General features: G+C 37.2%; 8 protein-coding genes and 2 long non-coding RNA genes across 10 annotated transcripts; 6 read left to right on the forward strand and 4 right to left on the reverse strand.

The window, feature by feature from the left end:
• The first annotated feature begins 43,226 nt into the window (after positions 1 to 43,226).
• Positions 43,227 to 43,667, forward strand: LOC117577262 (zinc finger protein 736-like). Its single transcript, XM_034262249.1, has one exon. It carries the CDS (start codon positions 43,227 to 43,229, stop codon positions 43,665 to 43,667), a length of 441 nt encoding a protein of 146 aa, XP_034118140.1.
• A 400-nt stretch (positions 43,668 to 44,067) lies between these two features.
• On the reverse strand, positions 44,068 to 44,499 carry LOC117577261 (zinc finger protein Gfi-1b-like). The gene has a single exon (XM_034262247.1). It carries the CDS (start codon positions 44,497 to 44,499, stop codon positions 44,068 to 44,070), a length of 432 nt encoding a protein of 143 aa, XP_034118138.1.
• A 4,454-nt stretch (positions 44,500 to 48,953) lies between these two features.
• On the reverse strand, positions 48,954 to 49,388 carry LOC117577260 (zinc finger protein Gfi-1b-like). The gene has a single exon (XM_034262246.1). It carries the CDS (start codon positions 49,386 to 49,388, stop codon positions 48,954 to 48,956), a length of 435 nt encoding a protein of 144 aa, XP_034118137.1.
• Positions 49,389 to 53,076: 3,688 nt separating this feature from the next.
• Positions 53,077 to 53,759, forward strand: LOC117577259 (zinc finger protein 569-like). The gene is made up of 2 exons (XM_034262245.1): positions 53,077 to 53,097; positions 53,337 to 53,759. The coding sequence occupies exons 1-2, from the start codon at positions 53,077 to 53,079 to the stop codon at positions 53,757 to 53,759; spliced, it is 444 nt and encodes a 147-aa protein (XP_034118136.1).
• A 2,090-nt stretch (positions 53,760 to 55,849) lies between these two features.
• On the reverse strand, positions 55,850 to 56,811 carry LOC117577256 (ankyrin repeat and KH domain-containing protein 1-like). Its single transcript, XM_034262243.2, has 2 exons — positions 56,651 to 56,811; positions 55,850 to 56,559 (listed from the first exon to the last, which is right to left on the reverse strand). The coding sequence occupies exons 1-2, from the start codon at positions 56,786 to 56,788 to the stop codon at positions 55,951 to 55,953; spliced, it is 747 nt and encodes a 248-aa protein (XP_034118134.2). The 5' UTR covers positions 56,789 to 56,811; the 3' UTR covers positions 55,850 to 55,950.
• A 4,675-nt stretch (positions 56,812 to 61,486) lies between these two features.
• On the forward strand, positions 61,487 to 69,736 carry LOC117577313 (uncharacterized). The gene is made up of 3 exons (XR_004573119.2): positions 61,487 to 61,699; positions 69,117 to 69,291; positions 69,380 to 69,736. It is a non-coding gene; the product is annotated as an uncharacterized LOC117577313 (long non-coding RNA).
• Positions 69,737 to 76,883: 7,147 nt separating this feature from the next.
• Positions 76,884 to 77,623, forward strand: LOC117577255 (uncharacterized). Its single transcript, XR_007955341.1, has 3 exons — positions 76,884 to 76,982; positions 77,083 to 77,425; positions 77,490 to 77,623. It is a non-coding gene; the product is annotated as an uncharacterized LOC117577255 (long non-coding RNA).
• A 5,250-nt stretch (positions 77,624 to 82,873) lies between these two features.
• On the forward strand, positions 82,874 to 94,147 carry LOC127565812 (zinc finger protein 227-like). The gene is made up of 2 exons (XM_052006406.1): positions 82,874 to 82,955; positions 93,780 to 94,147. Exons 1-2 carry the CDS (start codon positions 82,874 to 82,876, stop codon positions 94,145 to 94,147), a joined length of 450 nt encoding a protein of 149 aa, XP_051862366.1.
• Positions 94,148 to 94,547: 400 nt separating this feature from the next.
• Positions 94,548 to 94,988, reverse strand: LOC117577254 (zinc finger protein 782-like). Its single transcript, XM_034262241.2, has one exon. It carries the CDS (start codon positions 94,986 to 94,988, stop codon positions 94,548 to 94,550), a length of 441 nt encoding a protein of 146 aa, XP_034118132.2.
• Positions 94,989 to 100,790: 5,802 nt separating this feature from the next.
• LOC117577253 (zinc finger protein 724-like) lies at positions 100,791 to 103,119 on the forward strand. Its single transcript, XM_034262239.1, has 2 exons — positions 100,791 to 100,913; positions 102,793 to 103,119. The coding sequence occupies exons 1-2, from the start codon at positions 100,791 to 100,793 to the stop codon at positions 103,117 to 103,119; spliced, it is 450 nt and encodes a 149-aa protein (XP_034118130.1).
• Positions 103,120 to 136,478: the final 33,359 nt, after the last annotated feature.

Here is a 136,478-nt window from a genome sequence, read left to right on the forward strand (position 1 = left end):
TTAATGAAATACTTTTGTATTGGGCAAAAACGCCTACCTTACTAGAACTTCTTAGTTGCTTTGCGACAATCTGGTCTTTGTAGCCGTCTATGGTATTTTGAATAGTGTACTATATCGATAGTAGTAGTATATTTTGTATATTTTAATGAGATATATTTTTTATATTTTTGTGTATGTTTTTATATTTTGAGATAATACGCAAAATATACTGCCTTTTATTTCAAAATGGGTGCGGTATATGCAGCAGTCGAGGCACACTGCGATTGAGCTTTCTTACTTGTTATGTTATTTGGCATGATTAGCTTAAAAAGTATGGCATAGTTCGTTCTCCAATTCAAATTGTATGGGCAATAATCAGGTTTGTTTACCATAAATTAAAACGTAAAACAGTAATTTTACTTAATTGCCTGTTGCAATTTGCAAGTTGGTTCTGGATTTTTTGTTACGGCCGTTACCGCATAGGGTAGAAGGGTTATTATAACTTTGTTGTCGGTGCAGGAATGTATGTAACAGGAGAACGAGGCCTTGTCCCTCTGTGTCTGTGTGTCTGACCGTCCGTCTGTATGAAACACTGGATCTCAGAGATATAAGAGATAGAGCTATTATTTTTCGACAGCATTTGTTGTGTTTGCACGCAGATCAAGCTTGTTTCAAATCTTTGCGACGCCCATTCTGCCCCTCAAATCGAAAAATCGAATAACAAGCGTAATTTTAAAGCTAGAGTTGCGAAATTTTGGTATATACAATAATTACTATAGTAGTTATGATTACTGATTAGGTGCGATCAGATAAAAATGCGAAGTATTAAAGAAATACTTTTGTATGGGCAAAAACGCCTACTAACTAGGGCTCTTAGTTGCTTTGGCCGACAATCTGGTACATTGTGCCGCTCTATTTTTGAATGTTGTACTATATCGAATATACCAAACATACCATTGCGGTATATTTTTAGATTTTTCGGTATATTTTGAAAATAATACCGCAATATTTTGCCTTTATTGAAAATGGTATCGGGTATCTCACAGTCGAGCACACTCGACTGTAACTTTCTTATTTGTTTTTTATTTGAATCAAGGAAATTTCTTAGAATAATTTTGGAAAAGTGGCGGGTACACGCCTACGGGAAATATTTTCTTTTTCTTAAATTTTTTCATACGTAGTGTGAATAAGTGAAGGTGGATGTTTTGTTTGTATTAAACCACGAGCGAAGGTCGCTTCATTTCCGATTGATTTCTTACATTGCTTTCTTAATGTTAAGCAAACTTGTTGATACGCTGCTAAGTCGCTGTTTCGTTGAAGAAGGCGCAGCGCTGCTTATTATACATAAAGCAGGCCATCCACGGGCGAGCATGTTCGCGAATATGTTCGCAAACTTGTATTTAATTTGCCCACCAACTAGGGCCAACATGTTCGCGAACATCATTTGTCGGCGATTTTCAGCAAGTCAACATGTCAACGAATAACGACAGCGGCAGTGTAATTGCACTGATGGCAATTCACATTTACTTACAACAAAAGAAAAAAGAGGAAGTGCAAAAGAGGAAGCACAGTATGGGATGAAGGAATGGTACGCTAAGCGCCAAAAAAATTCACACATACGAATCTTTTAAAGGAGTTGAATGAAACGTCTCCTATGGATTTTTAAAAACTTCTCCGAATGGACAGTGCTATTTATGAAGAACTTTTAAATTTCACTAATGCGTGAGGGCATAAGCGCAAATGAACGCCTTTCAGCGACTTTGCGGTTTTTGCTAGTGGCCAAAGCTAACGAAGACTGAAATTTTTAACAGGAATTTCTCCACAGAGCCTTGGACGCATAATTATTGAAACATGTACAGCGATAATTAAAATACTAAAACCTATATATCAAGGAAGAAATTTTTATTAAATTTTTGTAAACATATCAATTGGTTTAAACGTATTCATCGCTGTTTAAATAAATCTGCAAAAGGATGCAGCAGGAACGTTTATATTTTCTGAAATTATTATTTGATTGTTTATGTCTTGCGACTGTGATGATTGAAAGATGATGAGTCGCTCATAAGTGGAGTGCTTGCACGATAAATTTGTTGTCGAGGATACACCGGGATTGCATCTGCATTGCATTTGACTATTATTTTATATTTATTTTATTCGGAATATATGCAATGCTTGACACCCCTTGATATGTCAGCATATTCATCCGTCCTTGCATAAGGAGCTCGTCTATGCCTTTTTTTGCAAAAAGCTGCTGCTCCTTCGACAACTGCTTGACATGGCAGCATATATGTCAGCTTCACATTTTGGTTGCTTTGCGCTGATGTTGTCCAATGCGCTACTGCCTTCTGTAGGAACTCCGATGATTCATCATGTCTTCGTTTCGACGCCTTCGGCTAAAAAATAAAATTGACTATTAATTACGTATTTCATATTTTATTATATCAGATACCAGGAATGAAGAAGAGTGCGAAAGAAACTGCTGATGACTTTGAGAAAAATGGAATTTCATAAATTGCATAGAGCTATCGACGGAAAGCATGTGCATATCAAGAGACCAAAGTCATCAGGATCTTTCTATTTTAATTACAAAAAGACGTTCAGCATTGTCCTGATGGCGTTGTTACGCAGAATATGAATTATTTGCGTGAAGTTGGAGCAAATGGAAGGGCATCAGATGCTGGTGTATTTGCACAATCTGAATACAAAAAGGCGCTATGATGACAAATCGCTATTCATTCCGATAGCCTCGCCAAATACCAAGTACTTCATATGAACTGCCATATGTGGTAGTAGGGGACGACGCCTTTCCATTGTCGCAAAATTTAATGAAGCCGTACAGTCGTCAAAAATTGGAAAGGAGGAGCTCATTTTTAATTACCGCCTCTCAAGAGCTAGGCGTATAGTTGAATGCATTTGCATTATGTCCAACAGATCAGAATTCTTCTAAATACTATCCCTTTAGAGCGGAGAAGGCTTCTGTTATTGTTTTATTTGTTGCTATTTGCACAACTATTTATCGAAGAAGAATGGCGCAGTATATTTGCGAAGACGCAGCAGATGCAGACTACGCATTCATTCCAACATCAAATGGACGATTTGGAACCATTGAGAGGTGCAATTGCCCACAAAACGCAAAACAAATTCGTGATAAATTTCGCGAATATTTCAACACTATTAGAGCAGTCCTTGGCAGAATGACCGAATATAATATAAAAATATGTTCTTATATGCACAATAAACTTTTGCTTGTAATTTTATTAAAAATACTTACTGTTTCATTTTCCTGGTCAAAACTGGTGATTCCATCGACCGAGGATTCTGTGTCATGCAGAAAAGAAAGATCGTGAAGTACACAGGCTCGCTGGTACACATCGTCAGTTCCAGCGCCAGTTTTTTGCTTCTTCTTATTTTGCAATTCTCATCTATATGACGCACGCAACGAGTTAATTTTTTTTCACTGTTTCTATTGTGGGTCTCATCGATTCTTTATATTTTCCAATAGCACTTCCCAGACTTATTTCGTAAATTTTATTTATAAGCATCGCATTTTGCATGCCATACAGCAGGCTGATTTTCCAGAGAAAAAATGAATTCTTGTAAAAATTGTTTGCTCATTTGCGCTGCGCAAATATGTACGTCCTCTCTCTACAAAAACGATTGCGCAAATGATGTTCGTGCAAACGTTGCCATCCATTGGCGAACATGCTTCGTGCAAACGAAGACAAAATAGAATAATTTTAATCTCATGCGAACATTTTGACGAACACGAAATTTGACGACGAACGCTACCATCCATGAGAAAATTTCGTCGAGCACAACATATTTGCGAACATGCTCGCCCGTGGATGGCCTGCTTAAGTGGTTTTTAATATATAATTATATATACATATGTATGTAATATATAGAGGAGCATGTGTTATGTACACCCGCTGACAGACAGCGGTCAGTGTCGGCGTTTATGCTCACGCGGGTTTTGATGTGCCGGCTGCAGTTCAAGTGACAACATTTTTGTTTTGTTTACATTAAAATGACAATGCATTTTTTTTGTGTTCGGGTAACAATAGAGAGTTGCTGTTTAAGTATTTAGTGTTACTCTTTACAGTGGAACTTCATATATGTGCATCACCACAGTAGATGATTTAGAAACATACAATTTTATGAATTTTGATTTTAAATTGGAGTTGTATATCTTAACTTATTCTTAATTTCACATTTAATCATAGCTTTGTGGAAAAATAAATATTAACTGGGCATCAGGTATGGAGTCACAAAACATAATTTTTTATTTCATTTTCCAGAGAACCAAAATCAAATTTAAAATGCTAATCTGCCAAAAATATATTAATTAAATAAATTTAACGCAATTTTATTTAATAGAATATTATTGTTATTATTTATTAGATTATTTAAACGAAAATTTTTTGCTTTCGTCAAATTGGTTTTTTAACAAAGTTAATTCTTTTTCCTCCATTATTTTTGGGGAACGCATGTTAATATAATTTATAGCTTTTATGTGCATCTTTTTTCCATGTTTTTCAATTGGTTCCTCAAAATTTCACATTTTTTTTTTAATGCGTTCCGTTATGCGTCTGCCGCTATTGCAATTCTTCTTTAGTTTTCTGCACTGCGTATCGCGATCGTTGTTCTCTATCTTGCTGCAGTTCATATGACTGTATGTCCTTCAGAAGCGTATGTACTTGCGATTGACAAGCTTCTTTCTCTCTACACATGGCTTTTCTTTCATTGTCGCATTCTTTTCATTGTCGCCTTCAAGGTCTCCAGTTCCTTCTGCAAGCCAACATTTTCCGTTTCGAGTACGTCTTTACTTTTTCAGATCACAAACTTCTTTGTGTGTGTTCCTGCATCAAGTTTTCTAATTCTTGCTTGGCAAGTTTTTCATTTTTCTGCGCCAATTTCAGATCACTTTCGGCTTGATTATACAAACTTTCGGCCTTGACTTTTTCCCATGTCAGCTTCAGTTCGGAACCATATTTTTGTTTCCGTAAGTTTAGCTCCTTTTTCTGCGACTCTTTTATCATATTTGTGCCGTCTATGGTATATATTTGAATGCAACTATATCACTATACCAAATATACCATTTGGTGTATTTTTAGTATTTTAGTTATATTTGTATATTTTGATAACAATACCCGCAAAAATATTTATTTTATTCAAAATTGGGTAGCTGGTATCTCACAGTCGAGTACGCTCGACTGTAGCTTTCTTACTTGTTCTTCATTTTCTTCATCACGGGAAATTCCCGCCCCCTTCCTTTTGCTTCTTCTTCTGTGTCCGCTACTCCGTTCCCATTGGGTGTAAAATACCACAGCGCTGCCTTGGTATTTGTCTAGTATTTTTTTGGTATTCTTATTTATTGTTTGCTACGCTGTTTCCGTATCGTTTTACTATCTGGGTCGATTTATAGGCAAAAAAAAAACCAATTTCCTTTTGTATTTTTGGTATATTTTCTTTGATTTCCCGGTTTTGAGTCCGAATCCTTGTCGACTGTAAGAGCGCCCAGTTTACTTTCTCATCCTCTTTGCGTAGCATGTCATCGGGCAAATCCGATAAAAAGTAAAGCCTCGACTATCCGAGCCCTCTACTAGCGCGGTAGGAACTTCTATCAGCCCCCTTTACCTAAACTCAGCACTTCGCCGATTCATCCCAATCGAAAAGGATGGTCCCGCACGGACAGCTAGCGTTTCGCCCGCTTCTGGCACCAGGCTTCAGTCAAAATCTGCTTTTCGATCACCCGCAATCGCTCACGCGTAAGAAAGCACTCAAGACCAGTGCTCTCAAACTTCTCTCTCTCCCAGAACTCTCCACAGCAGACTCTGCGGCGCAGAGCCGAGCTTTGCAAGGGCAAACCGACAACATTTTGCCTCTCCAGTGTCGACTTACACTTATTCTAAAGCGGTCACCCCAACAACCCAACTCTGTGTGTTTTATTGTAATACCCCAAAAAATGTAAATAGATGTATAGAAAAGAAAACGCGTTATAGTATATTTAATATATCGTCAATATTATCTGCATCATCCACTCCTTAAATTCCGTGCTCTGCAGCCGATATCTCTGACTTTTTGCTTGTAGGTGATAGGTTTGGCATCGTCAATTTGTGTTTTAGCGCGCAAGAGAAGTTCACATGTTAGTGATGGAAGACGCTCCAATTTGGGTGCGAACTTTTAAGGGAAGTTTTTATTTTTTTGTATTGCATTATTAATTGTTTAATAAAAGTAAGGCGTTTAGTAAATTCTCATTGGAAATAACTACAAAATAAACTTTGCGTGACCTTAGGGTCTGCTTTAATTTGAATATTTTAAATTGACGTGAACATAAGCTTATATATTATTATATTATTACAATTTATTAATATAGCATTAATATGGAATTATTTCGATGCAAAAAAATTTCAAGTGATATCTCTTTGGAAGTATTTTTGGCCACTTTCTCCATACAAGACCGTCCACTGTGCATTGCCGTCGAGTATCTGTGCAAAAAGAAGAAGCAGCCGTAACAGGAATTATTGATAAACTTGCGACGCTTAATCCCTCGCTTCGGCAGCTCGCGCTTCATACGCACCACGGACAAGTTTGCCATTGTTGCTTGCCTTGTTAACTCTTAACTAAGCTAGATGGATCTAAGGCTTTATCTTTGGAAATTTTTATTTTTTATAGCATTTTCATCATTATCTTCACCACCAATTTCGTCAATTACTTCAATTGACTCAATCTTGTATATTTTGCACTCAATGGGTATATTTGACTATAATGCTATGTTAATGTACCTAGAATACCCTTTGGTAAATTTCCAGTATTTTTGCGGTTATTTTGGTATATTTAAAAATGAATACCGCTATATTTTTTGCCTTTATTTAAAATGTGTAGCGGGGGTCTCAGAGTTGATCACACTTGACTGTAGCCTTCTTGTTTTATTATGTTCTTTGCATGATTAGCTTAAAAGTATGCAATATTTCGATCTCCAATTACAAATTTGTATGGCATAATTGCAGGTTTGTTTATATAAATTAAAAACGTAAAACAGTCAATTTTACTTATTTCCCTGTTGCAATTCTTAATGGTTCTGATTTTTGGATAAGGAACTGATCCTTCAGCCGACAGTTCATGTGGACATTGTCAAATTGCTGTTCATCCACAACGCCGTATATATAGGTACCTTATTGTTTACAAATTGTGTGCAATAGTATTGTGTAAATTACTGCTCTTTAGTGACATGTTCACTTGTTCTTTTTTTTTCAAAAGAGTCAACTCACTCATATTGCTCACTTGCTCACTGTTCATTGCTCAGTTGCTCATTGCTCAGTTGCTCACTGGTTGTTCAGTGCATTACCAAGCCAATGAGCACTGCATCTAACGACTTTTTCAAAAAATAGATTATGTTTCATATTTAAATTTCAGACTTACCGATATCTCTGCATTTTAATTTGTGGCAAAATTTTGCTCCCTTCATTGGGCATTTAAAAATAGTTAATGAAATCCTTCTTGGATAATTGAATTTTCAAAAAAAATTTAAATGTGCTACAAGCAATGAATCATTATTATTATAAAATTTGACATGTTTAATAAACTTGACCGATATCTCTGCATTTTTTTTTGTGGCAAAATTTTGCCCCTTCACTGGGCATTAAAAATAGTCATCTTTAAATCTCATGGATAATTGATTTTCAAAAAAAAATTAATATGCTACAAGCAATGAAATCATATTATTATTAAATTTTACATGTTAATTTTTAAACTTACCGATGGATATCTCCTGTATTTTATGTTGTTGGCAATTTTTGCCCCTTCACGGGCATTTAAAAATAGTTAAATGAAATCCTTCATGGATAATTGAATTTTCAAAAAAAAATTTATATGCTACAAGCAATGATATCATTAATATTTCGTACAATTTTACATGTTGAATTTTAAACTTACCGATATCTCTACATTTAATTTGTGGCAAAATTTTTGACCCTTCAATGGGCATTTAAAAATAGTTAAATAAGTTCCTTATGGATGAATGAGTTGCGCATATAATGAGAAGAACGTTTATCAATATGCACTTTCGGAAATTTAATTATACATACCTTATTGCTTACAAATTGGTATGCAAAAACATAAGATTTTCCACATTAGATGATTTAAGCAGTGAACGTCTGTTTCGAACTGTTTCGCCTGCACCTGAAAATATTCGCTCACATGGCACAGATGTGGCCATTATACAAAGCCGCTTCAGCATATATGTGTATAACAGCGAATATTGAGATTTCCGCTGATCCCACCAGACCAATGGATCATCTGTTCTCAGGATGTACTCCTCGGCTAGATATTTATCTAGGTCCCTTATAGCTGCGGCCGTACTGTTGGTGGGCTTACTGACTTTTTGGAAAGCGTTATCATAATCTTTCCAGATGTCGTTGTCGTTTTCATTAGCCTTTACTTGGCAGGCATTATCCATCCGAACAGATTCAGTATGAGGAGTGGCCGAATGAAATGATATCAGTTTTGTTTTTAAATCATGAACTGCTTTTTTGTATGCTTCTTCAGATTTAAAAACTCTTCCTTTGAATCTGGGATCTAAAATGGTGCTTTCAGCATACAAAACATCGATTCATAATCTTGAAATCGTGTATGTATATCAGTTTGTATGCATTTTACGAATTCGATAATAGTTGTATTTGTATCCTATTTCAAGTTATCTAAAATACTTGTAATTTTTTTTTGCAAAATTCCAGATAGCACAATTATCTTTGACAGTGTCACGTTCTTCTCTGTGAGATTTCCGTAGTTATTTGGCTAAATGGCTGCAGTACTGGAATCACTCCTTTAATTACCTCCCAATCCTCCGCTGATAACATTAAGTCGATCCGCAGGTTCGATAAAGTGGCCATAACTGCCTCTTTTAAAAGTAAGTAAAGACGCTCGAACATTTTGAGAGTTGAATTCCATCGTGTTGGAACGTCTTGCTTAATTTTAAGCTCAGGCAATTTCAACAATATTTGCATGTCCTCCAATTTCTTCAATCCAGTTGAGCTACTGTTAAAATATTGAGCTATTGATTTTGCTTTTGCCCTCACATTGCCAATTCCGTCTAGAGCCTTCTGGACAATTAGATTTAATATATGAGCAAAGCACCCAATATGTCGCCACTTGCTAGTTGAATGGCTCTAACAATATTCGCTGCATTGTCTGAAGCTATTGCCGCCACTTTGTTTTTTATATTCCATTCTGAAATAATGGTCTGCAAAAATTGGCAAAGATTTTCAGATGTGTGCCTGATTGGAAATGATCGGCAAGCTAACATATAAGAATTGAGGCTTGTTGACTCCTTGTCAATAAAGTGAACGGTGACGGCCATATAGCTCTCATTTGTTAAAGATGCCCATCCATCTGTGGTCAAACAAACCGCTTGTGCTTCTCGAAGCTTCTCCGTTATTGTTCCTTTAAGTTCTTTAAGTCTTTCTCGTGGGCAGCTTGTAAACTCCGGTTCATCTACCAATCGCAAAGCGTGTTGACCTTTGGCAATCATACGAACCACTTGCTTGTCGAGGCACTGCAATTTATTTTGCGAAACAGGCCGGTGCACAAATGTGGAGATCTTTGGCTGGCATTTTGCACAGCAACCACATTGTCGTCATCGATTTGGCGTGCAACGGGCTCAAGTGCTGCTGGATGCTTGCTCTTCAGATGTCTGGACAAATTGCTCTGAGACTTGGAGCTTAAATGGACTTGCAAAATTTGCACTTGGCCTGCTGGTTTCCCAAATCATCGAAATGATTCCAAATGTCACTAAACTTTCTTATACACGACATATTATTATTTTTTAAATTAGAAACAGTTTTGGCGGTAATAGAAATGTTTTGAAGAAAAGAAAGCACAATAAAAGTACAAAGCAGAATTCAAAAACGCGCAAAAATGAGCAACTTCTTGCTCATTTGTGCGCAACGTCTTGCTCATTTTTGCGCAACGACTTGCTCATTTTTTGTTAAATTCTGTACTTATTGAATGGGAATAAAATGCGCAAAAAGAGTAATTAAGCACAAATGAACAAGGAGCAAGTGAACAAGTGAACAAAAATGAGCAAGCGAACAAAAATGAGCAAGTGAACACAAATGAGCAAGTGAGCAAAAATGAGCAAGTGAACAAAAAAAGAACAAAAAGGAAGGAACATGTTCGCTCGCTCAGTAGAGTGAACAACTCTTTTTTGATCACTCACTCATGAGCAACCCAACACTAGTGTGCAAATATTCGCTCACATGCACAGATGTGGCCACTATACGAGTGGTTCCAGTAATCTCCGTCTCGGCCTACGATTAGAAGTGCAAAAACATCGATGTGTGCGTCAATCGATGTTTAAACAAAAAAACATCGAGTGAAACATCGATGTTTCAAAATAAAACAACTGGAATTTAACAATATGACAAAGATTTTATTCGAGATCTGTGATAAACAAATAAATAAATAAAGTATGTTAGTACATTATATTTTATTCCGAATATTTTATCAATAACCTAATAACACAAGGTCTTGGCGCCAATTGGTTGCAACGTGACTTAATTTTGCGCCAAATTTAAAAATGCATGTGTGTAAGTAAATTTGCAGCTTGGACTGCAATGATTAAAACCTTACTTTTCAGGTAGTTGTCCATCCTGCATCTATCTACATTAACCAGCACCACGACTAGAAACCCTACATTGAATTAAAATATTTAGTTAATTATAAAAAAAACAGTTGAAAACTTCTCTTACAATTAATTTGTTTGCTGCCACCAAGCCCAAAGTTGTGTGAAAAAAACATCGATGGTGGCCCACAAACCATCGATGGTTCCGATGCAAACATCGATAACATCGATGTCTCACTCGCTGTTTCTGCATCTCTATGATGAGCACATGAATTTATCTTTCTCGGACATTGAAGGCATTGAGAAAGCTCATCGCAGAACTCCAATGTTCCAGCACGCGGAAGTCTGGAAGTGTAATAGCTATTTGAGATCAAAGACTTGTTGAATGATTTACTAATATATTTTGACCTTTGTAAAACAGATGCCAATCCGTACAAGAAAAGAAGTACGAACAGCTAGAAAACGATGAGAATCTACGGCGCTGTCCTGTGGCTCTACTCGAATTCTATAAATCGAAATGGTATTTTCTAATTGATATACATAAATATTTCTATATGATTAGCTTATATTTTCCATTTTTAAGTGTAAAGACGCGCAACAAAGCTTTATACTTCCAACCAGATACAGTGGCTCGCAGCTTATTTCGTGCAGTCGCAAACCGAAAGTTTGAACCTCCACTGCTTCTAAACCATCAAAGATATTTCAAAAATTTAAATGAAGGTTGGTACAACAGAGTTGAAGATTTGAAATTAATAAGAAAAATGTTTTTAATTACAAAAGTAAAACAATGAGATAAAAAAAATATACAAAATTTGGGCAGCTTATTTCGTGCACTTCAAGAATGTTTATTTCTAAATTCTAAAAATTAACCTAATATTTTGTGTTGCCTGGTTGTCTCTGGTTTAGGACAGCCTTCAGAAGGGTTTTCCATTGAGGATACCAATTTTTTGGTCGTTTCGACTGAAATTTTTTGCCATTCTTCAAGCAAAGCAGATTTTAAATCGTTTTTATTCGAAATCTGTCGTTTCCGAATAGCCAAGTCCAAAATTTGTTATCACATTTAAATTTGGTACTTGTGCTGGTGTTTGCACAAAGTGTGGACAATTCCAGACGAGCCAGGTCTTCACAATTCCAGCCTTATGCTTCGGTGTCGTTGTCCTGGTAGAACCGAAAACAATCGCGTATGCCCACTTTCTTGGCACCTTGGAGAAGGTTTTCCTTCAATATTGAAAGATATTGATTGGCGTCCCCTATACTATCAATAAAAACAGGCTACCGACTCCAGAGGCCGACATACAGGCCCAAACCATAACGTGACCCCCGCCATGCTTAACTGTTGGTTTTAGGTGTTTGGGTCTAGCTCGGTATTTGATCTCCGCCAAACATATTGACGCCCATCCGAACCGGATTCATTTTGATTCATCTCAAAGATGACGTCTTCCCAAAAGGAAATCGGATGGCGGATATGTTCCCGAGCGAGATGTAAGCGGTAGTCCCGATTTTTCTTGTCGAACTACTCGACCATTAAAGTTGGGTTCGTGCAGGACCCGCGCACTGTATCCGGGCTACACTTCTTGCCCATTTCATCCTCTATCTCCACAGCCAATTTTGGAGGCGATTCAGATTTTCTTTAACTTTTCTTACTATGCGACGCTCCTCTTGTTCGGTAAAAATTTTATTTGGTGCATTCGACCTTTATTTTAAACCCGATTTCACGAATAAAGCGCAAAATTATATATTATACAGTGCTAGAGCTTAGTGAAACCTTCTCCGCAATAGCACGCTGCCTGTTCCCATCTTTAAAATATTTGAGGACTAATTCTCGTTGTTTAATAGTTATTCGAGGTGTCATCTTTGTAATTCCCCAAAATTTTCGTATTTTAATGTCTCAAAGTCAAAATACTCATTAAATCTTTAGTTTAACTACCAAAAATACCAAATCTGGCGTTAAAATCTAATATTCTAGTCAAAAAAGTTTAGAATTTCGTCTATATAAAACGTCTGCACGAAATAGCTGCGCATAAAAAAGCCCAAAATTTTTTTTTTTATCTCATTGTTTTACTTTGTAATTAAAACATTTTTCTTATTAATTTCAAATCTGCAAACTTTGTTCCCTTCATTTAAATTTTTGAAATATCTTTGATGGTTTAGAAGCAGTGGAGGTTCAAACTTTTCAGTTTGCGACTGCACGAAATAAGCTGCGAGCCACTGTATATTTTGTGTGCCCGATTCGCCCGTTGGTACTCCTCACAGGCGCTTAGCCAGGATGCATTGCAGCGAATGCTGCATCGAGTGAAGATGATTCATGGAATCAACCAACCCTATTGACAACTTAATGTATAGTTAGACAGACCGACGATACACGCATACACATTGTATGTGAAAGGATTACTAAAACAAACTATAAATATAGATACAGTGTACATACTATAGAGCATAACAACAAGCATGCAACAATTTAGCCATTGACGCGCTGTTCTTCTATAGGTGTTTTATTTGTAAAATGCTGTACTCCTTAATTAACAAATAATTTTAATATACAATATACATGTATTTTACAGCCTATATATGCATTTTTTTTAATATTTCCCACGGTCCTTGGAAATGATTGGATAACAGCAATTATTGAAATAAGATTAAGGATTAACCCAAATAAAAATTTGCAAAAAAATATTTGTTTTCGAATTTGCTTTGTTCGCCACACTGAAAAGTTATGCTTCATTTTTCTCAGTGCAAGTGAAAAGGAACAAAGTGTACGCATTCTTGTACATGTTTACATACACATATACATATAATGGATGTTGTGCATATTTGCTTTTATTTTTGTTGGTATGTACATACATACATACATATATATTGTGAGCGGGTTAGTGAGTGAGCTTTGAGCGAGTTTTCTTCCATGAAATTGACGGATTCAAAACGGTCAGAAACGTTTTTTAAGGGATTAATTATATTATCGTTAAATTATTTAGATTTTCCACTTAACTTTTAATATGAAATTAATTTAAAAAGTCATTAAATTTATTTAATTAGAAGATGAGTTGCTAATAAATCGGTAGAGATATAGCGTTTTTGAAAACGACTGTAGCTCCGCCAAAAAAATAAATATGTACATGTATATATACATATATATATGTACAGATGTCGCTATGTCCTCAGAAACATTTGTTTGGGATTAAACCCAGGTTAATAGTTAATATGTACATAGATCTAGATCTAGATAGATCTATCCACTATCATTTCATACACATATGTATGTACATACATACATACATATACAATACATATATACATAATTTCCAATTTGTAAACGTTCTGGTTCGATTTAATTATGATAATTGAAGTCATCTAATGATACTTCATTTTATGTACAAACATACATACCTACACATTTTTAATGAATTAAAACACGCCAGATCGAGTTAGAAAAAGATTTAAATATAAATTACGGTTTACGTTTGCAACTTAAAACTATGGCTGGACTTCAGCTTGCACAATGGAATATGCCTAAGCCTACGATTCTCTTAGTCTGTGTATGTGAGTATATATACGAGTATATATGTACATATAAGGCTAGTTGCCTTAGTTTTATTATAATATTGTAAGTTATAACGTAAGTTTAGGATAATTGATTATTGATAATTGAATACTGCTGAATACGATGACACGCACGGCTGTTCTGCTTCACTGCTGATCACGGTTCTGCTTGTACTTCTGCTGCTCTCGTACTCCTGCTGTTCTCGTACTACCGCTCTACTCGTACTGCCGCCTATTCTCGTACTGCTTGTTCCTTTCTGTCGACTTCGATTTCTACTCTCGCCGGCTACTCGATACTTCTCTACGTCGACCAATCGATATCTGCTCATACCGATATATCGATGTCCATTCACACCGACTCATCGCCCTTGCCATCTTACATACATATGTATGTAATATATATATGTATAATACCCTTCTACCCGATGTAACAGGTAGAAGGAGGCATCTCCGACCCTATAAAGCATATATGTATGTATATTCAGATCAGTGTCAACAGGCGAGACGATATAGAGAGACTATAAGAGATAGAGCTATCATTTTTTTCGACAGCATTCAAGATTGTTTCAAATTCCCCGCAAATCAAAAAGTTAGAGCTGCGAATTTTGGTGTATGCATAAATATCTATAGTATTTATGAGTCCTGAAAATTAGATAGCTGAAAATTTTTTAGCTGATGTAAAGACTACAAATCGCTGAAATGTGAGATCGAGATTGGGCGAGAGAGCAGCACAACGCTGGCAAAAATGTTCACCTGTTGCTTTGGCTTGTCGTGTGAGCCGCAAGATGGTGCCGCAGCACGTTTGCCACAGCAAATTTGCATCGATTGTTTGCCATTGTTGAAGGAAGCGTACATTTTAAAGCGCACGGCCATCGGTACCGACGAACTTATGCGTTTGGGCCTCGAGGATATTGGCAACAACAATGCCAATAGCAGCCACAACAATAATAACAGCAACTGTCTTGCTATCTTCTGAATATGTTATATTTTACCTGACACAATAAATAGAAATTTCTCGACTTTTCTAATTCTAATTCGGGCGGGGGTAATGAGACAGTTGAAGTGGGCCAACTCCGTCGCCATCGCCGTCATCAACTTCAACATTTTCATCTCTTTCGCTTTCATAATACCCGTTAGCCACAATTAGGGTGGCGGGTATGCTAGATGAATGTTAAACACAAAAGGCTGAAGATAATAAGAAAGCAAAGCATATTAAGCTAACGAGAAATCAGAAGGTACTAAACTAAATCATCGATTTTGTAATGCTAACATAACATATTATTTATTATGTTATATTATATTATGGCATATGTCATATAATAGGCTTAACATTTGCATTTATTTATTTGACATAATATTCGACTTAAGAAATATATTCTGATTGTTCAAAATATTTCATTTTTATCGATATATCAGCAACATCGATATGCATTGTGCAACTAACTTCTGGCAGGCTATCGTTACAGTTTAGTGTAAAACGTCAAAACGTCTTTTCAAGATGAGCGGCAACAAAGCGGTCGTGGTGCTAAATTGCCGCATATGCACCCGGGCATGAAAAGACTACAAATCGCTGAAATGTGAGATCGAGATTGGGCGAGAGAGTAGCACAACGCTGGCAGAGATGTTCACCTGTTGCTTTGGCTTGTCGTGTGAGCCGCAAGATGGAGCCGCAGCAAATTTGCATCGATTGTTTGCCATTGTTGAAGGAAGCGTACATTTTAAAGCGCACGGCCATCGGTGCCGACGAACTTATGCATTTGGGCCTCGAGGATATTGGCAACAACAATGCCAATAGAAGCCACAACAATAATAACAGCAACTATATTGCTGTCTTCTGAATATGTTATATTTTACCTGACACAATAAATAGAAATTTCTCGACTTTTCTAATTCGGGCGGGGTTATGAGCCAGTTGAAGTGGGCCAACTCCGTCGCCATCGCCATCGTCATCAACTTCAACATTTTCATCTCTTTCGCTTTCATAATACCCGTTAGCCACAATTAGGGTGGCCGGGTATGCTAGATGAATGTTAAACGCAAAAGGCTGAAGATAATAAGAAAGCAAAGCATATTAAGCTAACGATAAATCAGAAGGTACTAAACTAAATCATCAATTTTGTAATGCTAACATAACATATTATTTTATTATGTTATATTATATTATGGCATATGTCATATTATAGGCTTAACATTTGTATTTATTTATTTGACATAATATTCGACTTAAGAAATATTTTCTGATTGTTCAAAATATTTCATTTTTATCGATATATCAGCAATTGCGAAGTGACGTTTGGTTTCGACTCTGCAGTCGAGTGAGAACACTGCAACTTAGCAGACATCGAAATAAAAAAAAGAAAGAGTAAAAAAACACAACTGTGCGTTTTAATTTATATCAACAAAAAGACATCTAAACCAATAGTGTTACTAAACTTATTGGTAACTCACGCAAATAGACGACCAGCTCCTTGGTAAAATTGGCTTCGCTTGCTGTCCATTTTTGTTCTTCACTCGCACTTTCATTCTTACTTGTATACTTCAGTGTCACTTGTGATCTCGAGGTGTACAGTCGACTTACTTCGCAAGCTACGCTTAACTAAGTAAACCGCCGCTCTTCCATTACTCTAAAGCTCTGTTATCTGCACTCTCGCGCAATACAAACCAATAATCAGAACAAACCAAACAAGAGTCGAAAATATTGGTTAATCGGACAATAAATTGCAACAAAAGTGTGATATTTTAAGTCCGCTTCAAAAAGCAATATATGGCTCTACTAATATTACAGATCTCAAATGAGAACACTATATACTAAAACAAATGTTATTACATATGACAAGTCAATTTAAAAGTTAATAAGAAGATTTTAGACGATTTGAGGCGACGCGCTGAGAACATGTTTAGTTTTATGAAGCATGATGATGCAGAAAAACTATAATATTTTTTGTTTTAAAGATATGTATAGTCTTAAAATTGATGAATATGCTTTAATTATACGTAAACGTATACAAAAAAATTATTTTCCATTGAGTCTTAATCCCTTAATATTATGAAGCCGACTTGAGGAAACAATTTCGTTCAGCTCGATTTCTTATGATCAGAAGTGAAATTAATCAAAAATTTAATGATATAATACTCCAAATTTAAGTCAAAATTTATAAAATTGGTTAATTTTTAAAATCATCCACATATATAAAAAAAAAATTTTATTAAAAAAAAAAATATATCCAGTAGGAGTAGACACGCCCACTTTTCACAAATTATTCTAGGGACCTTCCTTAGTTCAACAAAAAAACCGAATCAAAAAATCTCCTGTAGCATATGTGTTATTAATTTCCATCAAGAAAAGTGGTCTCCTAGACCATAGTGTGCTGTGCTGAGTAGAAACCACCTTCCGAATCTCAGTGAATTTTTTGTGATCGACCTACATATGTATGTATGTATATGCAATAATTGCAAACGAGTCTATTATGGTGATACACAGAATTATATAATTTGCAAATTATGTCAAATCTCCGACGGGTAAATGGCTTTTAATCTTTGTTTTGCGTTCTGATTCTTGATTTTTCATTATTATTTTTCATTATTATTGTTGTCCTAAGAACTCGAATTTATAAATAACTACTTTAATTTCATTTCAGGTACTTATGAAACAAGCTTCGACTTGGTGTCCATTTGGACCATTTGAATATACTGTGTACATCAACGTCCAAGACCTACATCAAATTTCGACCAGGACTTCACTTGAACTTATTATGAATATATATATATATATATATATATATATATATATATTTTTCAATTATAGACAAATATTTCGAAAACAAATTTTCATTTGTGTTTTTTCTTTCTTAATGGTATTAAGTTAAAGTTGTTATATATGTATGTATGTAAATGCAGAAGAGTTGCAGTCATAATATAGCTCTTCAATTATGCTCTAATATACATATGTTCATAGTTTTATAATTATTCAAAATGATTGCCAATATATAGATAGTTACGTTCCAGAGTTGCCACCAAGCTCACAAATCGTAGCTCAACTTTCGGCCGTTACAAGCCATTCCTTGTTTGAAATTCTAGAACCACTTGAGAATTACATCAGGCGAAAATGAAAAAATTTATTGTTTACATATTTCATTTATGTAAACAAACCTGCATCACTAACCATACAATACATAGATGCTTCAGTCAGAACAATTTTTTGTATCATCAAAAACAGTATTATTGCGACCCCAGTCGGGCCGTGCGCTGCGATTCGAACACCGAGCCTCTTCGGCTCATTCGAAGTTCAGTCGCAGATCAAATGCGGAGCGATGAGCACGGGCGCATTTTCGTTGCGCTCTGCTTTCGTTTCTATGTATGCGTGTATGTATCTACATGCTCGCTTATATTAGTATGTGTATGCAATATGAAGTTTTGCAACGTGCAGTTGCCTCACTGACAAGCAGCTAGCGCACGTCAATTTTGTTTTGCCGCGACGAAAGTCTCGAAGATGAAGTCGAGTGACTGTTCGTGCCTTCGACTCTTTGTGCCTATATACTGGCATTTACCGCCGGCGAAATTCAAAGTGCGTTGGCTTTATCGTAATGTGTTGGCGGGTGTGGAAAAGTACTTGGGTTGAAATCCCGTCTTTTTTTAAAAATTTAAATATTCATTTATAATTTCTTTATTTTTTTTTATCAAAACTTTGATTTAATTTTTTACTAACTAAAATATTACAAATATTAAAATAAAAACAATATTTTTCAGAAAATATATACAAAATTATACTTTTTTTTAATTATTAGCCGATGAAAAACAATTATAATTTATTTCAGAAATATTATCTAATTCTAAATGCCAAACTGTCTAGAATTGGGGTGGGTTGTATGCTTGTGTAGCTTGCCGTGTGTATGTGTATACACATTGTAAGTTTGTTGTTGCAACTACAAGTGATTGGCACGCGCCAGTTGTTATTTTGTTGTCGCCGCTCGAATTAGTTTACAATTAAGTAAAATTTACTTGATCGGTATCCAGGGAACACCACGAGGAGGCCATTGCAAGTGCAATGGGGTCATCAAATGACCTTCGAGTCGACTTGAGATTATTTGTAAATCTCCATGTTCCCCACCTAATCTAATTATTTGTGTTTGTTTACGTTACCCCACATAGACGGACTGACAAACTTGGCTTTGACGATTCTGCGATTAATAAGGCTTCTTAGATTTTTATTTTTTAAGATTTTATAATTTCTAGTTTTCGGGTGCTTTTTAGCTTCTCGCCACATAGCTTCTCCGTTAGCCAAATACTGTTTTTCGAAGCAGGACGAGTATGAAATAATTTAATATAAATAGTCGGTGCTCATAACAGGTATGCCATTTTGAATACCGTTTTGAGTATTTTTTCCCTGCTTTCCACTTGCGCAATACATTCATTTACGATAGTTTTCTTTATTTTTCGGGCATATGGAACATTTTTAAAAAATTGTGAAATACCATGTAGTGTAGTTTTTAATACTTCGTAGATGTCGTCTTGTGGGGCTTTTAATTTTAAATTATTATTAATAGTTTTAAAATTTTTATTAAACAGGAAATGTTCGCTCTGTTCAAAATCCGCAAGTTCGTCCTTTAATAAAATTATTTGGCAAATATCACATTTAAATTTCAATTGTGATTTTATATATCAAAAATCCAACAAAATATCTTAGTGCATTCTTACTAGCGTAACTGAGAGCTGGTTGTGCATATTCCATTTCGATTCATTATCTATATCAAATATATAAGTTTCAATGCTTAGCTCTAAATCTTTGCTATCCATCTGATCTTGGTCATTTGCTTTGTCTAAAATATTGCGAAGGGATTTGAACAAATGGGGAACATCATAAATTGTGTGAATTTTCTGCTCATTAACAAAAAAGTATGGTGTTTCGTCATTCACCCCATATTTGGTTAGGGCTCCTCTGTTATTCGGGCCTTGATCACATACCACTGCTCTGATAGTTAGGCCTATGTTTTGTGCGACAATTATATTTTTGTTAAGAAATTCTTTTAATTTGATGGCTGACAGTCAGTGGACGTAGCAAAATAGCTTAAAACAAATTTCCAATTGGCATAAAGGCCTCGCACCATAAAAACGCAAATCTGCTTGCATAGTTCTCCTAATTTTCAAAGCCATCGTCCACAAAACCCTTCCACTTCGTCATGGTGGGAATTATATTGTAGCCTTTTCCGTATTGACATCTCATAAAACAATAATACGGCATTCTTATTGTTGTCATCCATTTTTGAAAATATTTCTTTCAATGCATTTATTAAGTGGTTATTCAGACCCAGAGTCATTATTTTGATTGGCGCCCATCTCAATAACGATGATTTCGATGGAAGATTCAATTCAAGATCATCCCTCATAAATGAATACGCCTTAGCTGAATAAAATTAATCCTTTGACCTATTAGTCTTTCTTTATCTTGCCACTTTTTTGTATTGCTCTTTATCAACATCTTGCAGAATGTGTTTGAATTCTCTGATAATCCTTTCTTGTCGAGAATTCCAAATAGATTGCTGTCATTTTTTTTATATTTTAAATATTTCAGTTTTCTTACTTTTTCATTTCTTAATTTCATTGTAGCAGCCTTATTTTTTTCGTATACATATTATTCTTTCTTTTCTCTTTATTCAGTTTTTCAATAGTTGACCAGTATTTTGTTTCTATAATGCATTTCGTTTTGCTATTTTCTTAGGCAATTGTCGCAAAAGTTATTATCATTATTTTTGTTTTTGTTTTCATATATTGGGCTCTCTGCCATTTCCACACAATCAATGCTTGTGGGCTCCGGTGGCTTATGTGCACTTTGAACAATTGAAATTGGTTCAATCTCTTCGCAAAATGAAAAACACATCAGTGCTCTCTGTGAACAAACAAGTATTTAAATTTAGCTTCGGCTCATCTACTAAACGCAGAGTCGACAAAGCCCTGCTTTTTAATTTTATAGCCCCTAAATACTTCGACTCAAAATGTATGTTACATATTACCGCCCTGTCAATATTGACTCCCTTCTCCAATTTACATTTCGAAACCCATTCGCGCGACGGAGAGTTTCATTTTTCGGGGAGCGGAACAAACGGACAGGAAAGTGCTCTGAGCTATCCCTATAGCTTCGCTGGCATGAATCAATGCTGCAAGTCAACCCACTTTTCCTGACATCTTTTTTTATTACATTAGCATTTTAATATTTTATAAATTAAAAATGCAAGCAATTTATCTCTCTAAAAATCGACGCAAGTCTTACCACACGCAGACAAATTAGAAAGAACAAGAAAAGCGCGATTTGAATAATGCAAAAGAAATAGACAAACAAAAAAACAACAAATTGGCCAATCACTTTGTTTTCCATATACATATTTGCATATACATATGCATGTCACACAAGCTTATGGTAATTTATTAAGAAGAAAAGCGCGGTCAAAATAGCGGAAAAGACAATTTGTCAAATCAAAACAAAACAGATCAAACTGTCGACAAACAAAAATAACAATTGGCGCGTGCCAATCACTTGTAGTTGCAACAACAACTCTTGCAATGTGTATAGTATACTTTGTATACACTGTATACACATGCACACGGGCAAGCTACACACGCATACAACCCACCCCACCTAAATTCTAGACAGTTTGGCATTTATAACTATGTATATAACATTTCTGAAATTAAATAATAAATTACTTTATTATCTGCTAATAATTAAAAAAAGTATAATTTTGTATATTGTTTTTATTTTTATATTTTGTAATATTTTAGTTATTAAAATATTGAATCAAAAGTTATATTAAAAATAAAAGTTTGTTTTAATAAATACATGTTTGTAAATCATGTAATAATACAATTTATACAATATAATACAATTACAAAAATATTGTTTTATTTTTATATTTTGTAATATTTTAGTTAGTAAAATATTGAATCGAAAGTTTTAATAAAAAAAAAAAAAAGATTTATAAAATATTTTCATTTTTAAAAGTTGTTTTAATAAATACATGTTTGTAATCATATAATAATACAATTTATACAATATAATACAATTACAGAAAAATATTAAAAACATAATTACAATAAAATAATAATTATATATGTTTTTAAGATTTATATTAAATTTTTTACCAAAAATTTTCTAAATAAATTAAAACTAAACCATATTCCAAAAAATGTATTTATCTTTCAAAAAAGATTGAACTTTTAATAATAATAATTGTATTATTTATATTTTCTAAAATGTTATTGTTATCTTAAAATGTAAAAACAAAAATTTAAAGTTCAAACTTTTTAAAAATAGAGTTTTAAACAAGTAAGAAAGTTACAGTCGAGTGTGCTCGACTGTGAGATACCCGCTACCCATTTGAATAAAAGCAATAATATTTTGCGGTATTATTCTCAAAACATACCAATTATACTACAAAAATACTAAAAAAAATATATATTTTGGGGTATTATTATTAAAATATACCAAATATACTAAAACACTTAAAAATATACCAAATGGTATATTTGGTATATCGATATAGTACCGCATTCAAATATACCCCTAGTAAGTAGGCGTTTTTGCCCATACAAAAGTATTTCTTTAATAACTTCGACAATTTTTATCTGATCGCAACCAAATTTTCAGGAATCATAAATACTATACTTATTATTGTATATACCAATTCTAGCTTTACAATTACGCTTGCTATTCGATTTTTTGATTTACGGGGGCGGAAGTGGGCGTGGCAAAAATTTGAAACAAACTTGATCTGCGTGCAAACATAACAAATGCTGTCGAAAAAAATTATGGCTCTATCTTTTATAGTCTCTGAGATCTACATAGGTGTTCATACGGACGACGGACAGACACACAGACGGACATGGCCAGATCGTCTCGGCTGTTGACGCTGATCAAGAATATATATTCTTTATAGGTCGGAGATGCCTCCTTCTACCTGTTACATACATTTCCTGCCGGCACAAAGTTATAATACCCTTCTACCCTATGGGTAGCGGGTATAAAAATGAGCATGTTTGACGAAAGCATCATTCGGATCAATTCGAGTTGATCGTGTATGAGTAAACCGATTAGCGACAAGACGACACAAAATGAGCATTACGAATGCATGTACAATAACAATTTCTATGGGAGCTTCTTGAAGCTTGTTGTTGTTGCTTCTTTTTTTTTTGTCTTCGCACATTTTATCTATGCAGAAAAAGTACCGTTTGCTGCGCGCATGAGTAAAATCATACGAGTTGATTTTTTGTGAGTTGAGTGCTATTCTTGTTCAAAAAAAATGATTGTTGAATCGAATGAGTAGCGCCCGAAATCATTATGCTGAACACAAGCCGAACAATTTGGAGTGAAACAAAAAATCGCTCGCACCCGAGTGGATTTAAAAATCTACAAAGAAAAATGTGAGCGAATGCAAGTTTGATCGGCTGATCCGAACAGTGTGAATTTTTTTTACATATGTATGTACGTATACATTGCCTTGCATGCTGTACCCGCGTGCATAGGCACTTCTGCAAGCAGAACCCGGCCATTCCGACGAGTGATTGGTCCGTGCTGAAGGTTGATGAACCTTTACCCAGTGGTGGGCAGCACGTGATCATTCAGATCAATAAGGAGGCCGAGGATCTGCTATACAAGCGCAATGGGAAGATGGCGTGGGGCTTAGGGAGCGTGTACCTACGCCTCAAAAAACGTCATCCCAACGACCAGGACACACACACGCTGAGGTCAGGGGAGGTTGAGGCAGATCTCGGTCTCGAGAGCGTAAACCGACGCCACCCAGCACCTCAGCTTGACGAGACGGAGGAGGTGGGGGAGGAACTGTCCATGCAGACGGGCCCCCCGCGAGTTTGCTAACCTCTAATGAGTGTGCTGCAACTCAACCTTCATAAATCCAAAACGGCTGGAGGAAGTGTCCGCCTACGCGACTTTGGTCCAAGAACCGTGGATAGCGTCGGGCAACACGGTTGCTGGGCTGAAGTCGCCTAACTATGATTTGTACGTCCCGACATTGGTAAGTAGATCGAGAACTGCCATCCTTGTAAAAAAGGGACTAAAAGCTCATCTACTACCAAATTACAGCAATGCTGATCTAACCGTGCTGGTGCTGGAGAGGTGTGAAGGATGTATGCTGCTGACATGGCCACCACGTACCGGCTCCACCTGACGAGCTGCGGAGACTGCTGGACATGGCCTCCAACAAACAATGTAATATTTACATAAATACATTTACTTTTTAGCAAAGGCTTGGGTGTTTTTTGGGAGCGCGATATTCCTGAAAACAGCGAATCTTTTTATACCCGCTACCCATAGGGTAGAAGGAAATGTATGTAACAGGTAGAACGAGGCATCTCCGACCCTATAAAAAAATATATTCTTGATCAGCATCAATAGCCGAGACGATCTAGCCATGTCCGTCTGTCTGTCTGTGTGTCTATCCGTATGAAACACTGGATCTCAGAGACTATAAGAGATACAGGTATATTTTTTTTCGACAGCATTTGTTGTTTGCACGCAGATCAAGCTTGTTTCAAATCATTGCCACGCCCACTTCCGCCCCCTCAAATCGAGAAAATCGAATAATAACAAGCGTAATTTTATAGCTAGAGTTGCGAATTTTGGTATATACAATAATTACTATAGTAGTTATGATTCCTGATTAGGTTGCGATCAGATAAAAAATTGTCGAAGTTATTAAGAAATACTTTTGTATGGGCAAAAACGCCTACTTACTAGGGCTTAGTTGCTTTGGCCGACAATCTGGTACATTGTGCCGTCTATATTTTGAATGGTGTACTATATCGATATACCAAAACATAACATTTGGTATATTTTTAGTATTTTCGGTACATTTTGAAAATAATACCGCAATATTTTGCCTTTATTGAAAATGGGTATCGGGTATCTCACAGTCGAGCACACTCGTCTGTAACTTTCTTGTTTTTTATTTGTATCAAGGAAATTTCTTAGAATAATTTTTGGAAAAGTGGCGGGTACACGCCTACGGGAAATATTTTATTTCTTACATTTTTTTCTACGTAGTGTAGAATAACTGAACGTGGGATGTTTTGTTTGTTTTAAACCACTAGCGAAGGTTCGCTTCATTTCCGATTGATTTCTTACATTGCTTCTTAATGTTAAGTAACTTGTTGACGCTGCTAAGTCGCTGTTTCGTTGAAGAAGTGGGCGGCAGCGCTGCTTATTATACATAAGTGGTTTTAAATATATAGTTATATATATGTATATGTAATATATAGAGGAGCATGTGTTATGTACACCCGCTGACAGACAGCGGTCAGTGGGGCCGGCGTTTAATGCTGACGCTGTTTTTGATGTGCCGGCTGCAGTTCAAGTGGCATCATATTGCAGTGCACTTGAACTGCGCTGGACATTTGTTGTTTTGTTTACATTAAAGTGTCAATGCATTATTTTTATGTGTTCCGGGTAACAACAGAGAGTTGCTGTTTAAGTATTTAGTGTTACTCTGGTTACAGTGTAACTTCGATATATGTGCATACCAAAGTAGATAATTTGGAACATACAAATTTTATGAATTTTGATTTAATTTGGAGTTGTATATCTTTAACTTAATTTCACATTTAATCATAACTTTGTGAAGAATAAATTATTAACTGGGCATCAAGGGTATGGAGTCACAAACATAATTTTTGATTTCATTTTTCCAGAGAACCAAATCAAATTTAAAAATGCGAATCTGCCAAAAATATATTAATTAAATAAATTTACGCAATTTTATTAAATAGAATATTATTATTATTTATTTATTAGATTATTTTAAACGAAAACTTTTTTTGCTTCGTCAAATTTGGTTTTTAACAAAGTTAATTCTTTTTCCTCCATTATTTTTTGGGAACGCATGTTAATATTATTTATAGCTTTATATGTGCATCTTTTTGTTCCATGTTTTTCAATTGGTTCCTCAAAATTTCAAATTTTTTTTTTTTTTAATCTCCGTTTATGCGTTTGCAGCTTTTGCAATTCCTTCTTTAGTTTTTCTGCACTGCGTATCGCCGATCGTTGTTCTCTATCTTGCTGCAGTTCATATGACTGTATGTCCTTCAGAAGCGTATGTACTTGCGATTCACAAGCTTCTTTCTCTCTGGGCATTGCTTCCAGCTTTCTTTGCATTGTCGCCTTCAAGGTCGCCAGTTCCTTCTGCAAGCCAACATTTTCCGTTTCGAGTACGGTCTTTTGCTCTTTCAGATCACAAACTTCTTTATGGTGTTCCTGCATAAAGTTTTCCAATTGTTGCTTGGCAAGTTTTTCATTTTTCCGCGCCAATTTCAGATCACTTTCGGCTTGATTTATACAAACTTTCGGCCTTGACTTTTTCGATGTCAGCTTCAGTTCGGAACCATATTTTTGTTTCCGTAAAGTTAGCTCCTTTTCTGCGACTCTTTTTGCGGGGGCGGAAGTGGGCGTGGCAAAAAATATGAAACAAACTTGATCTGCGTGCAAACATAACAAATGCTGTCGAAAAAAAATTATAGCTCTATCTCTTATAGTCTCCGAGATCTAGGTGTTCATACGGACAGACGGACGGACGGACATGGCTAGATCGTCTTGGCTGTTGACGCTGATCAAGAATATATATACTTTATAGGGTCGAGATGCCTCCTTCTACCTGTTACATACATTCCTGCCGGCACAAAGTTATAAAACCCTTCTACCCTATGGGTAGCGGTATAAAAAGTATGGTGTTTCGTCATTCACCCTATATTTGTTTTAGGCGCCCCTTTGTTATTCGGCCTTGATCACATACCACTGCTCTGATAGTTAGGCCTATGTTTTGTGCGACAATTATATTTTTGTTAAGGAATTCTTTTAATTTGATGGCTGACAGTCCAGTGGATGTAGCAAAATAGCTTAAAACAAATTTCCAATTGGCATAAAGGCCTCGCACCATAAAAACGCAAAAATCTGCTTGCATAGATCTCCTAATTTTTCAAAGCCATCGTCCACAAAACCTTCCACTTCGTCATGGTGGGAATTATATTGTAGCCCTTTCCGTATTGACATCTCATCAAAACAATAATACGGCATTCTTATTGTTGTCATCCATTTTTGAAAATATTTCTTTCAATGCATTTATTAAGTGGTTATTCAGACACGGAGTCATATTTTTTGATTGGCGCCCATCTCAATAACGATGATTTCGATGGAAGATTCAATTCAGATCATCCCTCATAAATGAATACGCCTTAGCTGAATAAAAAATTAATCCTTTGAGCTATTAGTCTTTCTTTATCTTGCCACTTTTTTGTATTGCTCTTTATCAACATCTTGCAGAAATATGTTTGAATTCTCTGATAATCTTTCTTGTCGAGAATTCCAAATAGATTGCTGTCATTTTTTTTATATTTAAATATTTCAGTTTCTTACTTTTTCATTCTTAATTTCATTTGTAGCAGCCTTATTTTTTTTCGTATACATATTATTCTTTCTTTCTCTTTATTCAGTTTTTCAATAGTTGACCAGTATTTGTTTCTATAATTGCATTTCGTTTTGCTCTTTTCTTAGGCCAATTGTCGCAAAAGTTATTATCATTATTTTGTTTTTGTTTTCATATATTGGGCTCTCTGCCATTTCCACACAATCAATGCTTGTGGGCTCCGGTGCTTATGTGCACTTTGAACATATTGAAATTGGTTCAATCTCTTCGCAAAATGAAAACACATCAGTGCTCTCTGTGAACAAACAAGTATTTAAATTAGCCTTCGGCTCATCTACTAAACGCAAGAGTCGACAAAGCCCCTGCTTTTAATTTTATAGCGCCCCTAAATACTTCGACTCAAAAATGTATGTTACATATTACCGCCCTGTCAATATTGACTCCCTTCTCCAATTTACATTTCGAAAACCCATTCGCGACGGAGAGTTTCATTTTTCGGGAAGCGGAACAAACGGCAGGAAAGTGCTCTGAGCTATCCCTATAGCTTCGCTGGCATGAATCAATGCTGCAAGTCAACCCACTTTTTCCTGACATCTTTTTTTATATACATTAGCCATTTTAATATTTTATATACATTAAAATAAATGCAAGCAATTTATCTCTCTAAAAATCGACGCAAGTCTTACCATCACAGCAGAACAAATTAGAAAGAACAAGAAAAGCGCGATTGAAATAATGCAAAAGAAAATAGACAAAAAAAACACAAACAAATTGGCCAATCACTTTGTTTTCCCATAATACATAATTTGCATATACATATGCATGTCAGCACACAGCTTATGTAATTATTAAGAAGAAGAAAAGCGCGGTCAAAATAGCGGAAAAGACAATTTGTCAAATCAAAACAAAACAGATCAAACTGTCGACAAACAAAAAATAACAATTGGCGCGTGCCCAATCACTTGTAGTTGCAACAACAACTTCTTGCATGTATATAGTAGTATATACTTTATTATCTGCTAATAAATTAAAAAAAGTATAATTTTGTATATTGTTTTTATTTTTTAATTTGTAATATCTTAGTTATTAAATAATTGAATTAAAAGTTATATGAAAAATAAAAGTTTGTTTTTAATAAATACGATGGTTTGTAAATCATGTAATAATACAATTTTATACAATAAATACAATTACAAATATGTGTTTGTTATTTTATATTTTGTAATATTTTAGTTAGTCAAATATTGAATCGAGAAGTTTTAATAAAAACAAAAAAAGCATTTATAAATATTTTCATTTTTAAAAGTTTGTTTTAATAATTAATTTTAATTTATACATATAATACAATTTACAGAAAAATATTAAAAACATATTACAATAAATAATAATTATATATGTCTTTTAATATTATATATTAATTTTACCAAAAATTTCTAATAAAGTTAAAATTTGAAAACCATATTCCAAAAATGTATTTATCTTTCAAAAAAGATTGAAACTTTTAATAATAATAATTGTATTATTTATATTTTCTCTAAAATGTTTATTGTTATCTTTAAAATGCAAAAAAAAAATTTTAAAGTTCAAACTTTTTTTAAATAGAGTTTTTAACAAGTAAGAAAGTTACAGTCGAGTGTGCTCGACTGTGAGATACCCGCTACCCATTTTGAATAAAAGCAATATATTTTGCGGTATTATTCTCAAAACACCAATTATACTACAAAAATACTAAAAAAAAATATATATATTGGGGTATTATTATTAAAATATACCAAACACTAAAAAATATACAAATGGTATATTTGGTATATCGATATAGTACCGCATTCAAAATATACCCCTAGAAAAGTAGGCGTTTTTGCCCATACAAAAGTATTTCTTTAATAACTTCGACAATTTTTATCTGATCGCAACCCAAATTTTCAGGAATCATAAAATACTATACTTATTATTGTATATACCAATTCTAGCTTTACAATTACGCTTGTTATTCGATTTTTTTGATTACGGGGGCGGAGTGGGCGTGGCAAAAATTTGAAACAAACTTGATCTGCGTGCAAACATAACAAATGCTGTCGAAAAAATTATGGCTCTATCTTTTATAGTCTCTGAGATCTAGGTGTTCATACGGACAGACACACAGACGGACAGACGGACATGGCTATATCGTCTCGCTGTTGACGCTGATCAAGAATATATATACTTTATAGGGTCGGAGATGCCTCCTTCTAACCTGTTACATACATTTCCTGCCGGCACAAAGTTATAATACCCTTCTACCCTATGGGTAGCGGGTATAAAAATCGAATAACAAGCGTAATTTTAAAGCTAAAGTTTTGGTATGTACAATAATTACTATAGTAGCTGGTTGCGATCACATAAAAATTGTGGAAGTTATTAAAAGAATATTTTGTACGGACAAAAACGCCTACTTAGCTGCTTTGGCGGACAATCTGGTACATTGTGCCGTCCTATGGTATATTTTTTTAATGGTGTACTATATTGATATACCAAACATACCATTTGGTATATTTTCAGTATTTTTAGTAATTTCGGTATACTTTTGAAAATAATACCGCAATTTTGCCTTTTATTAAAAATGGGTAGCGGTATCTCACAGTCGAGCACACTCGACTGTAACTAACAGCCGATGTGAATGAACATGTGCCACTGGCAACACGCCACCACGTGGATGTGGTGAAAGTAACTGCTGAAGCATGGCCGCCAACGTTAAGGATCACAATAAGAACGGACATACACCGCTGATGGCAAAATTTGAAACAAACTTGATCTACATACGTACAACATAACAAAGCCTGTCGAAAAAAAATATTCATACACACAGACGGACATGGCCAGATCGTCTTGGCTGTTGACGCTGGTCAAGAATATTTATACACTTTATAGGGTCGGAGATGCCTCCTTCTACCTGTTACATACATTTTGCTGCCGGCACAAAGTTAATAATATAGCCCTTCTACTCTATGGGTAGCGGATATAAAAATAAGTGAAGGTTATTCTTAAAGCTTTTGGTTAGCACTATATTAAAACTAAGATTGGTTTTAGCAACTTTTTCTGTTTTATGATAAAATATATAAATTCGTTCATTTTTTGGTTTGCATACGAAATTTGTTAATTTTTGCAATTATCAGAAAAGAAATAAAACAGGAAAAAAAATTCAAATCACTCGTAGCTTGTAGACTTCTTTTGGCATCGTCAATTTGTTTTAGTGCAGCGCGAATTTCACAACTGTTAGTGATGCAAGACGCTCCAATTTAGGTGCAAACTTTTGAGGGAAGTTATTCGATCCAAGTAAATATCGATATTTTGTCGATAGAAATACATTTTTAACATTTTTAGCTGTTAAATTCATTTTAAAACATCACTAAGAATTTGAAGTAAAGTAAACTAAAAAAAAAAGCTGCTTAAAATTGGTCAAAAATCCAGAATTCCCGGCTGCCCGCTGTTTTTCATATTTTTTCACGCAAAAAGCGGAAATGACACCACTGTTGCTATGTGCCTCATCGCCAGTCGAAGCTATCGCGACCAGCGTTGCCACTTTAGCTTTTGCCCGCTAGATTTGACGTTTTTTAAAAGCAAATGCGGGATAAATTGAAAACTACTTTAAGTTTTTTAAAAACATGTGGTAACTTTGTGTATTTTTTATGTTTTACGATGCCACACTTTAAAACCTTGCAGTATTTTTTGCATTGCAATGGTAAAAAAAACATCGATATGCCAAAAAGATCTTTACATTATTACCGATTTTTACTAGTGTTATACCATCACCATTCTGGGTATTTCACAATTTTCAAAACGATCCTGTGACAGTTGAAATGCCAAAAGTTTATAAGCAAAAACCGCGACATGCTTGGTTGGAAGACCCACCACTTAAGGATTGGCTAACTTTGGATACAGCTGATGATCAAAAATGCTTTTGCAAATATTCCAAATCCCGCATTATGCAAGCTTTTTGGATTTGCACGCGCAATGCCACACAAATAAGCACAAGTCTTCGTCATCTAGCGTTTTCTCAGACGACATTAATATACGTTCGTTCCATCTGTCTCTCAAAAAACCTGCGGCACAGAGGGGCGGCATTGTCTTTGTTATGTGCGGACGCATCATCGGTGAGCCCAATGACCATTTGTAGGATTGTGTGAGGGACACAAATTTTCAGGCTGGCGTGCTATAAAGCTTCATCAGAACAAAGTGGCACCAGTATATATAACAAATATTGGGCTCCAGAGCTTTAATCGTATTAAGAGAGGACATCGGTGATGCCCAGTACAGCTTGTTGCTTGTGAACAGTACTGAGTATAAGTGTCTGCAAGACCCTTGGTAAGTTAAAAGATGACTAATCATCCTAAAACACAATTAAATATAGGTCTTGTATAAACAATTTTTAGTTCAACACGGAGCATCATGGTTTTCCACATTTTTATCCTGGTTCCGCTCGAGGAGGGCGACGCGCGAATAACGATTGCGACACCGCTGCTTGGCCAGGACTTAACAACTTTAATTAAAACCTTGGGATTATTGGAATCGGCACGGACAACGAAGTGTTATGGTTGGTTCAAAGCAAAGTGTGTACACGGAGTTGAAAAAAAAGAGTTCCTTCCCTAATTTTAATTAAGTGTGTATGCCATTCACTACAACTGGCTGTCAACAGTACATGTAAACATTTTTTACGCGAGCCTTTAGAATATATTGTTTACGAAACCTATAATTGGTTTTCAAAAAAGTGCGAAAAGGCATCAGATTACAAAAAAATATATCAGCTTATTAATGCAGAAGAGGTACAAACGACCTACATGTTTGTATTGTTTGACTTTAACCTTTTTGTCTATTAACATGTGGCTTGTCTCTAGTCTGTGTAATGTGGTATTGGTTCTCTATGTTTGTATATTTATTTTCTGGTATACCAAGTGTTGCCCAACTTGGCTATTTCTAGCCAGATTTGGCTATTTTGCATGACCTAAAACTAGAAACCACTCAATTTTGCAGGAGCCTGTTATGTTGGCTATTTCACAAAAAAAGTTTGCCTATTTTTTGCTATATTTATTAATTTGTAAGGCACTAAACCTGGCGGGACACATGCGCACCCATGCGAGGACAGCCGTATAAATGCGAATCAATGCGGACGCAGCTATGCATTCGATCATCTGGCGTCGCCACAAACTGACGCACACCGGGGAGCAGCCGTATGCGGCCGGCAGTAAATCAGTCATTCGGGAAAAAGCCCTTCAAGTGCGCATGAAGGCATTCCAACCAAGAAAGCCTCAGTATCCATAGCGTATCCCATAATAAGGGGCGCCCGTACTGCACCATCATCAGCAGCGTCGGCGGCGGCGGCACAACCAATAGCTCAGCACAGTCCCAATCGCAAGATCAGTGTAACATCTGTGAACGCTTCTATCTGACCACCTCTAGCCTGGCGGCACACATGCGCACCCATGCTCAGCACAGTCCCAATCGCAATTGTCGCCGTCGCAAGCAACAGCAATCGGAACGGTTAACGACGGTCGCTAGACGTCGCACGGTGATGAGCGGAAGCACAATGCCCGATGTCAGTGATCAGCAGGTGTCCACACCCACACAAAGATAAAATAATTTCAAACAATAATAAGTGAAATTACAAGGAAAACTTTCGCTGTCAATCTTTCGAATTTCCACATTTAAAAAATATTAAAATGTACTTTACTTATTCTATGTGAATATTAAGTTTGCCGCAGGGGGCATGAATATCCAATCTGGAAAATGCGGTGCCAGCCGCTTAGAACTAAACTTAACAGCAATTTGCCGATTGATGTTTGTTGATTCTTGTACATAAGGTTTTCATTAAGATGGAAGTGTTTTGGCTTCGTGGTGACTTCTATATATATATATAGTCGTACATATAGCATTATTCGAGCTGCTCCTTTTGTTGATCAACGGCACAAACTTTGCGGGAATGCGAACGTTTGTGGGCAATCAAATTGCTGGAGTAGCGGAAGCTGCGTCCACAGCTGTCGCAGGTATGCGGCTTTTCGCCCGTCTGCGTCAGCATGTGCTTCTTGTAGCCGGACTGCTGTGCTAAACTCTTTCCGCATATGTCGCAGGTGAAGGGCTTGACACCGGTGTGGTTCAAGAGATGGGAGCGCAGCGAAGAGGCCTGACGATACGTTTTGCCGCACGTGCGACATTTTGTTGGGATTGTGAAGCGTTGCATGGCCATCGTTTGCGTTGCGTGTCTTGAATGAATCGCCGCAAATGTTGCACACATAGGGACGATCCTCGCCATGCAATTGCATGTGATATTCAAAGGAGTTACTCGTGCTCAGCTGCTTGCTGCACATCTACAAAAAAAACAAGTAAGAAAGTTACAGTCGAGTGTGCTCGACTGTGAGATACCGCTACCCATTTTTAATAAAGGCAAAAAATTGCGGTATCATTTTCAAAATATACCGAAAATACTAAAAATATATTTTGGGGTATTATTATTAATATATACCAAATATACTAAAACACTTAAAAATATACCAAATGGTATATTTGGTATATCGATATAGTACCGCATTCAAAATATACCATAGACGACACACAATATACCAGATTGTCGGCCAAAGCAAATTAGACCCCTAGTAAGTAGGCGTTTTTGCCCATACAAAAGTATTTCTTTAATAACTTCGGCATTTTTTATCTGATCGCAACCAATTTTCAGGAATCATAAATACTATACTTATTATTGTATATACCAATTCTAGCTTTACAATTACGCTTGTTATTCGATTTTTTGATTTTACGGGGGCGGGAAGTGGGCGTGGCAAAAATTTGAAACAAACTTGATCTGCGTGCAAACATAACAAATGCTGTCGAAAAAAATTATGGCTCTATCTTTTATAGTCTCTGAGATCTACATAGGTGTTCATACGGACGGACGGACAGACACACAGACGGACATGGCCAGATCGTCTCGGCTGTTGACGCTGATCAAGAATATATATATACTTTATAGGGTCGGAGATGCCTCCTTCTACCTGTTACATACATTTCCTGCCGGCACAAGTTATAATACCCTTCTACCTATGGGTAACGGGTATAAAAATGTTATATGTATTAGTGGCAGAAAATAATTCGTAATTAAGTTTGGCACAGTGCATACATATATACATAGATGTCCAAGATATACATATACTTACATAGAGGACAATGCAACATTGAATAAAATCGTCAAAAAGAATAGTCTCACGACCAAATCGATCGAATTACGTAAAAGAACTTCAACAAGGTGGTCGGAAAGACGATAACCAAATGATGTAAGCGCAGTCTTTAGTTCATGTTTATCAATATTTCCGGAATTGTCTCTGTCAAATGATCGAAAACAATTTTGCCAATCGGTTACATATTTCCAAAGTGCTCCAAAATCTTGAAATGAAACTGTTCCTCGGTTTTCGCGATCAAACATTCCAATCATCAAGCGGACTGCTTCGGGCAAATTTTTGCCACGCCCACTTCCGCCCCCGCAAATCAAAAAAATCGAATAACAAGCGTAATTTTAAAGCTAAAGTTTTGGTATGTACTATAATTACTATAGTAGCTGGTTGCGATCAGATAAAAATTGTGGAAGTTATTAAAGAAATACTTTTGTACGAACAAAAAAGCCTACTTAGCTGCTTTGGCCGGACAATCTGGTACATTGTGCCGTCTATGGTATATTTTTTTAATGGTGTACTATATTGATATACCAAACATACCAATTTGGTATATTTTCAGTTATTTTTAGTAATTTCGGTATATTTTGAAAATAATACCGCAAATATTTTGCCTTTATTAAAAATGGGTAGCGGGTATCTCACAGTCGAGCACACTCGACTGTAACTAACAGCCGATGTGAATGAACATTGTGCCACTGGCAACACGTTGGTCATAGTTGGCTCATAGTTGCCAGCGCGGACGGTGTGGATGTGGTGAAAGTACTGCTGAAGCATGGCCGCCAACGCTAAGGATCACAAATAAGAACGGACATACACCGCTGATGGCAAAAATTTGAAACAAACTTGATCTACATACGTACAAACATAACAAAGCCTGTCGAAAAAAAATATTCATGCACACAGACGGACATGGCTAGATCGTCTTGGCTGTTGACGCTGGTCAAGATATTTATACACTTTATAGGGTCGGAGATGCCTCCTTCTACCTGTTACATACATTTTGCTGCCGGCACAAAGTTATAATACCCTTCTACTCTATGGGTAGCGGATATAAAAATAAGTGAAGGTTATTCTTAAAGCTTTTGGTTAGCACTATATTAAAAGCTAAGATTGATTTTAGCAACTTTTTGTTTTATGATAAAATATATAAATTCGTTCATTTTTTGGTTTGCAATACGAATTTGTTAATTTTTTGCAATTATCAGAAAAGAAAAATAAAACAGGAAGAAAAATTCAAAATCACTCGTAGCTTGTAGACTTCTTTGGCATCGTCAATTTGTTTTAGTGCAAGCGAATTTCACAATTTTAGTGATGCAAGACGCTCCAATTTAGGTGCAAACTTTTGAGGGAAGTTATTCGATCCAAGTAAATATCGATATTTTGTCGATAGAAATACATTTTTAACACATTTTAGCTGTTAAATTCAATTAGGTTAGGTAAAATAGGAGTAAAAGTAAACTAGTACGGGGCAAAGCATAGACCAGTGGAGGTCAGTAGCTGAACCGCTAGCTTGTCTACGTCTCAGAAATCGCGCAGTATGGATGCATTGTTGGCTATGTGCCAGCAGCGCCAGTCGAGAGATAGCGTGAGACGTTGCCACGAAGATCGTTGTGCACGGCGAGATAAGGTTTTCAAAAGTCGGGATATGCTGGGATAAACAGAGAAGATGCTCAGTGTTTCCTTAACCCATGGTTAACTGCTTGTGTATTTTTCATGCACTGATGCCACACTTCGTGCCTGCAGTATTTTTACACATTGCAATGGTAAAAAACATACATATGCCAAAAAGATCTTTACATTATTACCGATTTTTACTAGTGTTATACCATGACGAATCTGGGTAAGTTTCACAAGTAGAGGCAAAACGATCCTGTGCAGTTTGAAAATGCCACGAGTTGGCATAACGCAAGCTCGCGTCATGCTGAAGTGGAAGCGCACCTCTTAATTTCACTGCCTTTGGATACAGGGATGATCAAAAATGCTTGTTGCAAATCGAGCCCCACTCCAGCATTTGGCGAAGCTTGTCTGCGATCTGTTGCCAACACAAATGCACAAGTCTTCGTCATCTGCATAGATTCTCAGACCGAAGATGCGTTCAACGTTCGTTTGCATCTGTCTGCTGTCAGGACAACCTTGGACTTGCAAGAGGCAGCATGTCATTGTATGTTATTGCGCATTCTCGGTGAGCCCAATGACCATTTAATAGAGGTGTGATCACGCTGTTCAGGACCCGGTGCCAATATATAAGCCTTCATAGAACAAAGTGCGCCTTGCCAATAACTTCCGCTGGAAGATGCGGCTCCAAGCTTATAGGATCGTTTGGAGGACCGGGTCATCAGTATACGGCCAAGTACACCATCATCCATCTTGAAAGTACTGATATGAAGAGTTGAGGGCTCGGGAATGCATTAACCCTGCTAGCACTCATTCCAAGAACATAGTGTTAATATGGTCTTGTACTGGTAAGGGGGGATAGTATAGTCCGGAGCTCTATAGTCTCCACATACCAATGGCGCTGTGACCATAGCCTAGCAGACCCGAAATGCGTTTGCGAATCCGTAGGCCAGATTTTGCGGCTATGGATTGCGCGTATAGGTGTAATGGTTCCACACGGCTATAACCTCAAGGGCTTTAGTTGGCGTCGACCTGAGAGCGCCTGTGATACACAGTAGCGCTTGACGCTGTGTCCTTCCTATGATGGATAGGTACGTCCATTTTTCAACTGGCTGTCAACAAGTACACTAGAACACATTTAGGTGAGGATTAGAACAACTGAGATTAAATCGAAACCTATAGATTGGAGGAGAGGCCCAAGTGCGAAAAAGCAATTTTTCGCCATTACAACCAAGGCTCAGGTGGCCTTCTTGCAGAAGAGGTAAAACACATACGTGTTTGTATGTCAGTTTGACTGTCCAACCACACTGGTATTTTAACTGTGCTAGTCTCGGCTAGCATGTGTAATGTGGTATTTTTCTCCACGCAGGTACCTTATATTTTCGTGGTAGAGGATAAGTCCGTTTTATCTTGGCGTTAATTCTAGCCAGATTTCGGCTATTTTTAACTTCCCGCAAAGTAGTTCCACTCGGAATTAAGGGTGGTTGGGCATTTCCCAGTTATCAAAATGCTTATGTCGTCAGCATAGGCAATTAAATTTGCTATTTTTAGTAATTTTTAAAGTAGGCTATGTACGACGCTATTCCTGGAGGCGACACATGCGCACCCATGGGGAGTCACACCCGCACTACCTTTGTCAATGGCCGCATCGCCCCTACGCGGCCACCCGCCTGCGTCGCCAAGAAGGCGGTTGACCATCTGTGGATCGCTGGTGCCGTTAATTGAGGTAAGGCCCTTCATAATAGCATCAGTGGTGACGTTATTTGAAGGCGCCTGAAATGTCAAGAAATGCACCCAGGCATATTCTTTATAGTGGTCCGCTTTTTCTATGGAGGCTACTAGAGCATGGAGAGCAGTCTCAATGGACTTGCCCTTTGTATACGCATGCTGATTTGGGACAACAGATGCATTGAGTTGCTTCTGATGTGCAAATCAAGTAGCTTTTTCCAATGTTTTTAGCAGGAAAGAGGTTAGGCTGATAGGCCGAAAGTCATTTGGACCACATGACTGCATTTGCCCGCCTTGGGCAGGAAAATGACTTTCGAGTCCTCCAAAGAGTGGGATATGACCCCATGCGAGGCACGCCGAATAGATACCCGATAACCACGGAACAATCGTGGCTTGCTGGCTTGCAGCATTGCTGCGAAAGTCCATCGAGACCGGGCGACCTGACCCTTCGCAAAGGAGTCGATAGCCCAAATTATTTTGTTATCTGTAATAGACTGGCAGGGAGTCTCATAACTGGAGGACTAGGAAAGAGCTGCCAGTCACTATTCTCTATTCCAATACATCCCGGGAAATGAGTTGAGAGCAGTGCTTCAAGAGTCAGCACTGCTCTCCGTCCACGCTCCATCGCCCGACTTGAGCAGACTAGGACTGGAAGCCTGCTTTGGACAGCAGCTTCCTCAGTCTGGAGTGTGTTTGATGTTATCCAGGTCCGAGCAGAAGGTTCTCCATGAAGACCTTTTGGATGATCGGATCATCTTCTTGTACGACTTCAGAAGAGACCTATACTCGTCCCAGACATATTCGAGTCCGCCTTCTTAGCAAGTTGAACATGCTAGTAAGCTCTCCACGTAGCGATGAGAGATCTGGGTTCCACCAGGGTGGCTTCAATCTTCTCGTCGGTCTGAGAGTCTTACAAGATTGGCGAAACGCTGAAAGTAGTCCTGCAGAAAGGACATTGACATTAGTTTCTAGGTCCTGCACCGAGTTGATGTTACCCGGCGAACCAAGAGACTTGGAAACAAGGCTAGGGAGCGCAGTGTAGTTCGTGTTTACGGGGATTTCTGAACGGCTGAGCCGCAGGTACCCTGTTAAAAGGAATGGTAAGCGTTGAATGTACTTATGGTTGCGAGAAGCGGGTCTGTCCAGGACCCTCCACTCTTCAACATTGTTACACTCAGTTTGAAATCGTTAAGTCCAGCACATTACTGATGTGGGACCTAATAGGTAGATACCTCACCCTCTGTTGGCTATGCTAAGCTTATGGTTAAGGATAAAATCAAGAAACTGACTCACCCCTGTCGAGTTGATGTCGGGACTTCCCAGACGCTATGGTGGGCGTTGGCGTCCGTTCCGATAAATAATAATATGCTTATTGGAGGACACAGACCATGTCCACCAGCCTCCGCAGCTCGTCAGGTGGAGCCGGCTTTGTCGTGGGCATATAACAGGATGCCAGCAGCAAACATCCTTCACGGCTCTCCAGCACCACCACGGTTAGATTCGTCGTTGCTGTAATTAGGTAGTAGATAGCTTTTAGCCCCTTCTTTACGCTTGTTATGCGCAGTTTTCGATCTGCTTACAATGGGCGTGGCAAAAATTTAAAACAAGTTGATCTGCGAAACATCAGTGCAGTCGACCGTGTTGGCTCTACGCTACCACGGTTCTTGGATCAACAGCCGCGTTATACGGAAGGAGTAGACTCCGCCGACACAGACGTTTGGCCATTTCGTGGAGGTTGAGTTGACGCACATCAAGAATATATAGCCTTTATAGGGTCGGAGATGCCTCGTTCTACATGGACACATACATTTCCTGCCTCCACGTTCGTCAGTCAGGCCTGAGGTGCTGGGTGGGTAGCGTCGGTAAAAATGTTATAAATAGATCTGTGCAGAAAATAATTCCTAATTAAGTTTGGCACAGTGCATACATATATACATAGATGTCCAAGATATACATATACGCTACATAGAGGACAATGCAACATTGAATAAAATCGTCAAAAAGAATAGTCTCACGACCAAATCGATCGAATTTACGTAAAAGAACTTCAACAAGGTGGTCGAAAGACGATAACCAAATGATGTAAGCGCAGTCTTAGTTCATGTTTATCAATATTTCCGGAATTGTCTCTGTCAAATGATCGAAAACAATTTTGCCAATCGGTTACATATTTCCAAAGTGCTCAAAATCTTGAAATGAAACTGTTCCTCGGTTTTTTCGCGATCAAACATTCCAATCATCAAGCGGACTGCTTCGGGCAAATTTTTGCCACGCCCACTTCCGCCCCCGCAAATCAAAAAAATCGAACAACAAGCGTAATTTTAAAGCTAAAGTTTTGGTATGTACTATAAATTACTATAGTAGCTGGTTGCGATCAGATAAAAATTGTGGAAGTTATTAAAGAAATACTTTTGTATGGACAAAAACGCCTACTTAGCTGCTTTGGCCGACAATCTGGTACATTGTGCCGTCTATGGTATATTTTTTTAATAAGGTGTACTATATTGATATACCAAACATACAATTTGGTATATTTTCAGTATTTTTAGTAATTTCGGTATATTTTGAAAATAATACCGCAATATTTTGCCTTTATTAAAAAATGGGTAGCGGTATCTCACAGTCGAGCACACTCGACTGTAACTAACAGCCGATGTGAATGAACATTGTGCCACTGGCAACACGCCGCTCATAGTTGCCAGCGCGGACAGGTCAGCTACGCGTGGTGAAAGTACTGCTGAAGCATGGCCGCCAACGCTAAGGATCACAATAAGAACGGGACATACACCGCTGATGGCAAAAATTTGCTGGCGACTTGATGACTACATACGTACAAACATAACAAAGCCTGTCGAAAAAAAAAATATTCATTTGGTCACAGACGGACATGGCTAAGATCGTCTTGGCTGTTGACGCTGGTCAAGAATATTTATACACACTTTATAGGTCGGAGATGCCTCCTTCTACCTGTTACATACATTTTTGCATGCCGGCGGCACGCAGACATATAGATACTCTCCCGCCCCTCAGTGGGTGTGACCGTGGGACACGCAGTCAGAGGATCTCCTTAACGTGCCGCCGGTGGTAGCACTATCCACGCCTTCCACTAAGATTGGGCTTACATCCAGCCCGAGTTGAATAGTTTAAATAGTCCATTCGAGACATAGTTGGCATAATTTGTTCTTTTTTGCCCCCCATAGCGTTTTTAAGTCTGACCGCCAGACACCTTCGTACCATGGATCTTGCTACTTATTCTCATCGCAGATGCCCGAAAGATAAGGAACAGAGTCAATGCTAGGATCAAGCAGTCCTGAATTCGACGTATAGTAGAGATCTGCTACCTTTGACATGAGTTTACAGATCCTACCCAGCCAGCACCTCGATAGGGTTCAGCAGAGGATTTTTGCCAGCCAATTCAATTTAAACATCACTAAAATTTGAGTAAAAGTAAACTAAAAAAAAAAAGCTGCTTAAATTTGGTCAAAAATCCAGAATTCCCGCTGCCCGCTGTTTTCATATTTTTTCACGCAAAAAGCGGAAATGACACCACTGTTGGCTATGTGCCTCATCGCCAGTCGAAGCTATCGCGACCAGCGTTGCCACTTTAGCTATTTGCCCGCTAGATTTGACGGTTTTTAAAAGCAAAATGCGGGATAAATTGAAAACTACTTTAGTTTTTTTTAAAACATGTGGTAACTTTGTGTATTTTTATGTTTTACGATGCCACACTTTAAAAACCTTGCAGTATTTTTGCATTGCAATGGTAAAAAACATCGATATGCCAAAAGATCTTTACATTATTATCGATTTTTACTAGTGTTATACCATCACCATCTGAGTATTTCACAATTTTCAAAAACGATCCTGTGACAGTTGAAATGCCAAAAGTTTATAAGCAAAAAACCGTGACATGCTTGGTTGGAAGACCCACCACTTAAGGATTGGCTAACTTTGGATACAGCTGATGATCAAAAATGCTTTTGCAAATATTGCAAATCCAGCATTAATGCGAAGCTTTCGGATTTGCACGCGCATGCCAAGACAAATAAGCACAAGTCTTCGTCATCTGCGTTTTCACAGACGAACAAAATAACGTTCGTTCCATCTGTCTCTCCAAAAACCTGCCGGGAAGAGGCGGCATTGTCTTTGTATGTTGCGGCGCATTCATCGGTGAGCCCAATTGACCATTTGGGATTGTTGTGAGGGACAAATTTTCAGGATGGCGGTGCTATAAAGCTTCATAGAACAAAGTGCACCAGTATAATAACAAATATTTGGGCTCCAAGCTTTAAATCGTTATTAAAGGAGGACATCGGTGATGCCAAGTACAGCTTGTTGCTTGATGAAAGTACTGATATAAGTGTCTGCAAGACCCTTGGTAAGTTAAAATGCTAATCATCCTAAAACACAATTAAATATAGGTCTTGGTATAAACTATTTTAGTTCAACACGGAGCATCATGGTTTTCCACATTTTTATCCCTGGTTCCGCTCGAGGAGGGCGACGCGAAAACGATTGCGAACACCCTCTGCCAGGAATTAACAACTTTAAATTAAACCTTGGGAATTTGATTGGAATCGGCACGGACAACGCAAGTGTTATGGTTGGTTCAAAGCAAAGTGTGTACACGGAGTTGAAAAAAAGAGTTCCTTCCCTAATTTTAATTAAGTGTGTATGCCATTCACTACAACTGGCTGTCAACAGTACATGTAAACATTTTTTACGCGAGGCCTTAGAATATATTGTTTACGAAACCTATAATTGGTTTTTCAAAAAGTGCGCGAAAAGGCAATCAGATTACAAAAAAAATATATCAGCTTATTAATGCAGAAGAGGTAAAACGACCTACATACGTGTTTGTATTGTTTGACTTTAACCTTTTTGTCTATTAACATGTGCTTGTCTCTAGTCTGTGTAATGTGGTATTGTTCTCTATGTTTGTATATTTATTTTCTGGTATACAGTGTTGCCAACTTGGCTATTTTCTAGCCAGATTTGGCTATTTTGCATGACCTAAAACTAGAAACCACTCAATTTTGCAGGAGCCTGTTATGTTGGCTATTTCACAAAAAAAATTTGCTATTTTTTGCTATTTTAAATAATTTGTAAGGCACTAACCTGGCGGGACACATGCGCACCCATGCCGAGGACAAGCCGTATAAATGCGATCAATGCGGACGCAGCTATGCGGCCTTCGATCATCTGCGTCGCCACAAACTGACGCACACCGGGGAGCGGCCGTATGCGGTCCGGCAACATAAAATCAGTCATTCGGGCGAAAAGCCCTTCAAGTGCGACAAATGCATGAAGGCATTCCCAACCAAGAAAGGCCTCAGTATCCATATGCGTATCCATAATAAGGAGGCGCCCGTCACTGCCACCATCATCAGCAGCGTCGGCGGCGGCGGCACAACCAATAGCTCAGCACAGTCCCAATCGCAAGATCAGTGTAACATCTGTGAACGCTTCTATCTGACCACCTCTAGCCTGGCGGCACACATGCGCACCCATGCTCAGCACAGTCCCAATCGCAATTGTCGCCGTCGCAGCAACAGCAATCGAAACGGTTAACGACGGTCGCTAGACGTCGCACGGTGATGAGCGGATGCACAATGCCCGATGTCAGTGATCAGCAGGTGTCCACACCCACACAAAGATAAAATAATTTCAACAATAATAAGTGAAATTACAAGGAAAACTTTCGCTGTCAAATCTTTCGAATTTCCACATTTAAAAAATATCAAAATGTACTTTACTTATTCTATGTGAATATTAAGTTTGCCGCAGGGCATGATTTTCCAATATGGAAAATGCGGTGCCAGCCGAATTCTAATCTTAATCACTTAGAACTAAACTTAACAGCAATTTGCCGATTGATGTTTGTTGATTCTTGTACATAAGGTTTTCATAAGATGGAAGTGTTTTGGCTTCGTGGTGGCTTCTATATATATATATAGTCGTACATATAGCATTATTTGAGCTGCTCCTTTTGTTGATCAACGGCACAAACTTTGCGGGTATGCGAACGTTTGTGGGCAATCAAATTGCTGGAGTAGCGGAAGCTGCGTCCACAGCTGTCGCAGGTGTGTGGCTTTTCGCCCGTCTGCGTCAGCATGTGCTTCTTGTAGCCGGACTTCTGTGTTAAACCCTTTCCGCATATGTCGCAGGTGAAGGGCTTGACACCGGTGTGGCTCAAGAGATGGGAGCGCAGCGAAGAGGCCTGACGATACGTTTTGCCGCACGTGCGACATTTGTTGGGATTGTGAAGCGTTGCATGGCCATCGTTTGCGTTGCGTGTCTTGAATGAATCGCCGCAAATGTTGCACACATAGGGACGATCCTCGCCATGCAATTGCATGTGATATTTAAAGGAGTTACTCGTGCTCAGCTGCTTGCTGCACATCTACAAAAAAAAAACAAGTAAGAAAGTTACAGTCGAGTGTGCTCGACTGTGAGATACCCGCTACCCATTTTTAATAAAGGCAAAAAATTGCGGTATCATTTTCAAAATATATACCGAAAATATTAAAAATATATTTTGGGGTATTATTATTAATATATATACAAATATACTAAAACACTTAAAAATATACCAAATGGTATATTTGGTATATCGATATAGTACCGCATTCAAAATATACCATAGACGGCACAATATACCAGATTGTCGGCCAAAGCAAATTAGACCCCTAGTAAGTAGGCGTTTTTGCCCATACAAAAGTATTTCTTTAATAACTTTGGCATTTTTTATCTGATCGCAAAAATTTCAGGAATCATAAATACTATACTTATTATTGTATATACCAATTCTAGCTTTACAATTACGCTTGTTATTCGATTTTTTGATTTACGGGGGGCGGAAGTGGGCGTGGCAAAAATTTGAAACAAACTTGATCTGCGTGCAAACATAACAAATGCTGTCGAAAAAAATGATGGCTCTATCTTTTATAGTCTCTGAGATCTACATAGGTGTTCATACGGACGGACGGGCAGACACACAGACGGACATGGCCAGATCGTCTCGGCTGTTGACGCTGATCAAGAATATATATATACTTTATAGGGTCGGAGATGCCTCCTTCTACCTGTTACATACATTTCCTGCCGGCACAAAGTTATAATACCCTTCTACCCTATGGGTAGCGGGTATAAAAATGTTATAAATATATTAGTGGCAGAAAATAATTCCTAATTAAGTTTGGCACAGTGCATACATATATACATAGATGTCCAAGATATATGTACATATACCTACATAGAGGACAATGCAACATTGAATAAAATCGTCAAAAAGAATAGTCTCACGACCAAATCGATCGAATTTACGTAAAAGAACTTCAACAAGGTGGTCGGAAAGACGATAACCAAATGATGTAAGCGCAGTCTTAGTTCATGTTTATCAATATTTCCGGAATTGTCTCTGTCAAATGATCGAAAACAATTTTGCCAATCGGTTACATATTTCAAAGTGCTCAAAAATCTTGAAATGAAACTGTTCCTCGGTTTTCGCGATCAAACATTCCAATCATCAAGCGGACTGCTTCGGGCAAATTTTTGCCACGCCCACTTCCGCCCCCGCAAATCAAAAAAATCGAATAACAAGCGTAATTTTAAAGCTAAAGTTTTGGTATGTACTATAATTACTATAGTAGCTGGTTGCGATCAGATAAAAATTGTGGAAGTTATTAAAGAAATACTTTTGTATGGACAAAAACGCCTACTTAGCTGCTTTGGCCGACAATCTGGTACATTGTGCCGTCTATGGTATATTTTTTTAATGGTGTACTATATTGATATACCAAACATACCATTTGGTATATTTTCAGTATTTTTAGTAATTTCGGTATATTTTGAAAATAATACCGCAATATTTTGCCTTTATTAAAAATGGGTAGCGGGTATCTCACAGTCGAGCACACTCGACTGTAACTAACAGCCGATGTGAATGAACATTGTGCCACTGGCAACACGCCGCTCATAGTTGCCAGCGCGGACGGTCATGTGGATGTGGTGAAAGTACTGCTGAAGCATGGCCGCCAACGCTAAGGATCACAATAAGAACGGACATACACCGCTGATGGCAAAAATTTGAAACAAACTTGATCTACATACGTACAAACATAACAAAGCCTGTCGAAAAAAAATATTCATGCACACAGACGGACATGGCTCGATCGTCTTGGTTGTTGACGCTGGTCAAGAATATTTATACACTTTATAGGGTCGGAGATGCCTCCTTCTACCTGTTACATACATTTTGCTGCCGGCACAAAGTTATAATACCCTTCTACTCTATGGGTAGCGGATATAAAAATAAGTGAAGGTTATTCTTAAAGCTTTTGGTTAGCACTATATTAAAAGCTAAGATTGATTTTAGCAACTTTTTCTGTTTTATGATAAAATATATAAATTCGTTCATTTTTTGGTTTGCATACGAATTTGTTAATTTTTGCAATTATCAGAAAAGAAAATAAAACAGGAAGAAAAATTAAAAATCACTCGTAGCTTGTAGACTTCTTTTGGCATCGTCAATTTGTTTTAGTGCAAGCGAATTTCACAATTTTAGTGATGCAAGACGCTCCAATTTAGGTGCAAACTTTTGAGGGAAGTTATTCGATCCAAGTAAATATCGATATTTTGTCGATAGAAATACATTTGTAACATTTTAGCTTTTAAATTCAATTTAAACATCACTAAAATTTGAGTAAGAGTAAACTAAAAAAAAAAAGCTGCTTAAATTTGGTCAAAAATCCAGAATTCCCGCTGCCCGCTGTTTTCATATTTTTCACGCAAAAAGCGGAAATGACACCACTGTTGGCTATGTGCCTCATCGCCAGTCGAAGCTATCGCGACCAGCGTTGCCACTTTAGCTATTTGCCCGCTAGATTTGACGGTTTTTAAAAGCAAAATGCGGGATAAATTGAAAACTACTTTAGTTTTTTAAAAACATGTGGTAACTTTGTGTATTTTTATGTTTTACGATGCCACTTTAAAACCTTGCAGTATTTTTGCATTGCAATGGTAAAAAACATCGATATGCCAAAAGATCTTTACATTATTATCGATTTTTACTAGTGTTATACCATCACCATCTGGGTATTTCACAATTTTCAAAACGATCCTGTGACAGTTGAAATGCCAAAAGTTTATAAGCAAAAACCGTGCCATGCTTGGTTGGAAGACCCACCACTTAAGGATTGGCTAACTTTGGATGCAGCTGATGATCAAAAATGCTTTTGCAAATATTGCAAATCCAGCATTAATGCGAAGCTTTCGGATTTGCACGCGCATGCCAAGACAAATAAGCACAAGTCTTCGTCATCTGCGTTTTCACAGACGAACAAAATAACGTTCGTTCCATCTGTCTCTCCAAAAACCTGCCGGCAAGAGGCGGCATTGTCTTTGTATGTTGCGGCGCATTCATCGGTGAGCCCAATTGACCATTTGGGATTGTTGTGAGGGACAAATTTTCAGGATGGCGGTGCTATAAAGCTTCATAGAACAAAGTGCACCAGTATAATAACAAATATTTGGGCTCCAAGCTTTAAATCGTTATTAAAGGAGGACATCGGTGATGCCAAGTACAGCTTGTTGCTTGATGAAAGTACTGATATAAGTGTCTGCAAGACCCTTGGTAAGTTAAAATGCTAATCATCCTAAAACACAATTAAATATAGGTCTTGGTATAAACTATTTTAGTTCAACACGGAGCATCATGGTTTCCACATTTTTATCCCTGGTTCCGCTCGAGGAGGGCGACCCGAAAACGATTGCGAACACCCTCTGCCAGGAATTAACAACTTTAAATTAAACCTTGGGAATTTGATTGGAATCGGCACGGACAACGCAAGTGTTATGGTTGGTTCAAAGCAAAGTGTGTACACGGAGTTGAAAAAAAGAGTTCCTTCCCTAATTTTAATTAAGTGTGTATGCCATTCACTACAACTGGCTGTCAACAGTACATGTAAACATTTTTTACGCGAGGCCTTAGAATATATTGTTTACGAAACCTATAATTGGTTTTCAAAAAGCGCGAAAAGGCAATCAGATTACAAAAAAATATATCAGCTTATTAATGCAGAAGAGGAGCCTGTTATGTTGGCTATTTCACAAAAAAAATTTGCCATTTTTTATTTTATTTTAAATAAAAATCAGTCATTCGGGCGAAAAGCCCTTCAAGTGCGACAAATGCATGAAGGCATTCCCAACCAAGAAAGGCCTCAGTATCCATATGCGTGTCCATAATAAGGAGGCGCCCGTCACTGCCACCATCATCAGCAGCGTCGGCGGCGGCGGCACAACCAATAGCTCAGCACAGTCCCAATCGCAAGATCAGTGTAACATCTGTGAACGCTTCTATCTGACCACCTCTAGCCTGGCGGCACACATGCGCACCCATGCTCAGCACAGTCCCAATCGCAATTGTCGCCGTCGCAGCAACAGCAATCGGAACGGTTAACGACGGTCGCTAGACGTCGCACGGTGATGAGCGGAAGCACAATGCCCGATGTCAGTGATCAGCAGGTGTCCACACCCACACAAAGATAAAATAATTTCAACAATAATAAGTGAAATTACAAGGAAAACTTTCGCTGTCAAATCTTTCGAATTTCCACATTTAAAAAATATCAAAATGTACTTTACTTATTCTATGTGAATATTAAGTTTGCCGCAGGGCATTTTCCAATATGGAAAATGCGGTGCCAGCCGAATTCTAATCTTAATCACTTAGAACTAAACTTAACAGCAATTTGCCGATTGATGTTTGTTGATTCTTGTACATAAGGTTTTCATAAGATGGAAGTGTTTTGGCTTCGTGGTGGCTTCTATATATATATAGTCGTACATATAGCATTATTATTCGAGCTGCTCCTTTTGTTGATCAACGGCACAAACTTTGCGGGTATGCGAACGTTTGTGGGCAATCAAATTGCTGGAGTAGCGGAAGCTGCGTCCACAGCTGTCGCAGGTGTGTGGCTTTTCGCCCGTCTGCGTCAGCATGTGCTTCTTGTAGCCGGACTTCTGTGTTAAACCCTTTCCGCATATGTCGCAGGTGAAGGGCTTGACACCGGTGTGGCTCAAGAGATGGGAGCGCAGCAGCGAAGAGGCCTGACGATACGTTTTGCCGCACGTGCGACATTTGTTGGGATTGTGAAGCGTTGCATGGCCATCGTTTGCGTTGCGTGTCTTGAATGAATCGCCGCAAATGTTGCACACATAGGGACGATCCTCGCCATGTAATTGCATGTGATATTTAAAGGAGTTACTCGTGCTCAGCTGCTTGCTGCACATCTACAAAAAAAACAAGTAAGAAAGTTACAGTCGAGTGTGCTCGACTGTGAGATACCCGCTACCCATTTTTAATAAAGCCAAAAAATTGCGGTATCATTTTCAAAATATACCGAAAATATTAAAAATATATTTTGGGGTATTATTATTAATATATACCAAATATACTAAAACACTTAAAAATATACCAAATGGTATATTTGGTATATCGATATAGTACCGCATTCAAAATATACCATAGACGGCACAATATACCAGATTGTCGGCCAAAGCAAATTAGACCCCTAATAAGTAGGCGTTTTTGCCCATACAAAGTATTTCTTTAATAACTTCGGCATTTTTTATCTGATCGCAAATTTTCAGGAATCATAAATACTATATTATTATTGTATATACCAATTCTAGCTTTACAATTACGCTTGTTATTCGATTTTTTGATTTACGGGGGCGGAAGTGGCGTGGCAAAAATTTGAAACAAACTTGATCTGCGTGCAAACATAACAAATGCTGTCGAAAAAAATGATGGCTCTATCTTTTATAGTCTCTGAGATCTACATAGGTGTTCATACGGACGGACGGGCAGACACACAGACGGACATGGCCAGATCGTCTCGGCTGTTGACGCTGATCAAGAATATATATACTTTATAGGGTCGGAGATGCCTCCTTCTACCTGTTACATACATTTCCTGCCGGCACAAAGTTATAATACCCTTCTACCCTATTGGTAGCGGGTATAAAAATGTTATATAAATATATTAGTGGCAGAAAATAATTCCTAATTAAGTTTGGCACAGTGCATACATATATACATAGATGTCCAAGATATATGTACATATACCTACATAGAGGACAATGCAACATTGAATAAAATCGTCAAAAAGAATAGTCTCACGACCAAATCGATCGAATTTACGTAAAAGAACTTCAACAAGGTGGTCGGAAAGACGATAACCAAATGATGTAAGCGCAGTCTTAGTTCATGTTTATCAATATTTCCGGAATTGTCTCTGTCAAATGATCGAAAACAATTTTGCCAATCGGTTACATATTTCCAAAGTGCTCCAAAATCTTGAAATGAAACTGTTCCTCGGTTTTCGCGATCAAACATTCCAATCATCAAGCGGACTGCTTCGGGCAAATTTTTGCCACGCCCACTTCCGCCCCCGCAAATCAAAAAAATCGAATAACAAGCGTAATTTTAAAGCTAAAGTTTTGGTATGTACTATAATTACGATAGTAGCTGGTTGCGATCAGATAAAAATTGTGGAAGTTATTAAAGAAATACTTTTGTATGGACAAAAACGCCTACTTAGCTGCTTTGGCCGACAATCTGGTACATTGTGCCGTCTATGGTATATTTTTTTAATGGTGTACTATATTGATATACCAAACATACCATTTGGTATATTTTCAGTATTTTTAGTAATTTCGGTATATTTTGAAAATAATACCGCAATATTTTGCCTTTATTAAAAATGGGTAGCGGGTATCTCACAGTCGAGCACACTCGACTGTAACTAACAGCCGATGTGAATGAACATTGTGCCACTGGCAACACGCCGCTCATAGTTGCCAGCGCGGACGGTCATGTGGATGTGGTGAAAGTACTGCTGAAGCATGGCCGCCAACGCTAAGGATCACAATAAGAACGGACATACACCGCTGATGGCAAAAATTTGAAACAAACTTGATCTACATACGTACAAACATAACAAAGCCTGTCGAAAAAAAATATTCATGCACACAGACGGACATGGCTAGATCGTCTTGGTTGTTGACGCTGGTCAAGAATATTTATACACTTTATAGGGTCGGAGATGCCTCCTTCTACCTGTTACATACATTTTGCTGCCGGTTATATATACACAATGGGTAGCGGATATAAAAATAAGTGAAGGTTATTCTTTAAGCTTTTTGGTTAGCACTATAATTAAAGCTAAGATTGATGCAACTTTTTCTGTTTTATGATAAATATATAATTCGTTCATTTATTTGGTTTGCATACGAATTTGTTAATTTTTGCAATTATCAGAAAGAAAATAAAACAGGAAGAAAAATTCAAAATCACTCGTAGCTTGTAGACTTCTTTTGCATCGTCAATTTGTTTTTAGTGCAAGCGAATTTCACAATTTTAGTGATGCAAGACGCTCCAATTTAGGTGCAAACTTTTGAGGGAAGTTATTCGATCCAAGTAAATATCGATATTTTGTCGATAGAAATAGGGACATTTTTAACATTTTAGCTGTTAATTCAATTTAAACATCACTAAAATTTGAGTAAAAGTAACTAAAAAAAAAGCTGCTTAAATTTGCTCAAAAATCCAGAATTCCCGCTGCCGCTGTTTTCATATTTTTCACGCAAAAAAGCGGAAATGACACCACTGTTGGCTATGTGCTCATCGCCAGTCGAAGCTATCGCGACCAGCGTTGCCACTTTAGCTATTTGCCCGCTAGATTTGACGGTTTTTAAAAAGCAAAATGCGGGATAAATTGAAAACTACTTTAGTTTTTTAAAAACATGTGGTAACTTTGTGTATTTTTATGTTTTACGATGCCACTTTAAAACCTTGCAGTATTTTTGCATTGCAATGGTAAAAAACATCGATATGCCAAAGATCTTTACATTATTATCGATTTTTACTAGTGTTATACCATCACCATCTGGGTATTTCACAATTTTCAAAACGATCCTGTGACAGTTGAAATGCCAAAAGTTTATAAGCAAAAACCGTGCCATGCTTGGTTGGAAGACCCACCCACTTAAGGATTGGCTAACTTTGGATACAGCTGATGATCAAAAAATGCTTTTGCAAATATTGCAAATCCAGCATTAATTGCGAAGCTTTCGGATTTGCACGCGCATGCCAAGACAAATAAGCACAAGTCTTCGTCATCTGCGTTTCACAGACGAACAAATAACGTTCGTTCCATCTGTCTCTCCAAAAACCTGCCGGGAAGAGGCGGCATTGTCTTTGTATGTTGCGGCGCATTCATCGGTGAGCCCAATTGACCATTTGGGATTGTTGTGAGGGACAAATTTTGTTCATAGAACAAAGTGCACCAGTATAATAACAAATATTTGGGCTCCAAGCTTTAAATCGCTATTAAAGGAGGACATCGGTGATGCCAAGTACAGCTTGTTGCTGATGAAAGTACTGATATAAGTGTCTGCAAGACCCTTGTAAGTTAAAATGCGAATCATCATCTAAAACACAATTAAATATAGGTCTTGGTATAAACTATTTTAGTTCAACACGGAGCATCATGGTTTCCACATTTTTATCCCTGGTTCCGCTCGAGGAGGGCGACGCGAAAACGATTGCGAACACCTCTGCCAGGAACTTAACAACTTTAAATTAAACCTTGGGAATTTGATTGGAATCGGCACGGACAACGCAGTGTTATGGTTGGTTCAAAGCAAAGTGTGTACACGGAGTTGAAAAAAAAGAGTTCCTTCCCTAATTTTAATTAAGTGTGTATGCCATTCACTACAACTGGCTGTCAACAGTACATGTAAACATTTTTACGCGAGGCCTTAGAATATATTGTTTACGAAACCTATAATTGGTTTTCAAAAAGCGCGAAAAGGCAATCAGATTAAAAAAATATATCAGCTTTATTAATGCAGAAGAGGTAAAACGACCTACGTGTTTGTATTGTTTGACTTTAAACTTTTTGTGTCTATTAACATGTGCTTGTCTCTAGTCTGTGTAATGTGGTATTGTTCTCTATGTTTGTATAATTTATTTTTCTGGTATACAGTGTTGCCAACTTGGCTATTTTCTAGCCAGATTTGGCTATTTTGCATGACCTAAAAACTAGAAACCACTCAATTTTTGCAGGGAGCCTGTTATGTTGGCTATTTCACAAAAAAAATTTTGCTATTTTTGCTATTTTTAAATAATTTGTAAGGCACTAACCTGGCGGGACACATGCGCACCATGCCGAGGACAAGCCGTATAAATGCGATCAATGCGGACGCAGCTATGCGGCCTTCGATCATCTGCGTCGCCACAAACTGACGCAAACCGGGGAGCGGCCGTATGCGGTCCGGCAACATAAAATCAGTCATTCGGGCGAAAAGCCCTTCAAGTGCGACAAATGCATGAAGGCATTCCCAACCAAGAAAGGCCTCAGTATCCATATGCGTATCCATAATAAGGAGGCGCCCGTCACTGCCACCATCATCAGCAGCGTCGGCGGCGGCGGCACAACCAATAGCTCAGCACAGTCCCAATCGCAAGATCAGTGTAACATCTGTGAACGCTTCTATCTGACCACCTCTAGCCTGGCGGCACACATGCGCACCCATGCTCAGCACAGTCCCAATCGCAATTGTCGCCGTCGCAGCAACAGCAATCGAAACGGTTAACGACGGTCGCTAGACGTCGCACGGTGATGAGCGGAAGCACAATGCCCGATGTCAGTGATCAGCAGGTGTCCACACCCCACACAAAGATAAAATAATTTCAACAATAATAAGTGAAATTACAAGGAAAACTTTCGCTGTCAAATCTTTCGAATTTCCACATTTAAAAAATATCAAAATGTACTTTACTTATTCTATGTGAATATTAAGTTTGCCGCAGGGCATTTTCCAATATGGAAAATGCGGTGCCAGCCGAATTCTAATCTTAATCACTTAGAACTAAACTTAACAGCAATTTTGCCGATTGATGTTTTGTTGATTCTTGTACATAAGGTTTTCATAAGATGGAAGTGTTTTGGCTTCGTGTGGCTTCTATATATATATAGTCGTACATATAGCATTATTCGAGCTGCTCCTTTTGTTGATCAACGGCACAAACTTTGCGGGAATGCGAACGTTTGTGGGCAATCAAATTGCTGGAGTAGCGGAAGCTGCGTCCACAGCTGTCGCAGGTGTGTGGCTTTTCGCCCGTCTGCGTCAGCATGTGCTTCTTGTAGCCGGACTTCTGTGTTAAACCCTTTTCCGCATATGTCGCAGGTGAAGGGCTTGACACCGGTGTGGCTCAAGAGATGGGAGCGCAGCGAAGAGCCCTGACGATACGTTTTGCCGCACGTGCGACATTTGTTGGGATTGTGAAGCGTTGCATGGCCATCGTTTGCGTTGCGTGTCTTGAATGAATCGCCGCAAATGTTGCACACATAGGGACGATCCTCGCCATGCAATTGCATGTGATAATTAAAGGAGTTACTCGTGCTCAGCTGCTTGCTGCACATCTACAAAAAAAACAAGTAAGAAAGTTACTAAAAATATATTTTGGGGTATTATTATTAATATATACCAAATATACTAAAACACTTAAAAATATACCAAATGGTATATTTGGTATATCGATATAGTACCGCATTCAAAATATACCATAGACGGCACAATATACCAGATTGTCGGCCAAAGCAAATTAGACCCCTAATAAGTAGGCGTTTTTGCCCATACGAAAGTATTTCTTTAATAACTTCGGCATGTTTTATCTGATCGCAACCAAATTTTCAGGAATCATAAATACTATACTATACATTCTGATTCATTTTTTTACAACAAATTTTATAATTTTTTTTAAAATTTATTTAACTTATAATTTTTTTTAATTCAACAAAATGAGCCAAACTAGCCATGTACTGAGCCTCATATAAGAAAGTAGGTCTGAAAATTGAAATATATATTCAAAGGCATTTTAAGCAACTAAATAAAAGTAGGCGTGGCATGATAAAAGGCGGAATTTCATTTTATTTTTTATTATAAATTATGCCCGCAAAGTCAAGGAATATCTTCTTTTTTTTTCTTTTCGCTTCTTTTTTTGTTGTTGTTGTCCAACCAGATTCTTTGGTGTTTATCGTTAACATAAATGAGTGTCACACAGACTCAATTGGCTAAGATTGATTTTAGGAACTTCTTCTGCTTTCCGATAAAATATATAATTTCGTTCATTTTTTGGTTTTGCGTACGAATTGATTAATTTTTGCAATTATCACAACAGAAAACAAAACAGAAAAAAATTCCAAAACCATTCTTAGCTCTAATTAAAGTACTTATCTAGAGCTATAAAAATAAACTTCTTATTTTCAAAATTGTTTCAGTTTATGTTATTTTCAATGTAAAGAGTCTCTCACGAGACAAATTCCGTCATGGAATTACCTATATTAAAAAAAAGTAAGAAAGCTACAGTCGAGTGTGGTCAACTGACAACTCAAAATAGACTGGTATTAATTTCAAGATATACCAAATACATACATATGTAGGTATATATCGTAATAATACTAAAAATATACCAAGGTTATATTTGGTATATTGATATAATACTACATTCAAAATATACCATCGAGTGCAGACTACTAAAAATATACCAAATGCAATATTCGGTATATTTATTTAGTACTACATTAAAAATATGCTTTCTAGAGCAAAATACAAAAAAAAAGACCAGCTTTAAATGTTCTTTTAATATTCTGTATTTAACAATATTTTTTCAGTCTCTAGCTGTTTATATAATATATATGTAAGTACATATAATAATAAAAGTGCGAGTGAGGAACAAAAATGCGACAGCAAGTGAAGCCAATTTTACCAACGAGCTGGTCGTCTACTTGCGTGCGCCCTTCTCGATAAGTAAGTTCGAGGTCGTCAAGTGGCCGGCACGACTAGCCTCGCTAAGAGGCGTACGTTTGTCATCCGTTGTGTGCTCCAAATTAGCGCCATAAGAGAGGAGCACACTAGCCGCAACGGTATGTCCTTTCTTACACGCAATCATGAGCGCCGTGTCTCCATTTTCCATCACTACATCCACAGCCGCATCGTTCTCCAATAGCAATCTCACCATTCTCTGGTCCCCCTTGCCAGCTGCCATCATGAGATAAGTGTTGCCATTTGAAATGGCCCCATTAATGTTGCCGCCGGCCTCAATGAGCAAAGTGGTAACCTCAAGGTCACTATTGGTAATTGAACATTCGAGTGGCGATGGCAGTGGAAAGGTGGAACTATTGACTTCCGCTCCGTTGTCTAATAATAACTCCGCTACTGCCACTTGGCCACCTTTTGAAGCCGCTGAAAGAGCGAAGTTCAAGTCATCAGCGCCAGCTTCCAGTAGGGAATACACCAAATCAATATGACCCTTGTAACTAGCCACTGACAATGCACTCTCGTTGTGCTCATTGGACCGGGTGTTGATGTTGGCTCCACGCTCGAGAAGTACCTATGAGAGAGACATTAAACATTAGATTAATCAGCAGATTAAAGTGTGAGAGCAGTTTATACATTCTCTATACGTCAGACTCGATACTAACCTGGGCTACTTCCACATGGCCGCCACATGCGGCCTTCATCAGCGGTGTATGTCCAACCACATTGTGCTCATTTAAGTTTGCACCGTGGTTTAGCAGTGCATTTACCACATCAAGATAACCGCCCGCGCTGGCAACCATGAGCGCCGTTTCCCCATTTTCACATCTTTCATTTACATTAAAGTTGTTCCGGAGCATCAGTACCAAGAGAACGCCACGGGTATACACACTCAACGGGTGCACCCGTTACTCATGTGCCTTTTCGGTAGCCTTACACTCGCGAGTGCGAGTGGCCAAAAATACACACACTCGCGAGCCTTATACTCATGAGCAATAAGTGTATCGCGAGCCTTACACTCGCGAGTGCGAGTGCTGAGGCATACTCGCCACTCGCGAGCCTTACACTCGCGAGTGCGAGTGCCAAGGCATACTCGCCACTCGCGAGCCTTACACTCGCGAGTGCGAGTGCCGAGGCATACTCGGCAATTTTGCGATCGGTGATTCTATGCACTCGGGTAAAGCCGGTGCCGGTGGTTATACGCTTCCGATACGCTTTGTAAAAAATTATGATTGGACCGGCACGATTGTATGTATGTACATACATATGTACGTTTTGTGTGTATGTATATTGAGATGCAAGAAATGCCGTCGGCTTTTTGTATTGTTTCAATTGTTCTTCAATATTGTTCAATAGGAAATGTGGAAAATCCGGGGTTTGTAAAGTGAAATTTTACCTGTTTTATGAGTTTTGGGTTTGTATATTCATCAATAACCGGAAAATCAGAAATTTTTATTACCTGTTTATAACACTATTGTAAATGCCTATATAATTACAAAAGGGTATTTTGCAAATTTGTGCAATTTCCATAAATTTCAGGAAAAAACCACCTGATATTTTATTTTGACCATTTGTCAAAGTAAAAAATACCAAAAATCATTCAAAGAAGTCAAAAGTCATAAAATCTACCCCGCGAGCCGCGACACACAAGCATCAATAGGGTGGGGGAAAAACACCCGAGTATTTGCACAGACACTCGCGAGTGTCTGATCAAACACTCGCGAGTGTCTGAGCAAAACACTCGCGAGTGTCAGAGCATTTCGTCAAGAGTGTCTAAAATGATCGGTTGCACGAAGAACAACCACCCGCGAGACACAAGTGTGTACAAGCCGAGTGCCTAAATGATCGGGTGCCGAATAGGCAAGTGCAAGAAAGGCTCGAGTATGACAATGACTCATACTCGCAGCACTCGCATGATTTTGAATAAGAGTGTGTCTCTCACTCGTTTTGCGAGTGCACGAGTAGCACTCGCACTCTTAAAAGTACGGGTGTGAGTCGAGTGTCGAAAATTTGCTACCCGTGACGATGTCTGATCAGTACGACAATATCCAAATGACCCGATTCATTTCTTGGGATGGAAACATTTTTAATAAAATTTCTGTCAGAGCAGCAAAAATGAAACACAATTGTGAGAAATATTTGACAGACGAGAATAGTGACGGCTCGAGAATAGTGATGGCTCGATTAATCATATGATACATATTAATCGATTAATTTGTTTCAATTAGCGATTTAATTGTCTCGAAAAATGGCTTTCGATTTATTGAATCATTAATCGATTATACTACAAAATAATTGCGACACTACAATATTACTCGCAAAATGAAAGACTTAATACAATTTTATAATGCCACCAACAACCAGTTATATGTATGCGTATACATATATTTGTATCTGTATGCATAGAGGCACTGCGATAGCTCTGGTGGTAGCCAGTCCGGGTTACAAACTTTTTTTATTTTTAATGGTATATAACACAGTATGTCAAGAAACTCTTTACACACTGAAAAAAACACATATTTTTTGACTTTGCGCCTTTAGTTATAATTTATAATGCTCCAAATCGAGCCGAAAATGAAGACAAACTGCAAGCAAGTGTGGAATGGTCGAAAAATGGATATTGACGAGCGGGCAGACCGCCTTATTATGGGCAAGGTCCGTCAAAACCCCTAAATTTTGACCAGAACCCTTGCCCAGGAGTTGGAAGAAGGGTGTGACACGGTCAATTCACATGAAACCGTCCGCCAACTAATTCTGCGGAACAAATACTCTTCAACCGTTTCAGTTTATGTTATTTTCAATGTAAAGTGTCTCGCACGGGACAAATTCCGTTATGGAATTACCCATATATTAATCTATTGAATATCAATTTTTATTTTATTCTTTTGCTACTGAAAATGTGATTTTCTTAAAAAAGTTTTAGTAATCTAAAATAGATTAAACTATTTTTACAATGTTGAATTTTTTGATTTTCTTTTTGTTGAAATATGTTAAACGCAAGTTCATGTATGAACATTGAAAAGCGAGATTCACCCCTCAATGTTTATTCTATTATTAGTTATTTTTATTTAATGCTGTAAATGTAATAGATACAAAATGAAATAAATAAATAAAATTAAATTCCGCCTTTTATCATGCCACGCCTACTTTTATTTAGTTGCTTAAAATGCCTTTGAATATATATTTCAATTTCAGGACCGATACCTTTCTTCGTTAAAAAGTTACAGCAGCGTTGCCAATTTAGCTATTTCCCCGCTAGATCTGACGGTTTTCAAAAGCAAAATGCGGGATAAATTGAAAACTAGCGGCTAGCGGAATTATGGCTATTTGCAACACAAACTTGATGGAACTTTAGTTTTTTAAAAACCATCTGGTACCTTTTGTGTATTTTTATGTTTTACTATGCCACACTTTAAAACCTTGGCAGTATTTTTGCATTGCATGGTAACAACATCGATATGCCAAAAGATCTTTGCATTTTTATCGATTTATAGTTTTTTACTAGTTTTATACTCTATATACATGACCATCTGGGTATTTCACAATTTCCAAAATGATCATGTGAAGCAGTTAAAATGCCCAAGATTTATAAACTAAAACCGCGACATGCTTGGTTGCAAGACCCCTTCTTTGAGAATTGGTTGCATCTAGATGCAGCCGATGATCAAAAAATGCTTTTGAAAATATTGCAAATGTATACATTAATGCGAATCTTTGTGATTTGCACGCACACATGCCAAGACAAACAACCATAAGTCTTCGTCATCTGCGTTTTCACAGACGAAAAAAATAACGTTCGTTCCGACTGTCTCTGAAAAAAACCTGCCAGCAAGAGGCGGCATTGTCTATTCATTGGTCAGCCCCATTGACCATTTGGGATAGTTGTGCGGGTACAAATTTCAAGAACAAACTGCACCAGAATAGGACATGATTGACGAAATTTACTAATCAAAAATACTTAATAAAAAAATCATAATAAAAATATTGTTTTACTAACGTAGCTTTATATTTTGGCTATCATCCTAATTGTCTGGCGGTTTCTAGCGTTTTTCATATGTTACTTTAGCTATTTTATGAGCAGAAAAATTGGCAACACTGAGTTACAGACGCATTGCTCCTACTTTCTTATATGAGGCTCAGTACATGGCTAGTTGGGCTCATTTTGTTGAATTAAAAAAAAATTATAAGTTAAATAAATTTTAAAAAAAAAATATAAAATTGTTGTAAAAAAATGAATTAGAATTGACCTCCAACATAATTGGAAAATGCGTATTTTTTTTAAATACATTAAAATGCCTTAAATACCTCGAATTACCTTATGTGCCTCATAGTGCAATCTTTAGCTTCACGGCGCGGACTAGGAATTCATTTTAGACACATGGTTTCATGGTGAAATTTTCTTAGAATTCTTCGTAGATTCCGATTATGGGGGACGATTTTTAGGATTTTTTGGACAGGAACAAATTGACCCGCCTTAATGTACATATATACGTATACGCATACATACAACACATACATAGAAGGCGTTTTTGCCCATACAAAACTATTTCTTTAATAACTGCGACAATTTTTATCTGATCGCAACCAAATTTTCAGCAATCATAAATACTATAGTTATTATTGTATATACCAAAATTCTAGCTTTACAATTACGCTTGTTTTTCGTTTTTTTTGATTTGCGGGGCGGAAGTGGGCGTGGCAAAAATTTGAAACAAACTTGATCTGCGTGCAAACATAACAAATGCTGTCAAAAAAAAATTATAACTCTATCTTTTATAGTCTCTGAGATCTAGATGTTCATACGGACAGACGGACATGGCTAGATCCTCTCGGCTGTTGTCGCTGATCAAGAATGGTTATACTTTATAGGGTCGGAGTTGCCTCCTTCTACCTGTCACATACATTTCCTGCCGGCACAAAGTTTTAATACCCTTCTACCCTATGGGTAGCGGGTATAACCAAAATCAGCAATCATAAATACTATAGTAATTGTTATCTATACCAAAATTCGCAACTCTAGCTTTCAAATTACGCTTGTTATTCGATTTTTTGATTTGCGGGGGCGCAAGTGGACGTGGCAAAATTTTGAAACAAACTTGATCTGCGTGCAAACATAACAAATGCTGTCGAAAAAAAAGTATAGCTCTATCTCTTATAGTCTCTGAGATCCAGTGTTTCATACGGACAGACACACAGACATGGCTATATCGTCTTGGCTGTTGACGCTGATCAAGAATATATATACTTTATAGGGTCGGAGATGCCTCCTTCTACCTGTTACATACATTTCCTGCCGGCACAAAGTTATAATACCCTTCTACCCTATGGGTAGCGGGTATAAAAAGTTTGTACCCCGAGCGGACTCGAACCCGAGTACCACAACATATTGGTCTTGCACTCTACCAATAGAGCTATCGCAGGCCTCTATGCATACAGATACAAACATATACGTATACGCATACATACTATACATACATAGAAGGCATTTTTCCCCATACATTCGTAACGAAATTTTCAGGAATCACAAATACCATTGCTATTATTGTATATACCAAAATTCTAGCTAATGATATTATACTTGTTATTATTAGCAGAGGAAAAGGTGTAGACCTTTGCTCGCGAGTGTCAAGAAAAGTGATGTTGTCTTTTCCAAAAACTACAAAGTGCAAATAACGACCACGAATTTCACCCCGCAGCCAAGGCATACTCTGCAGGTACGTTCAAGCTTGATGCTAGATACTTGTTTTATACATTGATTCCTCCCCGCTGCCCTCCTTTCGAGCATATGCGATTACGCATACCTATTAAGAATTGTTTTACATAATCCCGTAGGAGTGCGACGACGCACTAACACAACCACATACAACGCTAAACGTTTGTTCATCTTCGCCGCGTCTTTCGTTGTCTTTCTTTTCACACAACGTACAGCATTCTTTCGTTAACTGTAGTAGTGTGACTACAAACTACTACAGGCAACGCTAGAATAGTGTGTATAGTGCGACTGTGCCAGTGTCGTTTCACCTACACCGTACATCCCGTTTTTCGATCATTCGCGCAATACACCGAACTCCCCCGTTAGCTGTTGTAGTGTGACTACAAACTACTACAGTCAACACCGGTCTACAGTCGCGGGTGTCGCGCGCCGTATTCCTCGTGCTTCCTCGCCGAGCAGCTGCAGCCAATCCCACTGTTCATACATTGACATAGTGGTAGTGTGTCTATATCCGCCCACAAAACAATTGTACATTTCAATCGACGTTGGACCTGAGGACAATCCCAGAAGCATATATATAAATATTTTCGATAATTATCCAGAACCCGTGAAACAATAAATAAAGAAATTCAAAATCGGCTACTGTGTCTTTCGTTTTCCATCGAGATCTCCGCCCCGATCATGTACGAAGATTGGTCTCACACCTTGTGATACTCGACTGGTAGGGTTTCCGCAAACACAAAACTGTTATTTGGATCCCTGGACAGCGCTAGTTACCCCGGCGTTGTGACGATTCGTTACAGAGCATACCTCATACTCACATTATGTAGCAATTAAAATTATATAAACAAATTATATATTTTTGAAAACGGCATGCAACAATAGACATTGAATTTTCTGTTTCATTGACTAGTTCAAATGCTAATTTTTACATTAACCTTGGTCCTGCCTCAGTATACGTCAAGCGTTTACGACCAGGCTTTTCGCGAGGAGCATCATCTTAAGAAACTAAATTTTGAACGAGGATGCAATCCATTGCGCTTGCTTTTCTGTTGCATTTTGGCGAATTATTGTTAATCAATCCGAAAAACTGCTTAAGCTTATCTTTTACTAGATGCTAGATTTTCAACTTGGTGGCGGATCTGTTATCAAAATAAGCGAAAAACTGAACTTAGAAATTAATAACTAAAAATAATAATAAACGAGCACTTCACAAAAGCTGTGTGGATCTCCTGTGGTGGACAAACCGCTCTAGTGGACGAGGTTAGGTTCACTTTTGTGAAAAGAGACTAAGAAACAACAATTAACAAGTATAAACAACGACATTTGCATACTCACAGATAATTTAAATGCAGCTAGCTCGGTTCACTGAGTTTTTCTCTGATTTGTTAATTTAACACATAACTTGCAAACATCACGATTGCAAGAAAAAAATCAAAAACTTTTTCCGGAAAACTTTTTGACATTTATCTCTACTCAAAAAGGCAATCGCTTGTTCATTTTGGGTTTGTCTTAAAGCGAACAGCTGACTAACAATCCAAGCTATTCAATCTGCAAGTACTATGGCCCACCAATTGATGCCGCTATTTAAAGCTTTCAGAATCACGGACAACATTACCTCCACTTATAATTAAATAGTATAAATTAAATATGACAACTATAATTACAAATTATTCAAATAAAAAAAAAAATGGAAGTATATAGAAGAAAAAAATTGAATACTTTTCGGATGTTCTAATTTTTGGCTTCGACAAGCGGCCTATTACAAACGGATGGTACAAAACTGAGTACGAGTACATGCCGTTTTTTTTGTTTTTGAATTATTACTGTTGATGCCAGATGATGGCGATCGATTGATATCGATAGTGACAAAGTTAGTATACTGCGCGTGTGACAAAGTCACACTGATCTAGTTTCTCCTCATGTTGGTCACCTTGCCCACTTTTAGTGAAGTGTTTTTTATTTATCTGAAGACGCCCCCTACACATTTTGGTCCTTGGCTTGGCATTGGGTTTTTCAATATAAGTAATACACTTTCTTCATACATTCTCCATACATTTTGTGCAAGTGTCGTGTTCGCGCCATATTCTTTTTTTCCTTGTACCTTATATATATGTATGTGACACAGCTTTTCACCGGAATTTTTTCGCTATCTTTTCTACTTTGTGTATACGTTGCACAGTATACATATATACAGTGGATCGCAGCTTATTTCGTGCAGTCGCAAACTCAAGTTTTGAACCTTCACTGCTACTAAACCATCAAAGATATTCAAAAAATTTAAATGAAGGTTGGTAAAGCAGAATTTGTAGATTTGAAATTAATAAGAAAAATTTTCTTAATTACTAAAGTAAAACATTGAGATGAAAAAAAAATGTTGGGCTTTTTTTATGCCGCAGCTTATTTCGTGCACTTCAAGAATTTTTATTTAAAAATTCGAAAAATTAGCCTAATATTTTGTGTTGCCTCCTCTCTGCTTTAGGACAGCCTTCAGACGGGTTTTCCATTGACGATATCAATTTTTTGGTCGTTACGACTGGAATTTTTTGCCATTCTTCAAGCAAAGCAGATTTTAAATGCGTTTTTAATCGAAATCTGTAATTTCCGAATAGCCAAGTCCAAAATTTGCCATAGATTTTTTATCACATTTAAATCTGGTACTTGTGCGAGATGTAAGCGCTAGTCCCGATTTTTCTTGTTAATAAATTATTTTTTTTCGAACTACTCGACCATTAAAGTTGTGTTCGTGCAGGACCCGGCGGCTCACTGAATCCGGGCTACACTTCTTGCCCATTTCATCCTCTATCTCCACAGCCAATTTTGGAGGCGATAGCTTCAGATTTGTTTATCTTTTCTTACTATGCGATGCTCCTCTTGTTCGCTAAAAATTTTATTTGGTGCATTTCGACCTTTATTTTCCACCCAATTTTCACGAATAAAGCGTTAAATTATATATTGTACAGTGCTAAAGCTTAGTGAAAACTTCTTCGCTATAGCACGCTGGCTGTTCCCATCTTTAAAATATTTAAGAACTAATTCTCGTTGTTTAATAGTTGTTCGAGGTGCCTTGTTTGTAATTCCCCAAAATTTTCGTATATTAATGTCTCAAATGTCAAAATACTTATTAAATCTTTTTAGTTTAAACTACCAAAAATACCAAATCTAGCGTGAAAACCTAATATTCTAGTCAAAAAAGTTAGAATTTCGTCTATATAAAATGTCTGCACGAAATAAGCTGCGGCATAAAAAAAGCCTAACATTGTTTTTTTTTATCTCAATGTTTTACTTTTGTAATTAAGATTTAATTTAATTAATTTAATTAATTTAATTTTTCTTATTAATTTCAAATCTACAAATTCTGCTTTACCAACCTTCATTTTAAATTTTGAAATATCTTTGATGGTTTAGTAGCAGTGGAGGTTTCAAACTTTTGGTTTTGCGACTGCACGAAAATAAGCTGCGATCCACTGTATATAAATTACCCAAGTTTCCGGGTCAACCAGGAGTGAAGTATCCGCTCCTCCTGTGTACTCCAGTGGCTGCCGGCTCCCTCCAGTTGACACCGAAGTATTGCGTGGGGATTACTTGCGGTGGCCGACCTTCCGTGATCTTTTCACGGCCATCTTCGTCAACAATCCGAGGTTGACTCCGGTTGAGAAACTTTTCCATCTAAATACAAAGACCGCAGCTGAGGCCAATGAGATCGTAGCCAAATTTCCGCTGACGAACGATGGTTTCGCGTCGGCTTGGTGTGCTAACTGCGAGCGATTCGAAAACAAGCGCTTGTTGATAACGAGCCAATTAAAAATGCTCTTTAACCTGTCCACGGTTTCGCAAGAGTCGGGGGCAGCGATTAAGGAGCTGCATGGCACGATTCAGCAGTGCTTGACCGCTCTTGACCACTCAGACATTTCAGTCTCTAGTCCTTTCGCCGACTGCATCCTGGTCTTTCTTTGCTCATCCAAGCTCCTCAAACTTACACTCTCACTATGGGAGTAATCATTGTGGACAAGTCCAAGATTCCCGCATGGCAGGACATGAGCACGTTCCTCAACGAGCGTTATCGTACACTCGAGGCTGTTGAGGTCGTGAAGCAAACTTTCAACTCGCAGAACTCTACCGCTGGACCATCTTGTCCACAACAGAGTTCAAAGCGAGTTAACTCTTTCAAGGCCCGAGTCACTCAGCGAAGCAAATCGTGTGACTTGTGTTCAAAAGAGAATCACACTGTCCGGGTCTGTACAAGCTTCCTTGAAATGTCGGCCAATGATAGGATGACCTACATCAAACAGAAAAGCCTCTGTTTGAATTGTTTTGCTAGAGGTCACCAACTCTGAGAGTGTACGAGTGCGCACAATTGCTTCACATGCAAGGGCGGCACCACACTCTTCTCCATCGGGGCGACAGTGCCCACAATGGTGCCTCGTCCTCTTCCACTTCAGTCACATTTTCCAACATACAGTCCACTCTGAATCACTCGGCAACAAATGTGCAAAATTACTTTGCTATTAACGATCAGAACGTCCTTCTCGGCACGGCGGTTGTCAATGTATGCCATCTAGGTACTACATACACCGCACGAGCACTAATCGACTCGGGGTCCAAGGCGACTTTCATTTCTGAGCGTCTATTCCAGCGCATAAACTTGCCATTCCAATCCGTGCAAGCCCAAGTATCTGGGCTGAATCATGCAATTGCGGCCCAACCGCAGAAGTTATGCAGCTTCAGCATTGGTACTCCAACGAAGCCGAGGCTCCATATCGAGACCTCAGCGTTCGTCATTCCACAATTGGCAGACAAGCTGCCATCATTCCGTGTGCCGAAAGGCTTCATAAAGGATCTACCAGCGATTGAACTGGCAGATCCATACTTCTACAAAAGTGCTCAGATTGACATTTTAATTGGCGCGGATATCCTTCCGTCAGTCATCCTCCCAGAATGTGTCGACAACTGTCTCTGCGTTTTCGACGAGAGTCGCCATCCAAGCAGACGATCAACTCGACAGATTAAGCTCCAAATTTTGGGAGGCGGAGTATATTCCGTCGAAGCTGGTTAGCTGCGAAAACACAACTTCACGTGGCAGATATCGGGTGACTCTTCCATTTCGGAAGCCCGTCACCACTCCTAATTTTTATCTGTCTCATCATTCATTCAAACCAGATAGGCACCGACACAAAGACGAATAACCTCCTACTTCGTTTCTCTATTTCGTCGTCCTGTGTGCTGTCCTATACTGTCCTGTTCCATGTGTCATTGACAATGTAAAGAAGCTACTGTAATAATCATTTGTTCTTGTTTCATTCCATGTTGCATGCCCTTCTCTGTGCGGATGGGCCTCGATTTAAGGAAACGAAAAAGTGGATGTTTACCCAACATACACGGAGGTAACAGAGCAAAAGAAAAAATTCAGACAAGCCAAGATTGAAATTTCAGAGAGTGTAGCTAAGGTTTCTCTGCAAAACCTTTTGGAACATACGGCTTTTCGTATCGTAAAACTACAAGAGGAATTAATACAAAATTTATTGGTCAATCAACGTACCGATCTATTGTCTGCTGAGCTCATCGTAAGCTATGGATTCGATGGCAGTACAGGACAAGCGAATTATAACCAGGCATTTGCAGATAAAAGATTGTGCGATGCAGATTCATGCCTTTTTGCCACCACTATAATGCCTCTACGACTGATCGATTCCTCCGGGAATTTGTTGTGGAACAACAGAACACCTCAATCAGTAAGATTCTGTCGTCCACTCAAATTGGAGTTTCTTAAAGAAACAAAGGAAACAATATTGCAAGAGAAGAGAGACACTGACCGACAAATTCGTGAATTAGAACCGTGTAAAATATCAGTAAATCAAAATCAAAGTATATATGTAAGATTTAGTCCGTATCTTACAGCAATTGATGGAAAAGTACTGAATGTAGCCAAAAAGATTTCCTCGGAAATGAAAATTTCAAGTGCCTTCAATTTATGCCAATAATGCATAATTTAAAATATGGTGTGAGCCCACTGCATTGCTGGATACGATTTTTTCAATTTATCCTACATGCTGGATATAAGCTCGAGATAAAAAAATGGCGAATTACAAATGCAAGTGAAAGAAATGCGAGAAATGTAAGGCACATATACAGAAAATGTTTTGGGAAAAACTCTCGTTGAAAGTCGATCAGCATAAACAGGCTGGATTCGGAAATACCAACACGGGGAACACCGCACGTCGCGCATTTGAAAATTATGAAAGTTTTTCAGAAATTACTGGGATTGATGGATGGACAAATTATCTACAATTTGAGAATCATTTTGATATGTTTGTCCTGTCAGCTGCCAATAAATTTGAAGAAAATTTGAATCATATTGTCATCAAACTGGAGAATTGATGATTGATACTTATCCGTGGCTGCCGATGACACAAAACAGTGCATAAAATTATTGTGCACTCTGCGCAAATAATGGAAAATACGGTGCTTCCAGTCGGCTGTTTTGGTGAAGAAGCGTCTGAGTCTCGCAACAAAATTTATAAGTCTGACAGTCTTCACCATTCAAGAAAGCACAGCAGACTTCATTCCTTCGCGGATGTATTCAATCGCGCAATGGATTCATCAGATCCAATAATTTCCTCGATAAATTTGTCGAGGCGCATAAAGAACATAAAAGTCTCTCGCTTCGTACTGACTTAATCCAGTTGCTTTTGTGTGAGTATGAAAATGACAATATTAGTTTCAAAGAAGACGATTTTGAAGACTCCTGCTTATTTCTTCTCGAAAATATTGAAATTGAAAATGAAGAAAATTGAATAAAAAATGAAAAAAAAAATGTTAAATAAAATTGTTTTTTTTTTTTTTTTAAGTGTGACAGTACTTTGATTTCACGTTATTCGCTTAGACGAACCTCTTATCATGCAAAAGAATTCTTTCGTGAATAATTTCCATGTTTTTGATCCGATCGACACAAATTTCCAGGGCACATCCGGGCTAGGATTTATACTATGTCTACCAAAAATGGGGTGTTTTGCTCTAAAATTGCCCAAAATATTCAATTTTTCTCGATTTTTGTGCGCGGTAGATGTCTTGCCACGACCACTTTTATATGATACATTCTTTGGGAATATAGTAACGTAATACCGAAAACTGCAGTAAAAAATCTCTTATGGTTTACTCATAATATTAATGTCAGCTAAAATGGAAAATGCCCCACAGGATGTAGCAAAATAGCTTAAAACAAATTTCCAATTGGCATCAGTGGTGCCAGTTTTAGCAATTTAGTTGCTAGATCTAGCAACTTTTCAAAATATTTGCAACTTTTTTTTTGAAAATGCTATTAGATACAAATTTTAGCAATTTTTCATTTATACTTTACTTAAAGCCTTTATATTTTGTATTCCCTTTTTGCCATTCACTGCAAAAATTGCGATTAATAGTTCAGCTTGCCAAGGTGCCGCAAACATAAAACTGGGCAGAACCAAGTGCACTTACACATAATAAAAAATGTCCTTGCGGTGCATTTCATGGAGGACTTACATAAAGACATTGGAAACGCTGCATTTAGCCTTTTATTGGATGAGTCCACTGACATTGGTGTAACAAAAATTCTTGGTTAGTTTTTGATATTATATTTTGATATTATTTTATGTTGATATTTTCGTTTATGTACCTGTATATGTAAATTTTCTTAAATCTTTAGGAGTCGCCATTAGCTATTTTAGCAAATCCAAAGGGGACATTTTTAGGCCTCGGACAAGTTGAGACAGCAGATGCAATTTCGATAGCAGATACCATAAAGAAGTTGCTGTTAACCAAAAATTTAAGCATTGGCAATATGATTGGTATCGGCACAGATAACGCTAGTGTAATGACTGGCTCAAAAAAAAAGTGTTTACACCGAATTGAGAAAATCTGTACCGTCTCTCAAGCTCATAAAATGCGTATGCCACTCAATTCAACTGGCAGTAACAAAGGCTTGCACGAAGGTATTGCCGGACTGCTTAGAATATCTTGTGCATGAGACTTACTCATGGTTTTGCTCAAGTCGCCAGTTACAATACAAAAAAACTGTATCAATGTTTAAATGATGAGCAGGTATATGTACATATGAACACATGTATTAACAAAAATAATCAGAATTGTGATCGTCTGCTATTAATTTACTAACGATATATGTGATGAAGCTTACTTTTTTGGTGTGTACCAGTTACATGTTATTTGCAAACATTTTCTGTATAAATTTAATCAACTGTTTATTTATTATTATTTAGAATCCTTTGAAAATACCAAGAGTGTGCGACACAAATTTAATCAACTGTTTATTTATTATTATTTAGAATCCTTTGAAAATACCAAGAGTGTGCGACACAAGATGGCTATCCATTGAGAATGCAGTTTCCCGAATCGCGGACCAGTGGACAGAACTAAAACTCCACTTTGAGTTAGCAGCCACTTCTGAGAAGTGTCATAAGGGCACATATCCTCAACGGGCTCTATAAAGATGATGTAAATTACCTTTATTTATTATTTTTGAGGCCTAATAAAAAACTTTCAAAGTAGAAATGGCAATCCAACCCAACTATATTCGGATGTCATAATGGCCATAAACTCTTTGAAAGTGAAAATTATACCACCTGATTGCGAAATCAATATTTTAAAGGGATGACTTTAAAGACAAAGCAGATGCGAACATATATTTAGAGTATGCTTTGAAAAAAAGATTAAAGAACTTAATTTTCAATCACATGAGATGGAAATTAGAACAATTTGTATGGACTTTATTATTGAGTTAATAATCCAACTTCGAGAAAGGTAGTATAATGACTTTGATCTCAGAATTTAAAAATTAACATTTTTATTTTAAGATTGCCAGAAAACATTAAAATAATGCAACACGTCAATTTGTTTTCAGTTCAAAATATACTAAGACCCTCTAAATCTGAAGATATTCTCGATGTCTTAGAATATTTTGAATGTCAAGACATTGACAACATTAAAATCAAAATGGATAAAATAAATTTTATTAAATGGGAATGTGTGGATGACAACATCAAATTTTGGACTGAAGTCCCGAATTATAAGGACGCTGGGAACCAAAATCCTTTCAATGAATTAGCAGATTTTGCGCTCAAAATCTTTTCCCTGCCATGGTCGAACGCTGAAGTTGAGCGAATATTCTCCCAAATGAATATAGTAAAAAATAAATTACGCAACCGTATGAGCCTTAAGACATTAAATGCGATATTACATATAAGGTTAGATGAATTTGAATAATTTTAAAATAAATTAAATATTAACTTGATATATGTATTTAAACAGGTATGGACTACATAGGCATGACAAATGTTGCCACAACTATGTACTTCCCTACGAGTACTTAGTCAAAATTTCAGCAAACGAGAAGTACACGGATAATATCGAAGCAGATGAATTAGACGAAATTCTAACTATTTTGTAATGTTAAGAAAAAAAGATATAAAATTCTGTTTATTTTAATTTTTTTATTTTTAATTTTAATATTTTATTTTCAAATTAATTAAAAATGTGCATACTGTTTGAAAAAGAACATTTACAAGATTTAGCAATTTTTTTTTGGCATTTTTTTTTATATTTTTTTAGCAATTATTAGCAACTTTTTTTCTCAAATCTAGCAACTTTTACTCCAGAGAATCTGGCAGCACTGATTGACATAAAGGCCTCTCACCATAAAAACGCAAATCTGCTTGCATAGTTCTCCTGATTTTTCATAGCCATCGTCCATAAAACCTTTCACTTCGTCATGGTGGGAATTATATTGTAGCCCTTTCCGTATTGACATCTCATCAAACAATAATACGGCATTCTTATTGTTGTCATCCATTTTTGAAAATATTTCTTTCAATGCATTTATTAAGTGGTTATTCAGACCCGGAGTCATATTTTTGATTGGCGCCCATCTCAATAACGATGATTTCGATGGAAGATTCAAGTCAAGATCATCCCTCATAAATGAATACGCCTTAGCTGAATAAAAATTAATCCTTTGAGCTATTAGTCTTTCTTTATCTTGCCACTTTTTTGTGTTGCTCTTTATCAACATCTTGCAGAATGTGTTTGAATTCTCTGATAATCCTTTCTTGTCGAGAATTCCAAATAGATTGCTGTCATTTTTTTTATATTTTAAATATTTCAGTTTTCTTACTTTTTCATTTCTTAATTTCATTTGTAGCAGCCTTATATACATATTATTCTTTCTTTTCTCTTTATTCAGTTTTTCAATAGTTGACCAGTATTTGTTCCTATAATGCATTTCGTTTTGCTCTTTTCTTAGGCAATTGTCGCAAAAGTTATTAACATTATTTTTGTTTTTGTTTTCATATATTGGGCTCTCTGCCTTTTCCACACAATCAATGCTTGTGGGCTCCGGTGGCTTATGTGCACTTTGAAAAATTGAAATTGGTTCAATCTCTTCACAAAATGAAAACACATCAGTGCTCTCTGTGAACAAACAAGTATTTAAATTTAGCTTCGGCTCATCTACTAAACGCAGAGTCGGCAAAGCCCCTGCTTTTAATTTTTTACCCCCTAAATACTTCGACTCAAAATGTATGTTACATATTACCGCCCTGTCAATATTGACTCCCTTCTCCAATTTACATTTCGAAACCCATTCGCGACGGAGAGTTTCATTTTTCGGGAAGCGGAACAAACGGACAGGAAAGTACTCTGAGCTATCCCTATAGCTTCGCTGGCATGAATCAATGCTGCAAGTCAACCCACTTTTCCTGACATCTTTTTTTATTACATTAGCCATTTTAATATTTTATAAAATTAAAAAAATGCAAGCAATTTATCTCTTTAAAAATCGACGCAAGTCTTTTGAGCATAACAGCTGTAAAGTCAGCGAAAGCACGCGCGCTAAGTTTGAATATTTTTTTTCGGTGAACTTTGTTTTTCATTTATTTATGTATGTTGAAAGTTATTAATAAAAAAAAAGAAGTCATGGATAACAATTTCACAGGTTTGTACTATATGTTAACTTTAAAAAAATTAATCAAATTGTGTATGTTTATACTAATATGTTGTAATTTTTTAAAAGCTTTTTAAGCTGGATTTTGAAGAACAATTTTCAACTTTGGAAAGGATTTTGAAAATGAAGTTAGCAAAAGTTAGCAAAAACTTCAAGTGTATGTTGTAGTGTTGTCAATTCTTAATCCATCAATAGTTGTCTTATTCTGCATTATTCCGCACAATTGGCACAATTTGCGTTTTTCTCAGGGAACCTCACTTTTGCCAACGCAGATTTGTTCGCAATATGGAACAGAGAGAAAGGCCAGCGTGAGCAGGAGATGGCAATACGTTGTTATTTTGAACAGCATGCCAACAACAATGTAATTGATGAAGTTTTTAGGGGAAAAAGTAAGCAATTCTGCAAACACTTGCATTACATTTGGCGAGGATGTAACAGAAATTATAAATACTTTGAAAAGAAACATTCAAAATGGCTATACGGCACTACGGCTTTGCCTTTAATAAGGCCGATTGGAAGACCATTAATTCCATTTTTGTTGAAAGGCGAAAGGGCTCAAAGGCTGCAAGCAGCGGAACTATCAAGCTCGCAGAGCAATGAAGTCCTCTTGCTACTCCAAGCAGCAAGCGCAGCTGCTCGAAGACAAGGACTGCATGATCTCTCTGCAGTTTTAAAAATACTTGCAAGTACCCCGGAGAAAGCCAAGCAAGTCAGTGAATGCTTAACAAAACCAGTTGAGGAAGTACGTGCGTCAAAAGATAAGCCATTGGCAATAATATTGGACCAAAGATTTTCGAAGGAGCAGTATTGTGTTTTACGAGACGATTTAAGGAAACGAAAAGTGGATGTTTACCCAACATACACGGAGGTAACAGAGCAAAAGAAAAAATTCAGACAAGCCAAGATTGAAATTTCAGAGAGTGTAGCTAAGGTTTCTCTGCAAAACCTTTTGGAACATACGGCTTTTCGTATCGTAAAACTACAAGAGGAATTAATACAAAATTTATTGGTCAATCAACGTACCGATCTATTGTCTGCTGAGCTCATCGTAAGCTATGGATTCGATGGCAGTACAGGACAAGCGAATTATAACCAGGCATTTGCAGATAAAAGATTGTGCGATGCAGATTCATGCCTTTTTGCCACCACTATAATGCCTCTACGACTGATCGATTCCTCCGGGAATTTGTTGTGGAACAACAGAACACCTCAATCAGTAAGATTCTGTCGTCAACTCAAATTGGAGTTTCTTAAAGAAACAAAGGAAACAATATTGCAAGAGAAGAGAGACACTGACCGACAAATTCGTGAATTAGAACCGTGTAAAATATCAGTAAATCAAAATCAAAGTATATATGTAAGATTTAGTCCGTATCTTACAGCAATTGATGGAAAAAGTACTGAATGTAGCCAAAAAGATTTCCTCGGAAATGAAAATTTCAAGTGCCTTCAATTTATGCCAATAATGCATAATTTAAAATATGGTGTGAGCCCACTGCATTGCTGGATACGATTTTTTCAATTTATCCTACATGCTGGATATAAGCTCGAGATAAAAAAATGGCGAATTACAAATGCAAGTGAAAGAAATGCGATGATGGAACGTAAGGCACATACATATACAGAAAATGTTTTGGGAAAAACTCTCGTTGAAAGTCGATCAGCATAAACAGGCTGGATTCGGAAATACCAACACGGGGAACACCGCACGTCGCGCATTTGAAAATTATGAAAGTTTTTCAGAAATTACTGGGATTGATGGAACAAATTATCTACAATTTGAGAATCATTTTGATATGTTTGTCCTGTCAGCTGCCAATAAATTTGAAGAAAATTTGAATCATATTGTCATCAAACTGGAGAATTGATGATTGATACTTATCCGTGGCTGCCGATGACACAAACAGTGCATAAAATTATTGTGCACTCTGCGCAAATAATGGAAAATACGGTGCTTCCAGTCGGCTGTTTTGGTGAAGAAGCGTCTGAGTCTCGCAACAAAATTTATAAGTCTGACAGGCTTCACCATTCAAGAAAGCACAGCAGACTTCATTCCTTCGCGGATGTATTCAATCGCGCAATGGATTCATCAGATCCAATAATTTCCTCGATAAATTTGTCGAGGCGCATAAAGAACATAAAAGTCTCTCGCTTCGTACTGACTTAATCCAGTTGCTTTTGTGTGAGTATGAAAATGACAATATTAGTTTCAAAGAAGACGATTTTGAAGACTCCTGCTTATTTCTTCTCGAAAATATTGAAATTGAAAATGAAGAAATTGAATAAAAAATGAAAAAAAAATGTTAAATAAAAATTGGTTTTCTTTTTTAAGTGTGACAGTACTTTGATTTCACGTTATTCGCTTAGACGAACCTCTTATCATGCAAAAGAATTCTTTCGTGAATAATTTCCATGTTTTTGATCCGATCGACACAATTTCCAGGGCACATCCGGGCTAGGATTTATACTATGTCTACCAAAAATGGGGTGTTTTGCTCTAAAATTGCCCAAAATATTCAATTTTTCTCGATTTTTGTGCGCGGTAGATGTCTTGCCACGACCACTTTTATATGATACATTCTTTGGGAATATAGTAACGTAATACCGAAAACTGCAGTAAAAAATCTCTTATGGTTTACTCATAATATTAATGTCAGCTAAAATGGAAAATGCCCCACAGGATGTAGCAAAATAGCTTAAAACAAATTTCCAATTGGCATCAGTGGTGCCAGTTTAGCAATTTAGTTGCTAGATCTAGCAACTTTTCAAAATATTTGCAACTTTTTTTTTGAAAATGCTATTAGATACAAATTTAGCAACTTTTTATTTTTTTTTTTAGCAATTTTAGCTATTTTAGCAATTACTTAAAGCCTTTATATTTTGTATTCCCTTTTTGCCATTCACTGCAAAAATTGCGATTAATAGTTCAGCTTGCCAAGGTGCCGCAAACATAAAACTGGGCAGAACCAAGTGCACTTACACATAATAAAAAATGTCCTTGCGGTGCATTTCATGGAGGACTTACATAAAGACATTGGAAACGCTGCATTTAGCCTTTTATTGGATGAGTCCACTGACATTGGTGTAACAAAAATTCTTGGTTAGTTTTTGATATTATATTTTGATATTATTTTATGTTGATATTTTCGTTTATGTACCTGTATATGTAATTTTCTTAAATCTTTAGGAGTCGCCATTAGCTATTTTAGCAAATCCAAAGGGGACATTTTTAGGCCTCGGACAAGTTGAGACAGCAGATGCAATTTCGATAGCAGATACCATAAAGAAGTTGCTGTTAACCAAAAATTTAAGCATTGGCAATATGATTGGTATCGGCACAGATAACGCTAGTGTAATGACTGGCTCAAAAAAAAGTGTTTACACCGAATTGAGAAAATCTGTACCGTCTCTCAAGCTCATAAAATGCGTATGCCACTCAATTCAACTGGCAGTAACAAAGGCTTGCACGAAGGTATTGCCGGACTGCTTAGAATATCTTGTGCATGAGACTTACTCATGGTTTTGCTCAAGTCGCCAGTTACAATACAAAAAACTGTATCAATGTTTAAATGATGAGCAGGTATATGTACATATGAACACATGTATTAACAAAAATAATCAGAATTGTGATCGTCTGCTATTAATTTACTAACGATATATGTGATGAAGCTTACTTTTTTGGTGTTACCAGTTACATGTTATTTGCAAACATTTTCTGTATAAATTTAATACAACTGTTTATTTATTATTATTTAGAATCCTTTGAAAATACCAAGAGTGTGCGACACAAATTTAATCAACTGTTTATTTATTATTATTTAGAATCCTTTGAAAATACCAAGAGTGTGCGACACAAGATGGCTATCCATTGAGAATGCAGTTTCCCGAATCGCGGACCAGTGGACAGAACTAAAACTCCACTTTGAGTTAGCAGCCACTTCTGAGAAGTGTCATAAGGCACATATCCTCAACGGGCTCTATAAAGATGATGTAAATTACCTTTATTTATTATTTTTGAGGCCTAATAAAAACTTTCAAAGTAGAAATGGCAATCCAACCCAACTATATTCGGATGTCATAATGGCCATAAACTCTTTGAAAGTGAAAATTATACCACCTGATTGCGAAATCAATATTTTAAAGGATGACTTTAAAGACAAAGCAGATGCGAACATATATTTAGAGTATGCTTTGAAAAAAAGATTAAAGAACTTAATTTTCAATCACATGAGATGGAAATTAGAACAATTTGTATGGACTTTATTATTGAGTTAATAATCCAACTTCGAGAAAGGTAGTATAATGACTTTGATCTCAGAATTTAAAAATTAACATTTTTATTTTAAGATTGCCAGAAAACATTAAAATAATGCAACACGTCAATTTGTTTTCAGTTCAAAATATGCTAAGACCCTCTAAATCTGAAGATATTCTCGATGTCTTAGAATATTTTGAATGTCAAGACATTGACAACATTAAAATCAAAATGGATAAAATAAATTTTATTAAATGGGAATGTGTGGATGACAACATCAAATTTTGGACTGAAGTCCCGAATTATAAGGACGCTGGGAACCAAAATCCTTTCAATGAATTAGCAGATTTTGCGCTCAAAATCTTTTCCCTGCCATGGTCGAACGCTGAAGTTGAGCGAATATTCTCCCAAATGAATATAGTAAAAAATAAATTACGCAACCGTATGAGCCTTAAGACATTAAATGCGATATTACATATAAGGTTAGATGAATTTGAATAATTTTAAAATAAATTAAATATTAACTTGATATATGTATTTAAACAGGTATGGACTACATAGGCATGACAAATGTTGCCACAACTATGTACTTCCCTACGAGTACTTAGTCAAAATTTCAGCAAACGAGAAGTACACGGATAATATCGAAGCAGATGAATTAGACGAAATTCTAACTATTTTGTAATGTTAAGAAAAAAAGATATAAAATTCTGTTTATTTTAATTTTTTTATTTTTAATTTTAATATTTTATTTTCAAATTAATTAAAAATGTGCATACTGTTTGAAAAAGAACAATTACAAGATTTAGCAATTTTTTTTGGCATTTTTTTTATATTTTTTAGCAATTATTAGCAACTTTTTTTCTCAAATCTAGCAACTTTTACTCCAGAGAATCTGGCAGCACTGATTGACATAAAGGCCTCTCACCATAAAAACGCAAATCTGCTTGCATAGTTCTCCTGATTTTTCATAGCCATCGTCCATAAAACCTTTCACTTCGTCATGGTGGGAATTATATTGTAGCCCTTTCCGTATTGACATCTCATCAAACAATAATACGGCATTCTTATTGTTGTCATCCATTTTTGAAAATATTTCTTTCAATGCATTTATTAAGTGGTTATTCAGACCCGGAGTCATATTTTTGATTGGCGCCCATCTCAATAACGATGATTTCGATGGAAGATTCAAGTCAAGATCATCCCTCATAAATGAATACGCCTTAGCTGAATAAAAATTAATCCTTTGAGCTATTAGTCTTTCTTTATCTTGCCACTTTTTTGTGTTGCTCTTTATCAACATCTTGCAGAATGTGTTTGAATTCTCTGATAATCCTTTCTTGTCGAGAATTCCAAATAGATTGCTGTCATTTTTTTTATATTTTAAATATTTCAGTTCAGTTTCTTACTTTTTCATTTCTTAATTTCATTTGTAGCAGCCTTATATACATATTATTCTTTCTTTTCTCTTTATTCAGTTTTTCAATAGTTGACCAGTATTTGTTCCTATAATGCATTTCGTTTTGCTCTTTTCTTAGGCAATTGTCGCAAAAGTTATTATCATTATTTTTGTTTTTGTTTTCATATATTGGGCTCTCTGCCATTTCCACACAATCAATGCTTGTGGGCTCCGGTGGCTTATGTGCACTTTGAAAAATTGAAATTGGTTCAATCTCTTCACAAAATGAAAACACATCAGTGCTCTCTGTGAACAAACAAGTATTTACATTTAGCTTCGGCTCATCTACTAAACGCAGAGTCGGCAAAGCCCCTGCTTTTAATTTTTTACCCCCTAAATACTTCGACTCAAAATGTATGTTACATATTACCGCCCTGTCAATATTGACTCCCTTCTCCAATTTACATTTCGAAACCCATTCGCGACGGAGAGTTTCATTTTTCGGGAAGCGGAACAAACGGACAGGAAAGTACTCTGAGCTATCCCTATAGCTTCGCTGGCATGAATCAATGCTGCAAGTCAACCCACTTTTCCTGACATCTTTTTTTATTACATTAGCCATTTTAATATTTTATAAATTTAAAAAATGCAAGCAATTTATCTCTCTAAAAATCGACGCAAGTCTTACCACACGCAGACAAATTAGAAAGAACAAGAAAAGCGCGGTTGAATAATGCAAAAGAAAATAGACAAAAAAAACAACAAATTGGCCAATCACTTTGTTTTCCATATACATGTGTACATACATATTTGCATATATGTATGTACATACATATGCATGTCACACAAGCTTATGGTAAATTATTAAGAAGAAGAAAAGCGCGGTCAAAATGGCGGAAAAGACAATTTGTCAAATCAAAAAAAAAACAGATCAAACTGTCGACAAACAAAAATAACAATTGGCGCGTGCCAATCACTTGCAGTTGGAACAACAACTCTTGCAATGTGTATAGTATAGACTGTATACACTGTGTATACACTGTATACACATGCACACGGGCAAGCTACACACACATACAACCACCTAAATTCTAGACAGTTTGGCATTTAGAACTATGTATATAACATTTCTGAAATTAATAATAATTACTTTATTATCTGCTAATAATTAAAAAAAAGTATAATATATTTGTAATATATTGTTTTTATTTTTATATTTGTAATATTTTAGTTAGTAAAATATTGAATCAAAAATTTTAATAAAAAAAAAATGTATAAATATTTTTATTTTTAAAAGTTTGCTTTATTAAATACATGTTTGTAAATCATGTAATAATACAATTTATACAATATAATACAATTACAGAAAAATATTAAAAACATAATTACAATAAAATATTAATTAATTAATAATTTTTAATATTTATATTTACATATTTTACCAGTTTTAATTTTAATTTATTAGAAAATTTTTTAGCGAAAATGAAAATTAAAACTAAATTCCAAAAATGTATTTATCTTTAAAAAAAAGATTGAACTTTTAATAATAATAATTGTATTATTTATATTTTCTCGAATTTTCTGAAATGTTATTGTTATCTTAAAATATAAAAAACAAAATTTTAAAGTTCAAACTTTTTTAAATAGAGTTTTAAAAAGTGCTTGCAAAAAGGATTTTGTAAATCATCAAAAATCAATGCGCTATTAGATTTTACTTCTGTCAGTAAACTTGAAAGGGAATGAAAAAATTTAAATCCCATTAAAAACAAAATATACATATATTCTCGATCGGGAGTTGAACCCAGACCCACAACAGTCCTTGTGCAAGTGCCATTTAACTGCAAACATATAGAACGCGAGCAATTGTTGTTGTCTTCATCTTCAAGACTTTCGTTGCGGCAAAACAAAATTGACGTGCGCTAGCTGCTTGTCAGTGAGGCAACTGCACGTTGCAAAACTTCATATGCATACACATACTGATACAGGCGAGCATGTAGATACATACACGCATACATAGCTCGACAGTGAGATACCCGCTACCCATTTTGAATAAAAGCAATATATTTTGCGGTATTATTCTCAAAATATAACAAATATACGACAAAAATACTAAAAAATATATCTTGGGGTATTATTTTTAAAATATACAAAATATACTACTACTATCGATATAGTACACTATTCAAAATATACCATAGACGCCACAAAGTACCAGATTGTCGGCCAAAGCAACTAAGAGTTCTAGTAAGTAGGCGTTTTTGCCCATACAAAAGTATTTTTTTAATAACTTCGACAATCTGATCGCAACCAAATTTTGAGGTATCATAACTACTATAGCAATTATTGTATATACCGGCCGGGACTCGAACTCTCCACCACAATTACTATCAGTGTTGCCGGAATTTCATCGGCTGAAATAGATAGAACAAATATGCTAGAAAAGGCTAAACAAAAAATATAAAACTAAGGGGGCGAATGTGTTGACTTCTCCATCGTCTCTGTACTCCAAAACTTTATCCCAAAACTTTATTGTGTTATTGGTATTTTTCCATTTTACAAAATTAATTTTCTCATAACACAACCTAATAGCTTTAATATTTTTCTCATTGAAGTATTCCAATATCTCGAAAACGTCTGGTTTGTTCGTCCGGAGCATGTTATCGACAGAGAAAATGTTTAATTTCCTTAGAACATTAAAGTTGTCTGGTAATCTGAAAGCACACAAAAGTAAGCTTAGTCTTAAATAGATAATTAACCATATTCTATTGTTACTGTTCTCTTAACTGCGTGATTAATTTAATGACGAAATTTATTCAATTTCTGCGAATAGTTTGTTGACTGGATTTAAATAAACATTCTTTGATTTTCTTCTCAAATTCATAGCCTAAAACTAAATCATGTTCCACCACGTTTTCAAAATCATCCACTAAAATATCTGTTTTTACATTAGGTGGAATTACTTTAGTTTTCAAGGAGTTAATGTAAAGTATTAAATTGTCCAACAATTTTGAGGAATTAACATTATTACCCTGAAACAACTTATTTAGGGATTGCATATCTATCAATATAGGTTTTAAAAATATCAAATATAACAAGTTAACATTGCAATAACATGCATGCAAAAGTTTCGCCTTGTGACAACTTGTGGCTTGTAGAGCAAAATGTAATTTCAGCTCGGTCTACTGATCCAAAATCCTTGTAACAGCTGCTTCTATTGACAGCCATCTGGTATCAGAAACTCTTGGAATCTTCAATGGAGCCTATGAAAACGAAATATAATTATAATTATAATTTAAAGGAAAGAAACTAACAGGGCTTTAACAAATATTTCATAGAACAAAATTCTAAACATGGGTTAGCTAAAACACAGTGGGATATTAGTACGTTTGTTGGGACAATCACAAGTACACATTTTGAATTTATATATACCTGGTCATTATTCAAACATTAATATACATACCTTTGTAATTAATTTGCTGAATAGAGCTTTTGGCGAACCACGAATATGTATCGTGAACAAGAAATTCTAACGAATGGTTTACTGCTAGTTGAATGGAGTATAGTACCACATTCAAAATATACCATAGATGACACAATATACCAAATTGTCGGATAAAGCCAATACAAAAGTATTTATTTAATACCTTCCACAATTTTTTGATCAGCTAAAAATTTTCAGCAATCTAATTTTCAGGACTCATAAATACTATAGATATTATTGTATACACCAGAATTCGCAGCTCTAACTTTTTGATTTGCGGGGGCGGAAGTGGGCGTGGAAAAAATTTGAAACAAACTTGAATGCTGTCGAAAAAAATTATAGCTCTATCTCTTATAGTCTCTGAGATCTAGGTGTTCATACGGACAGGCGGACATGGCTGTTGACGCTGATCAAGAATATATATACTTTATAGGGTCGGAGATGCCTCCTTCTACCTGTGACATACATTTCCTGTCGTCACAAAGGTATACTTGTAATACCATTCTACCCTATGGGTAGCGGGTATAAAAATACCGCAATATTTTGCTTTTATAGTGCATCTCACAGTCACAGAGCACACTCGACTGTAACTTTATGTTTTTAATAAGATAAATAAATAAATAATTTCATGATAATATATTCCATAAAATGCATTGACATTTTTTCTAATTGGAACATCAAAAACGCTAAATGCCAAAAATGTGCCCCATAGTGCATGGCTATGTTTTAAAAACATGCAAGATTTAAAATCGTATACATTATGTTTTCGCAATATATGGTCTCACACCTCTTTACTAGAGACTCTTTATCCCAATACCGTTGGGTAGCGGGGTCTCAGAGTTAAGCACACTTGACTGTAGCCTTCTTGTTTTTCATGTTCTTGAATGATCAGCTTAAAAGTATGCAATATTTCGTTCTCCAATTACAAATTTGTATGGCATAATTGCATGTTTGTTTACATAAATTAAAAACGTAAACAGTACATTTTATTTGTTCGCCTGTTGCAATTCTCAAGTGGTTCTGGACGGGAGCTGGACATTATCACTCTCAATGCGGGATGGCGCCGCAACCGCTTGTCCGTCGTCCAATTCCAATCCAACTCTTCATCGTTGCTATCTTCAGAGCATTCATCGTTAGTGTCCTGGCCGAAAGCCTTCCTAATGAAATTTCGAAAATTACAAATCAATTGAATTTGGCATGGCAACTGCAGCAGTCGCGTTAGCTTCCACTGCACATTGGGATGAAATGCCTTTTTGGCCATAACCGTAATTTTAAAGCTAGAAAAATGAAACTTGGAGAATTTGCTGCTTATATTATTTGTGAATTTCGGATTTTTTTTTTACACTACAACCATGCCTTCCTTGCCGCCCACATAATAGAACTGCTGTATTTATACAATTCATATTAATTATACTCTTCATTTTTTCAAATTCTTATATTTTAATATTTTTGCATATTATAACATAGCTTAATTAACGAAAACTTAAAAATAAGTACATAAACTTGTATTAATATAAACGTTCTTCTTCTAAATCAAAATCAAAATATGGTATACTTTTAATCTCGTCTTCAACACTATATACTTGGGCTGCATCTTCTGGTTTTGGAGAAACTAAAAGTGCAATAACTTCACTTGGCAATGAGTGTGATTTTGAACTCTTTTTTTGAGGCATGCATTTTTCCTGGCATGCAAAATCCTATCGCGCTTGTAATATTTGTTGCGAGCCTCAGATGCGTTTTCGCCTAAGCAACTAACAGGAAGTACAGATGATTTAATTATTTCTGGACCATGAACTAAAATTTTGTGGACCGTAGCGGTCATTGGATACCACGGATATTTAATTAAATGCAAACGCAGCGTTTCTTCACAAAATTTCTTAAACCTATTTAAACAAACGTCATATTCGCATGATAAAACTATTAAAATGATATGTAGTTTGTTTAAAAGATCCTCATCCAGTTGTAATATTGTGGCAAATAATTTAACATCCGAAAATGCTCTTAGTGCCGTATTGCCATCGTTCGAATTTCCAGAACCATTCTGACTTGGTTTGTTAATATGTAACCCCATTTCAGACCAAAGCTTTCGCTCAATGTCCTTCTTGCGTGCCATCATAATTTCTTTCTCAGAGTCCGTACTAATTCGCCACTTTTGAATACTAACACGATATGAGATGTTGAGAACGAATTCCAAAAACCTAATCCATGCGTGGAGAGGACTAACTCCGTACTGATAAGAATTTGGTTTAGGCTTGAACTTTTGACTGTTAACCTCTGTTTCTTTTAAAAAGTCCTTTGGAGTGGCACCACAAATTGGACAGGATTGTGTTGAATTAGTGCCCGTTAATGTATTCAACACCTTTCCATCGATGAGCGTCATGTGTAATTCGAATCGAACTTCCACTCTCAATTGTTCCGCCTCATACATAAATGGCTTTAAGTCTTTTATTTGCGAATCCAAAAGAAATTTGGAATTCAAAATATGATCCCGGCTTTCTTTAGCAAACTCAATTTTTAGCGGCCTGCAATATCTAACGGATTGTGGATATCTGTTTCTCCAAATAATTCTCCCAATTTGATCCACCATTTGAAGGGGAATTATGGTAGTGACAAACAAAGATTGGTCCAGGCAAATGGGTTCGGTATCATTAAAGCTTTGCTTATAAACGCTCTGTCCGGTTGAACCGTCAAAACCATAGCTTACTATAAGCTTTACTTTACTTATATCAAGAAATTGTTGGAAAACTGGCTTTTGATATAAAATGATCAGAGATGCAGTATGGTTTAGTAAGTTCTGCATTGGCACTTCGGCAATAGTATCTGATACGCTTATATCTATATGCCGACACTTTTCCTTAGCTTGTCTCACCTTTTCGTAGCTTGGATATATATTGCAATTTTTTTCGATACTCTTTAAGCGTATGTTAATATACATATTGCTGCTTTTAAAACGAGTTTTCTTTAATAAATGCTAAGGCCTCATCAGGTGATAATGGTATAGGCTCTTTCAATGAAAATTGTTGCCTTAATTTTGAACTGTCAGGACTATTTATTGTCGTATTTAAAATGTGAGAAATATCCGTATTTTTTGCCTTCTTAACGGACATAGCAGCTGCTTCAACAAGTAGAAGTGTTGAATTTTCCTTTGCAAGTTCGGAAGCAAGTTTTCTTTTATGCCGTAAACTTCCTTCGTCATAAGAGACCCGAGGTCGTCCACCAAGATTACGATAACAATCATCTTTTGAATAAAATATTAGCTCGAAACGACGAATATTTCGGTGTGCTTTGGTCAGCAGTCTCTTAACTTAAACAATAAAGGTTTTTATTTTGTTTTTAATCACCTCCAAATCGTTTGCCGAAAATTTTGGGATTACTTCGACGCAAACCCAGTCAAAAGTAGCGTTGACGTTGCGATTTTTATCCAGCCAAACTTCTAGCAAGTCACCTCGACGAATAGCAACCTTGCTTGCATCTATTGAAATTCAAGCAAATTAATTAAATGCTACCTGAATATACACATAATAACTCATACTACCACATAAGTTGTTATTTGAATCCTGTTGTATCTTGCTAGATATGCTCCACGAAACACAAATATTTTAAGGTTAGAATCAACAAAATACTGTTTACGTATTTCATTAAAAACATGACAACACAAAAGCACATATAATTAAACACTTATACAAATATTTTCTACATACCATGCGAAACATTTTCCATTTTAAGGTATTTTAATTGGTCAAACTGTTTACAAATACGAGAACGCCAAAATTTAGTAACTTCACTAATCAGCAAGCTTGCACGCACCACGTGGCAAGAACAGCTGACTTTAAACAGCTGGTGCAAGACGAGGGCTGCGCAATAAAATTCAAATTAAATATTTTCGATGTCTAGGGACATTTCTAAGCTGGAAATAATTGCAACATTATTGATATATTAACTTGAACTTTTTAGGTTTTTGCCAAAATAAAGGCATTTCATCCCAATGTGCACTGGCGATAAAGCACATAGCCAACAGTGGTGTCATTTCCGCTTTTTTCCCGTTAGATTTGGATTTTTTTGAAGTGTTATTGCGTGAAAAATATGAAAACAGCGGGCAGCGGGAATTCTGGATTTTTGACCAAATTTAAGCAGCTTTTTTTTTAGTTTACTTTTACTCAAATTTTAGTAATGTTTAAATTGAATTTAAACATCTAAAATGTTAAAAATGTATTTCTATCGACAGAATATCGATATTTACTTGGATCGAATAACTTCCCTCAAAAGTTTGCACCTAAATTGGAGCGTCTTGCATCACTAACATTGTGAAATTCGCTTGCACTAAAACAAATTGACGATGCCAAAAGAAGTCTACAAGCTACGAGTGGTTTTGAATTTCTTTTCCTGTTTTATTTTCTTTTGTGATAATTGCAAAAATTAACAAATTCGTATGCAAACCAAAAAATTAACGAATTTATATATTTTATCATAAAACAGAACAAGTTGCTAAAATCAATCTTAGCTTTTAATATAGTGCTAACCCAAAGCTTTAAGAATAACCTTCACTTATTTTTATATCCGCTACCCAATAGGGTAGAAGGGTATTATAACTTTGTGCCGGCAGCAAAATGTATGTAACAGGTAGAAGGAGGCATCTCCGACCCTATAAAGTGTATATATATTCTTGACCAGCGTCAACAGCCAAGACGATCTAGCCATGTCCGTCTGTGTGTATGAATATTTATACCCGCTACCCATAGGGTAGAAGGGTATTATAACTTTGTGCCGGCAGGAAATGTATGTAACAGATAGAACGAGGCATCTCCGACCCTTTAAAGTATATATTATATATTCTTGATCCGCGTCAACAGCCGAGACGATCTAGCCATGTCCGTCTGTGTGTCTGTCCGTCAGTCCGTATGAAACACTGGATCTCAGATACTATAAGATATAGAGCTATAATTTTTTTCGACAGCATTTGTTATGTTTGCACGCAGATCAAGCTTGTTTCAAATTTTTGCCACGCCCCCTTCCGCCCCTGCAAATCAAAAAAATCGAATAACAAGCGTAATTTTAAAGCTAGAGTTGCGAATTTTAATATACAGTGGATCGCAGCTTATTTCGTGCAGTCGCAAACTGAAAGTTTGAACCTTCACTGCTACTAAACCATCAAAGATATTTCAAAAATTTAAATGAAGGTTGGTACAGCAGAATTTGTAGATTTGAAATTAAAAAGAAAAAATTTCTTAATTACAAAAGTAAAACATTGAGATAAAAAAAAAAATGTTGGGCTTTTTTTATGCCGCAGCTTATTTCGTGCACTTCAAGAATTTTTATTTAAAAATTCGAAAAATTAGTCTAATATTTTGTGTTGCCTCCTCTCTGCTTTAGGACAGCCTTCAGACGGGTTTCCATTGACGATACCCAATGGCAAAAAATTCCAGTCGAAACGACCAAAAAATTGGTATCGTCAATGGAAACCCGTCTGAAGGTAGTATACTTTTGTATGGGCAAAAACGCCTACTTACTAGGGCTCTTAGTTGCTTTGGCCGACAACATACATTGTGCCGTCTATGGTATATTTTGGATGGTGTGCTGTATCGATATACCAAACATACCATTCGGTATATTTTTTAGTATTTCGGTATATTTTGAAAATAATACCGCAATATTTTGCCCCTTATTAAAAATGGGTAGCGGGTATCTCACAGTCGCACACTCGACTGTAACTTTCTTACTTGTTTTTTTTCGACAGCATTTGTTATGTTTGCACGCAGATCAAGTTTGTTTCAAATTTTTGCCATCAGCGGTGTATGTCCGTTCTTATTGTGATCCTTAACGTTGGCGGCATGCTTCAGCAGTATTTTCATCACATCCACATGACCGCCCGCGCTGGCAACTATGAGCGGCGTGTTGCCAGTGGCACAAAATATACCATAGACGGCACAATTTACCAGATTGTCGGCCAAAGCAACTAAGAGTTCTAGTAAGTAGGCGTTTTTGCCCATACAAAAGTATTTTTTTAATAACTTCGACAATCTGATCGCAACCCAATTTTCAGGTATCATAACTACTATAGTAATTATTGTATATACCAAAATTCGCAACTCTAGCTTTAAAATTACGCTTTTTATTCGATATTTTCGATTTGAGGGGGCGGTCCTAACAATTCGCGGTCCTAACAATTCACCTATACTTTATGGGGTCGGAGATGCCTCCTTCTACCTGTTACATACATTTCAAAGTGTTACAAACATTTCGGTGCAAAGTGATAATACCCTTTTACCCTATGGGTAGCGGGTATAAACATTCATACCAAAAGTTCTCAGAAGAGTTTACTCTAAAACTGTGACAAGCCCATCTCCGATTTAAATTGTCGCTGAGCTTAAACCCCAGCATGTTCATTCAGTTTTTAAGTTCTCCAGGACAGTTGACGGCATCGTTAAGCCTACCTGAGAAATCGTGATTACATTTGATCTTTACAGTATACCTAGCAAACTGACAAACTGACTCACTCCAAACCCTATGAGATGCAAAAAATGTCAACTGTTGGGTCACACTGCTAAGCACTGTAAAACTACTGCCACTTGCGTATCATGCAATCTAGTTCCACATCACCCCGATCCCTACACTCGCACTTTCTGCGCCAACTGTAACGGTGAGCACGTCGCCTCCTCTCCTAATTGCCCTCAGTACCTCTACCAAAGAGAACTACTCAAAATTAAAACAACACAAAAATGCAGTATGCGGGAAGATCGCATATTATTGGAACAACAACAACCAAAATCAACCGCTACCTCTTCGTCTTATGCTGCTACTGCAGCAGGTCAACAAACTTCAGTCTCTCCGGCGAGCAAAGCAAACCAGCCAAAAACTACAGTTACTTGTGATAAGAAAGTTACTCTCAGAGAACGTTCCAATACGCTCTACCAGGCGGTGCCCACTGCCTCTACGTCATCGTCAATATTACCTCTCTCCGATATTGTCGAAGTCAACCTATCAAAATGTCGTGCTCTTAGATTAGCAGCAAACGAATTTATAGATTCGCTACAAACTCATCATAATAACACAAACAATATTCTCAATTCACATGAACCTATTTCTCCCATAAATAATACAACTGAACTTTCGGACTCATTAATTTTTGATGAGACTTTGACTCGTAGTCAAGCCTCCCCATTGGTTTTTCCTTATCTTGCGAACATAAACATACCCCTTTTAATTTAGATGTCTATTAAAATCGTGCAATGTTATACAAATGGTATTTTAAATAATTATAATGAACTTACACTCTTGTTAATGGACCAATCACCCGATGTTCTATGTTTGCAAGAAACTCACTTGCCTCATAATTCTAACAACTCCATCTGCCCTAGGGCATACACTGGTTACTTTTTCAACTTACCACAAAACACGTCGGCCAAGCAAGGCGTCGGTGTTCTCATTAAACGTCATATTCCACATACCCACACAACTCTTAACTCCCATATTCTCTGTTCAGCTTTATAGCCGAATATTGGTAATATCATTACTATTATCAACGCATACGAGTATATTCCTCCTTGCCAGTCTTTCTCAAGCAACGAAACTTCTGCTATCATTGACCAAATCAATGGGCCTCTGATGATGGTGGGAGACTTTAATGCATAGAGCCCCTTATGGGGTATATCTGTTTCCAGTCGCCGCGGAAAGAACATTGAGCGCGCCATTGCGGATAAAAATTTGGTTGTCCTTAACAACGGTTCGGCAACCCATCTTTCAACTCACCATTCCTTCACCCATGTTGATGTTTCAATTATATGTATGTCCCCAAATTACTCACAGGTGTAGCTTGGTTATCCTAGATAATCTGCACGGCAGTGATCACTTCCCTATAACCATATTCCTTTCCGTCCAATTCTATCCCGACAACTCCCCCCATCTGCCCAAATATCAGACAGATTTTACAAACTGGACGATTATTGAAAACGAATCTGAAAAATTTGTGCGCAACTGGAAAACTGTGTGCTTGAATCACCAAGTAGCTCGGGTTACCAAATGTATTAGAGCTGCAGCCAATTGTAGTATCCCCCAAACTAAACCGAGTTCCTTGGTAGAATCATTCCCTCTAGCAGCTAAGAGACGAAAAGGAGCGCCTGTTTCACACTTTCAAAAATCAAATGTCATCCGCTTCGCTTATAAAATATAAAAAAGCTCAGTTTAAAAAGGCTGTACTGTCGGCTAAGCGTCGATGTCTTTAAAATTTCACCTCACGTATGCATATCTCCGCTTTCCACCTCAAAGAAGGTTTGGTCTGATATAAAACGACTATCCGGCGCTCCGTCCATCCCTATAAAATGTATTCAAACAGACTCAGGTCTTGTTACCTGACCCCACCAAATTGCCAAAGAGACCAGCATGTAGTACGTTTATCCGTCTGCGAATCGGTCACACTCAATGCACACACGGACACCTTTTTAACCTGCACAACACAACCTCCATGCCCACTCTGTGGTGGCAGCCTAACTGTGGATCATATCCTCCATACCTGTTTCCGAGTTTGGTTCCCAGATACCTTTCCGCCTCCTACAAACCCCTTCAAATGATAATATAATGAAAATGTGTAATTTTATAATGAAAACTAAATTTAAGGTATAATAAGTACAGATACTTTTTCGAGTCGAAGGCCCCAGCAGCCAGTAGTCTCTTCTCTATTAAATGTAGTATTAAATACTAGATTTAATATAATAAAATAAAAATAAATAATTTGCCTCGCATAAGTAGATTACTTTTAAATACACCCATAAATAAAAACAAGTAAGATAGCTGCAGTCGATCGGCTGAGAAATACCCGTCATGCATTTTGCAGTATTTTGAAAATATACTAGATTAATAATATTATTAATATCGATATACTTTTTTTTCTCGAAATACTCCAGATTATCAACCAAAGCAACTAATATGAAATTGTTACATAAATAATTGATCAAATTTCTCCCCACATACTTAGCTGACGAAATGAATGGCTCTAAAGAAAATAGAAATACTTTCGAGATATACGAAAATATGATAAAATAGTCGCAGAAAAAGGAGCTAACTTTACGGAAACAAAAATATGGTTCCGAACTGAAGCTGACATCGGAAAAAGTCAAGGCCGAAAGTTTGTATAATCAAGCCGAAAGTGATCTGAAATTGGCGCAGAAAACTTGCCAAGCAAGAATTAGAAAACTTGATGCAGGAACACCGCAAAGAAGTCTGTGATCTGAAAGAGCAAAAGACCGTACTCGAAACGAAAAATGTTGGCTTGCAGAAGGAACTGGAGACCTTGAAGGCGACAATGAAAAGAATGCGACAATGAAAGAAAAGCCATGTGTAGAGAGAAAGAAGCTTGTCAATCGCAAGTACATACGCTTCTGAAGGACATACAGTCATATGAACTGCAGCAAGATAGAGAACAACGATCGGCGATACGCAGTGCAGAAAAACTAAAGAAGGAATTGCAAAAGCTGCAGACGCATAACGGAACGCATTAAAAAAAAAATTGAAATTTTGAGGAACCAATTGAAAAACATGGAACAAAAGATGCACATAAAAGTTATAAATAATATTAACATGCGTTCCCAAAAAATAATGGAGGAAAAAGAATTAACTTTGTTAAAAACCAAATTTGACGAAGCAAAAAAATTTTCGTTGAAAATAATCTAATAAATAAATAATAATAATATTCTATTTAATAAAATTGCGTTAAATTTATTTAATTAATATATTTTTGGCAGATTCGCATTTTAAATTTGATTTGCTTCTCTGGAATTTGATTTGCTTCTCTGGAAAATGAAATCAAAAATTATGTTTTGTGACTCCATACCTTGATGCCCAGTTAATAATTTATTCTTCACAAAGTTATGATTAAATGTGAAATTAAGAATAAGTTTAAAGATATACAACTCCAAAATTTAAATCAAAATTCATAAAATTTGTATGTATTCCAAATTATCTACTGTGGTATGCACATATATCGAAGTTACACTGTAACCAGAGTAACACTAAATACTTAAACAGCAAGTTCTCTGTTGTTACCGGAACACATAAAACAGGGTCGGATAATGCATTGACACTTTAATGTAAACAAAACAACAAATGTCCAGCGCAGTTCAATGCACTGCAATATGATGTCACTTGAACTGCAGCCGGCACATCAAAAACCCGCGTCAGCATAAACGCCGGCCACTGACCGCTGTCTGTCAGCGGGTGTACATAACACATGCTCCTCTATATATTACATATATATATATAATTATATATTAAAAACCACTTATGTATAATAAGCAGCGCTGCCGCCACTTCTTCAACGAAACAGCGACTTAGCAGCGTCTCAACAAGTTTACTTAACATTAAGAAGCAATGTAAGAAATCAATCGGAAATGAAGCGAATCTCGCTCGTGGTTTAAAACAAACAAAACATCCCACGTTCAGTTATTCTACACTACATATGAAAAAAAATTTAAGAAAGAAAATATTTCCCGTAGGCGTGTACCTGCCCACTTTTCCAAAATTATTCTAAGAAATTTCCTTGATTCAAATAAAAAACAAGTAAGAAAGTTACAGTCGAGTGTGCTCGACTGTGAGATACCCGATACCTATTTTTAATAAAGGCAAAATATTGCGTTATTATTTTCAAAATATACCGAAAATACTAAAAATATACCAAATGGTATGTTTGGTATATCGATATAGTACACCATTCAAAATAGACGGCACAATGTACCAGATTGTCGGCCAAAGCAACTAAGAGCCCTAGTAAGTAAGCGTTTTTGCCCATACAAAAGTATTTCTTTAATAACTTCCACAATTTTTATCTGATCGCAACCAGCTACTATAGTAATTATAGTACATACCAAAACTTTAGCTTTAAAATTACGCTTGTTATTCGATTTTTTTGATTTGCGGGGGCGGAAGTGGGCGTGGCAAAAATTTGATTGGAATGTTTGATCGCGAAAACCGAGGAACAGTTTCATTTCAAGATTTTGGAGCACTTTGGAAATATGTAACCGATTGGCAAAATTGTTTTCGGTCATTTGACAGAGACAATTCCGGAAATATTGATAAACATGAACTAAAGACTGCGCTTACATCATTTGGTTATCGTCTTTCCGACCACCTTGTTGAAGTTCTTTTACGTAAATTCGATCGATTTGGTCGTGGGACTATTCTTTTTGACGATTTTATTCAATGTTGCATTGTCCTCTATGTAAGTATATGTATATCTTGGACATCTATGTATATATGTATGCACTGTGCCAAACTTAATTACGAATTATTTTCTGCCACTAATATATTTATAACATTTTTATACCCGCTACCCATAGGGTAAAAAGGTAGATCTCAGAGACTTTAAAAGATAGAGCCATAATTTTTTTCGACAGCATTTGTTATGTTTGCACGCAGATCAAGTTTGTTTCAAATTTTTGCCACGCCCACTTCCGCCCCCGTAAATCAAAAAATCGAATAACAAGCGTAATTGTAAAGCTAGAATTGGTATATACAATAATAAGTATAGTATTTATGATTCCTGAAAATTTGGTTGCGATCAGATAAAAAATGCCGAAGTTATTAAAGAAATACTTTTGTATGGGCAAAAACGCCTACTTACTAGGGGTCTAATTTGCTTTGGCCGACAATCTGGTATATTGTGCCGTCTATGGTATATTTTGAATGCGGTACTATATCGATATACCAAATATACCATTTGGTATATTTTTAGGTGTTTTAGTATATTTGGTATATATTAATAATAATACCCCAAAATATATTTTTAGTATTTTCGGTATATTTTGAAAATGATACCGCAATTTTTTGCCTTTATTAAAAATGGGTAGCGGGTATCTCACAGTCGAGCACACTCGACTGTAACTTTCTTACTTGTTTTTTTTTGTAGATGTGCAGCAAGCAGCTGAGCACGAGTAACTCCTTTAAATATCACATGCAATTGCATGGCGAGGATCGTTCCTATGTGTGCAACATTTGCGGGATTCATTCAAGACACGCAACGCAAACGATGGCCATGCAACGCTTCACAATCCCAACAAATGTCGCACGTGCGGCAAAACGTATCGTCAGGCCTCTTCGCTGCGCTCCCATCTCTTGAGCCACACCGGTGTCAAGCCCTTCACCTGCGACATATGCGGAAAGGGTTTAACACAGAAGTCCGGCTACAAGAAGCACATGCTGACGCAGACGGGCGAAAAGCCGCACACCTGCGACAGCTGTGGACGCAGCTTCCGCTACTCCAGCAATTTGATTGCCCACAAACGTTCGCATTCCCGCAAAGTTTGTGCCGTTGATCAACAAAAGGAGCAGCTCGAATAATGCTATATGTACGACTATATATATATATAGAAGCCACCACGAAGCCAAAACACTTCCATCTTATGAAAACCTTATGTACAAGAATCAACAAACATCAATCGGCAAATTGCTGTTAAGTTTAGTTCTAAGTGATTAAGATTAGAATTCGGCTGGCACCGCATTTTCCATTTTGGATATTCATGCCCTGCGGCAAACTTAATATTCACATAGAATAAGTAAAGTACATTTTGATATTTTTTAAATGTGGAAATTCGAAAGATTTGACAGCGAAAGTTTTCCTTGTAATTTCACTTATTATTGTTGAAATTATTTTATCTTTGTGTGGGTGTGGACACCTGCTGATCACTGACATCGGGCATTGTGCTTCCGCTCATCACCGTGCGACGTCTAGCGACCGTCGTTAACCGTTCCGATTGCTGTTGCTGCGACGGCGACAATTGCGATTGGGACTGTGCTGAGCATGGGTGCGCATGTGTGCCGCCAGGCTAGAGGTGGTCAGATAGAAGCGTTCACAGATGTTACACTGATCTTGCGATTGGGACTGTGCTGAGCTATTGGTTGTGCCGCCGCCGCCGACGCTGCTGCTGATGGTGGCAGTGACGGGCGCCTCCTTATTATGGACACGCATATGGATACTGAGGCCTTTCTTGGTTGGGAATGCCTTCATGCATTTGTCGCACTTGAAGGGCTTTTCGCCCGAATGACTGATTTTATGTTGCCGGACCGCATACGGCCGCTCCCCGGTTTGCGTCAGTTTGTGGCGACGCAGATGATCGAAGGCCGCATAGCTGCGTCCGCATTGATCGCATTTATACGGCTTGTCCTCGGCATGGGTGCGCATGTGTCCCGCCAGGCTAGCGCCTTACAAATTATTTAAAATAGCAAAAAATAGCAAATTTTTTTTGTGAAATAGCCAACATAACAGGCTCCTGCAAAATTGAGTGGTTTCTAGTTTTAGGTCATGCAAAATAGCCAAATCTGGCTAGAAAATAGCCAAGTTGGCAACACTGTATACCAGAAAATAAATATACAAACATAGAGAACAATACCACATTACACAGACTAGAGACAAGCACATGTTAATAGACAAAAAGGTTAAAGTCAAACAATACAAACATGTAGGTCGTTTTACCTCTTCTGCATTAATGAGCTGATATATTTTTTTGTAATCTGATTGCCTTTTCTCACTTTTTGAAAACCAATTATAGGTTTCGTAAACAATATATTCTAAGGCCTCGCGTAAAAAATGTTTACATGTACTGTTGACAGCCAGTTGTAGTGAATGGCATACACACTTAATTAAAATTAGGGAAGGAAATCTTTTTTTCAACTCCGTGTACACACTTTGCTTTGAACCAACCATAACACTTGCGTTGTCCGTGCCGATTCCAATCAAATTCCCAAGGTTTAATTTAAAGTTGTTAAGTTCCTGGCAGAGGGTGTTCGCAATCGTTTTCGCGTCGCCCTCCTCGAGCGGAACCAGGATAAAAATGTGGAAACCATGATGCTCCGTGTTGAACTAAAATAGTTTATACCAAGACCTATATTTAATTGTGTTTTAGGATGATTAGCATTTTAACTTACCAAGGGTCTTGCAGACACTTATATCAGTACTTTCATCAAGCAACAAGCTGTACTTGGCATCACCGATGTCCTCCTTTAATAACGATTTAAAGCTTGGAGCCCAAATATTTGTTATTATACTGGTGCACTTTGTTCTATGAAGCTTTATAGCACCGCCATCCTGAAAATTTGTCCCTCACAACAATCCCAAATGGTCAATTGGGCTCACCGATGAATGCGCCGCAACATACAAAGACAATGCCGCCTCTTGCCGGCAGGTTTTTGGAGAGACAGATGGAACGAACGTTATTTTGTTCGTCTGTGAAAACGCAGATGACGAAGACTTGTGCTTATTTGTCTTGGCATGCGCGTGCAAATCCGAAAGCTTCGCATTAATGCTGGATTTGCAATATTTGCAAAAGCATTTTTGATCATCAGCTGCATCCAAAGTTAGCCAATCCTTAAGTGGTGGGTCTTCCAACCAAGCATGTCGCGGTTTTTGCTTATAAACTTTTGGCATTTCAACTGTCACAGGATCGTTTTGAAAATTGTGAAATACCCAGATGGTGATGGTATAACACTAGTAAAAATCGATAATAATGTAAAGATCTTTTGGCATATCGATGTTTTTTACCATTGCAATGCAAAAATACTGCAAGGTTTTAAAGTGTGGCATCGTAAAACATAAAAATTCACAAAGTTACCAGATGTTTTTAAAAAACTAAAGTTCCGTCATTTTTGTTTTGAAAATAGCTATAATTCCCGCTACCCGCTAGTTTTCAATTTATCCCGCATTTTGCTTTTAAAAACCGTCAGATCTAGCGGGCAAATAGCTAAAGTGGCAACGCTGGTCGCGATAGCTTCGACTGGCGATGAGGCACATAGCCAACAGTAGTGTCATTTCCGCTTTTTGCGTGAAAAATATGAAAACAGCGGGCAGCGGGAATTCTGGATTTTTGACCAAATTTAAGCAGCTTTTTTTTTTAGTTTACTTTTACTCAAATTTTAGTGATGTTTAAATTGAATTTAACAGCTAAAATGTTAAAAATGTATTTCTTTCGACAAAATATCGATATTTACTTGGATCGAATAACTTACCTCAAAAGTTTGCACCTAAATTGGAGCGTCTTGCATCACTAACATTGTGAAATTCGCTTGCACTAAAACAAATTGACGATGCCAAAAGAAGTCTACAAGCTACGAGTAATTTTGAATTTTTTTTCCTGTTATATTTTCTTTTCTGATAATTGCAAAAATTAACAAATTCGTATGCAATCCAAAAAATGAACGAATTTATATATTTTATCATAAAACAGAACAAGTTGCTAAAATCAATCTTAGCTTTTAATATAGTGCTAACCCAAAGCTTTAAGAATAACCTTCACTTATTTTTATATCCGCTACCCAATAGGGTAGAAGGGTATTATAACTTTGTGCCGGCAGCAAAATGTATGTAACAGGTAGAAGGAGGCATCTCCGACCCTATAAAGTGTATATATATTCTTGACCAGCGTCAACAGCCAAGACGATCTAGCCATGTCCGTCTGTGTGTATGAATATTTTTTTTTCGACAGCCTTTGCTATGTTTGTACGTAGATCAAGTTTGTTTCAAATTTTTGCCATCAGCGGTGTATGTCCGTTCTTATTGTGATCCTTAACGTTGGCGCCATGCTTCAGCAGTATTTTCATCACATCCACATGACCGCCCGCGCTGGCAACTATGAGCGGCGTGTTGCCAGTGGCACAAAATATACCATAGACGGCACAATTTACCAGATTGTCGGCCAAAGCAACTAAGAGTTCTAGTAAGTAGGCGTTTTTGCCCATACAAAAGTATTTTTTTAATAACTTCGACAATCTGATCGCAACCCAATTTTCAGGTATCATAACTACTATAGTAATTATTGTATATACCAAAATTCGCAACTCTAGCTTTAAAATTACGCTTTTTATTCGATATTTTCGATTTGAGGGGGCGCAAGTGGACGTGGCAAAGATTTGAAACAAGCTTGATCTGCGTGCAAACATAACAAATGCTGTCGAAAAAAATTAAAGCTCTATCTCTTATAGTCTCTGAGATCTAGCTGTTCATACCCACGGACGGACAAACACACAGACGGACATTTCAAGATCGTCTCGGCTGTTGATGCTGATCAAGAATACTACTGTGGGCAAAAAGTAAGGTGAATTTTCAATTTAAACTTCGCGGGCCTAACAATTCACCTATACTTTATGGGGTCGGAGATGCCTCCTTCTACCTGTTACATACATTTCAAAGTGTTACAAACATTTCGGTGCAAAGTTATAATACCCTTTTACCCTATGGGTAGCGGGTATAAACATTCATACCAAAAGTTCTCAGAAGAGTTTACTCTAAAACTGTGACAAGCCCATCTCCGATTTCTCGTGTTTCACGACACACCGAGATCTGAATATCATCAGCAAGGGAATTATATCCATTTCCACCCTTCGTGATGGCAATCTTTTAGTTTTGATAAAATCCAAGGATGTCGCCCAACGTTGCCTAAAAATTACGCATTTGACTGGCATTTGCGGTATAGAATGCAAATTTCATGACTCCCTTAGATTTGTGAAAGGTACTATATATGCTCCATATCTAATCAATATTCCTGAGGAAGAAATTGTCGAGCTTAAACCCCAGCATGTTCATTCAGTTTTTAAGTTCTCCAGAACAGTTGACGGCATCGTTAAGCCTACCTGAGAAATCGTGATTACATTTGATCTTTACAGTATACCTAGCAAACTGAACATTTGTTGGCAATCTGGTAAGGTGAGGGAATACACTCCAAACCCAATGCCTCTACGTCATCGTCAAAATTACCTCTCTCCGATATTGTCGAAGACAACCTATCAAAATGTCGTGCTCTTAGATTAGCAGCAAACGAATTTATAGATTCGTTACAAACTCATCATAATAACACGAACAATATTCTCAATTCACATGAACCTATTTCTCCCATAAATAATACAACTGAACTTTCGAACTCATTAATTTTTGATGAGACTTTGACTCGTAGTCAAGTCTCCCCATTGGTTTTTCCTTATCTTGCAAACATAAACATACCCCTTTTAATTTAGATGTCTATTAAAATCTTGCAATGGAATACAAATGGTATTTTAAATAATTATAATGAACTTACACTCTTGTTAATGGGCCAATCACCCGATGTTCTATGTTTGCAAGAAACTCACTTGCCTCATAATTCTAACAACTCCATCTGCCCTAGGGCATACACTGGTTACTTTTTCAACTTACCACAAAACACGTCGGCCAAGCAAGGCGTCGGTGTTCTCATTAAACGTCATATTCCACATACCCACACAACTCTTAACTCCCATATTCTCTGTTCAGCTTTATAGCCGAATATTGGTAATATCATTACTATTATCAACGCATACGAGTATATTCCTCCTTGCCAGTCTTTCTCAAGCAACGAAATTTCTGCTATCATTGACCAAATCAATGGGCCTCTGATGATAGTGGGAGACTTTAATGCATAGAGCCCCTTATGGGGTTCGTCTGCTTCCAGTCGCCGCGGAAAGAATATTGAGCGCGCCATTGCGGATAAAAATTTGGTTGTCCTTAACAACGGTTCGGCAACCCATCTTTCAACTCACCATTCCTTCACCCATGTTGATGTTTCAATTATATGTATGTCCCCAAATTACTCACAGGTGTAGCTTGGTTATCCTAGATAATCTGCACGGCAGTGATCACTTCCCTATAACCATATTCCTTTCCGTCCAATTCTATCCCGACAACTCCCCCCATCTGCCCAAATATCAGACAGATTTTACAAACTGGACGATTATTGAAAACGAATCTGAAAAATTTGTGCGCAACTGGAAAACTGGGTGCTTGAATCACCAAGTAGCTCGGGTTACCAAATGTATTAGAGCTGCAGCCAATTGTAGTATCCCCCAAACTAAACCGAGTTCCTTGGTAGAATCATTCCCTCTAGCAGCTAAGAGACGAAAAGGAGCGCCTGTTTCACACTTTCAAAAATCAAATGTCATCCGCTTCGCTTATAAAATATAAAAAAGCTCAGTTTAAAAAGGCTGTACTGTCGGCTAAGCGTCGATGTCTTTAAAATTTCACCTCACGTATGCATATCTCCGCTTTCCACCTCAAAGAAGGTTTGGTCTGATATAAAACGACTATCCGGCGCTCCGTCCATCCCTATAAAATGTATTCAAACAGACTCAGGTCTTGTTACCTGACCCCACCAAATTGCCAAAGAGACCAGCATGTAGTACGTTTATCCGTCTGCGAATCGGTCACACTCAATGCACACACGGACACCTTTTAACCTGCACAACACAACCTCCATGCCCACTCTGTGGTGGCAGCCTAACTGTGGATCATATCCTCCATACCTGTTTCCGAGTTTGGTTCCCAGATACCTTTCCGCCTCCTACAAACCCCTTCAAATGATAATATAATGAAAATGTGTAATTTTATAATGAAAACTAAATTTAAGGTATAATAAGTACAGATACTTTTTCGAGTCGAAGGCCCCAGCAGCCAGTAGTCTCTTCTCTATTAAATGTAGTATTAAATACTAGATTTAATATAATAAAATAAAAATAAATAATTTGCCTCGCATAAGTAGATTACTTTTAAATACACCCATAAATAAAAACAAGTAAGATAGCTGCAGTCGATCGGCTGAGAAATACCCGTCATGCATTTTGCAGTATTTTGAAAATATACTAGATTAATAATATTATTAATATCGATATACTTTTTTTCTCGAAATACTCCAGATTATCAACCAAAGCAACTAATATGAAATTGTTACATAAATAATTGATCAAATTTCTCCCCCATACTTAGCTGACGAAATGAATGGCTCTAAAGAAAATAGAAATACTTTCGAGATATATGAAAATATGATAAAATAGTCGCAGAAAAAGGAGCTAACTTTACGGAAACAAAAATATGGTTCCGAACTGAAGCTGACATCGGAAAAAGTCAAGGCCGAAAGTTTGTATAATCAAGCCGAAAGTGATCTGAAATTGGCGCAGAAAACTTGCCAAGCAAGAATTAGAAAACTTGATGCAGGAACACCGCAAAGAAGTCTGTGATCTGAAAGAGCAAAAGACCGTACTCGAAACGAAAAATGTTGGCTTGCAGAAGGAACTGGAGACCTTGAAGGCGACAATGAAAGAAAAGCCATGTGTAGAGAGAAAGAAGCTTGTCAATCGCAAGTACATACGCTTCTGAAGGACATACAGTCATATGAACTGCAGCAAGATAGAGAACAACGATCGGCGATACGCAGTGCAGAAAAACTAAAGAAGGAATTGCAAAAGCTGCAGACGCATAACGGAACGCATTAAAAAAAAAATTGAAATTTTGAGGAACCAATTGAAAAACATGGAACAAAAGATGCACATAAAAGCTATAAATAATATTAACATGCGTTCCCAAAAAATAATGGAGGAAAAAGAATTAACTTTGTTAAAAACCAAATTTGACGAAGCAAAAAAAATTTTCGTTTAAAATAATCTAATAAATAAATAATAATAATATTCTATTTAATAAAATTGCCCACTTTTCCAAAATTATTCTAAGAAATTTCCTTGATTCAAATAAAAAACAAGTAAGAAAGTTACAGTCGAGTGTGCTCGACTGTGAGATACCCGATACCTATTTTTAATAAAGGCAAAATATTGCGTTATTATTTTCAAAATATACCGAAAATACTAAAAATATACCAAATGGTATGTTTGGTATATCGATATAGTACACCATTCAAAATAGACGGCACAATGTACCAGATTGTCGGCCAAAGCAACTAAGAGCCCTAGTAAGTAAGCGTTTTTGCCCATACAAAAGTATTTCTTTAATAACTTCCACAATTTTTATCTGATCGCAACCAGCTACTATAGTAATTATAGTACATACCAAAACTTTAGCTTTAAAATTACGCTTGTTATTCGATTTTTTTGATTTGCGGGGGCGGAAGTGGGCGTGGCAAAAATTTGATTGGAATGTTTGATCGCGAAAACCGAGGAACAGTTTCATTTCAAGATTTTGGAGCACTTTGGAAATATGTAACCGATTGGCAAAATTGTTTTCGGTCATTTGACAGAGACAATTCCGGAAATATTGATAAACATGAACTAAAGACTGCGCTTACATCATTTGGTTATCGTCTTTCCGACCACCTTGTTGAAGTTCTTTTACGTAAATTCGATCGATTTGGTCGTGGGACTATTCTTTTTGACGATTTTATTCAATGTTGCATTGTCCTCTATGTAAGTATATGTATATCTTGGACATCTATGTAGATATGTATGCACTGTGCCAAACTTAATTACGAATTATTTTCTGCCACTAATATATTTATAACATTTTTATACCCGCTACCCATAGGGTAAAAAGGTAGATCTCAGAGACTTTAAAAGATAGAGCCATAATTTTTTTCGACAGCATTTGTTATGTTTGCACGCAGATCAAGTTTGTTTCAAATTTTTGCCACGCCCACTTCCGTCCCCCGTAAATCAAAAAATCGAATAACAAGCGTAATTGTAAAGCTAGAATTGGTATATACAATAATAAGTATAGTATTTACGATTCCTGAAAATTTGGTTGCGATCAGATAAAAAATGCCGAAGTTATTAAAGAAATACTTTTGTATGGGCAAAAACGCCTACTTACTAGGTAAGTAATTCTAATTTGCTTTGGCCGACAATCTGGTATATTGTGCCGTCTATGGTATATTTTGAATGCGGTACTATATCGATATACCAAATATACCATTTGGTATATTTTTAGGTGTTTTAGTATATTTGGTATATATTAATAATAATACCCCAAAATATATTTTTAGTATTTTCGGTATATTTTGAAAATGATACCGCAATTTTTTGCCTTTATTAAAAATGGGTAGCGGGTATCTCACAGTCGAGCACACTCGACTGTAACTTTCTTACTTGTTTTTTTTGTAGATGTGGAGCAAGCAGCTGAGCACGAGTAACTCCTTTAAATATCACATGCAATTGCATGGCGAGGATCGTTCCTATGTGTGCAACATTTGCGGGATTCATTCAAGACACGCAAAGCAAACGATGGCCATGCAACGCTTCACAATCCCAACAAATGTCGCACGTGCGGCAAAACGTATCGTCAGGCCTCTTCGCTGCGCTCCCATCTCTTGAGCCACACCGGTGTCAAGCCCTTCACCTGCGACATATGCGGAAAGGGTTTAACACAGAAGTCCGGCTACAAGAAGCACATGCTGACGCAGACGGGCGAAAAGCCGCACACCTGCGACAGCTGTGGACGCAGCTTCCGCTACTCCAGCAATTTGATTGCCCACAAACGTTCGCATTCCCGCAAAGTTTGTGCCGTTGATCAACAAAAGGAGCAGCTCGAATAATGCTATATGTACGACTATATATATATAGAAGCCAATACGAAGCCAAAACACTTCCATCTTATGAAAACCTTATGTACAAGAATCAACAAACATCAATCGGCAAATTGCTGTTAAGTTTAGTTCTAAGTGATTAAGATTAGAATTCGGCTGGCACCGCATTTTTCATTTTGGATATTCATGCCCTGCGGCAAACTTAATATTCACATAGAATAAGTAAAGTACATTTTGATATTTTTTAAATGTGGAAATTCGAAAGATTTGACAGCGAAAGTTTTCCTTGTAATTTCACTTATTATTGTTGAAATTATTTTATCTTTGTGTGGGTGTGGACACCTGCTGATCACTGACATCGGGCATTGTGCTTCCGCTCATCACCGTGCGACGTCTAGCGACCGTCGTTAACCGTTCCGATTGCTGTTGCTGCGACGGCGACAATTGCGATTGGGACTGTGCTGAGCATGGGTGCGCATGTGTGCCGCCAGGCTAGAGGTGGTCAGATAGAACCGTTCACAGATGTTACACTGATGTTGCGATTGGGACTGTGCTGAGCTATTGGTTGTGCCGCCGCCGCCGACGCTGCTGCTGATGGTGGCAGGGACGGGCGCCTTCTTATTATGGACACGCATATGGATACTGAGGCCTTTCTTGGTTGGGAATGCCTTCATCCATTTGTCGCACTTGAAGGGCTTTTCGCCCGAATGACTGATTTTATGTTGTCGCACCGCATACGGCCGCTCCCCGGTGTGCGAATATAAATAAATAAATATAATCAAATATTACAAATTATTTAAAATAGCAAAAAATAGCAAATTTTTTTTGTGAAATAGCCAACATAACAGGCTCCTGCAAAATTGAGTGGTTTCTAGTTTTAGGTCATGCAAAATAGCCAAATCTGACTAGAAAATAGCCAAGTTGGCAACACTGGTATAATACCAGATTGCCATCTAAAGCAACTAAGACCCTTAGTAAGTGGGTGTGTTTGCCCATACAAAAGTATTTCTTTAATAACTTCGACAATTTTCATCTGATCGCAACCAAATTTTCAGGAATCATAACTACTATAGTTATTATTATATATACCAAACTTCGCAACTCTAGCTTTAAAATTAGGCTTGTTATTCGATTCTTTTGATTTGCGGGGGGCGGAAGTGGGCGGGGCAAAAATTTGAAACAAACTTGATCTGCGTGCAAACATAACAAATGCTCTATCTCTTATATTCTCTGAGATCCAGTGTTTCATACGGACGGACGGACAGACACACAAACGGACATGGCTATATCGTCTCGGCTGTTGACGCTGATCAAGAATACTACTGTGGGCAAAAAGTAAGGTGAATTTTCAATTTAAACTTCGCGGGCCTAACAATTCACCTATACTTTATGGGGTCGGAGATGCCTCCTTCTACCTGTTACATACATTTCAAAGTGTTACAAACATTTCGGTGCAAAGTTATAATACCCTTTTACCCTATGGGTAGCGGGTATAAACATTCATACCAAAAGTTCTCAGAAGAGTTTACTCTAAAACTGTGACAAGCCCATCTCCGATTTCTCGTGTTTCACGACACACCGAGATCTGAATATCATCAGCAAGGGAATTATATCCATTTCCACCCTTCGTGATGGCAATCTTTTAGTTTTGATAAAATCCAAGGATGTCGCCCAACGTTGCCTAAAAATTACGCATTTGACTGGCATTTGCGGTATAGAATGCAAATTTCATGACTCCCTTAGATTTGTGAAAGGTACTATATATGCTCCATATCTAATCAATATTCCTGAGGAAGAAATTGTCGAGCTTAAACCCCAGCATGTTCATTCAGTTTTTAAGTTCTCCAGAACAGTTGACGGCATCGTTAAGCCTACCTGAGAAATCGTGATTACATTTGATCTTTACAGTATACCTAGCAAACTGAACATTTGTTGGCAATCTGGTAAGGTGAGGGAATACACTCCAAACCCAATGCCTCTACGTCATCGTCAAAATTACCTCTCTCCGATATTGTCGAAGACAACCTATCAAAACGTCGTGCTCTTAGATTAGCAGCAAACGAATTTATAGATTCGTTACAAACTCATCATAATAACACGAACAATATTCTCAATTCACATGAACCTATTTCTCCCATAAATAATACAACTGAACTTTCGAACTCATTAATTTTTGATGAGACTTTGACTCGTAGTCAAGTCTCCCCATTGGTTTTTCCTTATCTTGCAAACATAAACATACCCATTTTAATTTAGATATCTATTAAAATCTTGCAATGGAATATAAGTGGTATTTTAAATAATTATAATGAACTTACACTCTTGTTAATGGGCCAATCACCCGATGTTCTATGTTTGCAAGAAACTCACTTGCCTCATAATTCTAACAACTCCATCTGCCCTAGGGCATACACTGGTTACTTTTTCAACTTACCACAAAACACGTCGGCCAAGCAAGGCGTCGGTGTTCTCATTAAACGTCATATTCCACATACCCACACAACTCTTAACTCCCCTATTCTTTGTTCAGCTTTATAGCCGAATATTGGTAATATCATTACTATTATCAACGCATACGAGTATATTCCTCCTTGCCAGTCTTTCTCAAGCAACGAAATTTCTGCTATCATTGACCAAATCAATGGGCCTCTGATGATAGTGGGAGACTTTAATGCATAGAGCCCCTTATGGGGTTCGTCTGCTTCCAGTCGCCGCGGAAAGAATATTGAGCGCGCCATTGCGGATAAAAATTTGGTTGTCCTTAACAACGGTTCGGCAACCCATCTTTCAACTCACCATTCCTTCACCCATGTTGATGTTTCAATTATATGTATGTCCCCAAATTACTCACAGGTGTAGCTTGGTTATCCTAGATAATCTGCACGGCAGTGATCACTTCCCTATAACCATATTTCTTTCCGTCCAATTCTATCCCGACAACACCCCCCATCTGCCCAAGTATCAGACAAATTTTATAAACTGGACGATTATTGAAAACGAATCTGAAAAACTTGTGCGCAACTGGAAAACTGGGTGCTTGAATCACCAAGTAGCTCGGGTTACCAAATGTATTAGAGCTGCAGCCAATTGTAGTATCCCCCAAACTAAACCGAGTTCTTTGGTAGAATCATTCCCTCTAGCAGCTAAGAGACGAAAAGCAGCGCCTGTTTCACACTTTCAAATCAAATGTCGCTTACAAAATATAAAAAAGCTCAGTTTAAAAAGGCTGTACTGTCGGCTAAGCGCCGATGTCTTTAAAATTTCACCTCACGTATGCATATCTCCGCTTTCCACCTTAAAGAAGGTTTCGTCTGATATAAAACGGCTATCCGGCGCTCCTTCCATCCCTATAAAATGTATTCAAACAGACTCAGGTCTTGTTACCTGTCCCCACCAAATTGCCAAAGAGACCAGCATGTAGTACGTTTATCCGTCTGCGAATCGGTCACACTCAATGCACACACGGACACCTTTTAACCTGCACAACACAACCTCCATGCCCACTCTGTGGTGGCAGCCTAACTGTGGATCATATCCTCCATACCTGTTTCCGAGTTTGGTTCCCAGATACCTTTCCGCCTCCTACAAACCCCTTCAAATGATAATATAATGAAAATGTGTAATTTTATAATGAAAACTAAATTTAAGGTATAATAAGTACAGATACTTTTTCGAGTCGAAGGCCCCAGCAGCCAGTAGTCTCTTCTCTATTAAATGTAGTATTAAATACTAGATTTAATATAATAAAATAAAAATAAATAATTTGCCTCGCATAAGTAGATTACTTTTAAATACACCCATAAATAAAAACAAGTAAGATAGCTGCAGTCGATCGGCTGAGAAATACCCGTCATGCATTTTGCAGTATTTTGATACTAGATTAATAATATTATTAATATCGATATACTTTTTTTCTCGAAATACTCCAGATTATCAACCAAAGCAACTAATATGAAATTGTTACATAAATAATTGATCAAATTTCTCCCCCATACTTAGCTGACGAAATGAATGGCTCTAAAGAAAATAGAAATACTTTCGAGATATATGAAAATATGATAAAATAGTCGCAGAAAAAGGAGCTAACTTTACGGAAACAAAAATATGGTTCCGAACTGAAGCTGACATCGGAAAAAGTCAAGGCCGAAAGTTTGTATAATCAAGCCGAAAGTGATCTGAAATTGGCGTAGAAAAATGAAAAACTTGCCAAGCAAGAATTAGAAAACTTGATGCAGGAACACCGCAAAGAAGTCTGTGATCTGAAAGAGCAAAAGACCGTACTCGAAACGAAAAATGTTGGCTTGCAGAAGGAACTGGAGACCTTGAAGGCGACAATGAAAGAAAAGCCATGTGTAGAGAGAAAGAAGCTTGTCAATCGCAAGTACATACGCTTCTGAAGGACATACAGTCATATGAACTGCAGCAAGATAGAGAACAACGATCGGCGATACGCAGTGCAGAAAAACTAAAGAAGGAATTGCAAAAGCTGCAGACGCATAACGGAACGCATTAAAAAAAAAAATTGAAATTTTGAGGAACCAATTGAAAAACATGGAACAAAAGATGCACATAAAAGCTATAAATAATATTAACATGCGTTCCCAAAAAATAATGGAGGAAAAAGAATTAACTTTGTTAAAAACCAAATTTGACGAAGCAAAAAAATTTTCGTTTAAAATAATCTAATAAATAAATAATAATAATATTCTATTTAATAAAATTGCGTTAAATTTATTTAATTAATATATTTTTGGCAGATTCGCATTTTAAATTTGATTTGGTTCTCTGGAAAATGAAATCAAAAATTATGTTTTATGACTCCATACCTTGATGCCCAGTTAATAATTTATTCTTAACAAAGTTATGATTAAATGTGAAATTAAGAATAAGTTAAAGATATACAACTCCAAATTTAAATCAAAATTCATAAAATTTGTATGTTTCCAAATTATCTACTGTGGTATGCACATATATCGAAGTTACACTGTAACCAGAGTAACACTAAATACTTAAACAGCAACTCTCTGTTGTTACACGGAACACATAAAAACAATGCATTGACACTTTAATGTAAACAAAACAACAAATGTCCAGCGCAGTTGAAGTGCACTGCAATATGATGTCACTTGAACTGCAGCCGGCACATCAAAAACCGCGTCAGCATAAACGCCGGCCACTGACCGATGTCTGTCAGCGGGTGTACATAACACATACTCCTCTATATATTACATATATATAATTATATATTATATAACACTTATGTATAATAAGCAGTGCTGCCGCCACTTCTTCAACGAAACAGCGACTTAGCAGCGTCTCAACAAGTTTACTTAACATTAAGAAGCAATGTAAGAAATCAATCGGAAATGAAGCGAACCTTCGCTCGTGGTTTAAAACAAACAAAACATCCCACGTTCAGTTATTCTAACATACACAGGGTTGCCAATGCAAATTTATAAATTTCCCCAAAAATCGGGATAAAATTCCCCAATTTGGGGACAAAAATTAGCTGATTCCGCACAAATTCCCCACGTAGGTTTTTTTAAATGAAACAATAAAAAGCTGAGTATAACTCATTAGTATTTTTAATTAATTAAAATAAAAACTCAAATAGTTTACATTTATATTGTTTTCCATATTTTTGTGGATAGCATTTTGCTCGACGGGTTGAACTTGACGCTGCCGCCTAGTTTTTTAATGCCTTCTCTCGCAGCCATAAATGATACAACAGTATCTGTATTCAGACGATTACGGTTTTCCGTTTTCATATTCTTCAGAACACTAAATTTGCGCTCGACCGATGCATTTGAAAACGGCAGTATCAGCAACGACGAAATAACAATTTTCATATTTGGAAACAAGTATTCTTTACTTTACCCCAGTAACATTCAGCATCAATGTTATTTTGAAGTTCAAGCCCATGCTCACAAAAATCCAGCATTGCGTGAGCTCGCCATTCATCATCTAATTTTTGTGCTGTCACAAATTTATAAAGGACAGGAAATCGCTTCAGCACAGGCACCAGTGATTTAATTTCAAACTGTTGAGCTGTTGTCGGATTTACAACGGATATAATAGAAAATAAAGGATCTCCGAAATCAAATCGCTTGGTAATGTCCGACGTCAATTCCATATAAAATTCTTGGCATGTTCTATAGAAATCTGCAATAGCCGCACAAGGTACATTTTCATCTTTTTTCAAGTTTTCCATACTTTCTGCAGCCTGTAATCCAATATATATTTTGTCTAAGCTTAGCAAATGCGTTGAATTTCTGAAGTCAGCGTTTAAAATGTTACCGCAGGACTTTATGTAGTTAATTTTCATAAAATTAGCAGACAGTGTTTTTAAAAGATTTTCAACTTCTGGTTTCAAATTGTGAAGAAGGGATGTTTCTGATTGAAACAAGGTATTGAAACTCGTTACCAGTGAAAGTACATAAGACATGAATTCTAAATATACCACAGTGAATTGGTTGTTCATTGTAATTAGCATTTCTTCGGTAGTCTTGGATGGGTCAGTGAATACTGTTTCCGTTAAATAGGCTTTTAGTGGTTCATATTGCTCTAATACACGGTCTACACACGCTTTCACGGACAGCCAACGAGTCTGGGCTGGCGCGAGAATTTTGTGAATTTAAAGAATTCTTGAAACTCTTTCAATTTCATTTGTCTCTTTGAACTTCTACTGAAGTGAGCTCCTACAGAACGCAAGAAGTCTTCAACATTTCGGGGTAATTTCAGGCAAGCTTTCGATGATGATAAGTGTATCATATGACAGGAGCATTTTACTAGAGCAATGTGAGGCAAATCGTTCTTAAGACGAGCAAAAACCGAGCAATGTTCTCCAACCATCACGTTCGTGGTGTCTGAACTAAATCCAATCATGTTTTCTATGGGTATATTTTTTTGTAGTAGCATTTGTTTCAAACAGTCATACAGTGCCGCAGCAGTTCCCGATGACACTTCCATCATATCCAGAAATAAATGCTGCACTTGATTGGTGTTCTCATCATAGACTATGCCAGTAAAACAACATTGTTTTAAAGAGCTCTGATCTGTAGTTTCATCCATTATCAATGAGAAGAAATTTTTTTCTCCGCGTAATTTTTGATTTATGTCTTCTAAAAATGTGTTTCCTAAAACATTCCTAAGTATAGCTGTCGCTTTTGATCTGTGCAAATTTGTATTTTTAGCTATGGTCGAGTCTGAAAAAATATCTTTACAGAGCGGTCCCAAGGTATCCATGAATGATATTGGTATATTATGTTCTGCTAACGCTCCGGCTAGTTTTAGTTCAGCTTTTCGCACATTTATTTCTAAATCTGTCGCTGGCAAGTAAGTTGAAATTTTTGGAGCATTCTGTATTTCTAATATTTTTTTCTTATGGCGTTCTGAATTCATGTGTCCAATCAGGTCACTTTTATGCGCTATGATTGAAACCGAACAGAGTTTACAGTTTGCTAAATCATTTCCATCTCTCGTGTTCGAATCTTTGCGTAACCAGCTTAAGAAGTTTGATTCATTAAGCCACAAATCGTTAAATTTACACGAGCGTTTTATTTTTTGTGGCTGTGTATTATTTGAATCGCATGTCGTCAAGCCTACTGAAGTCAAACTCGAACTAGGAACAGCATTTCCTTCTGTACTAGAAGTTGACGCCTCCGATACCTCAACCTGAGATTCTCTTTTGCGTTTAAGCTAAAAAATAAAAACAACGTATTAATTTATGAACTAGATGAATAAGTTGGATATTCACGCACAAACAAATCTTGCATTAAGTAAGGTTATTCATTATTTTATTTACCGTAGGATTATTATTATTATTATTATTTTGACTTTGACCTTTTAACAGAAATTTATCCATATTTGCACAAAACAAAATCGTATCGTTACTTCACGTTTAAGAAAAAGAAAAACGGGAGTCCTCTGATCATTAACAAAACAACTGTCAATCTACTTGTAGTTTGAAACTAGAGATGTGCTATACATAATATTTTATATATATATATATCGATGTCGTGTCGATATATCGAAATATCGATGAAATATTTACCGACGAGAATAAGATGTCAAAAAATGTAAAAATCCCCGCGTTTTCCCCACATAATGCCAGTCCCCAATAAATCCCCAATCAACTTAAAATTCCCCGCACTTTGGGGAATTCCCCACAAATTGGCAACCCTGAACATACACTACATATGAAAAAAAATTTAGTTTTTTCTTTTAGCTATTCAAGAAAGAAAATATTTCCCGTAGGCGTGTACCCGCCCACTTTTCCAAAATTATTCTAAGAAATTTCCTCGATTCAAATAAAAAACAAGTAAGAAAGTTACAGTCGAGTGTGCTCGACTATGAGATACCCGATACCCATTTTTAATTTTTGAGAACTTTACTTTTATTTATTGAATCTTCTTCTTAATTTTGAGACTAACAATAAGTTTACGAATCTTAACATTAAAATTTATCTAACAGTTTGTTAAGACTGCATTCTGGTTGCGCGTCCCTCAAGTCGGTCGCTAGGTAGGTAAGTCATTGCGACGAAGACGTGATTGGTTGCTCAACCTTGTTAGACCTCTCGCCAGGTGGTTAGGGTGCAACAGTAGCTTGGTAAAGTACTTTTTCTTCTGTTCTGCGATCACTTCTTTGACTGGTAGAATGTTTAAGTTCTCAAGATCTTCGACTGAGCTCGCTGGACTATGTCAATATTACTGTTGCTGGCATTTCCCCATAACTGGGAGCCGTACATCCATAAAGGTTTTAGTACCGAGTCATACAGCAGGACTTTATATTCAAGGCTAAGGGGAGACCGAGCGTTGATAAGCCAATGGAGGCTGCTGGCTTTTAGCTTTAGGTGTGTTCTTTTGGCTTCAATGTGCCGGCGCCATGTGAGTCTCCTGTCGAGGTGTACTCCTAGATATGTCACTTCGTTTGCTTGCGGGAGTAGAGTGTTGTTTAACGTTAGCGGCGGACAGTTCTGCCTGTTTAGGGTGAATGTAACGTGCTTGCATTTTTGTTCGTTCACTCTAATTCGCCAATCTGATAGCCATTTTTCAACATCGACCATGTGAAGAGCTAGCTGCGCAGTTGCTTGTCTCGGGCATTTTGAGCGGCTAAGAATAGCTGTATCATCAGCAAACGTAGATGTTGTTACTCGTGTGGTTGTCGGGAGGTCTGCTGTGTAGAGGACGTATAGTGTTGGCCCTAGCACAGTACCTTGAGGAACTCCAGCTCCAACAGTGAACTCATTAGATATAGCAGTGTTGCATCTCACAACAAATTTTCTGTCGTAAAGGCAAGACTCTAAAAGCTTATGGGTGTTGCTGGGGAGCATTATCTTGATCTTGTACATTAGACCTTCTAGCCAGACTCTATCAAATGCTTGAGAGACATCTAAAAATACGGCAGTACAATACTCTCGTTTTTCGAACGCGTTCCGAATTTCTGATGTTATCCGGTTGACCTGCTCAATTGTTCCGTGCTTTTCGCGAAACCCAAATTGGTGTGACGGGATTCCTTCCTGGAGTCAAAACGCATTTTTCAAAGAGTTTAGATAAGCATGAAAGTAGGCTTATAGGTCTATACGACGTGGGGATTGTGTGGTCTTTTCCCGGCTTTGCTGTCATTATTATAATTGACTTTTTCCATCTCACTGGATAGTAGCCAAGTTTTGCGATGGCATTGAAAAGCTGGGTGATAGTGCAAACGGCGCAATATGGGAGTTCGATGATCATTTTGGGAGTTATGTGATCGCAGCCCGGAGATTTTTTCGGACTCAGTTGATTTTTGATGATGCTAACGATTTCATTTGGGCGAAATTCGATTGGCTCATGTTGAAACTGAGGCTCATATGGGATAGTCGGCAAAGTAAACTCACTTGTGGCAGGATATGGTTGGAATACATTTTTAAGGTGGTTGGCAAACGTGCTGGCTCTGTCTGCATCACTGCGCGCCCAGCCTCCTGTGGGATTTCTAATAGGCATCACGGTTTCTTTCGGTGAGCTCAGAGTTGGGTGAGCTCTCCATAGTGAGTTTTTTGTACTAGAAGTACACAGTTGGTCTATGTAGTGGCGTTGGACATATGCTTCTTCTTGTTGTAGAGCTTTAGTAAGTTCGCGTGAGGCATGTCTTAAACTTTGCTTTGCAGATGGCGATCTGTGGAATTGCCACTCTCGACGTAGGCGTCGCTTTTCGAGGACGAGCTGCTCGATTTGTAGATTTGTCTTCTTTCGATTGCTTTGTGTGTTTATGGTTTGAGGTGTTGAAGCTTGGGCTGCAGAGACAAGTACAGACTCCAGTGAATTAACAAAGCTGTCTACGTCGGCTTCATTGTTGAGATGGGAACTTAGCTCAATGTGTGAGCTAATATACTTTCTGTACTTAATCCAATTGGTTTTCTGTGAGATCAATTTTTATTATTGTTCCAATGTTCCTGGATGCCGGAGTAGAATAAACAGTATAGGCGAGTGATCAGATGAAAGATCCGAAAGGCATTCGGCGCTTATCAGATTTTTTGGAATGTTTTTGGTAATCGCAAAGTCTATTAAATCGGGCAGTTTCTTTGGGTCTGCCGGCCAATATGTAGGTGTGCCAGGAGAAACATAGTCGAGCTTGTTCTTGGCGTTGATAATGGCATTGTAGAGCTGCTTTCCTTTTGGAGTCACGAGACGAGATCCCCAGTGTATGTGCTTGGCATTGTAGTCTCCTGCTGCTATGAAGTGGTCTCCTAGTGAGTTGAAAAACTGCATAAACTCATCTTCAGCTATAGCGAAGCGAGGGGGGCAGTATACGGCGGCTAGTGTAAGTTGGTTGCCAGTATTTAATTTTATATTTATAGATGTGTCCTGTAGGTAGTTTTTAGCAAATTTGTTATGATAGTAATGCTTAATACGGCTTCTGATTAGAATTCCAGTCCCACCATGTGCTTTACCGTCTGGGTGATTTGTTCCGTAGAAAGTATATCCTCGTAGTTGAAAATTGTATTTGTTTGTAAGGTGTGATTCTGAAAGCAGCATTACGTCGATTTGATTGTCGAGTAGGAATTGAGCTAACTCAAGTTTATGCTGTGAAACGCCGTTAGCGTTCCACGTAGAGATCCGTAGGAGAGTCATTATTTGGATTGTTGTGTAACCAGTATTTGAATCAATAGATTTTGGTTTCGCATTAAATCTTGCATAGTTGTGCGCATAAATGACATAAATTCTGTTAGGCTTTGTTGTAAGCTGCATATCATAGCTTCGAAGTTGCTTTTTGGCTGCTCCGGCGATTGATGCTGCTGAGCCATGTTCGGTTCTTGGTTGCTGATTGCACAAATTAACTTTTTGTGGCAGGGGTTAGCCGGTCCTGATTTTAAAGCGCTTGCGTATGTCACACGTTTGTCAGAGTTAATAGGTCCTAGTGAGGATCTGGCTGCAGTCGAGAAGAAGACTTCAGGGTTTGATCTGGATACTTTCAATGTTTTATTTTTGGTGCGGGCGGTAATTCCATTCTGATGGATGCGGCTTTTCAGATCCTTATAAACTGGGCAACCTCTATAGTTAGCAGTGTGATTGCCACCGCAGTTGCCGCACTTTTTCGAGTTACAGTCATCTTTACTCGCTGGGCAGTGTGCGGAGTCATGAAGCTCTCCACAAACTACACACACCGGGCGCAGTTTACAGTATGACCTTGTATGACCATATTCTTGGCAGTTCGCACATTGTACCGGACCATTGCGTTTGTGCGGTTCCTCAACTGTAATTCGGCGGTGCAGCAGGAACTGAAGATTATATATAGGGTGCACTTCGTATTTCTTCAGGACTCTATTTTCTGGCTCGAGCTCAACCTTAAAGAGTGGCTGCGGCTTTCTATCCCTGTTAAGGATATTGAAGACTGTCTTTGCGCTAAATCCCTTCTCTTGTAGTGCCTTTGTTATCTCTGCAGGCGTTACTTCGGATTCTATACCCTTAAGTACGACTTGCAAACCCTTGCTCCTTTTAAGCTGATACGTGTAAAAGTTCTTTTTATTATCGGTAAGATATTTCGATAGTACTCTGTAATTGTCTTCAGACTTCATTTGAACTTTTGTTTCGTGAATGTTGCCCTTTACAAGGGGTATTATGTGGAAGTTATCCTTGCCAATAAGCTCAATAATTTTGTTAACGAGAACATTGGAACTTTTTTCTCGTATATAAATAGGCGGAGGCTTTGGCTTCCTTTTCTCGACTTCAGTAGATTCGGCCGCCTCAACCTCATAGGCGTCTGCCAAGATTTTGAATCGGTTCGAGTTCATGTCCGTTTCTATTGCAGCTAGGCTCGCATTGCCACGGGTTATTTTGCGTTGAGAATTTAGAGGGCTCATCTTCCTTTTAATTTGAATGTAGCGATCCATACCAGTCTGCACAGCCGGCTTAGAAAGTTCATTGTCTTGCTCACTGTGACGTTGTACACGAATGTAGTTTTGACTCATTGTAATCGAGATTGATTAGTTAGAGTCTTAATTGTTATGATTTATATTAATTAATTAATCAATTTTTAATAAAACCAAAATATTGCGGTATTATTTTCAAAATATACCGAAAATACTAAAAATACCAAATAGTATGTTTGGTATATCGATATAGTACACCATTCAAAATAGACGGCACAATGTACCAGATTGTCGGCCAAAGCAACTAAGAGCCCTAGTAAGTAGGCGTTTTTGCCCATACAAAAGTATTTCTTTAATAACTTCGACAATTTTTATCTGATCGCAACCTAATCAGGAATCATAACTACTATAGTAATTATTGTATATATACTCTAGCTTTAAAATTACGCTTGTTATTCGATTTTTTCGATTTGAGGGGGCGGAAGTGGGCGTGGCAAAGATTTGAAACAAGCTTGATCTGCGTGCAAACACAACAAATGCTGTCGAAAAAAATATAGCTCTATCTCTTATAGTCTCAGAGATCCAGTGTTTCATACGGACGGACGGACAGACAGACAGAGGGACAAGGCCTCGTTCTACCTGTTACATACATTTCCTGCCGACACAAAGTTATAATACCCTTCTACCCTATGGGTAACGGGTACAAAAATCCAGAACCACTTGAGAATTGCAACAGGCAATTAAGTAAAATTTACTGTTTACGTTTTTAATTTATGTAAACAAACCTGCAATTATGCCATACAAATTTGTAATTGGGGAACGAACTATTGCATACTTTTAAGCTAATCATGCAAATAACATAAACAAGTAAGAAAGTTACAATCGAGTGTGCTCGACTGTGAGATACCCGCTACCCATTTTCAATAAAAGCAATATATTTTGCGGTATTATTCTCAAAATATAACAAACATACGACAAAAATACTAAAAAAATATATCTTATTTTTAAAATATACAAAATATACTACTACTATCGATATAGTACACTATTCAGAATATACCATAGACGGCACAATGTACCAGATTGTCGGCCAAAGCAACTAAGAGTTCTAGTAAGTAGGCGTTTTTGCCCATACAAAAGTATTTCTTTAATAACTTCGACAATTTTTATCTGATCTCAACCTAATCAGGAATCATAACTACTATAGTAATTATTGTATATACCAAAATTCGCCACTCTAGCTTTAAAATTACGCTTGTTATTCGATTTTTTCGATTTGAGGGGTCGGAAGTGGGCGTGGCAAAGATTTGAAACAAGCTTGATCTGCGTGCAAACACAACAAATGCTGTCGAAAAATTATAGCTCTATCTCTTATAGTCTCTGAGATCTAGGTGTTCATACGGACAGACGGACATGGCTAGATCGTCTCGGCTATTGATGCTGATCAAGAATATTTTTTATAGGGTCGGAGATGCCTCGTTATCGCGCTTCCAAAAACACCCAAGCCTTTGCTAAAAAGTAAATGTATTTATGTAAATATTACATTGTTTGTTGGAGACCATGTCTCCGCAGCTGTTCAGGTGGAGCCGGTACGTGGTGGGCCATGCCAGCAGCATACATCCTTCGCACTTCTCCAGCACCAGCACGGTTAGATCCCTTTTTTACAAGGATGGCAGTTCTCGATCTACTTACCAATGTCGGGACGTACAAATCATAGTTAGGCGACTTCAGCCCAGCAACCGTGTTGCCCGACGCTATCCACGGTTCTTGGACCAAAGCCGCGTAGGCGGACACTTCCTCCGCAACTATAGGGAAAATGACTTTCGCCTTCGGCATGGACGGAATATTATTCCTGTCCACCACGTCCAGCTTGGCCCCTCCCACAGTCCGTCCAGTTTGGGTACGGTCGTTTGCAGCCACTGTAATGTTGGGTCGTCCTTGCATGTCAGGATCTTGACACCATTCAACCAGCCAGTGCCTTCGAATGTAGGCATTGAACTGTCTGGGACATTCTCCATCCTGACAAACAGTGCGTCGACCAGCTTACTATGGGTCAACCGCCACCGCTCTGCAGACATTTTCCCATTAGGGTCCCCTCTGTCTATGAGAGCAACGGCGAGATGCCGCCTGGAAGTTTCAGCAACCGTTGCTCTCTGTCTCGTCTTGTTCGTGTCCGTGTTGGTGGAGGCAGGTGCTCGCAGCCTCTTGCTTACTGCGGCCCTTTTTTTTATTTATTTGGACGTTGACGTTCTAACGGCAGTACCATCAAGTGGCCCAGCGATACCAAGCACGGGCGTGTTGACGCGCGGACAAAACAAAATAAATTTGTGAACAGCATGCATTAAACGAAAACCGCGAATAAATATTAAAAGACGCTGGACAGCTAATTAAATTAAATTAAAAATATGTTAGAATATATGTATAATAAGATAAATAACAATTAAATACTCGATAAATAAGCTAATAATAAGGTTTTAGATTTACTAGAGAAAACTACGTTATTGAGATTATTATAGTTCACACACAGAATACGGAAGAGATTATGGCAAGCAAATTTAGTAGATCTACATGAAATGAGAAGTGGAAGAAAATTCCTAGTGATCCTGACAGGAACTGCAAAACTAATTTGACTTAACAGCTCCAAAGAGTCTATTTCACCATTAATTAGTCTCTGTATAAAAACAGCACCTTGCATAGTTCTACGGTCAGAAAGAGAAGGAAGGTTTAGTATTAAAAGTCTACTGCGATACGGTGGTAATCTAATATTAGGATTCCAATTTAAACTACGAAGAGCAAATAATAAGAATTGTTTCTGCACCGATTCAATCCTATCTTGATAAACCCTATACTGGGGATTCCAGACAAGAGATCCGTACTCAAGGATAGGACGAACCAGTGAGATGTATAAAGTCTTAGTGATGTAAGGATCATTGAACTCTTTCAACCGGCGTTTTATAAATCCCAGAACACCCATGGCCCTATTTACAGCAGACAGAATATGTTTATCGAATTTTAGTTTTGCATCAAACAGAACCCCTAAGTCATTCACACCTTCAATTCGCTCAAGAGGAGTATCATATAACACATAGTTATTTAACTGGGAAGAACCCCTACAAAAGGTCATAAACTTACACTTATTGCAGTTGAGATGTAACATATTTACTCTGCACCAAGATTCTAGACGATTAAGGTCACATTGTAACAGTGAGCTCGCAAGACTACCATTAAATGTCAGGCAAAGCTTAACGTCATCGGCGAACATAAGTACACGGGAATGCTCAATAACAGAGGGAAGATCATTTATGAACAATGTGAACAATAGAGGACCCAAATGACTGCCCTGGGGCACACCAGAAGTGACTTGGACACATTTAGATACAAAACCATTATAATACACATTCTGAATTCTGTTGGAAAGGTATGAGGATATCCACTCAATTAGGCTATGAGGAAACCCTAAAACATTAAGCTTATACAGTAAGAGGTGATGATTAACAGAGTCAAAAGCCTTACTAAAATCGGTGTAAATAACATCCGTTTGCATTTTATTCTCGAATCCTTTAATTACAATAGAAGAGAACTCCAATAAGTTAGTAGAAGTGGATCTAAACTTCACAAACCCATGTTGGTAAGGTGAAATTATAGATTTACACAGATGTTGCAGTTGAAAACAATTAAAAAGCGGTTTACAGATACTACCAGCACAATACCTCAGCACACAACTAGGTACTCCATCCGGACCTGCCGAAAAAATAGGTTTTATAGCTAATAGTTCCGTTAAAATAGAGCTTTCAGTAATTAAAGGACCAAAAATACAATTAGATGAATTTAACTGATAAGGATAAGAAAAGGAATTTTGAGAACTTGGGACAGAATATGTAGTTTGGAAAAAGTCCGCAAATAAATCGGCAACATCATGACCATTAGAGACTGTCATATTCTCCAAAGACATAAATGCTGGTGATGACGCGGATCTACGCTTCGAATTAACGAAGTCGTAAAATCGCTTTGGATCACGCTGAAATCTTATTCTGCACCTACTCAAATAATTGTTATAGCACTCATTGTTATGAGTGCGAAAAGCAGCTTGAGCGTTTGCTTGGGACTCTCAGCGGACCGTTGGCGCTTGCTTGCCATGGACTCCACCTTATAGTTGGCAGGGCCGGTAGAACCGGTCTGCACTTTAGTGTCTTTTGGAAGGGGGCTAAGTTGGTTTTCCCGCATCCACGTGTTGGCCCAGGCAAGCCTCTCCTAATCCTTGACGGACAGGTTTGCTACGCCACTAAGTCTTGCGTGAATACGGGTCGCCGCCTTATTTTTGGCCTTCTCCTTCAGCCCTCCCGTACCCCGCTGCGCAACCTTGGAGGTGCTGGCGATAGGCTGAGGTGACTGAAGAGGAAGACGTTCCCCCTCCACCGTAGAGATTGGCGCAGCGCTCTTTTGGTCTGAGTCGGTTAAGACCACAGCACCCGCGCGCACCAACCTCGAGTTTTTGTTGGTGGCAGTGTTGTTGCAACTGATTCGGCCTGCTCCCACCGCATCAGAGGTGTGACCGCTGACGACACGCAGAGAGGATCTCTCCCCCCGTGGCCGCCGGTGGTAGCAGTCACGCCTTCCACCGACGTTTGAGCTGACATCCCAGCTCGAGTTGAGTTTGTTATATGCTCCATTCTGAGACATACATATTTGCTAATTTTATTCATGGGAGCCCCCATAGTGTTTTCAGTCTGACCGCCAGACACCTCGTACCATGGATTTTGCTCCTTATCTCCAGACAAATGCCCGAAAGATAAGGAGCAGAGTCCTCAGCTAGGATCTGCAGTACCTGAAACATCGACGTATAGTAGAGATCTGCTACCCGTTGACAATGAGGGAATACAGATCCTACCCAGGCAGCACCCTCGGGGAGGGTTCAGCAGAGGATTTTTGCCAGCCAATATATATTAATATTATTAAAATTTAATGTTTAGGTGTCGTCAATAAGTACTTTACTGTAGAAAAAGGAACAGTGGAGTCAACATTTTTAAGCTTAGTACAGTTAGAGGCTGGGGACGCATTGTCCATCGCAAACGGTCTCAGACAGGAGTTAAAGCGTTTAAAACTGGATATAAATAATTTAATTGGCATCGAAACAGATAACGCAAGTGTGATGATTGGGAGCAAGAACAGCGTTTACACAGAACTAAAGAAGGATGCACCATCTCTTATCCTAATAAAATGTGTTTGTCATTCGGTGCAACTAGCAGTAAACTACGCTTGTAAGCACTTTTTTCGAGATGATTTGGAATTTTTGACTTATGAAACTCATAATTGGTTTTCAAAAAGCTCAATTCGTCAGTCGCTATATAAAAAAATATATGAGTCTATTAATAACAAAAAGGTATTTTTAGTAGAAATGAATGTCTGTTTTATATGTGTATAGTCTATCTTTTTATGTATTAATATTTCTAAATCATTAAAAAAGTCTAGTTTCTACTAATTCCACGTGATTGTTTAACAATGTTAAGTGTTTAATACTTGTAGAAGTGATAGTCCCAAAAATATGTAAATATAATAAAATTAATTAGCATATTTTTAATTAAAGGCCCCTCTTAAAATTCCAAGGGTTTTTGATACTAGATAGTTATCCATTGAAATGGCAGTAACTCGAATTTTAGACCAATGGAATGAACTGAAAACTCTCTTCGGAATTGCTGCTATGAGTGAAAAATGCAAAACAGCTAAGATCCTGTACGAATCTTTCTGCGAAAAAAAACTATTTGTACTTGGTATTTTTAAAACCTATATTGCAGGACATGCAAAAAATCAACTTGTGCTTCCAAAGTAATTCGGCTAATGCGACGATGCTTTTGAGTGATCTTTTACTCGCTATCAGATCATTACGACAGAAAATAATTCCTCCTGATATTGATGTTGATATTATTAACGATGATGACTTCGAAAAGCACGGCACAAGCGATTTAGGCCTCGGCTACGACTTTGAAAAAGAAGTCAAATCAATTAAAATAGAGTCCGTCGAAGAAACAGAAATAAGATAGTGATGTTCCGGTTTTGTAGTAGAGCTGACCAAACAGTTGAAGCTAAGGTAAATATTATCTTTATTTTTATTTATATTTTGTAGTAGATAATTTGTTTTTTTTTTTTTTTTTCAATTTCAGGCTCCCAGACAATTTTAACATTTTAAAACAGATTGATGCATTCTCTGTTGAAAATATTTTGAAAATTAAAAAGAAACAAATCTCTCCAAACCTTGAGTATTTTGGTACTCCCAACATAGATAAAATTGAACGACTGCACAACGACATAACCCTGGTAGAGTGGGAAAATTTCGATGATACAGTTAAGTTCTGGGCTGAAGTTCAAAAATACCGGGATTCTGGCGGAAACTTCCGTTTTCAGGAATTGGCTTCAGTTGCTCTGCAAATGCAGTCCGTGCCTTGGTCGAATGCCGACGTCGAGCGGGTATTCAGCCAAGTATATTTAATAAAATCCAAAATTCGAAATAGCATGAGCGTTGAACCGTTAAACGCTATACTAACTATAAGGTACATATTTTAATTTATTTTTATTTTCAAATTAAAAATTAATTTACTTAATTTTTTAGGTATGGGCTGCGTCGACACAATAAGTGCTGTTTTAACTACAATGTACCACTCAGCTGCCTATCTACAATTGAAGAAAATAAGTTTTATCCAACCGATGATGACAATATTGACGACATCTTAAATATACTATAGATCTTAATTTTTGTACATTATATTACTTAGTTTTAAAATTGTTTCAGTTGATGTTTTTTTTGTTTTTTCACTGTAAAGAGTATTACCCATATATTTTATGTTAAGTTAAGAGGAACTGAGGGTTTATTAATCAAAAACATACAGCACATTGCCCTATAAAAATCAGATTTTTTCTTAACTTTTTCTCTGGTATTCCGCTCTTTTCAGCTTTTTTTTTCGTTGATCCAGCATGTTTTACTCAGAAAAAAATGACACCACTGCCTGATACAGCTCGACAAATGAGCAGGTGATTTTAAAGTGATACTCCTCCTCCAAGGCGTCCATCTCCTCGAATATGTCGTGCACAGAACAAGGTATTACGCCCACATTCTCATCCATCACACCATCGAAAGCAATGCGCATGGAGAACGTTTCACCGGATCCTGTTTGCCCATACGACAAAATTGTGACTTTGTAGCCGTGGAGCAGCCCATTGACCCCATTCTTGGTAGACGTAATATAAATCCTAGCCCGGATGTGCACTACAAATTTTGTTCCGATCGGATCAAAAACATGGAAGTTATTCACAAAACATTGCTTCAGACGGCCCTTGTCACTATTTCCTACAGAGCACAAACGATCTCTGAGAAAAATGAGAATTGCGCAAATTGTGCGGAAAAAATGCAGAAAAAGACAACTATTGATGGATTAAGAATTGATAACACTACGGCATGCAGTTGAAGTTATTGCTAACTTTTGGTAACTTCAATTTCAAAATCCTTTCCAAAGTTGAAAATTGTTCTTCAAAATCCAGCTTAAAAAGCTTTTAAAAAATTACAAAATATTAGTATAAACACACACAATTTGATGAATTATTTACATTTAACATATAGTACAATTATGCGAAATTGTTATCCATGACTTCTTTTTTTTATTAATAGCTTTCAACATACATAAATAAATGAATAACAAAGTTCACTGAAAAAAAATTCGCCAACTTAGCGCTCGTGCTTTTGGATGCAACAGCTGTCTTTACAGTTGTTATGCTCAAAAGAGCTGTTAGATATACATGTTTTTGGTATGAGCCATAATAGTTTGATGTTCTGTTAATGCATTGACATTCACATTTTTCTAATTGGAACATTTTTCAAAAACGCCTAAATGCCAGCTAAAATGGAAAATGCCCCATAGCGTCGACGAACTCGTACGCAATTCGGAACCTCCTCCAGTAACTCTGCGGTTGCCAACCTCCAGTCTCTACATACGTCATTTTAATACGAGCTGCAATCTCGGTTTGTGCAAATTTAATGCGTGGAAAATTATTTTTATTGCCATCGATCAACTCGCCCATCTCATCAACCGCCTCTTGATGGCTTCTCAGTATTTTTAACTTTTGTGGTACCGCTTCCAATGAGATTTATGTATTCAGATTGTACTTATGTATGCTTATGCAACAGGCTGGAGTATAGCCCATACACAGGCAATGTGAGCTGAGATTCGCTCTTAGTGTACTCGACTGTGAGATACCCGCTACCCATTTTGAATAAAAGCAATATATTTTGCGATATTATTCTCAAAATATACCAAATATACTGCAAAAATACTAAAAAATTATCAAATGGTATATGTGGTATATGGGCAAATCCCACGTGTCGCACGTTACATTCGCACGATTTTAGCTAATGAAAATCAATCTTTTGGGAGGTTTTTTAAAGATTTACCGTAAACTTTTGTTATGTGTTTAGAGAGAATTGAGAGTACTTTCGGAGGGTATAAGATTTATTTTCACTGGAGTCACTGTTTTGAAAATAATTAATAAAATTATGACGTGTCGCACGCTACACAAAGTGGAAGTTAGTTTCAAAATTTTCATTTCAAACGCAATTTTCAGCGAATTCTGCAAAATAAACCCTATGAAAGTTAATATCCTAAAGAAAGTTAAGAATATTAGAAGACAAAAACTGATCGTTTGGTCTTAATAATGTTTATAGATTTTTAGCAAAGCCGTAAACCCATTGTGTCGCACGCTACGTGTCGCACGCTACACTTTTTCCGCTGGCATTAACATAAGATAAAAATCTTTTTATTTAAACTAAACATTATTTATTATATTCATAAATGTGCTTTACAATTATTTCAACGTGATTTACTTTTGATTTGTATGTGAGCCCAAGCAGAGGCAAAAAATTGTGAAGAATACAAAAGAGATTTGAAGGTGTGCGCAGAGCACGAATTTAAGTAAAATTATGAAAATTACAAATAAAATTGGGTTTGATACAAATTTTTGCATTTTTAATGATCGAAATTTCTTTTTTGCTTTCAATTCTTAAAATTCGATATCTACTTTAATGCTCCATATAAAAAAACATTACAAAATGTGAAATTTAAAAATTGGTCGCTGGTGGACTGTTTCTGGGATTTGCCCATATGGATATAGTACCGCATTCAAGATATACCATAGACGGCACACTATACCAGATTGTCAGCCAAAGCAACTAAGACCCCTAGTAAGTTGGCGTTTTTACCCATTCAAAAGTATTTCTTTAATAACTTCGACAATTTTTATCTGATCGCAACCAAATTTTCATAACTACTATAGTTATTATTATATATACCAAAATTCGTAACTCTAGCTTTAAAATTACACTTGTTGTTCGATTTTTTTGATTTGCAGGGGCGGAAGCGGGCGTTGCAAAAATTTGAAACAAACTTGATCTGCGTGCAAACATAAAAAAAAATATAGCTCCATCTCTTATAATCTCTGAGATCTAGGTGTTCATACGGACAGACGGTCATGGCTGTTGACGCTGATCAAGAATATATACTTTATAGGGTCGGAGATGCCTCCTTTTACCTGTTACATACATTTCCTGACGGCACAAAGTTATAGTACTCTTCTACCCTTAGCGGGTATAAAAACAATTAACTTATAAATAATATATATATTTTTGGATTTATAAATAATAATAATAGATTAGGAGTTAGAAAAATTTATAGTTTAAAATGAACTATTTTTTTTTCATTGGAGATATAATGATGGAAAAGCATACGGAATATAGGCAAACATTAATTGAATATCTTTTAGCTCTGAGCAAACAAATTGCATGAGGATCAGCTGATGGCTGTCACACAACGCAAGTCTGGATATTATCAGCCACGATGGTCATTGACCTCTGGAACTGCAGTCAGCTGTAGCAGCGCTATGGTCAGATGGACCACAAGCAAGTGTCAAGCTCTAGCTCGCTCATATATTATCAGTTAGTAAGAGTGACACATACTCCTAAGCAGCAAGATCTTTCCGTGTATTAGTAACTGTATGTGGTTAAGCTGTGGGGAATAATAATAATTGAGCTTTTGCGCATGTGAAGACCAAAACAAACATGCATTTGTGCTTTTGCGGGCAATCCCAGCCAGCAATTGGAAGATCGTTTTTGCATTAATCACCTTGACGAGTCTTCTTCGAGTCGTTGAAATGATTAAAAAAAGATTCGTTTTATGGGCGACTATCAAATAGCAAAACCAAAATTGTAAAGCAATCGAAAATTAATCATCCAGATGATTGAAATGAGATTATTTTTTGCATGATACAATTATAGAAGGTAGTCCCGTCGGCAAAAGCTTTCGTCAGTGCGTTTTCGTTTTTCGACGGAAGAGGTTGTCTGCGGACGAATTTTTTCTGCAATTAACCCTTGTGTAAAATGACATTTTGCAATCTATGCTGTAGCCACGGAAATAATTAAAACATTTAGAGAATTAGAGAATACTCATATATATTGTTAATATTATTCATAAACAACTTACATTTTAAAAATATGTCAACGAGACATTAATATTAGCTTCAAAATATGTAAAAATTAATATCATCGTCTAAGGGTTAATGCGCATTTTATTGTCGTCTCGCTCACACTGCTGTGCTGAGATTCTTTCACTCGCACTCATTGTTATGATTATAGAGGGAGTGCTTTTGCCGACGGGACTACCTTGTATAACTGTATCATGATTTGTTGCTTTGCATTAACATTCGGTGGAAGAACTTGGAGCTTAATCGCGCTCTCTCCCTTGGTTTTCTGTTGTCTGCCCCATGATACAATAACACAAGGTAGTCTCGTCGCCAAAAGCTGTCCGGTATCTATACCATACATAAGTGCGAGTGAAACGACTGGGCCTAGTGAGTGCGAAAGAATCGACAGTAGAGCTTTGTGATTAACCCTTAAATGGTGCATAGGGTTTAATTGTTCCACTATATTAATAAGAGTTAAAATATTTTAATTTTTAATAGTTTGGAATTGGATAGTAATCGTTGTTTTTGTTTTTGAATACTTATTTTTTTGTTGAGGTACTTAATTATAAAATATATACGGATCTTAAGGTAAAATTGCTTTATTGCTAAATTAATATTTATATCCCTAGCAGCTAATAACAATTGTTCCTTTATATTTTTTTTTTAATTAAAATAATTAGAAACTATATTGGAGAAAATAATTTCCAGTTGTTTAATTTTGTTAATGAACTCTTTCGATGGTTTTATAAGTCCTCCATGCGAAACTTCGTCTACATAAGTAAATGATGACTTCTCGGTAATCTCATTGGAAAGGCGCATTTTTTTAATAACTAGCCTGCTATATACTCTATGGCATCCTCCGCCAACTCATCTATCTCATCTATAGCAGCTGGTGTGCGTTTATCAAAAACTTCAAATTCGTTCTGCACTGTGTCTGCACATTAATCCGATTGCGATTTTGGATCTACATAAGTTCAACCGCGTATCGGTGTTGTCTTCATCAACATTTTGATTGTTTGACAAGATTTCAGTATTTTTGGCTAAATAAAAATAAAGATTATTAAATAAAAAAAAAACTAAGGATAAGAAGTGAAGGTAATAAAAAGCGAATACAGATAAGAGCTACAAACAATCACGATACAAACTTTGCTGGAATATAGAGCTAAACATTTAAAAATTAGTATTATTAAGTAATTTTATTTTTATTTTTATTTTATTCAAACTTTGCTGAAACTTAGAGCTAAGCATTAAAAATTAGTATTATTTAGTTAATTTATTTTTTGTATTTTATTTTATCATACCTGTTATATATTTTCTTAATCTATACTTAAACTGGAGTGGTGTCGGGTGGTCATACTGTCCACCTTTCGAACGCATCGCACCAAAGAAATGAATGAAAGATGACTTGCTAAGATATAAAGTATATCGTATTTTTTTTAACAAATATCTATACAAGCCATCTAGGGATGCATTATTATATAAAATGCCTATTTGGAAGGGCAGGGTTTTGCGATTATATTTGTGCGCATGAGATCTATCATTCTAGTCAAAATTCCTCTTTGGATATCGATATCCTGTCCATATGGTTTAGTGGTCTCAATTGAATATGCCGTAGACAATTTCGAATTGAATACATCGAACCAGTCATTGAGGAGTTTGAAAAGATCAGCGGTTTCGCATGCATTATCTAAATCTTTACCCAACGCATAACATCTTCTAATAGCGCTGGCGGTTGTATTGGAAAATAGTTGTGTGGCGAATTTGACCTTATGTTTCGCGAGTGATCCAACGTTAAGGTGGTTATCAGTGATCTTAAATAATATAGACACATCTGATTTTGAGCAGTCGCTAATTGTCTGCTGGACTGTCGCCTTAGTCAATGTTTTTCCGTTGACCACTAGCCCGGAGCCGACATAATGGTTACGAACCAACTTTATCAGGTGTGGTGTATCCGAGAAAACGAATATTTTTAAATTTCCATCAGCTGGATGGCTAAACCACGTCTTTGCTACAAAAAAAAGTTGAATTTCTCTTCTGTATTGTTTTTTAAATGCAACTTACTCTCCGATATGCCAAGTTCTGACCACAATCTTTGATTTCCAGGGCCAGAATCACAAACAATTGCCACTACGGGATATCCCCGTTTGTAGAGTTTGGTTACAATTGAATGTAAAGTCTACACGTCCATTCGAGTATTAAAATCGAAAAATACTGGCTATTTCCACGATTGTTTAAGGCCTCGAACTATGGCCAGTTGCACATAGTTGCTGGGCTCATATATAACATCTGCTGTGCTGTCATATTCAAAAGCTTCAGCCACCTTCATTTCATCAAAGGACAAAACGCATAGCTTATCGACTTCTGACATTTCCTCATTTTCCATGAGGTCTATTTCAACATCAAGGGACCTGCATTAATTTAAACTTCTACCAACCATCTGTACAATGTTGCCCGACTTGGCAAAGGGAATCCTTTTCTATAAAGATGATTGTATGCACGAGGTCCTGCGTCATGAAGACAAATAGCAGAAGACATGTCTGCTGGCTTAAATAAAATTTCCTCCATTCTTCAACATATTAATTTGTGTCTCGGTAAAAATTTTGCCAAGAGATTTTTCGAGTTCCTTATATTGTTCAAGTTGCTGGCGCAAACAATCAACATCCTTCTCGCATATACGAATCAATTTTCGCTGGTTCTCGTTCTCCAAAGCTAGTGCACGATCTATATCTTTGTCCCTATATTTTAAATAATTAAGTTTTAGCATATACTTATTTATTTTGACACAGTAAACTTACTCTGTTTGCGTGCCAGACTCCGAGTAGTCTAATTTTAACATTTTTGAGTTGGGCTCCGTCTCTCATTAATTAATCGTCTTCTTTTGAAAATATTTCCCTTGCTTGCTGCCGACTTCCATTGCGAAGAATCAAAATGTGTTTCGCAAAGCTTGGAGTTTTCACAAGTTTGCAGCCAAGGATTTGCTTCCACATTGTCCGCCTCTTCTAACATTTTGGTGCATTCATAAATTTTACACCGTGCACGTGCTTTCTGCATAAATTGCAATATGTCATTTTTACACAAGGGTTAATCTTCACAAAAAAAATCATCCGCACGCAACCTTTCAACCTTCCTGAACAAGCGCGAGCGCACTGAACGATACCGGACTGAAACCGAACGAAAAGGCTCGCGACGGGACTACCTTGTGTTATTGTATCATGGTCTGCCATATCTCGTTGATCTTTTTCAAACGGTACTTTTCACCAAATTTGAAGTGGTTGCTATAATGTTCTGCATTTTTAAACTCAGTTTTAGTAACTTTGTGAGCTCAGTGAGATTAGGTAAAGGGTAAAGAATATGTCGGCTACCGGACTGAAACCGAACGAAAAGGCTCGCGACGGGACTAAAATATTAGAAAATTGGCAAAAAAAAAAAAAAAAAAAAAAACAAGCCAATCATTTATTAAGTAAAGACAATGTTGTCTGCATTAAAAAATTAAAAAATGAATACATGGCAGATGAAGATGAAGAACTTGTCGGAGAAAATAACAATGAAAATTATAACGACTCAAGCGCTTCAAGTGAAAAATGTTCTTCTATGAGTGATTTCGATAGTGAGAGTGAATACGAAACTGAAAACGAAAAAATAAGTTTGTGCGAAGAAATTTCAAAATAGGCTACCCAATTTGGAGTAAGCTTTGCTGCACTCAATGAATTGCTCTTAATATTACGAAAGTGCAAAAGACGCTAGAACCATTTTAAAGACTCCTGGCACTGTTACTCAGAGAACAGTTGAAGACGGAGTAAAATGCGGACTAAAGGACCTCTTGAAAGTACAAGATTGGAAGTTACCGAACTTGGTTTTGGACTTCGGTATTGATGGCCTTCCTTTATTCAAAAGCAGCTCGAAACTAGTTTGGCCAATATTGGCGAGCTTTGCAGACACAACCTACATACGTTTTTCTTGTTGACGTGTATGAAGGAACTTCTAAGCCAAGTTGCGCGATTACTTACAAGAATTTATTTCGGAGATGAAAATTGTTATGTAAGAGGGTTTTTTGTTTTCTAATAATTTGTACCAAATCTCTGTTCGTTGTTTCGTAACCGACCGGCAAAGTGTGGCTGAAGCTTTTGAATATGACAGCACAGCAGATGTTATATATGAGCCCAGCAACTACATATGTGCAACTGGTCATAGTTCGAGGCCTTAAAAAATCGTGGAAACAGCCAGTATTTTTCGCTTTTAATACTCGAATGGACGTGCAGACTTTACATTCAATTGTAACCAAACTCTACAAACGAGGATATCCCGTAGTGGCAATTGTTTGTGATTCTGGCCCTGGAAATCAAAGGTTGTGAACAGAACTTGGCATATCGGAGAGTAAGTTGCATTTAAAAAACAATACAGAAGAGAAATTCAACTTTTTTTTGTAGCAAAGACGTGGTTTAGCCATCCAGCTAATGTAAATTTAAAAATATTCGTTTTCTCGGATACACCACACCTGATAAAGTTGGTTCGTAACCATTATGTCGGCTCCGGGCTAGTGGTCAACGGGAAAAAATTGTCCAGCAGACAATTAGCGACTGCTCAAAATCAGATGTGTCTATATTATTTAAGATTACGGATAACCACTTAAATGTTGGCTCGCTCGCTAAACAAAAAGTGAAGTTCGCAACTCAATTGTTTTCCAACACGACAGCGAGTTCCATTAGGAGATGCTACGAGTTGGGTTACGAAGTAGTGATACCGCAGATTTCTTTAAAGTTATGAACGATAGGTTTGACATCTTCAACTCTAAACTATTTACATCAAACACCATCGAAACGACTCAGCCATATGGGAAGCATATCCAGATGCAAAGAGCGGTTTTGACGGAAATTAACAATATTATGTGCAAGGATATTGTTGGCAAAGGACACATGCTGCCATTTCAAAAAGGAATTGTGGTCAATAATGCTTCGCTGGATGGTATATTTTCTTATTTGACCCACAAATATGGTTTGAAATATATTTTAACAAGTCGTCTTAGCCAAGACATTATAGAGAACTTCTTTGGAGCTATGCGAGCAAGAGGTGGTCAGTTTGACCATCCAACTGCTCTTCAATTTAAGTATAGATTAAGAAAATATATAATAGGTATTACACTAAAAAAATAACTAATAATAATAACAAATACTAATCCAATGTTTAGCTCGTAATTGTCTTAGGTTCGTCTTGTCTTTTGTGTTTTATGTTTTTACTTTTTTAAGCAGCCAAACAATAAAAAAAAGTGCTCAAAAATGTTTTTTTTTATTGTATGACTGCTTTATTATTTTTTACTAATATTTTTATTTCTTAATTAGCCAAGAACACTTAATTGTTGTCTTGAAATGGGAACGCAGTAGAAGATGCGGATACGGATAAATGGTCGATTGAATTTTAAAAAAAAGGGACGATGACAAAGAAAATGAGCCTGAAGATTTTGTTGTAGATATTCATACCAGACATCGTCACGGGTGGCAAATTTCGACACTCGACTCACACCCGTACTTTTAAGAGTGCGAGTGCTACTCGTGCACTCGCAAAACGAGTGAGAGATACACACTTATTCAAAATCATGCGAGTGCTGCGAGTATGAGTCATTGTCATACTCGAGCCTTTCTTGCACTCGCCTATTCGGCACCCGATCATTTTAGGCACTCGGCTTGTACACACTTGTGTCTCGCGGGTGGTTGTTCTTCGTGCAACCGATCATTTTAGACACTCTTGACGAAATGCTCTGACACTCGCGAGTGTTTGATCAGACACTCGCGAGTGTCTGAGCAAATACTCGGGTGTTTTTCCCCCACCCCTATTGATGCTTGTGTGTCGCGGCTCGCGGGTAGATTTTATGACTTTTGACTTCTTTGAATGATTTTTGTGTTTTTTTTACTTTGACAAATGGTCAAATAAAATATCAGGTGGTTTTTTCCTGAAATTTATGGAAATGCACAAATTTGCAAAATACCCTTTTGTAATTATATAGGCATTTACAATAGTGTTATAAACAGTTAATAAAATTTCTGATTTTCCGGTTATTGATGAATATAAAAAACCCAAAAACTCATAAAACAGGTAAAATTTCACTTTACAAACCCCGGATTTTCCACGTTTCCTATTGAATTATAATATTCATTAGGTATGAATGGGCGTTACATTTTGTCGGGTCAGGTCAGGTTGGTAAATTTAGTTGTTAAACCTTTTGGAATTTTTTGAAATTCTTTACCTAAAACAATAAAATCATAAAAATAACAAGAATACGAAAAGCCGACGGCATTTCTTGCATCTCAATATACATACACACAAACGTACATATGTATGTACATACATACAATCATGCCGGTCCACCCATAACCACCGGCTTTACCCGAGTGCATAGAATCACCGATCGCAAATTGCCGAGTATGCCTCGGCACTCGCACTCGCGAGTGTAAGGCTCGCGAGTGTAAGGCTCGCGAGTGGCGAGTATGCCTCGGCACTCGCACTCGCGAGTGTAAGGCTCGCGAGTGGCGAGTGTGCCTCGGCACTCGCACTCGCGAGTGTAAGGCTCGCGATACACTTATTGCTCATGAGTATAAGGCTCGCGAGTGTGTGTATTTTTGGCCACTCGCACTCGCGAGTGTAAGGCTACCGAAAAGGCACATGAGTAACGGGTGCACCCGTTGAGTGTGTATACCCGTGCCGTTCTCTGATTCATACCCGAAAAGAAGATCAAAGCTTAGACGAGCTCACGGAGGATGCGATGGAGTATATTGCGGGCTACATAATAAAGAAATTGAATATGTCTGATGAGTTGGCCGGAAATGAAACTTATACGTATGTGGATGAAGTTTCTCACGGAGGGCTCAAAAAAATCTGCCCAATTTACTCTAAAACTAATAGAATTAGAAAATATATTTTTAAGTCATGTTAATGAACAATTTTCATTTACAAAAAATGTCAAGGAGACATTAATAGAAGCGTCCAAAAATGTAAATATTCATTTAAACATAAAGGAATTTTATTTTAAAATTAGAATTTATTGTAGGATTAAGAAGCTAAACAAAGATTATTTGTCACAATCAAAAGCAAAGACTAATTTCCAATTCAAAATTATTAAAAATTAAATTATAAAACAAATCGAAGTCTTTTTTTATAACTGGCAATTTTAATCCCCTTGCATCGTCTAAGGGTTAATGCACAAATTCATTGCCGTCTCGTTCACACTACCACGCCTCTTCACTCGCACTCATTGCTTACATAGCCATTGCTTACATCATGGTCTGCCTCATGATACAATAACACAAGGTAGTCCCGTCGGCAAAAGCTGTCCGTTAACAATACCATACATATGTAAGTGCGAGTGAGACGACTCCGACAAGTGAGTGCGAAACAATCGACAGTAGTGCTTTTTGATTACCCCTTAAATGGTGCATTATATTAAAAAGAGTTGAAGTGGTATTTCATCATACCTTAAGCTGGAGTGGTGTCGGGTGGTCATATTGTCCACCTTTCGAACGCATCGCACCAAAGAAATTCTCCCCAATATCTTGGTTTAGACGACTTGTTGAGATATAAAGTATATTGTATTTTTCTGACAAATATCCATACAAGCCGTCTAGGCAGTTTATGGGTTTTGTCGATTATATTTGTGCGCATGAGCTCAGACATTCTAACCAAAATTCCTCTTTGGATCTCGATATCCTTACCCAACGCATAACATCTTCTAATAGCGCTGGCGGTTCTATTAGAAAATAGTTGTGTGGCGAATTTGACCTTTTGTTTCGCGAGTGATCCAACGTTAAGGATTATCAGTCATCTTAAATAATATAGATATATCTGAGTTTGAGCAGTTGCTAATTGTCTGCTGGACTGTCGTCTTAGTCAATGTTTTCCCGTTGACCACTAGCCCGGAGCCGACATAATGGTTACGAACCAACTTTATCAGGTGTGGTGTATCCGAGAAAACGAATATTTTTTTTTGGCTAAACCACGTCTTTGCTACAAAAAAAAGTTGAATTTCTTTTCTGTATTGTTTTTTATAAGCAACTTACTCTCCGATATGCCAATACTGACTGTTTCTACGATTTTTTAAGGCCTCGAACTATGGCCAGTTGCACATCGTTGCTGGGCTCATATATAACATCTGCTGTGCTGTCATATTCAAAAGCTTCAGCCACCTTCATTTTATCAAAGGACAAAACGCATAGCTTATCGACTTCTGACATTTCCTCATGATTAAGATTCGTGCGGGCTTCGTGCGGGCCCGAGGCTTAGCAAAAAGGCCCGGCCCGTAAAAACCCGAAAAAGGCTCGTAAAATCTCGAAATAGGCCTAAAAATAATTTTGATTTGATCGCGCTATTTTTTTTATTCTCAAATTAGAATTGCCATTTATCGGCTTTTAATTGCTTATCGATACTACGATCGATTTCAGTATACAATATTTTACTTGTTTGCACACCACTAATTCAAAATTTGCGTCCTATTGTGAAATTGATAAATCTTTGAAAAATAAAATATGTCGCGACAAGCCATTCACGATGCTGAGAATATATATACATATATATATATATGGATATAAATATATAAAAAATTTAAATATATATAAATTGCATGTCTTTTAAATTTTCCTTATATGTGCAAATAAGTTTCGTGCCGGGCCGGGCTGGGCCCGGGCCTTGGTGAAAAAGTTTCGTGTTCGGCCGGGTTGGCCTCTAAAAAAAGAGTTTGTTTTTGTGCCGCCCCGGGTCTCAAAATACAGGCCCGCGCCCACCTCTAATCTGTACAATGTTGTCCGACTTGGCAAAGGAAATCCTTTTCTACAAAGATGATTGTATGCACGAGGTCATTAAGACAAATAGCAGAAGACATGTCTGTTGACTTAAATAAGGTCCTCTTTCCTCCATTCTTCAACATATTAATTTGTGTCTCGGTAAAAATTTTGCCAAGAGATTTTTCGAGTTCCTTATATTGTTCAAGTTGCTGGCGCAAAAAATCAACATCCTTCTCCAATATACCAATCAATTTTCGCTGGTTCTCGTTCTCCAAAGCTAGTGCACGATCTATATCTTTGTCCCTATATTTTAAATAATTTAGTTTTAGCATATACTTATTTATTTTGACACAGTAAACTTACTCTGTTTGCCTGCCAGACTCCAAGTAGCCTAATTTTAACATTTTTGGGTTGGGCTCCGTCTCTTTGTGAGGGACAGCATCATTAATTAATCGTCTTCTTTTGAAAATATTTCCCTTGTTTGGTGCCGACTTCCATTGCGAAGAATCAAAATGTGTTTCGCAAAGCTTGGAGTTTTCACAAGTTTGCAGCCAAGGATTTGCTCCCACATTGTCCGCCTCTTCAAACATTTTGGTGCATTCATATGCTTTCTGCATATTTTGCAATATGTCATTTTTACACAAGGGTTAATCTTCACAAAAAATATCATCCGCACACAACCTTTCACTTCAACCAGCGCGAGCGCACTGAACGATACCGGACTGAAACCGAACGAAAAGTCACGCGACGGAACTACCTTGTGTTATTGTATCATGGTCTGCCATATCTAGTTGATCTTTTTCAAACGGTACTTTTCACCAAATTTTAAGTGGTTGCTATAATGTTCTGCATTTTTAAACTCAGTTTTAGTAACTTTGTGAGCTCAGTGAGATTAGGTAAAGGGTAAAGAATATGTCGGCCAAAAATATTAGAAAATTGGCAAAAAAAAAACAAGCCAATCATTTATTAAGTAAAGACAATGTTGTCTGCATTAAAGAAAAACAAGTACCCGCTACCCATTTTTAATAAAGGCAAAATATTGCGGTATCATTTTCAAAATATACCGAATATACTGCAAAAATACTAAAAATATACCAAATGGTATATTTGGTATATCGATATAGTACACCATTCAAAATACACCTTAGACGGCACAATATACCAGATTTTCAGCCAAAGTAACTCAGACCCCTAGTAAGTAGGCGTTTTTGCCCATACAAAAGTATTTCTTTAATAACTTCCACAATTTTTATCTGATCGCAACCAAATTTTCAGGAATCATAACTACTACAGTAATTATTGTTATTCGCAACTCTAGCTTTTAAATTAGGTTTGTTATTCAATTTTTTTGATTTGCGGGGGCGGAAGTGGGCGTGGCAAAAATTTGAAACAAACTTGATCTGCGTGCAAATATAACAAATGCTGTCGAAAAAAAAATTATAGCTCTATCTCTTATAGTCTCTGAGATCCAGTGTTTTATACGGACAGACGGACAGACACACAGACGGACATGGCTATATCGTCTCGACTGTTGACGCTGATCAAGAATATATATACTTTATAGGGTCGCAGATGCCTCCTTCTACCTGTTACATACATTTCCTGCCGGCACAAAGTTATAATACCCTTCTACCCTATGGGTAGCGGGTATAATGAATACATGGCAGATGACACAAATGAAGAACTTGTCGGAGAAAATAACAATGAAAATTATAACGACTCAAGCGCCTCAAGTGAAAAATGTTCTTCTAATGGTGATT

Source organism: Drosophila albomicans, chromosome 2R (assembly GCF_009650485.2).
Source record: "Drosophila albomicans strain 15112-1751.03 chromosome 2R, ASM965048v2, whole genome shotgun sequence".
Lineage (NCBI taxonomy): Eukaryota > Metazoa > Arthropoda > Insecta > Diptera > Drosophilidae > Drosophila > Drosophila albomicans.

Coding starts and splice junctions, on each gene's coding strand:
- LOC117577262 (XM_034262249.1), top strand. CDS start 43,227: ATGCGCACCCATGCCGAGGACAAGCCGTATAAATGCGATCAATGCGGA.
- LOC117577261 (XM_034262247.1), bottom strand. CDS start 44,499: ATGTGCAGCAAGCAGCTGAGCACGAGTAACTCCTTTAAATATCACATG.
- LOC117577260 (XM_034262246.1), bottom strand. CDS start 49,388: ATGTGCAGCAAGCAGCTGAGCACGAGTAACTCCTTTAAATATCACATG.
- LOC117577259 (XM_034262245.1), top strand. CDS start 53,077: ATGTGCTTGTCTCTAGTCTGT. Junction 53,098..53,336: donor TGTGCTTGTCTCTAGTCTGT/GTAATGTGGTAT, acceptor CACCATGCCGAG/GACAAGCCGTATAAATGCGA.
- LOC117577256 (XM_034262243.2), bottom strand. CDS start 56,788: ATGGTTGCCAGCGCGGGCGGTTATCTTGATGTGGTAAATGCACTGCTA. Junction 56,560..56,650: donor GCCATGTGGAAGTAGCCCAG/GTTAGTATCGAG, acceptor TCTCTCTCATAG/GTACTTCTCGAGCGTGGAGC.
- LOC127565812 (XM_052006406.1), top strand. CDS start 82,874: ATGCGGGATGGCGCCGCAACCGCTTGTCCGTCGTCCAATTCCAATCCA. Junction 82,956..93,779: donor CTATCTTCAGAGCATTCATC/GTTAGTGTCCTG, acceptor TTGCATGGCGAG/GATCGTTCCTATGTGTGCAA.
- LOC117577254 (XM_034262241.2), bottom strand. CDS start 94,988: ATGCGCACCCATGCCGAGGACAAGCCGTATAAATGCGATCAATGCGGA.
- LOC117577253 (XM_034262239.1), top strand. CDS start 100,791: ATGCAGGAACACCGCAAAGAAGTCTGTGATCTGAAAGAGCAAAAGACC. Junction 100,914..102,792: donor CAATGAAAGAAAAGCCATGT/GTAGAGAGAAAG, acceptor GATTCATTCAAG/ACACGCAAAGCAAACGATGG.